Source organism: Mytilus galloprovincialis, chromosome 9, assembly GCF_965363235.1.
Source record: "Mytilus galloprovincialis chromosome 9, xbMytGall1.hap1.1, whole genome shotgun sequence".
Lineage (NCBI taxonomy): Eukaryota > Metazoa > Mollusca > Bivalvia > Mytilida > Mytilidae > Mytilus > Mytilus galloprovincialis.
In genome coordinates this window covers 44,294,454-44,438,632 of record NC_134846.1, presented here as the reverse complement: position 1 = coordinate 44,438,632, position 144,179 = coordinate 44,294,454, and the positions used below count along the sequence as shown (strand labels likewise).

At 32.1% G+C, this 144,179-nt stretch overlaps 4 protein-coding genes and 1 long non-coding RNA gene across 7 annotated transcripts; 4 read left to right on the top strand and 1 right to left on the bottom strand.

Annotated features, from left to right (window-relative positions):
- The first annotated feature begins 2,834 nt into the window (after positions 1 to 2,834).
- LOC143046436 (uncharacterized protein KIAA1958-like) lies at positions 2,835 to 4,998 on the top strand. The gene is made up of 4 exons (XM_076219598.1): positions 2,835 to 3,234; positions 3,591 to 3,748; positions 3,998 to 4,144; positions 4,583 to 4,998. The coding sequence occupies exons 1-4, from the start codon at positions 3,218 to 3,220 to the stop codon at positions 4,996 to 4,998; spliced, it is 738 nt and encodes a 245-aa protein (XP_076075713.1). The 5' UTR covers positions 2,835 to 3,217.
- A 3,487-nt stretch (positions 4,999 to 8,485) lies between these two features.
- Positions 8,486 to 11,142, top strand: LOC143046909 (uncharacterized protein KIAA1958-like). Its single transcript, XM_076219959.1, has 4 exons — positions 8,486 to 8,965; positions 9,323 to 9,480; positions 9,730 to 9,876; positions 10,310 to 11,142. The coding sequence occupies exons 1-4, from the start codon at positions 8,949 to 8,951 to the stop codon at positions 10,693 to 10,695; spliced, it is 708 nt and encodes a 235-aa protein (XP_076076074.1). The 5' UTR covers positions 8,486 to 8,948; the 3' UTR covers positions 10,696 to 11,142.
- Positions 11,143 to 39,539: 28,397 nt separating this feature from the next.
- Positions 39,540 to 43,241, top strand: LOC143045078 (uncharacterized). Its single transcript, XR_012968857.1, has 2 exons — positions 39,540 to 40,138; positions 41,144 to 43,241. It is a non-coding gene; the product is annotated as an uncharacterized LOC143045078 (long non-coding RNA).
- Positions 43,242 to 64,534: 21,293 nt separating this feature from the next.
- LOC143045081 (delphilin-like) lies at positions 64,535 to 125,926 on the bottom strand. The gene is made up of 31 exons (XM_076217381.1): positions 125,470 to 125,926; positions 123,604 to 124,187; positions 114,113 to 114,267; positions 108,935 to 109,054; positions 107,547 to 107,702; positions 101,907 to 101,998; positions 98,915 to 99,048; positions 98,533 to 98,603; positions 97,644 to 97,792; positions 97,106 to 97,198; positions 96,073 to 96,235; positions 95,319 to 95,464; positions 94,057 to 94,170; positions 93,617 to 93,663; positions 92,994 to 93,117; positions 82,902 to 83,021; positions 81,973 to 82,461; positions 80,878 to 81,008; positions 80,338 to 80,416; positions 79,877 to 79,906; positions 79,473 to 79,532; positions 78,975 to 79,102; positions 78,536 to 78,604; positions 77,434 to 77,520; positions 75,902 to 75,970; positions 75,534 to 75,620; positions 73,250 to 73,379; positions 72,574 to 72,626; positions 70,803 to 70,883; positions 68,079 to 68,243; positions 64,535 to 66,992 (listed from the first exon to the last, which is right to left on the bottom strand). Exons 1-31 carry the CDS (start codon positions 125,840 to 125,842, stop codon positions 66,954 to 66,956), a joined length of 4,338 nt encoding a protein of 1,445 aa, XP_076073496.1. The 5' UTR covers positions 125,843 to 125,926; the 3' UTR covers positions 64,535 to 66,953.
- Positions 125,927 to 132,676: 6,750 nt separating this feature from the next.
- LOC143045077 (palmitoyltransferase ZDHHC4-like) lies at positions 132,677 to 141,826 on the top strand. Of its 3 annotated transcripts, none has more exons than XM_076217379.1 (6): positions 132,677 to 132,809; positions 134,029 to 134,177; positions 135,584 to 135,657; positions 136,041 to 136,345; positions 140,614 to 140,858; positions 141,496 to 141,826. In XM_076217379.1, the coding sequence occupies exons 2-6, from the start codon at positions 134,049 to 134,051 to the stop codon at positions 141,817 to 141,819; spliced, it is 1,077 nt and encodes a 358-aa protein (XP_076073494.1). In that variant the 5' UTR covers positions 132,677 to 132,809; positions 134,029 to 134,048; the 3' UTR covers positions 141,820 to 141,826. The 3 variants fall into 3 exon arrangements, with proteins under 3 accessions (XP_076073494.1, XP_076073491.1, XP_076073492.1); XM_076217376.1 differs by lacking the exon at positions 132,677 to 132,809 and adding an exon at positions 132,825 to 132,885; XM_076217377.1 differs by lacking the exon at positions 132,677 to 132,809 and adding an exon at positions 132,851 to 132,889.
- Positions 141,827 to 144,179: the final 2,353 nt, after the last annotated feature.

Genomic DNA, 144,179 nt, shown 5'->3' with positions numbered 1-144,179 from the left:
TGAGGTAGAACCACGTGACTACTTTGGAAATACATAGGTCTATTTTTAAATCGATTTCCATATTTCGTTTGTTTAATGTGCTTCGGTTGTGTGAGTTATTTTGTATGAAAAGGGGAACGGCAGTCAAATATCAGAAAAAAGCGCTAAAAAAATAACAATATTTCGGACATAAGGGTGATATACCCCCACGATTTAGTCAGGCCGTTTATTTTTTCTTAGTTAATTCTAGCCAAACCACTTATTGAGTATTGGACAACTTTACTGTTGAAATTAGTTATCAAATACCCTTCTTTTAAATACGATATTTAATGATGTGATAGTAAAATAATTGGCAAAAATTATGAAATGTCAAACATAAAATAGATAAAACTACAATGCACTTCACTTCCTGTGTTGTTGAAATGCTGTTGAATTGCAATAAATGGTTACTGTATATTAAATAAACCAGATTCACAATCATTCGATTATTTTTTTCTATTTGATCTTAATGATAACAACGTCTGGACGTTCAACCTTTTTTAAATGCACAATGTTAAAGAAATAAAACAAAAGTAGCATGTTATATAGGATTGCTTCATATTATCGTACAGATGTATAAAGGTAAAACAAATTATTTTGGCGGCAATCTTGTATTATGCTCAGCTAGAAAACACTTCTTGTAGAGGTAAACAAATTTTCTTCTGTTGTCAAATTGTTCAGTGAATAAGCGGCACTAGTAATTCACGGATATTCAAGTCACAAATATTCATTCATGAAATAATTCATGGACTATACAAACGAGTTATGTAGACGAAATGCGCGTCTGGTGTATTAAATATAAGCCTGGTACATTTGATAACTATTAACAGAGATTCCTGTATGAAAAGAAAACAATACGTTTGTACAAATCGTGTATTATTATGTTATAGTATTGCAACATAAACCTTATTGTATAACTTCAACATCATAAAGTTAATCAGGTGTATCTAAAAATGTTGATTTCTATTTTTTGGACTGTTACAAACCTGTTTTGTTATTGTTACAAAACCGGTTTTTGTATAGCTGGATTGTTGTTCCCGAATAGGCGTGACAGATACATAAACTAGCTACAGGTAACTTTTTAACTATCTTTTAACATTTATTATTAATTAACTACTCTATTATTGTACTTAATATGATGATAACTGTCTATGCAATACAAAAGTAGCAACTCGGTCAATACAGAATAAGGATCAATAAGTAGGCCAATATAGATTTTTTCTGTATTGGCCCAGTTCCGATCCGGCCAATACAGGATTTTCGGAACTTCTCTGGTTTTTAGTTAGAAATTAACGATGAAGGCAAATTTATGTAAACAGTCGTCTGCAAAACATTGTTGTTCATTCTACACAGTTACACACAAAAACAAACATGTCTATAGTGTGTGATAACATTGTGTGAGGGAATTCGACGTTTGATGTACCACTGTTCACTCCAGTGCAATTTATGACAATACCACTGCATCAATCAGAATTATTTTTTTGCAGTGTTTTAAGAAATGATTTTGCTGTGTTGTCGCGTATTATTTGTGAAACATTCAATGTTTTAAAAAGGCGAATTTTCTTTATAAAGTCAATGATTATGTTGACTTTTGAAGGCCAAACTTTCTACAGCCTTAAATACGCTAATGAAAGATCCAAAAACTATACCAATACATAACGACATGATTATGAAATTATAACAAATCTATTGGTTAACAAATTTTTACTCGTTATTGCAAAATAATGAACTTAATATATCTGACATTTTCTCCCTACCCAGTTTACTGGTCATTGTTATTGAATCGTAGGCAATTTGATTGGATTAAGTTGTTATTAGTTTACCTTCAAACTTGTTTAATATGCTTTTCATACATGACTATTGATTAATTAGAGCGTGCATGAATGTGACCGGTAACTAAAATGACCTTCAAACTGGACACTGGACGAGTCAATATTATGTTTTATCAATGAAAGTTAAGGTATGAAAGGTAAGAATTGCCACTTATTCGATTTTCACAAAATTTTCGGAATATACAGTTGGAAAGGTTATTTTTTAAAAGCCTATTGTGAAGAGTAAAGAGAAAGTTTACAAATAATACGTTTTGTTCCATTAAACAAGTCATTTTCGTAAGAGAAATACCGAAATATATTTTACGCACGACTACGGCAGGTAAAATTATTATTTATCATAATAAAAAAAAGCATTTTTCAGTCTCATTGGAATATGTTGATTACAATTAATCCCAAACTTAAGAAGTAAGTAACTAAAGTCAAAATATGTCCGATCTGCCTATTTCTGCACATCAAAAGTCAATACGATCGTTTTAAAGTCAATTTCGTCTACCTCACAAAATCTTGTTAGGCACTATAAACGCAAAAAAATAACAAACGGAGAAGAAATGATGGACGCATTGGTGGAAGATATCTTCCGCTATGAAGAATTGGCCGAACTTGAGGCGGAGGCAATCAGACACAATGTGACAGGCGTCGCAAACTCTGTACGTTATGAGGAACTAGAACTAGAAGTTGAAGTTGAACAACCAACTATGCCACAGACTAACATGACTGCCCAATTATTACGGAGGGGGAGGACAGGGGTAAGGGAGACAGGGAGAAAGGGGTAGGAGAAAGGAGAAAGGGGTGGGAGAAAGGAGAAAGGGGTAGGAGAAAGGAGAGGAAGGCTGGGAAAAAGGAGAAAAAATAAAATATCTCTCCTTTTAAAAAATGATCTAATATTTCAAGAAAAAATATCTCAAAAGGAGATGTTTTATTCTAATGGGAGAAAGGAGAACGGGGGTAGGAGAAAGGAGAAGAGGGGTGGGAGAAAGGAGAACGGGGGTAGGAGAAAGGAGAAGAGGGGTGGGAGAAGGGAGAAGGGTACCCCCTGTCATCCCCCTCATTACGGGATGATGATCAAGACGACGATAACAAAGAAAATGACGAGGAGAATGTAGGTAGATTCAGAATATTCACTGATGAAGAGACTGATCAATTTCTTGACATTAATAAGAACAAAAACACCGGATCCAAGACTAAAAGTGATGTGAAAATTGTTAGAGACTTCTTCATATCAGTTGGTGAAATGAGGGACCCAACAGAAATTCTCCCTAAAGAACAAGACAGTCTGTTAGCAAGATTCTTTTTTTGGAGTCAGAAAGAGAGACTTGACAGAATATGAACCAGACAGTCATAATAGCTTGGATAGATACTTCAGGGATATGAAACTCACTATAAGGTACATTTTTTTAATTTTAATATTTGAAACTTATATATCTACATAAGCTGCCAATCCTGAGCTACTAAGTTTTTTTTTATGAACTTAACTTAAATAATGACATTGATGCACAGTCAGAATACCTCCCCCCTTTTTTTCATTTAAGCCCTGTAAAAGTGTATTTTGACATATAAAAAAAAACCAACAAAAGACGGTTAAAAAATTCCGAATTATGTATGAAACAAAGTTTTCTGAAAATGTTTTTTAGTGGAAACACATGACTTGTATTGGATGTTTTATTTGCCTTAAATTAAATAAGAATTTTGAAATTTACTACTGTTTTTAGGTAATATAATTTCACACACTTTTTACTTCAGTATAAAAAAAGATCCAGAGTTTGCTCACTCAAGACGAGTACTGGAGACAAAAAAGAAATCCCTGAAATCCATGGGAAAAGGCAACAAACCAAATAAAGCTGATTCCTTGACAGGAGATGAAATTGCCATTCTCAGGGGGAAAGGAATTATTGGTACACGTATGTATTATCTTTTTTTCATAAAGTTATTGCATGTATATAGCCTATAGGTAAATTTTATAAAGTACTTCACAAATATCATGTAAAAAGAATACAGTTTAATGTTGCTGTTGTAACAAAATAAAAATAAATGAAATTTACAAGGAAGTATACTTATTATTTACTATTTCACATTGTGCATTTAAATTGATATAAAATTTGGTTGTAAATAGTTCAAAAATTGAAGTTTTGTTATACTTTTTTATCTAGAAAATCCAGAAGCTCTTCTAAATGCAATTTGGTTGAACAATGGTGCATATTTTGGTCTGAGAGGAAGACAGGATCATGTCAATATGTTATGGGGAGATGTCCTACTTAAAAAAACATCCAATGGCAAGGAATATTTAGAATTCAATGGTATGTATCATATGCTACTGACATGTTTGGTGATATTATTGTTTGCTACATGAAGTTCTTATTAGAAAATAAAATATATTCCGACGAAAAAGCGAATTTGCATGCACATTTATATATTGCACTGTTACAAACATGACCGTAAATGATTACAAACTCTCTCTGACTCTGTTCAGTTTAATTAAGTATCAGTAGTTACGAGGATGTATTAATATGAATGTGTTCCAGCTCTTATGAACAAAAACTACAATCTTGAATCAATATCAGCTGTTTTTCAAGAACCAGAATCGTATCAACATGAAGAAATGACAAGCTTAATATTTTTTTAATAGAAAAGGACCAATATTGACTGAGGCCACCAGCCGAGGTCAATATTGGTTCATTTGTTTATAAAACCTAACGCAAAAAAAAACAAACACTAACAGTTTTATTTTATTTCAGAACGTAGCACTAAAACAAGAAGTGGGGGAAAAGTTGGAGATTACAGACCTGTCCAGCCCAAAGTCTTTGAAGAACCAAAAGCAGGAGAAAAATGTCCCATACATATTTACAAAGAATACAGTCGTCATAGGCCTACTGTAGACCACGACTCTAGATTTTACTTAAGGCCATTAGTGGACCCAAAAACCGATGTCTGGTTTTCCAAACAATGTGTAGGAAGGGACAAGTTAGATCGTATCATGAAAAACATGGCTGAAAAAGGAAGATTGCAAGGACGTAAGGTCAATCACTCAGGCCGTAAAACTTTTGCCACTGCTTTACTGCAGAGTGGTAAGCCAGTTACAGAGGTTGCACAGTTGGGAGGTTGGAAAAACATTGGGTCCTTAAATCACTTTTCTGTTCCTTCAGTTTTTTGAAAAAAAAGTTCTTACTATTCAAACATTGTGTCAAATGTTAATTTTTATTATTATTAAATGTTGAACAATTAAAATATTTCTGTATTTTGTTTCATAGAAGTAGTAAATTCATAAAGATATCATTACGTGGTTATTTCTGTATTGGCCTTGTTATTGGTCCTCGGCCAGCTGTATTGGCCTTCGGCTTCGCCTCAGGCCAATACAGCAAGCCTCGGACCAATAACAAGGCCAATACAGAAATAACCACGTAATAATATCATAAAATTGACCACCCCAAGGGTGACTGGGGAATAGAAATTATGGTTATCATATGTTTTCTTCCGACCGGCAGGTTGGTGTTCCGTTTTGCTGTGCGAGATGTATCAAGTACTCAGTCACGTCAGATCAAAATGGGATTTTGTTTTTAAATTCGATGCCTAGTGTAGAGGGAGTGTTACGTATACACCTAAGGACCCTTGTTTTAATTCATTGAGTGGTCCGTATAGGTGGCCTGTTGCAACTTGCAAGGCCATAAACTATACGCATACGTTCGATACTTTTTAATAGTTAAAGCGTTTTGTAAACTATCTATTTTCCCCGTTCGACGGACCAATTACGGTTATTACGCTTCATCGAATCAGTTAGTAGTCTGCTAACCTGTCTGAAATTTAAAAATAAACAAACTCTCTGATATAATTTACAAGTCAAAGAAATTTTCTGGTATATAATACTGGCGATGTTGGTGTAGGCCAAGAAGTCACTTTGTCTGTCACTCTTTCCTGGTATCAATCGCTTCCCCTGTCTCTGACGTTATGTGACCTACAAACTCGACTTGTATCTTAAAGAAGGAACCATTCTTTTGAACTAGCTTCATGTTGACTTATCAAATCAACCCCATTACTAACTTGAGGTGCTGTATGTTCTGGTAAACAATGACATCGTCTATGAAGACACACCAGTGTGAAAACCTACTACTGTATACCATCTTCTGATCATAAACAAGCTTCTGTCCAAGTTTGTTAGAAATACAGGATAGTTTAAGAAAGTTATAAAAATTTTAAAACTTTAACTACAGAGTGAATGTAATGTCAACTGGCAGAAAAAAAACTAATTAAAAATATAAGTCCTTTAGTAAAATACGGATAAACAGTATTGTTTGTTTTTTACAAAATTTACTTCTGGAAAATATCCTACGATCATAGACAAGTTTCTGTCCAAGTTTGGTAGAAATCCAGAATAGTTTAAGAAAGTTATTAAAATTAAAAAAAACATTGACCCACAGAATGAATATATCTGGACGCCACCACCAACAACGACAGAATGTAGGATCGCTATAGGTCTCGCTTTTTCGACAATAAAAGAGGGTAAAAAGATACCAGAGGGACAGTCAAACTCATAAATCGAAAACAAACTGACAACGCCATGGCTAAAAATGAAAAGACAAACAATAGTACACATGACACAACATAGAAAACTAAAGAATAAGCAACACGAACCCCACCAAAACCTGGGAGTGATATCTATAGAAGCGCATATGGTACACCCCTTGTAAAGTTGTTGTGTTGCTAATAAGTCGGAATTATTAGTTATGTTGTGTGCTATAAGCTAGAATCTAATCATTATGTGGAGTCAACTTGTTGAAATGATGAAAAAATAATTGCATTACAATGTCGACTTTCTAATATAAATGTAATGACATAAAAATAAGATATATCGACATGATGAATACAACTTGTTGATTATTTAAGTCGACAACTTGTTTATTTGAAGATGAGGTAGAACCACGTGACTACTTTGGAAATACATAGGTCTATTTTTAAATCGATTTCCATATTTCGTTTGTTTAATGTGCTTCGGTTGTGTGAGTTATTTTGTATGAAAAGGGGAACGGCAGTCAAATATCAGAAAAAAGCGCTAAAAAAATAACAATATTTCGGACATAAGGGTGATATACCCCCACGATTTAGTCAGGCCGTTTATTTTTTCTTAGTTAATTCTAGCCAAACCACTTATTGAGTATTGGACAACTTTACTGTTGAAATTAGTTATCAAATACCCTTCTTTTAAATACGATATTTAATGATGTGATAGTAAAATAATTGGCAAAAATTATGAAATGTCAAACATAAAATAGATAAAACTACAATGCACTTCACTTCCTGTGTTGTTGAAATGCTGTTGAATTGCAATAAATGGTTACTGTATAAATAAACCAGATTCACAATCATTCGATTATTTTTTTCTATTTGATCTTAATGATAACAACGTCTGGACGTTCAACCTTTTTTTAAATGCACAATGTTAAAGAAATAAAACAAAAGTAGCATGTTATATAGGATTGCTTCAAATTATCGTACAGATGTATAAAGGTAAAACAAATTATTTTGGCGGCAATCTTGTATTATGCTCAGCTAGAAAACACTTCTTGTAGAGGTAAACAAATTTTCTTCTGTTGTCAAATTGTTCAGTGAATAAGCGGCACTAGTAATTCACGGATATTCAAGTCACAAATATTCATTCATGAAATAATTCATGGACTATACAAACGAGTTATGTAGACGAAATGCGCGTCTGGTGTATTAAATATAAGCCTGGTACATTTGATAACTATTAACAGAGATTCCTGTATGAAAAGAAAACAATACGTTTGTACAAATCGTGTATTATTATGTTATAGTATTGCAACATAAACCTTATTGTATAACTTCAACATCATAAAGTTAATCAGGTGTATCTAAAAATGTTGATTTCTATTTTTTGGACTGTTACAAACCTGTTTTGTTATTGTTACAAAACCGGTTTTTGTATAGCTGGATTGTTGTTCCCGAATAGGCGTGACAGATACATAAACTAGCTACAGGTAACTTTTTAACTATCTTTTAACATTTATTATTAATTAACTACTCTATTATTGTACTTAATATGATGATAACTGTCTATGCAATACAAAAGTAGCAACTCGGCCAATACAGAATAAGGATCAATAAGTAGGCCAATATAGATTTTTTCTGTATTGGCCCAGTTCCGATCCGGCCAATACAGGATTTTCGGAACTTCTCTGGTTTTTAGTTAGAAATAAACGATGAAGGCAAATTTATGTAAACAGTCGTCTGCAAAACATTGTTGTTCATTCTACACAGTTACACATAAAAACAAACATGTCTAAACGCAAAAAAATAACAAACGGAGAAGAAATGATGGACGCATTGGTGGAAGATATCTTCCGCTATGAAGAATTGGCCGAACTTGAGGAGGAGGCAATCAGACACAATGTGACAGGCGTCGCAAACTCTGTACGCTATGAGGAACTAGAACTAGAAGTTGAAGTTGAACAACCAACTATGCCACAGACTAACATGACTGCCCAATTATTACGGAGGGGGAGGACAGGGGTAAGGGAGACAGGGAGAAAGGGGTAGGAGAAAGGAGAAAGGGGTGGGAGAAAGGAGAAAGGGGGTAGGAGAAAGGAGAGGAAGGCTGGGAAAAAGGAGAAAAAATAAAAATCTCTCCTTTTAAAAAATGATCTAATATTTCAAGAAAAAATATCTCAAAAGGAGATGTTTTATTCTAATGGGAGAAAGGAGAACGGGGGTAGGAGAAAGGAGAAGAAGGGTGGGAGAAGGGAGAAGGGTACCCCCTGTCCTCCCCCTCATTACGGGATGATGATCAAGACGACAATAACAAAGAAAATGACGAGGAGAATGTAGGTAGATTCAGAATATTCACTGATGAAGAGACTGATCAATTTCTTGACATTAATAAGAACAAAAACACCGGATCCAAGACTAAAAGTGATGTGAAAATTGTTAGAGACTTCTTCATATCAGTTGGTGAAATGAGGGACCCAACAGAAATTCTCCCTAAAGAACAAGACAGTCTGTTAGCAAGATTCTTTTTTTGGAGTCAGAAAGAGAGACTTGACAGAATATGAACCAGACAGTCATAATAGCTTGGATAGATACTTCAGGGATATGAAACTCACTATAAGGTACATTTTTTTAATTTTAATATTTGAAACTTATATATCTACATAAGCTGCCAATCCTGAGCTACTAAGTTTTTTTTTTATGAACTTAACTTAAATAATGACATTGATGCACAGTCAGAATACCTCCCCCCTTTTTTTCATTTAAGCCCTGTAAAAGTGTATTTTGACATAAAAAAAAAAACCAACAAAAGACGGTTAAAAAATTCCGAATTATGTATGAAACAAAGTTTTCTGAAAATGTTTTTTAGTGGAAACACATGACTTGTATTGGATGTTTTATTTGCCTTAAATTAAATATGAATTTTGAAATTTACTACTGTTTTTAGGTAATATAATTTCACACACTTTTTACTTCAGTATAAAAAAAGATCCAGAGTTTGCTCACTCAAGACGAGTACTGGAGACAAAAAAGAAATCCCTGAAATCCATGGGAAAAGGCAACAAACCAAATAAAGCTGATTCCTTGACAGGAGATGAAATTGCCATTCTCAGGGGGAAAGGAATTATTGGTACACGTATGTATTATCTTTTTTTCATAAAGTTATTGCATGTATATAGCCTATAGGTAAATTTTATAAAGTACTTCACAAATATCATGTAAAAAGAATACAGTTTAATGTTGCTGTTGTAACAAAATAAAAATAAATGAAATTTACAAGGAAGTATACTTATTATTTACTATTTCACATTGTGCATTTAAATTGATATAAAATTTGGTTGTAAATAGTTCAAAAATTGAAGTTTTGTTATACTTTTTTATCTAGAAAATCCAGAAGCTCTTCTAAATGCAATTTGGTTGAACAATGGTGCATATTTTGGTCTGAGAGGAAGACAGGATCATGTCAATATGTTATGGGGAGATGTCCTACTTAAAAAAACATCCAATGGCAAGGAATATTTAGAATTCAATGGTATGTATCATATGCTACTGACATGTTTGGTGATATTATTGTTTGCTACATGAAGTTCTTATTAGAAAATAAAATATATTCCGACGAAAAAGCGAATTTGCATGCACATTTATATATTGCACTGTTACAAACATGACCGTAAATGATTACAAACTCTCTCTGACTCAGTTTAATTAAGTATCAGTAGTTACGAGGATGTATTAATATGAATGTGTTCCAGCTCTTATGTACAAAAACTACAATCTTGAATCAATATCAGCTGTTTTTCAAGAACCAGAATCGTATCAACATGAAGAAATGACAAGCTTAATATTTTTTTAATAGAAAAGGACCAATATTGACTGAGGCCACCAGCCGAGGTCAATATTGGTTCATTTGTTTATAAAACCTAACGCAAAAAAAAACAAACACTTACAGTTTTATTTTATTTCAGAACGTAGCACTAAAACAAGAAGTGGGGGAAAAGTTGGAGATTACAGACCTGTCCAGCCCAAAGTCTTTGAAGAACCAAAAGCAGGAGAAAAATGTCCCATACATATTTACAAAGAATACAGTCGTCATAGGCCTACTGTAGACCACGACTCTAGATTTTACTTAAGGCCATTAGTGGACCCAAAAACCGATGTCTGGTTTTCCAAACAATGTGTAGGAAGGGACAAGTTAGGTCGTATCATGAAAAACATGGCTGAAAAAGGAAGATTGCAAGGACGTAAGGTCAATCACTCAGGCCGTAAAACTTTTGCCACTGCTTTACTGCAGAGTGGTAAGCCAGTTACAGAGGTTGCACAGTTGGGAGGTTGGAAAACATTGGGTCCTTAAATCACTTTTCTGTTCCTTCAGTTAAACAACAAGAAGAAGCCTCCCATACTATTTCAAGCGTTATGATACCGAAATCACCTGAAAACATGTATCATGACAGTTCTGATATAGCTGAGGGACAAATTGGTGAAATTGTACATCAACCTTGCAGTACAGTTCCCATAGTTGAGTCAGGTTCATCTGTAGCACAAATGACCAATCTATCTAGTAATCAAATGCAGTCTAACTCTGAGTCAGAAAAACAAGACAATCCGTTGTCACTGTTTTGTGGGGCCGTTATTAGTGGTGGTACCATTAATATCAATATTGTCTGTAGCAGCAATAAGAAAAAGAAAACATGTACCAGCACAGTATCTAGTGAAATTGTTTCATCTCAAGAATAACGTGACTAGTAGTTTTATTGGTTTTTTGAAAAAAAAGTTCTTACTATTCAAACATTGTGTCAAATGTTAATTTATATTATTATTAAATGTTGAACAATTAAAATATTTCTGTATTTTGTTTCATAGAAGTAGTAAATTCATAAAGATATCATTACGTGGTTATTTCTGTATTGGCCTTGTTATTGGTCCTCGGCCAGCTGTATTGGCCTTCGGCTTCGCCTCAGGCCAATACAGCAAGCCTCGGACCAATAACAAGGCCAATACAGAAATAACCACGTAATAATATCATAAAATTGACCACCCCAAGGGTGACTGGGGAATAGAAATTATGGTTATCATATGTTTTCTTCCGACCGGCAGGTTGGTGTTCCGTTTTGCTGTGCGGGATGTATCAAGTACTCAGTCACGTCAGATCAAAATGGGATTTTGTTTTTAAATTCGATGCCTAGTGTAGAGGGAGTGTTACGTATACACCTAAGGACCCTTGTTTTAATTCATTGAGTGGTCCGTATAGGTGGCCTGTTGCAACTTGCAAGGCCATAAACTATACGCATACGTTCGATACTTTTTAATAGTTAAAGCGTTTTGTAAACTATCTATTTTCCCCGTTCGACGGACCAATTACGGTTATTACGCTTCATCGAATCAGTTAGTAGTCTGCTAACCTGTCTGAAATTTAAAAATAAACAAACTCTCTGTTATAATTTACAAGTCAAAGAAATTTTCTGGTATATAATACTGGCGATGTTGGTGTAGGCCAAGAAGTCACTTTGTCTGTCACTCTTTCCTGGTATCAATCGCTTCCCCTGCCTCTGACGTTATGTGACCTACAAACTCGACTTGTATCTTAAAGAAGGAACCATTCTTTTGAACTAGCTTCATGTTGACTTATCAAATCAACCCCATTACTAACTTGAGGTTCTGTATGTTCTGGTAAACAATGACATCGTCTATGAAGACACACCAGTGTGAAAACCTACTACTGTATACCATCTTCTGATCATAAACAAGCTTCTGTCCAAGTTTGTTAGAAATACAGGATAGTTTAAGAAAGTTATTAAAATTTTAAAACTTTAACTACAGAGTGAATGTAATGTCAACTGGCAGAAAAAAACTAATTAAAAATATAAGTCCTTTAGTAAAATACGGATAAACAGTATTGTTGTTTACAAAATTTACTTCTGGAAAATATCCTACGATCATAGACAAGTTTCTGTCCAAGTTTGGTAGAAATCCAGAATAGTTTAAGAAAGTTATTAAAATTAAAAAAAACATTGACCCACAGAATGAATATATCTATCTGGACGCCACCACCAACAACGACAGAATGTAGGATCGCTATAGGTCTCGCTTTTTCGACAATAAAAGAGGGTCAAAAGATACCAGAGGGACAGTCAAACTCATAAATCGAAAACAAACTGACAACGCCATGGCTAAAAATGAAAAGACAAACAATAGTACACATGACACAACATAGAAAACTAAAGAATAAGCAACACGAACCCCACCAAAACCTAGGAGTGATATCTATAGAAGCGCATATGGTACACCCCTTGTAAAGTTGTTGTGTTGCTAATAAGTCGGAATTATTAGTTATGTTGTGTGCTATAAGCTAGAATCTAATCATTATGTGGAGTCAACTTGTTGAAATGATGAAAAAATAATTGCATTACAATGTCGACTTTCTAATATAAATGTAATGACATAAAAATAAGATATATCGACATGATGAATACAACTTGTTGATTATTTAAGTCGACAACTTGTTTATTTGAAGATGAGGTAGAACCACGTGACTACTTTGGAAATACATAGGTCTATTTTTAAATCGATTTCCATATTTCGTTTGTTTAATGTGCTTCGGTTGTGTGAGTTATTTTGTATGAAAAGGGGAACGGCAGTCAAATATCAGAAAAAAGCGCTAAAAAAATAACAATATTTCGGACATAAGGGTGATATACCCCCACGATTTAGTCAGGCCGTTTATTTTTTCTTAGTTAATTCTAGCCAAACCACTTATTGAGTATTGGACAACTTTACTGTTGAAATTAGTTATCAAATACCCTTCTTTTAAATACGATATTTAATGATGTGATAGTAAAATAATTGGCAAAAATTATGAAATGTCAAACATAAAATAGATAAAACTACAATGCACTTCACTTCCTGTGTTGTTGAAATGCTGTTGAATTGCAATAAATGGTTACTGTATAAATAAACCAGATTCACAATCATTCGATTATTTTTTTCTATTTGATCTTAATGATAACAACGTCTGGACGTTCAACCTTTTTTTAAATGCACAATGTTAAAGAAATAAAACAAAAGTAGCATGTTATATAGGATTGCTTCAAATTATCGTACAGATGTATAAAGGTAAAACAAATTATTTTGGCGGCAATCTTGTATTATGCTCAGCTAGAAAACACTTCTTGTAGAGGTAAACAAATTTTCTTCTGTTGTCAAATTGTTCAGTGAATAAGCGGCACTAGTAATTCACGGATATTCAAGTCACAAATATTCATTCATGAAATAATTCATGGACTATACAAACGAGTTATGTAGACGAAATGCGCGTCTGGTGTATTAAATATAAGCCTGGTACATTTGATAACTATTAACAGAGATTCCTGTATGAAAAGAAAACAATACGTTTGTACAAATCGTGTATTATTATGTTATAGTATTGCAACATAAACCTTATTGTATAACTTCAACATCATAAAGTTAATCAGGTGTATCTAAAAATGTTGATTTTTATTTTTTGGACTGTTACAAACCTGTTTTGTTATTGTTACAAAACCGGTTTTTGTATAGCTGGATTGTTGTTCCCGAATAGGCGTGACAGATACATAAACTAGCTACAGGTAACTTTTTAACTATCTTTTAACATTTATTATTAATTAACTACTCTATTATTGTACTTAATATGATGATAACTGTCTATGCAATACAAAAGTAGCAACTCGGCCAATACAGAATAAGGATCAATAAGTAGGCCAATATAGATTTTTTCTGTATTGGCCCAGTTCCGATCCGGCCAATACAGGATTTTCGGAACTTCTCTGGTTTTTAGTTAGAAATTAACGATGAAGGCAAATTTATGTAAACAGTCGTCTGCAAAACATTGTTGTTCATTCTACACAGTTACACACAAAAACAAACATGTCTGAACGCAAAAAAATAACAAACGGAGAAGAAATGATGGACGCATTGGTGGAAGATATCTTCCGCTATGAAGAATTGGCCGAACTTGAGGCGGAGGCAATCAGACACAATGTGACAGGCGTCGCAAACTCTGTACGTTATGAGGAACTAGAACTAGAAGTTGAAGTTGAACAACCAACTATGCCACAGACTAACATGACTGCCCAATTATTACGGAGAGGGAGGACAGGGGTAAGGGAGACAGGGAGAAAGGGGTAGGAGAAAGGAGAAAGGGGGTGGGAGAAAGGAGAAAGGGGGTAGGAGAAAGGAGAGGAAGGCTGGGAAAAAGGAGAAAAAATAAAATATCTCTCCTTTTAAAAAATGATCTAATATTTCAAGAAAAAATATCTCAAAAGGAGATGTTTTATTCTAATGGGAGAAAGGAGAACGGGGGTAGGAGAAAGGAGAAGAGGGGTGGGAGAAGGGATAAGGGTACCCCCTGTCCTCCCCCTCATTACGGTATGATGATCAAGACGACGATAACAAAGAAAATGACGAGGAGAATGTAGGTAGATTCAGAATATTCACTGATGAAGAGACTGATCAATTTCTTGACATTAATAAGAACAAAAACACCGGATCCAAGACTAAAAGTGATGTGAAAATTGTTAGAGACTTCTTCATATCAGTTGGTGAAATGAGGGACCCAACAGAAATTCTCCCTAAAGAACAAGACAGTCTGTTAGCAAGATTCTTTTTTTGGAGTCAGAAAGAGAGACTTGACAGAATATGAACCAGACAGTCATAATAGCTTGGATAGATACTTCAGGGATATGAAACTCACTATAAGGTACATTTTTTTAATTTTAATATTTGAAACTTATATATCTACATAAGCTGCCAATCCTGAGCTACTAAGTTTTTTTTTTATGAACTTAACTTAAATAATGACATTGATGCACAGTCAGAATACCTCCCCCCTTTTTTTCATTTAAGCCCTGTAAAAGTGTATTTTGACATAAAAAAAAAAAACCAACAAAAGACGGTTAAAAAATTCCGAATTATGTATGAAACAAAGTTTTCTGAAAATGTTTTCTAGTGGAAACACATGACTTGTATTGGATGTTTTATTTGCCTTAAATTAAATATGAATTTTGAAATTTACTACTGTTTTTAGGTAATATAATTTCACACACTTTTGTCTTCAGTATAAAAAAAGATCCAGAGTTTGCTCACTCAAGACGAGTACTGGAGACAAAAAAGAAATCCCTGAAATCCATGGGAAAAGGCAACAAACCAAATAAAGCTGATTCCTTGACAGGAGATGAAATTGCCATTCTCAGGGGGAAAGGAATTATTGGTACACGTATGTATTATCTTTTTTTCATAAAGTTATTGCATGTATATAGCCTATAGGTAAATTTTATAAAGTACTTCACAAATATCATGTAAAAAGAATACAGTTTAATGTTGCTGTTGTAACAAAATAAAAATAAATGAAATTTACAAGGAAGTATACTTATTATTTACTATTTCACATTGTGCATTTAAATTGATATAAAATCCAGAAGCTCTTCGAAATGCAATTTGGTTGAACAATGGTGCATATTTTGGTCTGAGAGGAAGACAGGATCATGTCAATATGTTATGGGGAGATGTCCTACTTAAAAAAACATCCAATGGCAAGGAATATTTAGAATTCAATGGTATGTATCATATGCTACTGACATGTTTGGTGATATTATTGTTTGCTACATGAAGTTCTTATTAGAAAATAAAATATATTCCGACGAAAAAGCGAATTTGCATGCACATTTATATATTGCACTGTTAAAAACATGACCGTAAATGATTACAAACTCTCTCTGACTCAGTTTAATTAAGTATCAGTAGTTACGAGGATGTATTAATATGAATGTGTTCCAGCTCTTATGTACAAAAACTACAATCTTGAATCAATATCAGCTGTTTTTCAAGAACCAGAATCGTATCAACATGAAGAAATGACAAGCTTAATATTTTTTTAATAGAAAAGGACCAATATTGACTACGGCCACCAGCCGAAACAAGAAGTGGGGGAAAAGTTGGAGATTACAGACCTGTCCAGCCCAAAGTCTTTGAAGAACCAAAAGCAGGAGAAAAATGTCCCATACATATTTACAAAGAATACAGTCGTCATAGGCTTACTGTAGACCACGACTCTAGATTTTACTTAAGGCCATTAGTGGACCCAAAAACCGATGTCTGGTTTTCCAAACAATGTGTAGGAAGGGACAAGTTAGGTCGTATCATGAAAAACATGGCTGAAAAAGGAAAATTGCAAGGACGTAAGGTCAATCACTCAGGCCGTAAAACTTTTGCCACTGCTTTACTGCAGAGTGGTAAGCCAGTTACAGAGGTTGCACAGTTGGGAGGTTGGAAAAACATTGGGTCCTTAAATCACTTTTCTGTTCCTTCAGTTAAACAACAAGAAGAAGCCTACCATACTATTTCAAGCGTTATGATACCGGAATCACCTGAAAACATGTATCATGACAGTTCTGATATAGCTGAGGGACAAATTGGTGAAATTGTACATCAACCTTGCAGTACAGTTCCCATAGTTGAGTCAGGTTCATCTGTAGCACAAACGACCAATCTATCTAGTAATTAAATGTTGAACAATTAAAATATTTCTGTATTTTGTTTCATAGAAGTAGTAAATTCATAAAGATATCATTACGTGGTTATTTCTGTATTGGCCTTGTTATTGGTCCTCGGCCAGCTGTATTGGCCTTCGGCTTCGCCTCAGGCCAATACAGCAAGCCTCGGACCAATAACAAGGCCAATACAGAAATAACCACGTAATAATATCATAAAATTGACCACCCCAAGGGTGACTGGGGAATAGAAATTATGGTTATCATATGTTTTCTTCCGACCGGCAGGTTGGTGTTCCGTTTTGCTGTGCGGGATGTATCAAGTACGCAGCCACGTCAGGTCAAAATGGGATTTTGTTTTTAAATTCGATGCCTAGTGTAGAGGGAGTGTTACGTATACACCTAAGGACCCTTGTTTTAATTCATTGAGTGGTCCGTATAGGTGGCCTGTTGCAACTTGCAAGGCCATAAAATATACGCATACGTTCGATACTTTTTAATAGTTAAAGCGTTTTGTAAACTATCTATTTTCCCCGTTCGACGGACCAATTACGGTTAATCTTAATTTAAACAACATAACTGCAAAAGATCATTGTTCAGTGACTGTCAGGTGTTAATTAATTGGTTGTTTATATAATAAAATAAATCATAATAATACACTACAATTCCACACTATCTTATCATTCAAAAGTTTTCCTATTCAATTAAATGTTCGTTTGGTTAATCTGAATGCAAATATATTTGCTTCAACTCATTTAAAGCCTTCTTCTCTAATGAGAAAGGTAAATATGCTAGATATACTTACTGGAGGAGTGATGAGTTGATTGAAGCAGTAAATTTTCTCCTTGATCATGTTTATGTACGTTTCTGCAACACAGTTTACTGACAAGTTGTTGGTATCCCTTTAGGCACTAATTGCGCTCCTTTAATAGACGACTTGTTTTTGTATTGTTGTGTATCACAGTATATGACTAAATTCAGTAAAGACGCGTCGAAATTGCATTTAATTGATAAATTCAACAAAAAATACCGTTATCTTGATGATATTTTTTCGTTAAATAATCAAGAATTTTCTCAATATACTGCTGAAAGGAGTAGGTCAGGTAAGTGCCGATTTTGGCCTCAATTTTCAAGTTCATCTAACGAAAGATTTTAGACACTTTGTAAACACATAAGTGTCTATTTCAATTGATTCGATTAGTTTATGTGAACGATTTTAACTGATTAAGTCATTCAAAACGCTTCGATTCAAGCTTAAATATGAAAAATCTATCAAATATGCCAAAAAACGTCACTTTTCAGATGGTTTTTGTAAAAAATGAAAGTATTCATCTTCAACCTTTATATATATTGTGTATTATCATCAAATACAATTTACATTTCAATATTATGAATGAACACGAGTGCGTCCACTTTCATTTAAGACGGAAACCGTCTAAAATTTAACTAAAATGCTACAATTGTGAAGATTTCAGTAACTTAGCATGATTTACTGATGCTAGTACCCGATAAATGTGCATTGTATTGTCTTACTGAACTTACTCCTTTACCCCAAGGAACTTACTATAAATAAATCAAATTTAAATGGTTATAACTGTCCGTTTTTAGATATTTCGGTTTTAAACGGGAACTTTACTCAACTCTAATAAAATTTACGACAAAAGGGACGATTTTCGTTCCCTATTGTTAATTTCCAAATTTTAGATGGTGATGTTCCTTTGGCACCATCTTACGGTGTTTATGTTTCACAGCTCGTTCACTATGCCCGTGTCTGTTGTGACGTTTTAGTTTTTAACGAACCTAATCATTATATATGCATAACTGGTAAATGATTAACCAAGGGATTTCGTTACCATAATAACTGAAAACCTTTACTAAATTTTTCCATAGATATAAAATTTGGTTTTGAAGTTTTGTTACTTGTAGAAAACTTATTTCAAACGGGATAGTACATCCTTATTTTTACAGAAATGTTGTTAAGCGTGCCCGGAAATTTAGAAAGGATCCTGGTAAACTTATTGCTCCTTTAAATAAACTTATTCTAAAAGGTTACCAATTCAACACTGTACTAAGATCATTGAATATTGTTTTTATTGGTATAGTATCGATTTTGTTATCAGTAATTTAAAATCAAACTAAATATTACTAGTATGTTATATACATATACACATTCATGTATCTACACGTTGCCGATACCTGTATCTTGGCATTGCACAAGGTCATATTTTTCTCTGACTGTTTATGACATCTTTACACTAAATCCATTGGATGTTTGATGTGAACGGATTGATAATTTAGTCTTAGATGTATGATTTTTTTTATTAGTTGTAAGTGGCTTTGAGCGAGCTGTCAGCTAACTGCGAGTACTCTCATATCTGTAACTAGTGTCTTTTTTGTTGTTGGGGTGTACAAGTACCCGGCCACGTCCACCTGTTTTTTTGTCCATATGATGAGTTAAGCCTTTTTCAACTGATTTTTATAGGTCGTTCTTATGTTGTACTGTTACACAAATGTCTGAGGTTAGGGGGAGGGTTGGGATCCCGATAACATGTTTAGCCCCGCCACATTATGTATGTATTTGCCTGTCCCAAGACAGGAGCCTGGAATTCAGTGGGTGTCGTTTGTTTATGTGTTACATATTTGTTTTTTTCATTCATTTTTTGTACATGAATAAGGCCGTTAGGTTTTCTCGTTTGAATGGTTTTACATTGTAATTTCGGGGCCTTTTATAGCTGACTATGCGGTATGTGCTTTGCTCATTGTCGTAGGCCGTATATGTTGACTTAAAGTTGTTAATTGCTGTGTCATTTCAGCTTTCCGATTGTGAACTTTCCATTTCTAAGTATCAACATTCCAGCAGCACCTGTATACAGGGTATATATCTCCCAATTGATACGAAATTCCCGTGCTTTCATTTCCTTTTATGATTTTCTTGATAGGGGATTGCTGCTCACAAAGAAGCTATTAAACCAAGAGTTCCAAATGGTGAATTTGAAATCATCCCTTCGTAAATTTTACGGACGCCATCACGAGTTGGTTGACCGGAGAGTTGTCTCATCGGCAATCATACCGCATCTTCCTTTTTTATATTAGGTTTGCTGTCAAGTATTTTATCCATGTCAATTAGTGTCAAATTATATGATTTGCAAGTCACCCATGATAACTTTATAATCTAATTAGCACATCAAAGGTCTGGTCAATTTCGTAACTAATCAACCTTGACATTGACAAGAGGTTTGTACTCCTGTGACAAGTAACCATGTACAAGTATTCTATTGATTAACTGTTTCAAAATATAATCAATAAATAAGACGTTATGCAGGTAAATCAATCAAATAACCACAACAATAGACCCTTGTTTGTCAATTTTTACAACTTTTCAACTGCAACCATTTCAGTATCCCCCACAATATTTAATTGGGATTGCAGAATCCGACTGAATAAAATCGCCAAAATGTTTCGTATACTTTGCCCCTTAATCGCGAAATTTTACACCAGCGAAAAAAAACACTGTACGGTATTCTAATGTAGAAAATGGTGGATTGAATCTGGTTTTATAGCTAGCTAAACCTCTCACTTGTATGACAGGTGCATCAAAGGCCATTATATTAACAACGATGCGTGAACAAAACAAACAAACGTAATAGGCATGATACATGATAGGCTACCACAGAAAAGGTGGAAGATAGTGTTCAAAATGACGTGGATGCTGATGATGACATAGAACTTCCCTATATGCAAGCTAGAATCCTATTGTAGAAAAAGGGCTGTTCATATGTAGGACTCGGAGGTGCGATTGGTAAACTGAAGTGCGATGGTCACGCTGAAGTGCGATTGTCCGCGCCGAAGTGCAATGGTTCTAAAGTGCGATGGCTTGGCTTGATTTTTAATTATTTTAACGTTTTCAAATACAACGTTACACCAAATACAATAGAATAAAGAATAAAACAGGGTTTTCTACAACATGTTAGGCTGAAAATAACCTGACTGGTCCTTATACATGTACTTCCCAATTTATTTTGTTCTCCTCAGCGGCGAATCAGCTTATTTAAAAAAAAAATGGTGGAAAACGTTACAATTACCATTTATTTTATATAGATCTACACTCTAAATCTTTTTTTCCCAATCGTCTACACCATATCTTCTGACTCCATATTAATCGAAGAATTGGCAAATTATAAATTAGAATAAAATAAATTAAGATTGTAAAGTCTTTGGTGGGAGGTGAAAAGAAAGTAAAAGATATTTCAAATGCGAGTCTAGCAGCTAATTTTGTCAATTTTTAACGACGTAATTCCATTTTTTTTACTCAATGTCACATGCAGTCAGACCATCGCACTTCAGCGTAATCACCATCGCATTTCAGCGTAATCACCATCGCACTTCAGCGTAATCACAACAGCGTAGCTATCAACAAGTTAGCGTCACAATGTCACCATCGCAAACCAGTGTGTTACCCAACGCACTTCAGCGTAGACCATCGCACTTCAGCATTACCATCGCGGTTCGAATACCATCGCACCTCCGAGTCCTACCGATAATACAAAAAAGTAAAGAATGAACATCAGAAAAAAAACTGGGATGATCTTGGGTGCTTCTGAAGGGAATGCAGATCCGGATCTATATGTGACACCTATAATTTTGCTCAACATATGTACAAATCCTCAGACAAGTCTCATTAGGTAGTGTACTTTAATAAGTTGTTTCCGTGCGAAATGTTGTAAAAACCACACGTTTTACGCGGACCAATTGAAATATCAACAAGGAAGCAAAATTATTTTTTGAAAACAATTTCTTGTTTTGTTGTGACAGTCATACTTGTTACACTCCTGTATGTAGAATGTGCTCCGTGGAAAAACACAGCCATCATCTTTAGATGAACCTTACTACATGAACGATAAATCTAAGATATGAGCTGTCAAAGAGCATTTTATAAAAGGAAAACATCAAAATTAAACCTCAGCTCAGTTGAGAAAGAAACCCAAACCTACATTGATCAAGTCAATTGATATGATTAAACGAACTTAAATTTATACGATTAAAAAGCACAAAATTTTTCTAAATTTTTAAATTTCCAAAAAATCATTAGTTTTATAGGTATTAAAACAGACACTGCATAGATATGCTTCTAATAAAGATAGTTATTCTTCTTGCCGACTTGTTCCTTTATTAATATGAGGTTGACTCCATACAGGAACTTCTTTGAAAGAAAGATAAAAAGTTAGGAATACGCTTTAACATTACTTTACTATAGATGATGTTGTCTCACTAAACAATTAAAAATATGGATGACTATGTTTCACAGATGATATCGGATATGTTCTGCATGTCATAACTACAACCCCTTTTCACGAATGTGACCCACTGAATAAGACTATTTACTGGGTTTGTAATAACATGAGCAACATGACTGTTGCAACATATGGAGCAGGATCTGCTTACCCTTCTGGAACAAGTCAGTTGTTGGCGGGTTTCGTCTATAGTTTTCTATATTGTGTCTTGTGTACTATTAATCGTCTGTTTGTCTTTTCCCTTGTGTAGCCATGGCATTGTCTGTTTATTTTTCATCTCTGAGTTTGACTGTCCCTGGGGTATCTTTCGCCCCTCTTTTGTGTGCAATATGAACTTGTACATTTATAAAATGTCAAGGGTGACGACAGTAAGATGTTATAACAGAGTCAGCTTGTGGAAAAATTCCAAATGAACAGCACTGATCGATCTAAGCTGGTATAATATTTAAAGTTTTACAACGTTGAATTTTGTATGACAGAGGCTGCGTGCTTTAACATCCAAATAAATAGCAGCTTGATCATAATGAAAACAACAAAAATAATTTTTTACAAAGGTTGAGTAATTCATCGTGACTGCCTACATGTTCATCCCAAATGAATAAAATCCTGTGATTTAAACTGGTGTAACTCCAGAATTAGAGAGTGAACAAAGGTAATGAAATCGGAACAGAGACTGTGTAGTTATATTTCTATAACCCAAATGAAAAGCACTGTGCAAATTACAACTACATCTTTTCCTTTATCCCATTTGAAGCCAAAGTGTTTAATTTTCTTATCCAAAATATTTTTCGAGTGATTTTATCCTCCCTAGACCAAGTAGAGTTTTAGATATATGATTGTAATACTTGGTCGATAAATATCTGCCTTAGTGTTTCAGGGGTTCTCAAATGTCGACTGAGAGGAAGATCTGACTTACATTCATAGTTGCTACGATCTTAATCGACTGACCATAACAATCATAGGCCACAACATTGAATTAGTAATGAAACAAACTAATAAGTGTCTTCTTTATGTCATAATGTTCATTGTCAATGATATATAATATTCATTTGCTGTAAATGTATTCACCACTAGTTCTCCTTATTTTGTAGTGATATTTTTGATTTTGACATGGCCGATAAACAAGATAAAGCGTTAAAGACAAAACTTGAAGACCAACCAAAAAGCAGGTAATAATATATTATTATACGCATGTATAAATATTACTTATATGTCACATACAATTCAACAGTATTTAAAAATATTAGAAGGCTATAATACATTACTATGTTTACTCAGAATTTCCTCTAAGGGCTGATTAAGGAACCTTAATTGACTGCTTCCGGAATGATATTACACGCCTTTCTGTTAAATTCCGTGACGATTATTACGTGCAACTTCATGTTTTACTGGAAATTTGTTTGTAAACATGACAGACGACATGGTTGCATTTGTCGAAATGCAAAATGAATATAAAAGATTTTGTAATTACAGGCATCATCATCTGTTTTGAAATATTATAGCAGTTCTCCAAAGTTATATAATATTGAAATTAATTTTTCTTATTATGTGTTTTAAGTTAAGGAGTTGTGTCGAATTTGAACAACACCATACTGAATTGTCGATAACTAATACACAATATCAAATTGCTTGCCAATTGACCGAGAAACAATTCTAAATGTTTGAGTTTCATATATTTCAGAAACTATTACTTTCCAATTGGCTGCAATTGGCAATTCAGTGGTGCACAATAAGAACCCGCGTAGTGGTTTATTTTAAAGTGTGCACCACATTTTTGATGTTATTTCGAATAGACCAAAAAGAATTTACAGTCATTCCTTATAATTTAATTCTAAATTCCATTTTGAACCGGTGTAAATCATGAAAAACGTTAATTGACGACGTCATGTTCACATGACAAATATATGTCTATGAGCTTATAAACAAAACACCGTCAGTCAATCAGAAGACGCGTTAAATCTAAAATTAATAATGTATTTAAACCTTTTATCGTTATAGAACAGGCATGAAAGTAAGACTTGTCTCCGAGTTCGTTTTGTTTGTAAATATGGCAGACGACATGGCTGCATTTGTCTAGTATTTAAAAAAAAACGACAACACAGTGCGGGAAACTGCAAGTGAATTAAGACTTTTCACAAAAAGGTTTAGAAGCAACTCTGAATTAAGATTTAACATGTTTTGAAAGACACATCACATTTTGAGTCCAACTCTAGACAGTGTCCAGCCCCAATAACTCGATGCATAAATGACATGCCAGAAATTGTCCATGATCATTATAAAAGAAAAACTATAGCTTTCGAGGGGCAACCATCGCAGGAGAGGTGACAATACATTTTTGAAAACAAAGAACATAATTGTTGTGATATGTTTACAAGATAAATGAAATGCTTGTAATATCAATAAAAACAATTAAAATTCGAAAATTTGTACTTGGTTGTTTGTAAAGTATTATCTAAAATGTTCAAAGAAAGACAAAGTTTCAATAGTTCTTGTCTGTATTTCTTCTGCTGAAGTATAAGATAAAAAGTCTGTACAACGTCCTTCGGCTCTTGGAAAACTATGACTTTAAATCGAAGAATGCCATGCAATACTGTATTGTCTAGCAAAGTACGTGTCAGTCTATTAACCTAATTCAACCACCGGGTTCAAATACCAGTGATTAAAAATAAATCCCCCCCCCCCCAAAAAAAAAATAATAAAAATAAATAAATAAATATGGTATTTAAAGATCAAGACAACACAAAAAGCAAAACGCAAATACACGAGAGAAGACCGAATCCAGGAGCTCAAAATTCCGTCATTAAAAGTCGTTAACAAAGATTGTGAAAAACGGATAACAACATGTGGATATATTTAACGAATGGCTGGCTGGAAATTTGTCAAGAAACAGTGACTTTCTAGACATTTTATCAAATCAAGAAGATAGAGTAAGATTGCCAATGTAACAACTATTCACTGAAGTAACAATTTTCAAAGAGGATATAAACAAACATAGACAAGCGTAAAACTTTCAACAATGAGAGAAAAAAGCATTCCGTGTAGCCGGGTTCGTGTTGCTTAGTCTTTAGTTTTCGCTGTTGTGTCTTCTGTACTATTACATGTCTGCTTGTCTTTTTATTTTTAGCCATGGCGTTGTCAGTTTATTTTCTATCTATGAGTTTGACTCTAAACCTGGTATCTTTCGTCCCTCTTCTATCGAAGGCCATGCCGATAATTTTCTTTAGTAGCGAAAAATGCTTGGAACTTCATGTTATGAGTCTTTTTTAGACAAAAACGCGTGTCTGGCGTAAATACAAAATTTAATCCTAGTTTCTATGATGAGTTTATTTATATAAATGTATTCGTTGTTAATCTTTTTTTCCCATACACATTATGGATGTGTCTTATACGTCTTTTTATAGTCGCAGTGTTAGTTTTAAAGATATTAATTACACTCTGAATAATCATATTTCAGACCGAAGATGTACATATACTGCTGTGATGGTTGTGGGTAAGTTAGAATAATTGTCACGTTAAAAAAGTTGTTCTTATGATTGTCTGGGTGAGTTTACTGACTTGTTTAATGTAATTTCGAGTATTTTTGTTAATGCGAAACGAATATAAAAGAACTTGTAATTACAGGCATCATCATCTGTTTTGAAATATTATAGCATTTAAGAAAAAACAAATCTCCCAAATTAGTTAATATTGAAGTCAATTTTAATATGCTCAGATTATGTGTTTTAAGTTAAGGAGTTGTGTCGAATTTGAACAACACCATACTGAATTGGCTAGAAAGCAGCTAATACACAATATCAAATTTCTAGCCAATTGACTGAGAGACAAATCTATACAATAGCTACTAGTAATTTAAACGTGACTAAGTGTTTGAGGTTCATATATTTCAGATACTATTACTTTTCAATTGGCTGCAAGTGGCTGCAATGTGAAAAAAAAATAAGCATAATAAGCATTCTATGAACTATCACTTAGAAATCTACGGATTAAGTATAGTAATAACATTTTCATTAATATAGTAATAGTAGTGCAAGAAATATATGAGCATACATATGGTATGGTATATCAGTATACAAATAATTTCAAATGCTCATATACATACATGTTTATATTTAATTAATGACCTTAGACCAGGGGTTCCAGTACAATTTGTATTCTTCCACACTTAAGTATTTTGAAGAAATATGTTTCTCTAAAATCAAGTTTTCTTTTATGTAATTTTGAAGACCTTTTATATTAGGTTTTATATCTTGCATCTTACATCTGTAAATAAAGTACTTCGTCAGTAAGATAACTTTATTTTTAATAAAATTCAGTTTATAATTTTCATAAAGGCCAAAAATGACAATTTTCAAATTAAGTGGAATTTCAAAAAAGAAAAAGAAACACATTTAAAACATATAATATGAAACTAAGATATTTCTGATCTTAAAGTAGATTTACATGTGTTCTAGGGGAGATAACTCAATTTGTTTTTAGATCAAAATTAGGCCAGACAAAGTTTTGTACTGATCTGCATAATAATATGTACTACATCTCAATATTTAAACACCATTTCTTACAAACTTATAGTTAATAAACTAGGATTAAACATTAAATAATTGTTTAGACAAAAGAGAAGAGATCACACAAGAAGCACTTTAAAACCACAAAATGTCCAATTTGTTTCTGTGCTTCCTTATCTGATCTGGTCAAGTTTGTCTTATATGTCTATATCACAACACTACAACACGTGAGGTGTCAATTTGCATCTTTTGATTTAAATAAGCTTACACAATTTGTTAATTTACTATAATTGAGATCAAAAACTAAATATTCATTTTTTAAAGCTCACCTTAAGGTATAAATTTCTATCCCCTTTTGAGTATTGAATGTACAAAATGTACATGTTTTATTTCAATCTTAATGTTTATTTTTACGAAATGTAGAGTCTTAAAGGTATAAAAAAACACCCCACACATCCTCCAATTGTTTATGTATATATTTCTTAGAGTGATCTTATAAATTCACACAAATCGAATAGACTAAAGCATGCATTTTCTCTAAATATATCAACACCTGAATACAAAATGCGGAACGAAAAAAGCAAAAAAAAAAAAAAAAAAAAAATCAAATCAAATCAAATCACATTATAACATATAATACCTATATGTAAGCTAAAGCATGCATACATTTATTTAACATAACAAGAAAAGCCATGAAAAAAAAATAATAAAATATATCAAATCAAGCTAGTCAAACAAAATAGAGCAAAAATAAAGAAGCAAAACTTAAAATAAAATATAAGCCAAATGAAAAAGCAACATTTGTTTTTTTCTATACTTACTATCAATCTAAAGCCTGTAAATAGAAATCTAAACAATTCAAAATTCTTGTTTCAATGTAATATATAATTTGTTCTAGAATTCATTATTAAATTTATATCTTTTTATATTCTTAGTTAATTTATATACTCAATAGTATTATATATATGACATTTTATATAGCGACCCGTTTTTATCTTAGAATAGAAAGTATATAAAACTGCAGTACAACAGTTATCCCCATGTAGACCATTCTTCTGAACTATCTTTACGAGTCTCTTATGTCATGTGGGCCCCCTTAGCTCGAATTCTTGTTTGTAATTTGTCCCTTTTTCTTATTTTGTATGCATTGTGCGAAAGTAAATATCTCTCCTCCTTCATTAAAATTGGCAGATCATCAAGAATGCGTTTTTTTTCCCTTTTAAGTTGTGTGCGTTGGACATGATAAGTTGCTTATCCCCAAAATGCAGGAAATAGGATAGGCTTTGGACCTTTCCCATGTGTAGGGACTCTATGTGCATTTGCGATGGGTATAGCATGAGCTTTTCTTTCGTCAATATGCATGTCTTCACTGAAGAGTTTTCTTGTTATAGCATACACATTCTCATCTTTTTTAGTGTCATCTATACCGTATATCAGTATGTTATACTTCCTATCATGTTTTTCTAGTAAAACAGCTTGCTCTTTAAGGTCATCAATTTGCTTTTGTAACTCTATTTTTTGTTTTTCAAGTTTATCATTCTCTATGAATTGAATCTGTGCATCCATACCTTGAACACCTCTTTCGAGCTCTGTGAAATCATTACGAAGAGATTTAAGCTCTTTATGGGAGGTTTTGTACTTAACATTGAGCACATTTACATCAGCCTTAACCTCGTTTATCATACTTGTCAAGTTGCGTTCAACTTTATTCAGCTGTGTAGAAAAAAAACAGTAACTTTCTTATCTATTCCCATAATAAGGGTCTTCAAATCATCAAATTGTTCTTGTGATGCCATGTTGGGTTAAAAATAATTCAAATTTATAGTTTTATATGACTACTGGTACTAGTACTGCCACTACATGTACATGTATGATGTAGTTTTCTTTTGTGTTGAGCATTGTATCGTTATAATACCACTGGTTATATGTTTATAGAAAAGCCTAAGTGATGCCAGGGACTGTATATATTTGTCTTTGTTTCTTGTAATAATATAGAAAAATAGAAAAATTACTTCATTACTCGTAACGGTTATGGTATCTATACTTCGTTGTGCTCAGCTCATCTGCGGTGCATGGATATGGGCTACTATTGCCTACTATTGATGAGACATTATATTTTTGTATATATTTATGTCAATTCATTGAAACAAAATCATCTGTACCACTTTTTAAAGACTCTACATCTCCGTAATATCTAAAATATCTCAAAATGTAATGCTACAAAATTTTGTTCATGGGCGCAGCCATTACACATTTTTGATGTTATTTCGAATAGACCTAAAAAATATTACAGTCATTCCTTATAATTTAATTCTAAATTCTATTTTGAACCGGAATAAATCATGAAGAGCGTTAATTAGCGACGTCATGGTCACATGACAAATATATGTCTATGAGCTTATAAACAAAACACCGTCAGCCAATCAGAAGACGCGTTACAACCAAAAATTAATAAGGTATTTAAACCTTTTATCGTTAAAGAACATGCATGAAGGTAAGACTTGTCTCCAAGTTCTTTTTTGGCTTTCTTTGGGATTCAAAATCAATAAAACATGTATATTATGACTTGTTTATAGTAAAACAAAGTCTTGGTTAAATAAACGTATGATTTTTCAAGTTTTAATGGTTTTCTTATGGTAGCATCACAATCTAGGCAATTGGTAAATACTTATATATTAGCCTTTTATGGTTATACAACATGCATGAAGTTAAGACTATTCTCCGAGTTCTTTTTTTTTTTTTTATTTCTTTGGGATTTAAATCAATAAGACATGTATACTATGACTTGTTTATAGTAAACACAGTATCTCTTGGTTAAATAGACCTATGATTGTCAAGTTTTAATGGTTTTCTTATGGTAGCGTCACAATCTCGGCAATTGGTATATACTCATCTAAGAATTTTCAAATCTCCCTGCACATGCAATTTTGAACCAGTTTTGTAAGTTATCCAGCTGAGGAATGTATTAATTGCCCCTTAATAATCTATTTTGTACCACAAAAGTATGATTTCTTTCACAATTGGAAGAAAAAAGGGGGGGACATATTCTCAATTATGTCGTAGGTTTGGACTAATATATATTTACTAAATGAACAACCTCTGGTAAAAATATGATTATTGGTAAGAACATTGCTTTCCTTTTTTTTTTTTATAGTAAAAACAATATTTGGACTAAAGCTCTATATGATTTTTATTGCTTTAAATAGACCATAGAATGAAATAAAGTAATATTGACGTCAATATAGCAAGTTTGGTTCTGTATTACAGAGAATTATCAGAAATTGAATTTTAGAAGTTGTACGTATTCCAATGAAAACTAGTCAAATTATAGGTCAGTTATCATGTTTTGTTATCTGTTTTGGATGAACGATTCTGTGTATGGGAAATTTCAGCTCTCAAATTGACAAAATAAGGTATTTTAGACATTGCACGAGGTTATATTTTTCATTGACTGTTTTTACGTCCTACACTAATTCAATTGATGTTGGATATGTACTGATTGATAATTAAGTCTTATACGCAATATATTATTTTAAAAAGATGTTAAATACTTTGAACTAGCAGGCATTATAAACTGCGAGTACTCTCAGATCTATACTTGGTGTATTTTTGTTGTTGGGATATATCCGGCCACGTCCACTTTGTATAGTATTTTTATTTGCATCCATCTGATAAGTTCAGCCTTTTTCAACTGATTTTTATAGTTCGTTCTTATGTTGTACTGTTACACCACTGTCCTAGATTAGGGGGAGGGTTGGGACCCCGATAACATGTTTACCCCGCTACATTATATATGAATGACCCTGTCCCTGTAATTCAGTGGTTGTCGTATGTTGATGTGTTACATATTTGTTTTTTGTTCTTTTTTTGTACATAAATTAGGTCGTATGTTTTCTCTTTTGAAATGTTTTATATTTGTCATTTCGGGGCCTTTTATAGCTGACTATCAGGTATGAACTTTGCTTATTGTTGAAGTCCGTATGGTGACCTATATTTGTTAATTTCTGTGTAATTTGGTCTGTTGTAGAGAGTTAACTCATTGGCAATCATACCACATCTTACTTTTATATCCTAGTTCTTTTTTTGCATTATTTTTTTTATTGGTATCAATAAAACATTTATATCATGACTAGTTTACGGTAAAAAATTAGCTATTGGTCAAATAATCCTATGATTTGGTTTTATTGTGGTAGCCTTTTACAAACTATGCAATTTGTTTATACTCAAATAAGAATTCTTAAATTTCACTGAACATGCAATTTTGAACCAGTTTAATAAGTTACCCAGCTGAGGGATATACAAATTGCGCTTGCTAATCTATGTTGTACCTAAGAAGTACAGTTTATACCAAACATGTCCCTTTTCCAATTAAAAAAAAGGCGGGACAATATTCTCAATTATGGTTTGGACTAACATATATTTTTTTGTAAATGAACAACCTCTGGTAATAGATTGATTATTAGTAAACACATTGCTTTCCTAATAAGAAATAATAAGTAGAACACTGATAATGAGAATAAAAAAAAGCATATATTGGCCATTGTGTTTATCCATATGCAATTTTCTTTGAACAACCCATATGTTACTACCTGTCCAATTTGAGCGTAAAATTAATAAAACAGTATTTGTATTAAAGCTGTATATGATTTTGATTCTTGAAATAGATCGTAGTATAAAACAACGTAATGCTGGAGTCAAAATAGCAAGTTTGGTTCTGTTATAAGAGGGAATTTTTGAAAGTTCGCGAATTTATTATCATTATTCCAATTTTTTTCGGCGGAATTCATGCTTATGCACAAAAATTATTCATGTATTTGCTACTACACTCGATTGGTTTGTAAAATGTTTTTCATTATCTTAAAGTTTACAAATTTATAGACGCTCGATACCATAATAAAAGTAAATACACATGCATACTTTGCCTACAATCCCTAAGTTTGCCATATCATTAAACTATTGAAGCTCATGGACATAGATGTAAACAATTCAAATTTACCAACTTTTCTTACCTTGCCTAACACAGAGTTGCATTTATTTGTTTAATTTCAACTAGGTTTTCGACTGTATTTTTATTTGATATGTTTATTGGATTCTTCTTATTACAGGAATGAGCAGTCAACAGTGTAAGTATATATCATAGTAACATGAACGATCATAGAAAACAAATACATAAAAGTTGTCATTTTGATTAACTGATTTTTACACGGAGAGCGTAGTGGACCTGGTTGTAAATTAATGTGATTGTAATCGGCAATCAACGTAAGCTAGTATGTTAAAGTTTATATTCTACTAGAACACACCCGTGATATCGCGGGTCCGTGACTGAATTAAAGTATATAACTATGCGTAAGCCTTATTTTAGTATTGGTATTGTCATCTGATAAAGTCGTGCCGATTAAAAATGTATAAGATACACAGTTTTTTTCTGCTTTCAAATCTTTCTGATTGAACCCGTCGACCTGGAACTTTTCAATTATTGGTAATATTCAGGTCCTTGAATTGAGTATTTTTTAATCAACAGCATTGTCCAATAAAGTTCAAATCTTTGATTCGCTGTTTTACGTCATGCCCGCTAAAAAATTGAAAACTGTACCTCTACGCCTTAGTCCAAATTTTTAGTATTCGTATTGTTATCTTAGAAAGTCTTACTAATTAAAAAACTACAATAGGGAACAATTTGACAATGATTGAATTTAGTTGTGTCGACTTTGTGATTATTACCCGTGTATATATTTGGTGGTGCGCCTGTTAGATGCGGAACATACAGATAAGGTAATAGGTAACAGGTGAATATACTATTGGTATCGGTACCGGATTCGACCCGGAACTTGTTAATTATTGGCAATATTAATTATGGGGAAAACAAAAGGGTCTGGAGTGGTGTAATTTTTAATCTACACAATTGTGCTATATTAGCTATATATAAAGTTGAATTCTTTGATATGTCGTTTTTACCTGATGCCGGCTGATAAATTGGACCTCGTAATTTTAGTATTATAGATATAACATGTATAATAAAGTGTACAGTATCTTATACTGAAGTTTACCTTGTCTGATTTTTGCCACTATTCTAAGATTCCCTTGTGGTCATGTAGTTCCAAACGTTCATACGTGTTCATAAGATAAGGTCAATTTTCCAGTTATAAATGTGTACAGGTTGTAATTTCTAGTTCATTTCCTGTTCATTTTTTATGTGGGAGAAGAAGAAGGGATTTATTGAATGAAATCATGGTTTGATTGTTTACACTACAAAGATATTTCTAGGAAAGATAGTCAAATATAAGATAAAAACTAGTTGCCTCATACGTTGATAACTCTTATGCATTCGTTTAAAACATCCTTCGATTTTTTTTTGGTGAGATTTGCGTATCAAGCTTTCTTCAAATTTTGTGGATTTTTCCTGTGTATGATTTTACTCTCAATTAGTATAAATGTATACTGTATATTTTAAATGTAAATGTGTAAAAATGTGTTTATATGTATTTATTGTGTCTTAAAAGTCCCTCATAAATCGTTTTAAGATAGGAGCAAACACTGCAAAAGTTTTCATGTGTTATAATTATTTATGTGAATCTCATTTTATGTTTTCGTGAGGTGAGACTGTAATAAAATATTGAGTCTTTATCTGTTATAGAGAAAATGAGAAAATGTCAATATCCAACTAATATTATTTATGTCCCTTATTTGTCTTAAACTTCTTTTATAGAAGAAAATACTAAAACTAACAGTACTTCAAAAAGATAAAAATTAAACACGAATCACCATAATGTCACTAGAGAGATACGAAATCAAGGCATCACAGACCTCTAGGCGATTGAAAATTAAAAATCAGACCCCCCCCACCCCCCCAAAAAAAGAAAAGAAAAATACAACACCATGATCACATTTAAAAAGACGGGAGGACAATCCAAATTAGAATATGTAAAATGCATATTCAAATACCACTTTGGGAATGGTAGTGTTATTTGGACATGCTATAAAACACTGGTATTGTCTCATTGATGAAATTGTTTGTTTCGAAGAAATTAGAAATTAGTCAGTGGATAAACTTTATGAAAAGGCCTCTTCTAATAACATTTTCTTTTCAAGTTAAATTTCTGACAACCGTATTCTAGTTATAACTAAAAAGAACACTCTTAAATCATATTTTTATTTTAAGTGTGAACCTCAAAACAGTTTATAAAAAATAAATTATGTGATTTATTTTGCAGTACTGAGCCGCAAATACACTATGACAAGTATGTATTAAAATTATTATTGTTCTCATTGTGCAAACATCTGAAGACTTCTTTACGTACATTCAGAACTAAATGTTATGTTCTTTATAGTCCGTGCAAATATCAATAGAAAATAAAAGGCTATGGAGTAAATGTATATGGAACTAATACATAGCAAAAATAATAATAAAAAAATATCAATTAGCAGAAATTTAATTCCTGTTCTTGACATTTGATGTAGGACCTGCAATATTGAACGAATCATTCATACCCTACAACCAGGCCAAGACGACCCATAGCGTCCAATTACTATTGATGAAAAAAATCAGTTCGCTTTCTTGCTCCCCACCCGCACTGGAGCTCCAATTTACTGATGCGATGATTTTGTAAAAGAAGGGCGAAAGATACCAGAGGGAAATACAAACTCATAGATCAAAAATAAGCTACCAACGTCATGGATAAAAAAGAAAAAGACAAACCGACAAATTATAGTACACATTACACAACATAAAAACATAAAGAATAAGGTCGTGTTTCTCATGATTTCAAAACCCAGTAAATAGTCTATTTCAGTAGGTAACATGCAGGTAAAGGGTGCTTGGGTTTAATGGTAACACTTCGCTTGTTGTGTATATTTTGGAAAGACGTGTTTTTATTTTTATTGTTTACTATGCTGCATTGAGACGTTATATATACAAAGTGTAATAATCATATGACGTTAAAATACGTTACGTTAACAATAAGGGTTGCATAAGTTAGTGTCTCTGTATTGCGGCTAATTTGTAATAAATATTCCATATGTGAAACGGATATTCCATAACGGTCAACCAACTCGTGATGGCGTCCGTGAAATTAACGAAGGGAGGATTTCAACTTCTACATTTTGAACTCTTGGTTAAATAGCTTCACTGTAAGAAGCAACCCTTTATCAAAGAAATTATGATAGGCAATACAAGCCCGGGAATATCCTTTTAATTGCAAGATATATACTCCGTATGCAGGCGCTGCTGGAATGTTGTTACATGGAAATTGAAATTTTTAAATTGGGAAGCTCAAATTATTTATTTTGCCGTAAAAGTTTGTTTTCAACCAAGCCTCATTGTCAATTTCTAGATGTTAGTCAAGATACGAGGTCAAATTAACCGTATCTGTTGTATCTTTTATCTTGAAGTCGATGGGATAGATGCGTTCAACATTATCACCGAATTGAATACTTAGTGAGAGAATATCATCTATATGGCGAAAAAAAACCATCAAGCTTCTTGATTGTCAGATTCAGAGAAATTTTTGTTTGAATCAGAAAAAATACTTGTAGCTACGTTGGCTATTCATTTTGATAAAACAATGCAATACCAACTCTTTCAATTTGTCTTTAAGTTTGGAATGGGGAATACTTGTTAAAAGTGTAGAAAGGTCAAATGTTTTAATACTATTTAATACTATTGCAAGATAAAGGAGTCTAAGATGGAATGTAAATCTTTATAACTGCATATTAAATCAGTAATATTTTTTGTCAGGATTGATTGTATAATACAAATGTCAAACTAATATTAAAACACAATGTTTACTCAATTTTGACCGCATCACTTACGAGTGCCAGCATATACTCTATATATACGCTAACATATACTTGTGTCTGAAATTTGACAAAACATGACAAACTGTTATTTATTCTGTTTTTGTTGTCTACCTTATTGTTATTTTATTTGAATCTTGTTACAGGGTTGACAAAGATCAAATGTAAGTATATGTCACTTAAATGAAAATCTGTTGTGGGGAGTGGTATTATTGGCAACCGTACCACATCTTCTTTTTTATATAATAAATGAAAAAAAAATATTGAATAAATTTATTTTGACACGGAAAACGTTTATTTATGTGTACGCCCTTTTCATACATGCCATAATTGACTGAATTGTTTATCGGTGTCAAGTAAAGTTTGCTTTTTCTTTTATAGAATTCATATGAATAGCACTAAGAGCAATTTTACTGTTTTACCAAAACAAATTTGTAAGCGTTTACAGTACGCTTAAATGTTTACTTGATCTTTTATTAAAAATAAACGAACAAGACAAATGTGCAGTCAAAGTAAGATAGTATGTTCAAGTTATCATTATATGATTTATTGTATAACGAGTTTTAGCGAAGTGTACCTAACCCCAATTTTGCGGTTCACTTGTGTCGTGTATTGTCTTATGTATATACGTTTTTTTTATATAAATGTCCTGACTAGAAATGGTTATGACTTTGCGCAATTCATTTCAATTCAAATTTGACAATTTGGACTTTCTTACCGTCTCTAACAAAGAGTTTATTTTTTTGAACTTGAACTGGGTTTCCGCCTGCATTGTTATTTTATATGTTTATAAGAATCTACTTTACAGGCATGAACAGGTCAGTTCATCTGTTCCATAAATATTTTTCGTCACATTTTTCACAGGAACTACAATACTAGGATCTCTGGAATTTGGTTTCAGGGTTTATATAAGTCAGCTATACTGTGTGATGCGTTTGAAGATTCATCACTCAACAACCTCCTGTTAACCGAAACATTTGGGCGGAGGAATTACCAATGAGCAGTAGCTCACAGTTTAACTTGTTTGTCCTTCAATTCTTTTATGGTAGAATCACTGAAAACTGACGGTACTTTTAGAGGATACATTTAAAACGAAAACACACTGTCACTAGAGAAATAAGACATAAGGTCATCACGGAGCTCGATGCAATCAAAAATTAAAATCAGAAAAACTAGAAAAAGAGACGACAACATCAAATTAAAAATGACGAGGAGACATTCCAAAACAGTAAATATAAAGTACACTATCAAATGCCCCTTTATGGAATATAAATATCATTTGACGTGATTCCAAGAAAGAATGTTATAATGAAAAGGCAGCTTCAAATTGCTTAGGAACGTATTCTAGTAATATTTCAAAAGAACACCAGAGACTCTTTAATTATAGTTTTAAAAGTCTGATTCCTCAATACAATTTATAAGTGACAAAACATATGATTTTTTTTGCAGTAATGAGCTGCAACTAGATAACTGCATCATGTATGTATTAAAGGTTTAATTCTTCTCCGTATTCTACTGACATTCATAACTAAAGTTAAATTATTTATTCACGCCGTAGTATTTAAGTCCCTGTAAATTTCAATAAAAAATAAAACATGTAAAAGGATATGGAGTAAATGTACATGCGACAAAGTCGCACACAATTCCTTAAAAAAAAATAAAAAAGCATATCATATGGTTATTTTATAGAGAATCTAAAAAAAATAATCATGCTTTCAAGTTAATTTTGAATTTAGTTGGGTGGTAATATGCTGATTGCTACGGACGCCACGACTCTTATCACACGCTACTTTGTTAACAGATATATTAAGGGAATTTATTCAGTATTTATATTGATAATTTAAAAAATGTACACAATTAAACATTTTATACAAACACATGCAGTCAATAAAATATAATCAAAGTGAATCTAATTGCTGTTTGTTTTTCTATAATGCTTTATTCACGCTCTCATTTGTATAAACAAAATAAGCACAATTCGTGTTAAACCTTATTGCACTTCTGCATATTCTCATATATTTCCTTTGTTCATTACGACTTATTAACATTATTCAAACACAAGAACCCTTTACATTTTGATATTCATGTTATTATTGGTATCCATCAGTTGCTAACGTTCAATCACCAATCGCGCCTTTTAATCTTTTGTTCGAGTGAAAATATGTAAATTTATATTTAAATAGTATACAAGTCACAGTTCGTTTTGTTTTATAGGTTTCCTAAACTAACATTTTCTTGTCTAATATTTTAGAAAGAAAGGCTTGGATATGTAAGTAAAAAATATTTATATTTATCGTTTGTATACCCGAGATGAATATGTATAAAGTAAAAACAATAATACATTTTCCATGTCACAATACTCGGTTATCATTCAGCTCAACAAGTAATGGTAATGTATGTAATTGACATCTGTCATATTTTCAAGACATTTTCTTATGTGTACAAAGTGTTTTAACAAGTACTTCTAGGATTTGAAATTATAAGCTGTTAAGTCTTTAAAATTATGTGTATAAATACACAGAAAAGACCACAAACTACAAGAAAAATATGATCCTGGATGCCAATCCATTGCTTTATTCATTTGACTTACGGTTTTATGTTTTTCCATTGATATACCATGGTTAAAATGTTGTTATGTATTATAATATTTTTTACTTAATAATCACTCTTTTTTGAGGGATCTTGCGTTGAGTTGTACTGTATTCCAGCCACGGCAGGTTGTCATTTAAGCTGTATTTTAACATTGTCATATACAAGGGGTGTTTATTTTTGTTGCAGTTTTGTGTTTCTGCTGTTCCGTTGATATTATTTTCATAGTTAATGTGTTTCTCTCAGTTTCAGTTTGTTACCCATATTTGTTTTTGCTTAAGGGTGTTTTTTGCTCTTCAGTTTCAAAATGACAAGGAATTTAAAAGAGTTTACAAATTGATCGAATATGATTAAGGGAACTTAAAAAATAGAAAAAAATAAAGGTCCGGGTTCTGTTTTTTTTTTTTTTTTGGATATATTAAATTGAGAATTTTGCGGGAAATGGATAAAGCTACAGAATTCAGAATATCGATAAGAAATTAACAAGAGTAGCGAGTATCCTTATTCGATTTATGACAATTAGGCAGCGGCAAAGTACTGTTGCCTCCATCTGACTTTTCTTCTGAAATTCATTTTTGTTCATGGGAACTTAAACATGTAACATGCAATTTACCTTTTGTGAAATGCATGCAACATAAAGAACAAACCAGAAAAGATGTTCAGACGCAGAACGGTTTCTGATTTATACTATACTTTCCTCCAATTCCTGATAGATAAAGCATTTTTTTTCTTGTTTTTTAAAACAAAATATCTTTAACAAGTAAAGGGGGTTGTGTTGCATATAAGAAGTTAGACATTAACTCAAATTTATGCTTTACTCCTAACTATATGCATATAGTATAAATGTTTTAACACATAATTAATAACTTCGGTAAATGTCCCCTCTATTGAATGTTATACACAGTTAATAAGCGAATGGTCCACATAAAACTTACCAATATTGTTTTTTCTATTGAGTGTCACTTTTAATAATTAAAACACAGTGTACTGGTGTATGCGTTTAGAGCTCACCATTCCGTCGTTCACACTCATAACAGTACAGTTGAAATAAAGTACTAAACAGATTTTGAAATTTGAAAATGTATTGTGTATTCTAAGAGATAGCTCACTTTTTGATGCATGTTAAACAGACATTAAAGTTTAGAGTGACTGTTATTGGTACCAAACATACCACCAGTGTAAAAGAGGGACAAGAGATGCTAGAGGAAAAGTCAAATCCTAGATTGAAAATGAACTGGCAACATCTTGGCTAAAAAAGAAGAAGATAAACAAACAATTAATAGTTTACAAGACATACTATAGAAAACTAAAGACTAACAATAAGATACCCACCAAACCTTGGAGGTGATCTCAGGTGCTCCGGAAGGGTAAAAGCACAAAAATACTGATCTTCGAGGAAAATTAAAAAAGGAAAGTCCCTAATCAAATGGAAAAATCAAATGCTATAACACATCAAACGAATGGATTACAACTGTCACATTCTTGACTTGGTACAGGCATCGTCCTATGAAGACAATTTGGGATTGAACCTTGTTTTAAAGCTAGCTAAACCTCTCACTTGTATAACAGTCGCATCAATTCCATTGTATTGAGAGCGACGTGTTCACAAAACAAACACAATAGGTAACACATGTCCCTAATAGTGGTTCAACAGCAACACGAATCCACCGTACATCACAGGCATAAAACACATCTGACAAAAAATGAAACAAACATACAAAAAATCGTAAAAATACAACACCAAATAAGCTGTTGATCGATTATGTATAATATAATCAAAAACAAAACATCAGGATAGTAGTGTTTTTTTTCTATTTCTAAAATCAGGTATAACGTGTAGATGCATTTTCACCACTACTTATGTAGATTCTTTATTCTATAAAAACTCAAAAAAGGTTAGATTTAACCATGACCACGAACACAATAATTGAGCTAAACAAATGCAGTAAAATATTTTAAAATGAAGTACAAAATTATGATGACATACAATTTTTTAATTTATATACACATGTTTATAATAAAATTATTAACCGTTTTGCACGAGTATTTACATTTGTATTTATCTTTTTCATGGTTTGAAACAACAGAAATTGTCGTTAGTAAGTACCTTTTCATTTTATTGTCAAACAAAAAGTAAACACTAACCACAAAAACATTAACTATACTTTCAGTTCACTCCCAAATAGACCTATGAAATGCAAATAACACAGCCAACAAAAGTTTATATTTATGTTGGTCATGTTCATTACATATAAAACCACTGAATCATGGCAAAAGTGTAAGTGTGACAACTACCTAAACAAAGCAGATAACAGTCCAACAACGGGTCTCTTGCAGAGCAAATGAACGATAGTTTCCAAAACATATAAATGAACTAAAATAAAAAAAATTACCACATTCAAATTAAAAAAGACATAAAGTTATCGTCATGAATTGTTTTTGTGTTTTTTTTTGTGTTTTCTTTTCCCTCATTCCAGCCAATATCGACAAACACTTTTAAAATTAAACTCCACAAGATGATTTATATTTCATCTCTTTTGAATTTGTATCTTAATATTCAATAGTTCACTTTATTTGATACATTCTTATTTTGAAGCAATTGCAACCTTTGCTTACGAAAAACAAACACAGAACACAGAAAATGAGCTATAGTTTAAGTGCCGCCGCCAGTAGAACAAAAAATGCACATAGCATTGCTTGAGGCAACATATATGCTGTTTAAGTAGTTTTACCTGTAGTAAAATTATTAACATGAAAATGTTTGCGTGACGATTTGGCTATGTTTTACGTTCACATATTATATTTACTACTAGTGACAGTCTGAAATTGACATGATTTTTTTGTCGACCATTCTTAATAAGTTCACAGTTTCTAAAGCTTGTGTATGTACGTATAGCATTTCAACATTTGTTAAGTTTTGACTATGTGTTTCTGTGTGTTTTGAAATTAACCAAAACATAAAATACAGCAATGAATCGCTACGCCAATACGCATCTGATTATCATTTTAAAACATGTAATTGACCAATCAATATTGCCAAAAGAAATTTGTATTTACATGTTGCAAATATTAATATTTTAATTTGTTATCCTTTATTAATATAGCTGTGACGACAAGGTTGTTTGGCATACAAATAAGGAAAACGCATAGAACCAGCTCTCTGCCAATGTCTAGACGATGTCATTGATACTTGTATACAGATTATTTTAGTGAAACATCAATGAACGTTTTTAGATGAATCGTCTGACTTTTCAGAGTTTAGAGACAAAAAATATATTTCTTCTGACATATAACAATATAGTATTTACATATACACATATATATATATATACCAGACAATTATATTTGTCATCAATGTTCCCATTAGTGTGGTCATTTATATTTTTATCGTTATAAATATATACTAGAACACACCCGCTAAATCACGGGCATTCAGAGCGTGGTTGAAAGAATGTAAAGCGTTGTAGGAAGAATTTTTGTAAAAGATTTAATGACTGGAGAATTTTAGGAAAGGTATCAAAAGTCATTGGAACTTTGAGACATGACAATTGTTTGTCTACCCCTCCTCCTTTTTTTCCAAAATTTCCAAATTTTTGTTTTCTATTAATTTTAATATGAATTCCTATCAGTTCTAGTTAACTTATCGATCTAGGGCGGTCATTGATATATTAAATAGTCCCTCTCTATTTAATAAACTCTGTGATCGCCATGGATAGTATACTTTAAAATGATAGCAGATAGCAAATACACTTTATTGATAGTCTTTGTATGTTAAAAGTATACAGAAAACGCAAACCGGAAGTCTAGCCTGACTTCAAATCCTGTCAAATGACGGAAACAATATTCAGACATTTCTTTCTCGTTTTCCTTCCAAATTAACCCATAAGGAATAATTATAAGCAAGGATGACAAATGCGACTATGAATGGTACCTATTAGACATAGATGCATGTTGATTAATTTATTTCGGAAGGGAGAGAAGCGACACACAAAATTTGATAGTATAAACATACATAAGTCAGTACTTTATGTTGACTGTTGTTAGATTAAAGATTAAGCTCAGAATAAAAGAATAAAAAGAACCAATAATAGAAAATAGAAATGCACACATGTACATAAAACCGGGAATAAAACCAAAATAATATTTGACCATTTCCTGAGACCTAATCTAATAGCTAAACTGAAACTTATTAAGAGTTATGCATTATATTCACATCATGTTTAGTGAATAAATGACAATAAGTTATAATAAGTCACATCTATCAATACATTGTAGAAATAATTATTCAGACTAAAGGTAGATGGGGTGTATAAATTATAATCCATAGGTTTTTTTCAATAATTTGCCAAAATGTAGTTTATATCATGCTTTAAAAAAAATAAAAAGGAATGGGCCACAGGGCTCATTTTCACGCTACATGTTGCTCAAAATTGACAGATTTTGTATAGATTATGCATGGAAAACCCAATTTGCTGTTTTAAACGAAAACAACACCATAAAATTTTAAGATAAAATATGAGAAGATAGCTTTAATAGTATGCTTTCAGATAAGTAAAGAAAAATGGCGTCACTGGACCCGTTTTTTTGCAACATAATAATATAGTTTAATTCCTTACACATTATATTGTAAAAGTACCTTTATTTGAATGATCTCCCCAGACAATTGAGTTGCCTCCCCTTATATGGCACTGTTGGCAAAAATTGAATCAAACAAAAGTTTTCTGTTTTTTGTAAAATACAAACATAACTATGATAAAAAAATGTCATTTTCTATATTTAAATGAAAATTCTCACACATGAATTACCCACTACTCTCCAAATTTGCATATTCTTTTAAAGATCTAGATCGATATTTCTGGTATTTCAAAATCCAAGATGGAGGAAGACACCCTATCTACCTTTAAACATCTTTAGTATTCATCCCGGGAAAACAATCAAAACAGCCAACTCCGAAATCAAACACTTACTAGATAATTGTATATGTACATACATGTAACATGCATTTATATTTATATATTAGGCACATCTGATAAATGCACGCACTTATCTAGCTTGTTTTTTAGTAGTTGTATATGAAACTGAATAATGTGCAATGTATGAATGCACCTACTGAATTGTAGTCATTTTTTTTCTTCATCTGATTGTTAAGCAATCTCCACTAACTTATAACATGTATAATGAATAAAACAATTAACAAACTAAGCGTTCTTTCCTCTATAATGTTGTCTTTGGTGGTTTTCAACAGTAACATATACGGTGAATATATATGTTTGTAATAACTCCCTTATAGTCCGGCCGATTGGTGCAGATATAGAGCAGAATTGCTCACTTGATGAGGAAAGCATGAAACTCTGCATAGTAGTTCTTGGTTATGTACCCTTTGATTTCAGCAATGGACCCACTCTGAAAAATCCAATATGGCTGCCATTTTTAAGATGGCGGAAAAACGGTATATAATTCAAGATTGTCCTAAAGGTATTCTATATAATTTCGGAAATTAAAGTACTGATTCTTTAAAAATGGACTTTGTGTTCTTGAATTTGTTCAATTAATTCTAAAGTATAAAACAAATAATTTGGGTATTTCTATAACACATAAGTTGCAAATATAGCTGCATATGCTAAAACAAATAGTGAAATTCAAAATGTTAATCAATATGTTACATGTTATTTTAATTGTTCTTTAAACGCTTTCAGTTTTAATGGTTGGAATGAAATAGGTTGAAACGAGTCGATTGACGTTAATATAGGTCGGTTGAAATGGTAGGTAACTCATCTGAACTTTGAGGCAGTGCCGAGGGCACCTTGTCTCGTTTCTCTTCAATGCCACGTCTTACGTCACTTTCCATTTCTAAGTAGCAACATTCCAGCAGCACCTGCATACGGGGTATATATCTCCCAATTGATACGATATTCCCGTGCTTGCATTTCCTATCATGATTTTCTTGATAGAGGTTTGCTGCTCACAAGGAAGCTATTAAACCAAGAGTTCCAAATGGTGAAGTTGAAATCATCCCTTCGTAAATTTTACGGACGCCATCACGAGTTGGTTGACCGTTATGGAATAACCGTTTCACAAATGATATCGGATATGTTCCTTACGTCGTAACTACAATCCCCTTCCCTTTCATGAATATGACCTACCGAATTAGACTATTTACCGGATTTGTAATCACTTAAGCAACACGACGGGTGCCACATGTGGAGCAGGATCTGCTTACCCTTCCGGAGCACCTCAGATCACCCCTAGTTTTTGGTGGGGTTCGTGTTGTTTATTCTTTAGTTTTCTATGTTGTGTCGTGTGTACTATTGTTTTTCTGTTTGTCTTTTTTATTTTTAGCCATGGCGTTGTCAGTTTGTTTTAGATTTATGAGTTTGACTGTCCCTTTGGTATCTTTCGTCCCTCTTTTATCGCGTTTTCATCTGCCGTACCCACTACATCGTCAAATTATTCTATGTAATCAATAGGTGTACCTTTCTTCAGGCGAATTAGATGATTGCCATCATTTAAAATAGTTAAGGGACAACTATTTCCTTTTCCAACTACGTGCGTAACCAATTTGCAACATTTCAGCGAGCATGGTCTTAAAATGCACTCCTGGTCAGCACTTTTATTAGTTTTAATTGTAACAGTCATGTTTGAATTTGGCGGAACTGTGATGGTTCGTTTAATGCAAACTAGCTGAGTTAAAATCTCGTTTCAACTATTAACAAATGGCGTATTTATCACTTTATTGTTGATGGTAATCGTGGGAGTACTAAGGTTTATCACTGCGATCAGTGTGTCCAAAATAACTAGCCTAAGTATAACATCGTCTGTTAATGGCTCTTTGCACACATCCCATTATATGTTTACTCTATTAATGTCGAGAGTCGTTCCTTTTAATCTTCCCAATAACAAGATGTTAACCCTAACCACGTAGCGTTACGTTCTCCAAATCTCCATTTTATGCCGGAATTAATTTCTCATTTACCAATGATATCATTGCAGCAGTGTCCACAATCATGTTTACATTCTGGTCATGTATAGTACCTCGTACAACTAAGCTCTTTCAAATGCTTCGTCTGATGACAATATTGAACGAGGCAGTGGGCCTCTGTTCGATTTTGTGATAAGGTGATGTTTCATGGCCAATAGACTTTGGAATCTGAGGTATCCTACTGGCCCGACACTTTGCTCCATTGTTGGGGTTTCACTTTGATTTGTTCCGTATCCTGGTGAAGGTGACCGTTGTCTGAAATATTCGGGGTTTCTGGAGTTTGTCCGTGGAGATGCTAACCGTTTTCCATAGGGACTATATGATCTCTAGCTTAGTGGGGTTTTGCTGATCGATAGGCATTAAGCTTGAGTGTCCTTCTATCTGCCGATTTACCGCTATTGTATTGCTCAAGAGATCTTCCACGTTTATATTGATCAGGTGATCTTCCATTGAACTGGTGATCTTCCATGATTTTTTTATCAGAAGAACCGATATTATATTGATCGGTCAATTCAAAGTTATGCTGATTAGTTGAAAGCATAACATCAGCTAGTTTTGTGACAATTTGTGTGAGGTTATGCAACTCATAATCTAAAGGACTGCTCATATTTTCTTTATAGGTCGGTGATACTGCGCCATCAGCAAAGTAGACTTGTCGATGGTCATAATTGGCAATTTTTTATCCATATATCGCCATTTGGTTTGCTTTTGAGGTTTTCAATTGTTTTAACGCCTTGTTGGATGTTGCTGGGTTCCTCTCTATTACATGCCTTGAAGAATCTTTGTCTTTACATCCTCGACGGAATGCTTTGGTTCCAATCTGTTTTGATCGTCTTTCTTGCTGAAGCGCTGCTCCAAATGAATGCTTTTTTAAGGCCTTGGAATCATCATATGTGTTTACCACGCAAGTGTACTCAAAGCCAACATCGGCCTGGCAATCTGGGGCCTACACACATTTTTCCTGATTTCCCATTGTCATCTACCGGCAGTTCGTTCAAATTGGTAAATGAACGCCTCCCAAGTGATTGATCCTCTTCAATTGAGTTTTTGTATTTTTGGCAGCTGTGGGCTTCGGCTCAGGTCCCTTGCACACAGATTTTCTTGCCATCGGGTATATTCTCTCTCCAGTGAAGATTCTGAAGATGAGGTATGGTCACACTCTTTTTCCATCCTCTGCCCTTTCCTGGATCGGTCAATGGAGTCAACTTGCTGTTATGGGAAGCATATTAGAGCTCCAGAAGCGGACGAGGTTGTCATAATTGGAGTGTTAAATGTGGGATTTGCTATTGACTCGACGGGGATGATATCGTAAGAAGGCACGGCATTCAGCATTGCAGAAACTTGATAGAATCCACTTGCACCCAATTGTTTCTGTAATGATGTGCTGGTCTGAACCAAATATTATTGACTTATAGTAGATTGCTAGTGTGCGTTAGAAGACACATAAGCCTAGTACTAGAGGTTTATAGTATGTTCTTAAATGGAGATTGTTGTTGAATAATTTGAACTGTCTCATGCAGGGCCAAGGGCCCTGACATAGGACGTTTGACTAAAGGTGAAGACACCTTCAACAGAGTTGGCGCGGTTTATAATTCATGCGAACTACAATTGGGAAAAGATCCCAGCAAGGATTTTGTTGTGTACTTTTGGTAAACTTGCGTTGTACTGGCCAAAGGTCAAATTTTGGCTTAGATGATGTGTCCATTGCAGAAATATTAACTTCTTTATTTCGATTGTCCACTGATTCATTTACAACAGATGCCAATTGTTTGAAGGTACCCTGCTGTTCAAATGCACTTTTAAATAGAACTGTGTCTCCTTCCTCAGTTGTTGTCAGCTTGTCCATTCCTCTCACCACAACATTGAATATCTTATTGGTCATCAATTCCGCCAAGCAATTATCACTAGCCTTGTGGTCTATCCTGTCTTCAGACTGCTGAAGTTGCTGAGATATTGCTTTCATCTGTTTGTTATTAATATTCATTGCCTCTTTCTGTTCAGCTTGAAACGTAATGAGACCAACACATATTTTATATATTCGCGCTTCGCTCTGTTTTATATTGCGTTAAATCTCAGCTGTTCTTTGAGCATTTGATTTTCTATCTGCTAAATATTCTTGGTACAATTGTTTAATAGTCATTTCTGAGATGTCCTCTGTTAAAGCGTCTTCAGCTGTGGGTTTCTCCATATCCCCAAGTGATTCAGTTTCTGCCATTTCAATGTTCTTGTCCTTGTTGTCCTCAATTCCTGCCATTTCACTGATATGTGTTTAACTGATTCTCAATTCACAGTTTATTGTCTCAAATTGCAAAATATTGCGACCCAAGAGATAAGACAGGCACTGAATAATATCTTAAGGCAGATAAATCCCAAATCACAGCATTTATGTATGACCCAAGACAACAAAGAATGCAGCTTTTAATGAAAGCTACTACTTTGTGTATGAAATGACAAGCAAGGTAAATTCAGAAAGGACAGAACTGGGACAGATATCAAATGACACTAAACATCAATAAAATGCTTATATTCAGGTCAATTCTCAATAATGAATATTTGCTTATTTTTCAAGGCGGCCATTTTGAAAATAGCCACCATTTTGTATTTCAAAAATAGATCAAATCAAAATCTTACTAAGTACACCAAGTCATTCAAATATGTTGATTTTTGTGCACCCAGCATCAAATCCACTGTGGTTTGTGCAATACTGGAAAATATTTTAGAACGTACGGCAGCCATCTTTAAATAAGCCGCCATATTGAATTTTGAGGGTGGGTCCATAGCTAATATTGCTCAGTACACAAAAATGTACCATCACGCAAAAATTGGTGCTTTCCTCATTATTTGAGCAATTTTTTCGCCGATCGGGCGGACTATTAACTATATTGTACTAGCAGCCTCAGCACAGAAGCTTCTCAAGGAGAAACAGAAACGGGCTCATCATACCCTGTATTCCCTGTTTTCTGTAATACAATTTTCAAATAGAACGTAATGTTCTATTACTGATAAATGTAACGTGTTGATTGAATTCAAACTTTAAGCAGATACGGTTATGTTGATTATACGTAATAATGATGAACCATATATCATGACAAGCTATTGTATTTCAATATTTCCATTCCATTACGTCAGGGTTGAATGTATATCTAAAAACAAAAGCAATACATTTGTGGTGGCATATGGGTCATTTATTGATCCAACGATCCAATATTATAATTGAATTTTTAATTTTTGGTCTTTTAACGCCACTTTTGGCCTATTTCGTAACGTCCAGTTTTTTTTGGTGGAGGAAGGGTTTGTGTTTCCTGTCATGGTTATAACTGACTGCTGATATGTAACCAACACATTTTTAATATCACCTCTACAACATCGTTATGGCCTTAATGAATTGTTCGCTTATCGTTATTGAATGTCAAAATATATTTTGTTTTGTTGAAGATAAATTCACGTTCTCTTCTGTTGCATAGTGACATCGCACACTAAGGCTTGATGATGGATTTACTCTCAGGTTTAATAAAGAAATATGGTCAAATGTTCGGATATAAGGTAAAAGTCCGAGTTAGCATTTACCCGCTTTAAATCAACTCAAGTGTATTAGCTAGCAGTTATCATGGTTATGTTCACGAAGAAATAATTAAGCAAATGATTTCACTGAAATACAAATCTTCGCATATGGATGATAAATATAAAAAGTTGTGGTATGATTGGAAATACGACAACTATCAATCAAAATCAAAATAAAGATCAAATATTTTTTTGTTCGTGTCGGATAAATTCTCCTTTTAAACAACCGTAGGATGGATTATGTGACGTAAAAGGTAAGAAATAATTTTGACAGTATTATTTTCAAAACAAGTTTTTTCTGTGAAACAAAGTTTCGTAGATTTATGTACGTTGTCTGTTTGATTTCAAGTATTAAAGCTCTGTCCAATTAAATACACCGTACTAGTGATATATAATGTTGACAACATAAACCTTTTTTTATTTTTCTTATTGTTTTTAAAAAGTTTTGCAGCATTCAATTATCTATTATTTCTGAAAATAATTTCTTTAGAATTACTTTATTGATTTATCATTTGCAGCATAATAATATAATGGAATCAGCCATTGTAAATAGATAAAATGAAACTGTTAGATGTAACGTACGTTTTAAAAAGTTATGATTGATATTCATATTCAAAATTTAAAACTACAAATCATTGTACTGTGACTTGACTAAATGTGTTTCTGTTTGCCGTTACATATTGTTCAACCAGATTGTAAAATTGACAATACAATTTGGACATTTAAATTGACCAGTTGATGTTGTTGGAGTTGATGAATATATGATCGCATAGGCATTTATAGTCTACCTGCACGCTGCCAACTCACTTCACCTGTTCAATTGCAACTGTTGTAGCGTTACTGTCTTTCAAAAGATATATGTTTGGCATTACGTCTTTTATTGCCTGGACACAACATTTAAGCTTAACACAGCTCTTAAATTTGATGTTGATTGAATATTTGATACATCATAGGTTTCTGGCACAAAATAAATAAAGGCAACAGTAGTGTACCGCTGTTCAAAATTGACAAATCGATAGAGAAAAAACAAATCCGGGTTAAAAACTTAAACTGAGGGAAACGTATCAAATATAAGAGAACTACGACACAACGGAGACACGACACCGAAATGTAACAAACGCAGAAACGAACTATTATGTAACAATGGCCATTTTCCTGACTTGGTACAGGGCATTTTATGAAAAAATGGTGGGTTGAACCTACTTTGTGGCATGCCCAACCTCCCTCGTTAATGGTAGTGTTCATTAGAACATTAAAAGGACAACATTACACGTCAGGGTTACAATAAATAAACAGATGAATGGGAGAAAATATAGGACAGAGAAATAAACGAATAATAGCCATCAAAAGGTAACAGGTTGAAAAATTATTTTTATACGTCAGACGCGCGCTACGTCCACACAAAACTATGCCATGATGTAAAAAGTTTGAAAGCCATAACAACTACAAAGTTGACGATTGCCGAGGACCAAAAGTTCCAAAAAGTTGTGAGGCCAGGGTTATCTGCTGGACAAAATGCACTTCTGGCGTATTTAAATTTTTTTTAAACTTGTTGCCTTTTGTTAGCTATTATTCGTGTGTTTCTTTGTCAGTCGTGTTCTCCTATTTATTTATATTGTAGTCCTGTAATGATGTGTTGTCATTTTAATGTTATATTTCACATGGCCATAAAAGAGGGAGGTTTGGCATGCCACAAAACCAGGTTCAACCCCCCATTTTTTCCTTTAAAAATGTCCTGTACCAAGTCAGGAATATGGTCATTGTTATATTATAGTATGTTTCTGTGTGTATTACATTTTAACGTTGTGTCGTTTGTTTTCTCTTATTTTTGAGTGTGAATTCACATTACTATAAGACGTGTCACGGTACTTATCTACTCCAAATTCATGTATTTGGTTTTGATGTTATATTTGTTATTCTCAAAGGAATTTGTCTAATACTTTTTCCGTTTCTGTGTGTGCGTTACAATTTAATGTTGTTTCGTTGTTCTCTTATATGTAATGCGTTTCCCTCAGTTTTAGTTTGTTACCCCTATATTGTTATTTGTCCATGGATTTATGAGTTTTGAACAGCGGTATACTACTGTTGCCTTTATTTATCCGCCTAGGACAAAAACATCAATCTACCTGGGACAAAAACAACATTATTATAAAGAATAATACATAGTTTTGCAAACAGTAAAGTTTATAAAATGACTATATAATAGATATACATGATTAAACTGAAGTGGTGACTAGCTATAGAATAAAAACGAATACATTACAAAATCACAGCCCTGTTAGCCATAGTCAATCCAACGCCCAAAGTGACGACGTGACTTATAATCAGTGATTTACAATGTGTTTTTATTTACAAAATATAAAGGAAATGTTTCGTCCAAGGCAAGGAAACTCGTCAGATGACTTTAACACTGACTATAGCATTGCAATCATTACTTCTTGCACTGATTTTGTTGTTGTCTTATTTTGTAAGGAAGAAAGCTCAAAATGGGTTCTTTAGGTTTCACTTAGATGCTTTAGGTTAAGGTGGTTGTCCTATGTGTATAAACATTAATAAGTTAACGATACAATTTACACTACATTTTTGGGGGGTTTAAACCATAATAAATAAAAGGTTTTTTTTCGTTTTAGTTATTATTGTTCACACCTAGTTATGCCATATGATATGTAATAAGACACATGTCGTTTTATTAACCTGTAAGAATAATGGATTTGAATTTTTTTTTTTAATAAAACCACCATAAAAATTTCAATCGACCAGTATTTGCCAGTATTGACCACTTGAGGAGTACTGTCCGGAGCGGTTAATACCTGCAAATACCAGGGTTGGTTTTTACCACCCACCTTGATTTAATATGGTCCAATATCTAAAATCCAAGTCCATTGCAAGACTCAGCATATCAAAGAATTCAATTTTTGACGAAATACTTCTGTGTTAAACCTTTTCGGTTCAAAGGTTAATAATGCAAATCTAAAATTAGATATGATTTAACCCTCTTAAACTTGATATGATATGATGTAATAAGATATGATGTTATATTTATTTTTAAAATATAATCAAATAGAATTAAAAGTTTTCAAATAAATCTGCCACTCCAATCATTGACAATTACCAGATGGTGTGTGTTATCTAGAAAGATACTTTAAATCTCTTAGTGTAAACAAAGTTTATATATGTATAGAGTTGATCATTCCCAATATTTTTCGTTGATTTGTAGCAAACTAATTAAGCATCATAACAACACACATTTTATGTATATAGCACTCAGAAAATTAATTTATACCGGATAACAAACACACCTTCACAAAAGTCCTCAAATAATTTACCAAAGAAACGCATATTATCTTTAAAATGTTTTATAATGAACAGTAAATTTCTAACTTTATTTGTACAATTCCTATATATAGCTTTTTATCATCAACACACATACTTGATTTGATTTTTTGTGTTTTAACGCCACTTTTAAGCACCGCATTTAGGCTATTTCGTCGCGGCCAGTTTTATTGGTGGAGGAAGCTGGAGAAAACCACCGTCATTATCCATATGGCTTCGTGTAATCAAACTTTATGTATATAATTAACTATTTCTGAATAAAGAGAAATAACTCAATCACATTATTAATACCACTATTGGATATAAAACTGGGGATAACTCAAAAACGGTAAGAGCCAAAATCGTGAAAATTGAACTTGACCTTCATATAGTCGCAGGATAGATGACAACATATCTAAATTTGAAAAAAAAACCGTTAAAAGATTTTCATGTTATTGTGGGGACTCTGTTTGGCAGCCGCTCATCCGCCCACCGCCCGTCCAATCGCCTGCCATACATCACCAAAATCAATAACCGATTAATTTTTCGGAAATCCAGTAAAAAACTGCTGATATTTATCAAAAATTCCTGTCCCTATGCTTTTTAATGGAGAATTCTAAAACAAGTGAAAGAAATAAACATTCTAATAACAGTCTACTTTCATTGAAATAAATGTATTCCTTGAAGTTCTTACAAATGCCTACGGCACAAAACATTTAGAAAGAAAAAGAGAGATTTTCATTTTACTGTCATTTCAAATTTTAGGAGTGAGCAAGCCATAAAAAGGATGTATATGTTTGTTTTCTTTTGTAGTAGAGTATTTAACTTAAGATAAACGGCATCACTTATAGTCAAGTCACAGTAACAAGAAAAAAACGTTAATCATAATTTTAACAAATAGTTAACAGGAAGAGTAAATGCGCATTTTCTACGTGCACGTACATAAAAATATATGTGAATTCTGTTGTAAACGCCAGTTTACTACTGCCCAAACGGAAACAGAGGTAACATTTGTTTACTCGACTAGACATTAGCTATGTCTTTTTTGACCGCGTTAACGTAAAAATACAAATGTTTGCGTTTATGACCTTCTTTCACATCCTAATCATCCACTAGGGTTACATTACATAAGAACTATTCTCTTTTCACTGCCAGTTAATTTTCTAAAACGTTTGAGAGATTATGCACTTGACAAAGGAGGAACTAATACATTTTCTGCAATTTACAGACTAGTCATTATTATTTGTAACTCTTTTCCGTCTTTTCAAACCAGTAAGATCGGAACTTTTACATGAGGAAAAGAGAAAATTTCTTCCTGTTGATTTTGCCAATAGAGGAATTGATGCAATCAATATCTGCAACGTTCTACATCACAAGGATGTAACATCTAAAATTCCTATTTATTTTCAAAATCAGTCTGTTCCTATTGTATCCTACAGTTTCACCAAAACCAGCACCTAAAATATTTAATTATAAACAAGCATTGCAGGACCTTGACTTAGAACAAAACTTATAAAGCCTCCGACATGTGACTGTTCCCACTCGCCTTATAATTACAGCCCCTCTGGTCATGTTATACCAGGGGATCTAAACATAATTCAACATGAAAATCTCCGAAAGGTGATTTCTCATGGTCATAAGTTTAGAGAACCCCAATACATCAATTAAAAGCATAACTTCAAAATAATTATGGACACTATGTCAAAATGGGTTAAAACTAATGGGTCTCTGATAAAACGTCGCATTCACAAGTTGAAAAACTGTGTGAACGATCGACCAAAGTACGTTTTCAGAGACAAAGAGGCCATGAAATGTCTGTCATCTCTTCATGATAAGTATGCTGTTGTTCCTGCGGACAAAGCTTCAAATAATATTGTCTTTGTATGTAAATCGTATTATTAAGAATGTCTTGTAAAAGAATTGGGTATAAATGAGCACTCAGGTAATCCCACATACAAAGACGTATCATTTGACAAGGTTGAGATTTTAGCAAATCATAAGTCCTTCATGGCTTCAATAAACATTACATTGAACACCAAATCGGAGGATTTACCTTGTTTGTATTGGATACCAAAGCTTCATAAAATCCGCACAAATAATGATATATTGCTGGCTCATCTTCATGTTCCACTAAAGTATTGTCCATTAGATTGACTAAAATTCTATCCGCAGTGAAAGAGGGTCTTCAGAAAAACTGTGAAACTGTCTACTCGCGTAGTGGTATTAACCATATGTGATTCTTAAAAGTTCTATAGAACTTCTAGACAATTTTAAATCTCTGTCTTTGTCTGAAATTAATTCTATCAAAACTTTTGATTTTTCAACCCTGTATACCACCATTTCCCATGTGAAATTGAAAAATCATCTAAAATAATACACAATGCCTTTCAACATAAAATGGTAGCATACGCTATAAATGTATTACTTTGGGATTTCATAAGGCATATTTCGTTAATAGTGACACACGAAAAGGTAAAATATGCTACACAGAAGAACAAGTGGTCAGTATGCTGGAGTTTCTTATCGACAACATATTTGTTGAGTTTTGAGGTAGACTTTTCCAACAAATTGTCGGCATTCCTATGGAAACAAACTGTGCGCCTCTTCTTGTCGACCTCTTCTTATTTTCATATGAATCGGAGTTCCTCCAGACACTTGTCAAAAAAAAGAGAATCAAAGAAGCCAGGTTACTTAATTTCACTTTCAGATATATTGATGATGTTCTTTCTATAAACAATCCGAACTTTTCTGATTGGGTTCCATTAATATATCCCCCAGAACTAGAGATTAAAGAAACAACAGACACGGCTTCCTCCGCCTCATGCTTAGACTTATATCTCGAATTTGACTTACACAGTCATCTCAGTACCAGAATCTATGACAAACGAGACGATTTTAATTTTGAAATTATAAATTCCCCCACCTTAATAGCAATATACCAACTTCACCTGCATATGGGATATATATTTCCCAACTTATTCGATATTCAAGAGCTTGCAGCTCCTACTCAGACTTTGTAAAACGTCATCAGTGTCTGAGTAGAAAGTTGATGAACCAGGGGTATGTCAAAGAACGTCTTGTTCTTTTTCTAAAAAAGTTCATCGGAAGGTACCAAGACCTTGTTGATAAATATTCCGTATCAACTTCACAAATAATTCACGATGGTCTTGATGTATAGATTCTGCTTACTCATGTTGTTTATCATCTTAACAACGTGTTTTATAGTTCTTTCATTTGACTTTGTACTATTATTAATATTACTTTTACTGTTGAATGGTTTTATGTGATATCCGTTTGACGTGTGCTTATGTATCCCATCATACTTTGAACGACAAGAGGGTTAGCTAGCTATAAAGGACTAGTCTACCTTATTTGTATGTGGAGATTATTTTGTTTTTTTAAGTGACAGTAAAACGTTCATGGAAACCACTGAAATCCAATAAAATGCCAGGTAATAAAATAAAATTATTATTTAGCAAGGTGTATGTAGGGACTCAAAATAAATTGAACTATATATCAAGATCTGAAACTAGAGATGTAAAATAGAATAAAAAAAATCTCATTAGAGATAAAAACACTGCAAAAAAACACCAAAAAAAAACCACAGGCATTTAGGGTCATTATCAGAGGTTGCAAAAATGAATTACAATGACAAAAACAATCAAAACCAAGGAGCAAACAAAGACTCACAAAATCGTCAAGACGTCAAGAAGCTGTTACTTTATAGACACCGTAGTTTATTAAAGGTATGTATGTCTAAAGCATGTTATATAAAGACCGAGTTAAAACTCATTTTCTATTAAATAATCTATATATTGCTTCAGGACAATTTATAGAAATGTTGGTTATAAATTATGCAGTCGAAAAGAAAAGGATATATTGCAAACCTAAGGTATTAGTTATACAATCGAAAGACAAGCATTTAAGAAAGAAAGCATTTCACTAGTGTATGAATAAAATAAAATAAGATGCATATCGTATTTGACCTAATAAACGCCGTTGGAGCACAACATGTTTTAGAATGGGGTGTTTCATTGGATATTCAAAGTCCGTGTCACGTACGACGTGCTTGCCACTAATTATCGTTGTTAATGTGAATAAACTTATCAAAGATACCAGTATTTTTATTGCTATCTACGCCAGACGCACGTTTCGTCTAGTAAAGACTCATCAGTGACGCTCAAAATCCAAAAAAGTTAATAACAGGCCACATAGAATACGAAGTTGAGGAGAATTGAAGAACAAAATTCCTAAAAGTTTTGCCAAATACAGCTGAGGTTATCTAATCCTGAAAATGATTAAAGCCTTAGTATTTAAAAAAATCAGAGGTTTTGTAAACGATTAATTTATAAATATGACCATATCAATGGTTATTCATGACAGCACAGAAGTGTGACTACTGGGCTGGTGATACCCTCGGGGAATTAAAACTCCAAAAGCAGTGCCATGTAACAGACTCTAGTTTATGCTCGAGAATGGTCATCAGATCTAAATTAGATCATGCAGTCGATGAATCAGAGTCATCAGTTTATTTTCACAACACGTGTATTATAACAGGATTTATAGTATGTGGAATTAAATTATATACGATATTATATTTACAAAAAATAATAGCTATATTAAATGGGTTAAAAATTAATTTTGCAAAATTGAACAAAAATTATCCAAAATGACAAATATGCGGTTCACCGGGACGTTCAGTGAAGAGACCCGACTACATGTGGAGGACAAGTGACGAGTAACCTCAAAAATATTTTCCATTTTTTTCAAAAGAGCTCGAGGGATTGCATGATTTCTGCGTAAGTCACAGGTAAACAATCTTTCAGACACTGTTGGAAGCTACCTGACAAATTCGACGGTTTTGAAAGTGATTTAGTAAAACTAAAAAAAATAGTATATTGCCATCGGTAGAAGACCAAAAAAAAAAGGAAACAAAATTATGATTTTTGATTAAAAAAAAAAAAGGGTTAAGGGTGATCGAAATTGTTTGACATTGATTGGAAAAGTGCATTTAAATGGTACTTAATAAATTGGATATCGCAAGTGGATATAAAAGGGGAAAACATGGGCCAGTTAAAATTTTTAGTATATCATGTATATGTCTGTATAAGTCGCAGTTAAGGATCGAAATACCTGTATGTTGTTTAACAAATGGAGAGTACACTCTGAATTATTAAATTTTAGGCCACTAGCTGTGCAAGGGAAGTACATATACGAATGCCAGTTATGTGAGTAAGTAAAATTATTGCCACTTTAAGAATTTAGCTTTTATAATTGTTTTTGATGTGTTTACTGACTTTAAAATTGAGTTTGTGAATGTGAACTCAATACAAGAGCATTTGCCATTACTAACATCATCATATTGATTTATTGATTGTTGGTTGCTTAACGTCCAGCGGCAAATGGTTCATGCATATTAAGGACGAGAACAAGTTCACAATAAATACAATACGTAGGTTGTTGTAATAGAGGCCATCTAGGATGATGGTCGGGGAAATTTGGACTGCTACTGAAAATGAGGATATATTGGATAGGGACAGAAATTTTGCCTTGCAACAGGCTACCTACGGACCCCTCAAAGAGTTGTTGCAAGGGTTCTTAACGTGCAAAGAGCGTGGCACTCTCTTTACACGAGGCATCGGATTTAACGTCCCCCACCTGACCGGACGTGACTGCGAACTTGATACATCCCGCACAGCCAAACGGACGCCCCACTTTAGCAAGCGTTTAACTGCCAGCCGGGAGAAGACCAAGTGACCATATTTCTATATTCCAGTCACCCTTGGGGTAACATCATCATATGTTATGATACAAAATAACATAATAAAAAAGTTTAAGCATATGTAAAATTAAAAATTTATTTCCATTGTCATCAATCAATAAAAAATATATTTAGCCATTTAAAAATATTGAGGGACAGTGACAATTAATTCTAATTTTTCTAAGACCTACATTCCGTAAGATTGTTTTCTCTGAGCCCAAACAATATACTAAGTGAGAGGGTTAGCGCTATAAAACCAGGTTTAATCCACCATTTTCTACTTTTCAAAATGCCTATACCAAGTCAGGAATATGACAGTTCTTGTCCATTCGTTTTTGATGCGTTTTGTTATTTGATTTTGCCATGTGATTATGGACTTTCCGAATTGATTTTCCTCTAAGTTCAGTATTTTTGTGATTTTACTTTTTTTCTAATATAATGATTTACAGTGTTCAATCCATTCTCGAATCAAAACATGTGTGGTTATATTAGGGTGCTAAAGTTATACATGTGTTATCTATCTAAGAGAAATATTCAAATTAAATTTCCTTGAAAATTACAACAATATTTCGAAATTAATTAATTAATTCTCAAATGGAATCAGTATAATGATAAATTCGTGAAGTATTCTACGGAACCTTCTGTTGTATGAGATTGCTGCTGTCAGTGTACAATTGTAATGTTGACTATAAAAAGTCAATTTTTCTGAACATACAAGAATTTTATTTCTTTTTTTCTGCTTTTTTTTTTATCTATTAAATCAAAGCATCTACAATTAACTCCTATAACACTTCATGGGGATTTACAAAACAGTTTTACTTACTGCACCAAAATATTGTCGACCTGTTACCTAGTATATATATGTAGAATCGCAGTGAATTATATCAAAGGAGGAACACGTGGAGGGATGCGCTACCTAAATAAAAATAAGAAGATCAGCAAAACCTTTACCGCATAGTAAGCTATGAAAGAATCCGAAATGACATGTAAAACTACACAGACGAGAAACCTAACAATCCAAATGACGGAGACGCCGACGCCACAACTCAATAAAGTTGTGAGATGTGATGTGATTGCCAATGAGACAACTACAATGTAGCTACCTGAGTTTAAATGAAGAGGATGTCAGTAATCTTAGGCATTCGTACGGAAAACGTGGAAATGTGAAACAAATCAAACGAAAAATGTTTCAGCCTTATTTATAACATAACAATTTACAAAAAAAAAATATGAAACACATGAACCAACGGCAACCATTGAACTACAGGCTCTTGACTTGTGACAGGTATATGAAAAATGTGGCGGAGTCAAACATGTCTGTGAGCGCTCAACACTAACCCAAACCTGGAACCGCCGTGTCACAGCACAACAAAAACCATAAAAAATCAGTTGAAGCTGGATAACTCAATAGATCAGTATTACTGGCCAATGTAAATTCATCAATCGAAGAGTGAGCTGATCCTGCTCAATGTGAGTCACCTGTCGTGTTATTTGTGAAATTACAAACCTAGTGATTTGGTCGAATGCGGTAGGTCATCCTCTGATAATTGGAACATATATTATCCGTTGTTTCCCTGTAATTGAGTGTGAGATGATTAAAAGTGTTCCATTTGTTGACAATAAAGTATTAGTCATTTGATTTTTGTCGAGCCTGCGACATTAATGTCGCGGAAGCGGGACAAAGCAAATCTTTATTCAGTCGTCGGTATTAATTGCGTCTTCGTCTTCGTTTTTTAGATTGTTTTTTTTTTCATTTTTTTCTCTCACATTTATAATTCCGAGATCTTTCATAGCTTACTATGTGGATGGGGTTTTGCTCATTGTTAAAGACATGTAGCTGTTTGCTTCTCAGTGATTTGGTATGTTTTGGAGACTGAGATTCTTATTGGCTATCATACCACATCTTCTTATTTTTATATAAGTATAAAGAAAGAAGACGTGGTATAATAGCCAATGAGACAATCTCCATAAGAGATTAAATGACACAGAAATTTACAATTATATGTTACCGTATGGCCTTCAACAATGAGCAAATCCCATACTGGCTAGTCCACTATAAAAGACCGCGAAATGATAAAGGTAAAACAATTCAAACGAGAAAATTAACGAACTTATTATTAAACAAAAACCAAACGAAAAATAAATATGTAACACATCAAACGACAACCACTGAATAACAGGCTCCTGACAGTGGGTAGGCACATATATATAGAATGTGGCGGGGTTAAACATGTTAGCGGGGTCTTCACCCTCCTCTAACCTGGGAAAGTGGTGTAAATTTACAACATAAGAATGACATATAAAAATCAATTAAAATAGACTTAACTCATCAGATGGAAACAAATAGAAATAATACACAGAGTGGACATGGCCGGGAACTTGTATATCCCAACATCAAAAAGACACGAAGTACAATTCTGGGAGTTTTGTTTTTGCAGTTAACAAAACTTTTTTGTCCTGATAAATTTATAAATCTCCATTTATGTTATAAACCACGTATCGTTGTATATGAGTTAATCTTTTAGATCAAGATAAAGCAACTACAGAAAATAATCTATTTTTATTATGTTGCAGAAAAAAATGTTGAGAGTCAACAGCAATCTCAGGCGATACAGAGGGTTCCGTGGAATCCTTCACGAGTTTAGTATAATACTGATTCCATTTGAGAACTAAGGAAAATAAACGGCCTGACTAAATGGTGGGGGTATATCCCCCTTATGTCCGAAATATTGTTATTTTTTTAGTACTTTTTTCTGATATTTGACTGCCGTTCCCCCTTTCATACAAAATAACTCACAATGGAAGCACATTAAATGAACGAAATATGGAAATCGATTTAAAAATAAACCTATGTATTTCCAAAGTAGTCACGTGGTTCTACCTCATCTTCAAATAAACAAGTTGTCGACTTAATCAATTACCAAGTTAAATTCATCATGTCGACTTCTTATTACTATGTCATTACATTTATAATAGCAAGTCGTCATTGTAATGCAATTATTTCTTCATTATCCCAACAAGATGAATTCTCGTGATGTTTAGATTCCAGCTTATAACACACAACATAACTAATAATTCCGACTTATAAGTAACAAAATAACTTTACAAGGGGTGTACCATATGCGCTTCCATACATAATGATTTGATTCCAGCTTATAACACACAACTTAAGTAATAATTCCGACTTAATTACAACAAAATAACTTTACAAGGGGTGTACCATATGCGCTTCCATATGAATCAGAGTAATCGTTTACAAAGTAGGATTTATCCCTCCCTAAGACAAGATACTTGTATCTACGTTGGCCATTCTTTTTTATGAAACAAAGCAATACCAACTCTTTCAATTTGTCTTTTGGTTTAGAATGTGGAATACTTGTGTAAAGTGAAGAAAAGTCAAATGTATTAATACTATTGCAAGATGAAAGAGAGTTAGATTATATGTACTCTAAAAGATCTTTGGAATTTTTTTAGTATTCACATCTGATTCACGCCACCTCTAGAATAGGCAGTTTCGCAATAACTTTGAAGTCCGGCTTTGATTGCTGATAAAATAGATGTTAATAATTTAGAAATAGGTTTCATGGAGCACTTGGAAGACCCAGCAATATACCGTTGTTTGTAAGGACACTTAGTTATGTAGTTTAGGTACCTAATACAGTGATGGAAGATCCAGTTTTTCATCTTTGGTTGAAATTCCAAAAACATAGAACAGACCTATGATTATCCAGGATTTCCTCTTTGGTAAGTGTCGTGAGGGTATATATGTTGAGTTTCCAAGTGAATTATCAATACCTAATTCGTCTTTCAGGCAGTTAATGTAAAGAGTGTTACACACAAAAACGATGTTGTTTGGGGCTTTATCTGCGGGGACATATTTGTCATGGAGGTAGGATAAGTGGGTCTTTGAAGCTTGACGTAGCATGGGCATTGATAGACCCATTCAGTTTCTTAATTCTGATTTGTATCAACGACCTCACAGCCTTAATTCCTTCGGAAAGAGTGTCTACGTCTTCCTTCTCGCGCTAAGCCCATTGCCTGACATAATCCTCGACTGAATCCATAAAAATTTTGAAGTTGTATTTCCAATTGATGCATGATTTAGGCTCACGATATTTCGGAACTTTCAATAAACCATCAGCTGACTAATAGACATTAACATATATATGCCTTGCAATGATTCTATTTACTAATTGTTGTACTTCCATTATTTATAAAAAAAAAAAAAAAAAAAAAAACCCAAAGAAAATAAGATATTTTGTTTTGAATATTCGTTTTAAACTGCTGCTGAACAATGACAAGCGGACAAGGACCAAATACATATGCCAGATGGAAATGTAGGACTACAAGGAATATGTGTGGGGTGTTTCTAAGTCGTCTACCTATTGAATGAACTCAAAAAGTTCAAAAAGTCAGTGCTAACCAATTAGCATCACAGACAATTACTGTTCAGTCTCCTTCTTCATATCTTGAATTCTATTTTCTATAACTCCCGTTAGCGCCATGTGTCACATAGGGCGCGAATGGAAAGCCTTCCGTCTGAGTCTGTCTGCTGCTGCTTAACTTGTTGTGCTTCCCCCCATGTTCTCCATTCAAATACTGTTCTTTCCTTGTCTACCTTTCGTCTCCAAGTTTCCTTTGGTCTTCCTACATTTCTCTTTCCTGGTGGTGTCCACGTCAAGCAAGGCGATTTTACAATCCTTCCATGGGTCCATCCTCATGATGTGACCTATCCAATTCCATCTCCTGGTCTTAATGGTGTTGGTTATGCTGCACATGTTGGCTTTTTGTAGCAGTATTCGTTGGATATCATAGTTGGCCAAAATATCTTGAAGATTCTACGCAAGTTCCTGGTGTTAAAGGTGTTAGTCTATCTCCATCTCTCTTGATTATTTTCCAACATTCTGCCCCATATAGCAACACTGATACTACATTGCTTTTGTAAATTTTCAATTGGTGTTTCCACTGTATTGGTTTGATGTCCATATTTTTTTTATAGTATGCTGCTCTTGCTTTTTTAATTATATTCGTAACGTCGGCTTTTGCATTGTCGGTGGTATCTATGACCGCTCCAAGGTATGTACAGCTGTTTACTATCTCTATTTCTTCGTTGTCCAATGGTAATAGGCTGGATGTTGTTTGTCTTTACACACAATATTTTACTTTTTTTCTTGTTTTTTTTTAAATCCAGTTGTTTTGACTACCTTTTGTATATCGTCTGTGTTGGCTTGCAGTTGTGTTCTTGTTGCTGACAGGAGAGCAAGATCATCTGCAAAATTAAGATCTTCTAATACATCTAGTCTTTCCCATTTGATACCACGCTGTTTCTGTGTTGTTGGTTTCATTGTCTAGTCTATAACCAGTAAGAAAAGGAATCCAGACATTACACATCCATGTCTGACTCAAGATTTAATGTGGAATCATTCTGAATGTATACATCGAGATATTGAATGAGGGTCGGTTGAAGACAAAAGAGATGATTTCACCTTCCCAATTACGAATCTTTTATTTCTATGTAGCAATATTCCAGCAGCGCGTGCATACAGAATATATATCTCGGCCCAATTGATACGAAATTCCAATACGATGTTCCTTATGTCGTTATTACAATCCCCTTCCTTTTTCACGAATCTGACCAACCGAATAAGACTACTTACCGGGTTTGTAATAACATGAGCAACACGACAGGTGCCACATGTGGACCAGAATCTGCTTACCCTTCCGGAGCACCCGAGATCATCCCCAGTTGTTGGTGGGTTCGTGTTGCTTACACTCTAGTTTTCTATGTGTCTTGTGTACTATTATTTGTCTGTTTGTCTTTTTTCTTTTTTGGTCATTGCGTTTTCAGTTTATTTTTGATCCACGAATTTGACTGTACTTCTGGTATCATTCGCCCCTATTCCATGTTTTCTTGTTTCTGCTCAAAGTCAGAAACCAGCAGTTAAGTGTAAAACATTGGGAGGTTTGCGATGTATATCAGTGAGACATCAACCTAATCACATTTATGAGAAGTCTTTTTAAAATAAAAATTGTTTTTTTTGTAATTGGAAAAACTTGATATTAATGAGTTATCCTTGGAAGTCTGCTATTGCGTCCCCAATTTTCTAGACAAAAGTTGATTTAGAGCTTGAGATATTGTATTTACACCAGCCCTTTTTTAATAGCATAAAATCACAACAGCCTTTTGAGACTCATTGTACATTAACCTAAATATGGAAAGTTCCATTATCTGCTGGGTTCCAAGGATAATTGAAATATAGAGAGTCCTTTATCAAATTGCAAAATCAAAAGCTAAAATGAATGGCATTCACTTAAACAACTTTTTTCTTTCTTTTCTTTAAACCCTTTTAAATATCTTAGAGGAATAAGGGCTTGAGATAAAATGCTTGTAATATTTTGAATGAAATATTTACTACTTTCTAGAATGTTCTTTTGACCTAGGTGGAATCAGTGATTCTTCACCTCATCATTAATAATGCATCCAGTGCATGTGATATAAGAAACAACTGGCAAGGTATAGTAAAAAGGAAACAACCATGTTATAACATGGAAAGGCATATAGAATATGGAAACACAAAACAATAAAAATGCACCAAATTCAGCAGTAGTCCCTTTCCATTCAAATAAGCCTTAAATGCCTAATGCCTAAACAAACTTGTTTTTATGTCCAATAAATCATATGCAAACTATCCTAAACCAATATTTTCTGAAGGATGTTTTTACACAAGGGGAAACTTTTATACAACTCACTTCATACAAAGAATGATTAAACATATTTATTTTTATCACATTTATAACTATAACAAAACACAAAAAAACAAACATGATTGTAAATGTAGACATTAAGGAGGTAGACCTAGGTTAAGGGAAATAGCTCTTAAAATCAACAGTACGTTTGTGTCAACGATTTTCATAAATATATTCTAAGCTTCTAGGTTACATAGATTATTTCCAATCTGTTTCAGGTAAATGCTTAAAATACATTGATGAACTTGACTTTTACAAACGCTTAACGGATTTAAAGAGTTATCTCCCTGAACCAAGGTCTACCCCCTTAAAAGAAACATGATTGTAAAAGTAAATATAGAAAATTGTAAAAATAACTATATTACTACATTTATCACATGTGATAGCTTATATTATTGCACTTTTTAATGACAAGGAATTGAAACAATATGGACTAGAATTATCTTGACTACTTCATTTCTATAACAATTTTTTTTTTTATAATACAACTGTTCTCGTTTAAAAATGCATAATAATGAGGATTCATTTATCTTGGTTTTTTTTGGACTAGACTTTTTTCATACGTTTAGGGTGGATGAATAGGGGGTGCATATTATAAACAAATGCATATAATAAATGGCAGAGATTGGTTATGGCTTTTAATGCCTCTTCTCCTCTCTCTTCCCACCCCCCATCTATTCTTTACAGATATTATTTTTTCTTAGAATTAATCAACTCAAATGAGCTGAAAATGCAGCTATTCAAACATTAAGTTGGTAATGAAATCAGGGGCAAATTACAATCATGGACATTAGGGGCAAACATATTTTTGATTTGGGATAAAAAAAATCACAATAATATTTGTACATACATGTATTCATTTTAAATAAACACAGGTAACAAAAAGATAATTAATAACGAATATGTAGAAAACTTGGAAAAACAAACACAATGCAAATAATGTAAAATTTCTTCATATTTGAAGTTATAAGTCTAATTAAACCTAATCGTTTTTTAAATACCTTTTACTATCCCATTTTATACATGAAATTAAGAAAATATTTTTATAGCAATGTTTTAATATAAATCCAACAAACAACAGGAATGCAAAATGATCATGATTATCAGAGACAAAAATCTATGAAAAGGAACAACATTTTGAGATCAAAGTTCATTTTGTGACATTGAATTTCAGATGTATGATAATCAAAGGTGTTTTCTTTGTGAAATGCTTCACTGTTGTTAGTATTGGATAATATTTCTGAATTTTTAGCATTTTAATTGCATTGCAAACAATTTTACGACTGTGTATGAAAATAAGAAGATGTGAAATGATTGTCAATGAGACAAATATCCGTTAGAAAAAAATGATCACTACGTCTTCCCTCAACTATAAAATTGAGAATGGAAATGGTGAATGTGTCAAAGAGACAACAACCCGACTATAGAGCAAACAACAGCAGAAGGCCACCAATGGGTCTTCAATGTAGCGAGAATATGTCTATGTGAGACAAAACTATCTTAAAGTTATACATGTTTCAATGAATTCTTATTAAGAACCTATTTGAAATATTTGTGATATCAAGCACCTGAATCAAATGGCCTAGGCTTAATGTCTACTTAGCAAGGCTGAAATTGACTCAAGTTTATGGACTCATTAATCATTGCAATTGAATATAGTAAAATCTATGAAGTTTGTAAACCAAAAAAATAAGTTAAAAGTGAATGAATTGTAACTTTGTGATGTAAAGTTTCATAGTTAAAAAGTAAATCTAAAACAAAAAGAGATCATCGCTGTCTCAATTTTATATGAAATCCAATAGTGTCATCAATAATAACAAAAGTATACGCATATCTAGTAAGGGAAATAACTCAAACTTTCTTACTACAAAAATAAAGATGCAACAATTAATGAAATTTTTTCTTCAGCATGAGGTGGGATTGTAAAGCAAGCTATGTGCAATGATAAGGTAAGGTAAAATGTTAACTAGACCTGTATTCATTATTGAAAGAAAAACAGTGTTTAATCAGTTTTAAATTGTGAATTATTTCCCTTTGATAACACATTTGGCTTAGTAATACAAAATCTAGGCTTAAATAATTTGATATTTTCTTGTGTACCATAAAAATTGAAAGATTAACACTATTGACTAAGTGGGCTATTACAAAGAGTAGCAATCATTAGAAAATTTGAATGAATATTTAGTTCATGTGCTTACATTCTTTAAAATAATACACAAGTACATGTGAGGAACAAATGTGATTTTCATGTTGTGTAATTTTAATGAAATATAGTTACACTTTAACTATTAAAAACCTTATGTACAATATTTCAAATATTTTTTTTTATCATCTATAGTAACTATAAATCAAATAAAAATCAAATCATTATCACCAAAGAGCAGATAACTGTGGATAATCATACAGAAGTCAAATTCTTTCTAAGATTTTACATTATCTTAACTGTAGTGGAAAATTTGGTGGTATGTTTGAAAAAAAATCTTTTGTTTCCTTCTGCTTCCATCATTTATTAGAGATGCTGCCTTTAAAAACCTAGGTACAAATGTATTTCCTGTCAATGTCTTTTGTACATCAAATTATACCTATGTGCTTTCTGAAAAAAAGATACGAGTCCATTATTTATTATTGTTTTGAGGGGTGGGAAATTTTTATAAAACATTTTTAGTGATGCAAAATGAAACAAAATATTCAAAAATGAGGCTTTTCATTTTTTTACATAAATATGGCCGTTAGTTTTTCTCGTTTGAATTGTTTTACACTGTCTTATCGGGGCCTTTTATAGCTGACTATGCGGTATGGGCTTTGCTCATTGTTGAAGGCCATACGGTGACCTATAGTTGTTAATGTCTGTGTCATTTTGGTCTTTTGTGGATAGTTGTCTCATTGGCAATCATACCACATCTTTTTTATATTTATCATACCAATATATCCACATTGACAACTGTATAAAAATTACAGTTACAAATTCATTTTACAATGAATAAGTTTGAATGATACTGGGGGAAGGATGCAAATTTTCAGATGCTAGATTGCAGCTCCAATATTTTTGGGCTAAATCAAACTTTAAGTCAAGCTAGCTATAAAAACAATTTTAAGCCACCATTTTCTACATAAGTTAATGCATCTACCAAGTCAGGAAGATAATATATATTTTCCATTCGTTTGATGTGTCTGAGCTTTTGATTTTACCGTTTGTTAAGGGACTTTTAATTTTGAATTTTTCTTGGATTCAGTATTTTTCTTTTTTTTCTTTATTTATTCTAAAGTTAAAAAGCCCTATAATATATATAATCTAAATAATTCAGTATTCTCTTTTGATATAAGATCATATAAACTATATTGTCGTGTGTTTGTTTTTGTACCTTGTCTAGAGGTATAGGGGGAGGGTTGAGATCTCAAAAAAAATGTTTAACCCCACTGCATTTTTGTGCCTGTCCCAAGTTAAGAGCCTAAGGCCTTTGACAGTCTTGTAAGATTTCTTGTGTATAATTCACAGTTTAGTATGAAGTCCATTACCACTGAACTAGTATACATATTTGTTTAGGGGCCAGCTGTAGGACACCTGGTGTGGGAGTTTCTCACTGCCTTGTAAACCCATTGGCTGTTGTCTGCTCTAAGTCAGGTTGTTGTCTCTTTGACACATTCCCAATTTCCATTCTCAATTTTATAAAACACTTACCTCAAATTTTATTATAAAATCTGCAAAAATACCGAAGAATTCTGTGGTGGTAATATTCTTTGGATCTTCCCCAAAGTATTGTACAACATGGTGGAAATCTTCCATTGCATTAGCCTGAAGTCTGAATAGAGCTTGCACCTCATCTGATGCTTCTGATATAAAATGCTGTAAACAGTCAAGGAAATACCTATATGTTTGCATGGGAAAAGATTAAAAAGGGCCTAGGCTACTAATTTTAGTCTTATTGATATTCTTAAGTTTTCTACTGAAAAGGACCATAATGCATATGTTAATCTTTCATATGGTGACAGGCTGTACCCCTGGTTTGAATGGCTGTACCATATGAATCACAAGCTCTCTAACTTTTAGCTAACTGGATGAATCAAAATATGCTAACAGGTGTCAATGAAATTGACAACTTGTGGAATGTGAAAGGTACTCAAAGGGGATTTTCGTTTAAAAGAAACTAGAGGCTCTAAAGAGCCTGTGTCGCTCACCTTGGTCAATGTGAATATTAAACAATAGACACAGATGGATTCATGAAAAAATTGTGTTTTGGTGATGGTGATGTGTTTGTAGATCTTACTTTACTTAACATTCTTGCTGCTGACAATTATCTCTATCTATAACAGTACTTTCTGTGGAAAATGTTATTGAAAATCTTCAAATTTTAAGAAAATTGTTAAAAATTGACTATGAAGGGCAATAACTCCTTAGGGGGTCAATTGACTATTTTGGTCATAGTGACTTATTTTTAGTTCTTACTTTGCTGTACAGTATTGCTGTTATCTCTATCTATAATAATATTCAAGATAACAAAAAAAACAGCAAAATTTCCTCAAAATTACCAATTCAGGGGCAGCAACCTAACAACCGATTATCCAATTCATCTGAAAATTCCAGGGCAGATAGATCGTGACCTGATCAACAATTTTACTTCCTGCCAAATGCTTTGGTTTTTGAGTTATAAGCCAAAAACTGCATTTTACCCCCATGTTCTATTTTTAGCCATGGCGGCCATCTTGGTTTGTTGGCCGAGTTACCGGACACATTTTTTTAACTAGATACCCCAATTATGGCTAAGTTTGGTTAAATTTGGCCCAGTAGTTTCAGAGGAGAAGATTTTTCTAAAAGATTACTAAGATTTGCTCTAAATGCTTTGGTTTTTGAGTTATAAGCCAAAAACTGCATTTTACCCCTATGTTCTATTTTTAGCCATGGCGGCCATCTTGGTTGGTTGGCCGGGTCACCGGACACATTTTTTTAACTAGATAGGCCAATAATGATTATGGCCAAGTTTGGTTAAATTTGGCCCAGTAGTTTCAGAGAAGAAGATTTTTCTAAAAGATTACTAAGATTTAAGAAAAATTGTTAAAAATTGACTATAAAGGGCAATAACTCCTAAAGTGGTCAACTGACCATTTTGGTCATGTTGACTTATTTGTAGATCTTACTTTGCTGAACATTATTGCTGTTTACAGTTTATCTCTATCTATAATAATATTCAAGATAATAACCAAAAACAGCAAAATTTCCTTAAAATTATTAATTCAGGGGCAGCAACCCAACAACGGGTTGTTCGATTCATCTGAAAATTTCAGGGCAGATAGATCTTGACCTGATGAACAATTTTACTCCTGTCAGATTTGCTCTAAATGCTCTGGTGTTTTAGTTATAAGCCAAAAACTGCATTTTACCCCTATGTTCTATTTTTAGCCATGGCGGCCATCTTAGTTGGTTGGATGGGTCACGCCACACATTTTTTAAACTAGATACCCCAATGATGATTGTGGCCAAGTTTGGATTAATTTGTCCCAGTAGTTTCAGAGGAGAAGATTTTTGTAAAAGATAACTAAGATTTACGAAAAATGGTTAAAAATGGACTAAAAAGGGCAATAACTCCTAAAGGGGTCAACTGACCATTTCGGTCCCGTTGACTTATTTGTAAATCTTACTTTGCTGAACATTATTGCTGTTAACAGTTTATCTCTATCTATAATAATATTCAAGATAATAACCAAAAACAGCAAAATTTCCTTAAAATTATCAATTCAGGGGCAGCAACCCAACAACGGGTTGTCCGATTCATCTGAAAATTTCAGGGCAGATAGATCTTGACCTGATAACCAATTTTACCCCATGTCAGATTTGCTCTAAATGCTTTGGTTTTTGAGTTATAAGCCAAAAACTGCATTTTACCCCTATGTTCTATTTTTAGCCATGGCGGCCATCTTGGTTGGTTGACCGGGTCACCGGACACATTTTTTAAACTAGATACCCCAATGATGATTGTGGCCAAGTTTGGTTAAATTTGGACCAGTAGTTTCAGAGGAGAAGATTTTTGTAAAAGTTAACGACGCCAGACGACGACGGACGACGGACGACAGACGCCGGACGCCGGACGCCGGACGCCAAGTGCTGAGAAAAGCTCACTTGGCCCTTTGGGCCAGGTGAGCTAAAAATGAAAATTTATTTTTTAATCATTAGAGAAACAGATTCTTACATAGTTACTCGTGGATTATCGAATTTATCCAATCTTGATAGTTTAAATTATAAATTTTAAAGTCCTCGCCGAGGTTTGGACTTTAAAATTGATAATTTAACTATCTCGATGGGATAAATCCGATAATCCACTGGTATCAATGCAAGAATCTATATTTATATATTACAATTCAGGTCAATATAAGTTTCAAGCCCAATATCAATACTGATAATAAAGGATACACCCATTACATCCTGGAATCTGTCATTTACACCAATTCTTGTCTTTTGAGATCCATACTTCTCTAATGTATTGGAGATTTCCTGCAAAAATATTTATTTAGTTAAAAAGAAAATTACTTACTTACATATCTACAGTTGATCATTATTATTTCAATGGTAATTATGAACCACAAAGGAGTAGGTTCAGTAAGAACCCTTTTTGGCCCCAAAATATAGCAGTTTTACAAAATTGTTAAAATGTATACTTTAAGTTATTTATTGGACAGTAGAATGCTTCTGCTAAATAAATATGGGCTGTGTTTGACAATACAATGCACATATATCAGGTACTAGCATCATTAAGTCATGCTAAATTACTGAAATCTTCACAATTTTAGCATTTTAGTTATATTTTAGACAATTTCTGTCTTAAATGAAAGTGGCCGCATTCGTGTTCATTCTTAATATTGAAATGTTAGTTGTATTTGATGATAATACATAACATATATAAAGGTTGAGGATGAACACGGATGCGGCCACTTTCATTTTTGACAAAAACCATCTGAAAATGTGACAATTTTTGGCATATTTGATAGATTTTTCATATTTTAGCTAGAATCGGGGCGTTTTTAATGAGTAAATCAGTTAAAATCTTTTACATATACTTATTGAATCAACTAAAAAGACACTTGAGTGTTTAAAAAGTGTCTAAAATCTTTCGTCAGATGAACTTGAAATTTGAGGCCAAAATCGGCCCTTACTGGACCTACTCCTTTGATCGTTCAACTAAGTAAATATTTTCTATAGGCTTGTATCCAGAATTTGGCAAAACCAAAACCAAAAAATATTAATGGAAAATAATTATTTTTGAAAACTTGAATTATAAAAACTAAATAAAAAAATATTGAGTCATTTAACATAAAAAAATCATAGAATTTGTGTTATATAATTGAATGAAAAATTTGCAATACAATTCAACATTAAAAATTCATGTAGCTGTTTAACAATAATTTGTATGACTGAAATTCTTAATGAATCAATTATTACAGTACAAGATACTGTTGTTAAAACAAGTGAAACTGCGAGCTACTGCTCACTGATGATACCCCCGCCGCAAGTGGATAATATTAATAGTGTAAAAATATTCAAGTGTTCGGTAAACAGGAAGTTGTCGAGTGATGAATCTGAAAACGCATCACACGGTATAGTTGACTTATATAAATCCTGAAACCAAATTTCAGAAATCCTTGTATTGTAGTTCCTGAGAAAAATGTGACGAAAATTTTCAACTTGGCTATCATGTGTAAAATCATACAAGTGTTCGGTAAACAGGAAGTTGTCGAGTGATGAATCTGAAAACGCATCACACGGTATAGCTGACTTATATAAATCCTGAAACCAAATTTCAGAAATCCTTGTATTGTAGTTCCTGAGAAAAATGTGACGAAAATTTTCAAATTGGCTATCATGTGTAAAATCATACAAGTGTTTGGTAAACAGGAAGTTGTCAAGTGATGAATCTGAAAACGCATCACACGGTATGGCTGACATATATAAATGTTCTTACCAAATTACAGAAAGGGTGGATCTGTAGTTCCTGAGAAAAATGTGACGAAAGTTTCATGGGACGGACTGACTGACGGACGGACGGACTGACGGACAGACAGAGGTAAAACAGTATACCCCCCCTTTTTTAAAGCGGGGGTATAATAATAAGTCCAGCTGTTATGATTCAAGTAGTCATTTTGGATACTTTTATCTGACTTACCTGTAAAACTTTTATCTGACTTACCTGTAAAACTTTTCTCAGTTCTTGGATTTCCTGATTTACCATTATATCAGAAACTACAATGAATATAACATTTTTTTTATTATATTATTGTAATAATAAACCAATTTTTAAGACGTTTCGGCCATTGGCCTTCTTCAGTTCTTTATTTTTCTTCACAACTACATGGCTGTCATTTTTTTCTTTCTCAAACATTAAGATGTTATAGACATTTTTTTTATCAAAAACTTTCTATAATGTCACATTAACAACAAGAAGGTACAGCGCTTGTTACATTACTTTTGTACTTTTTCCTTTCTTATTACATCTTTCTTGTTTTAGTGATTAATATATTGCTTCAATATTCAAGTTTTCTGGGATTTGTTTGTTTATAATTTGTTTAGAGGGAGGGTATAGTTAACATTTTAACAAAAACCCTTTAAATAATAATCTCACTAATCTTATTCATTTCCAAGGCTTTGAAATAGTTAGTCAATATAATTTTTTTTCTTCACTAAACATTTGCAATGATTTACTCTAAATCTTACAAAAAACTTTTAACATGAAATAAGCAGAAATCAAATATTAAGTAGAAAAGCCTTATTACAAAATTAAATTTCATCTTGTAGCAATGGCTAATGTGACAAAATCTCTTTTAAGAAGTTGATTGGAGCCAAAAATATATCTTTTTACACCTTACCTTTAGCAGCTTCAGGTATACTACTTAATTCTTCTCCAACAGCTAAAACTTCAGGAAACTTGACATAAACAGCATTGGCAAGGACATGTAAAAATGTTGTCTTATTGTCACTGGTCTTAGTTACTTCTAACTGTAAAATATATAGTTGATATATACTTAATAGTAATAATAATTGTACTTTTGTAGGGGAACAGTACAATTCTGTTGCAACTGATTTTCCTCCTCAATAACAGCAGGTTTGTCTCAGATAAATCACATTTTTTTTAATAGATTAATGGGAACATCATCATAACTTCAGGAATGTTAAATTAGTACACTACATCTTTACATTTCAAAGATGGAATATACATGAAAACAATGTAAACTTTTCAGTTACTCTGAAGAAATAAGAATTATTCATTTAAAATTAGATAACCTTGAAAAGTGGAAAATATCTTATATAAAAAATTTGTAAGGGTTCTGCGGAACTCAGTGTTTCGCCTACTTTTGCTGTTAATAGCAGGCTCAACAAAAATGAGGAAAAAAATTAATAAAAATATTCCTCTTGATACTATCTTTTGATTGTAAGAAGTTTCTGTTCAAGTTTGGTAAAAATCCAGGATAGTTTATGAATCATATAAATGTTTTAAAACTTTAACTGCAGACTGTATGTTATGTTAACTGGAAGAACTAGATATCATTGAGATGGGAGCCATCTCTGTGGGCCCGCTGTGAATAATGTGCATTAAAAAATTGTATCTTTACCAAAGGACATGGGTTTGTCAACTGAAACCAAAGTTTTTGACCTTGACCTTTGACCTAGGAAGTTGCACATAAATTATGACACACCCTTTGGTGTTGGTTTATATACATGTCAAGTATAAACTTTGAAATGATAACGGTTCTCAAGATATAGAGCGGACACGATCTTTACCATAGGACATGGGGTTGTCAACTGAAACCAAAGTTTTTGACCTTGACCTTTAACCTAGGAAGTTGTACATAAATTATGACACACCCTCTGATCTTGGTTTATATACATTTCAGGTATAAACTTTAAAATGATAACGGTTCTCAAGATATAGAGCGGACACGATCTTTACCATAGGACATGTGGTTGTCAACTGAAACCAGTTTTTGACCTTGAACTTTGCCCTAGGCAGTAGTTCATAAATTATGACACACCCTCTGGTGTTTGTTCATATACATGTCAAGTATAAACTTTGAAATCATAACGGTTCTCAAGATATAGAGCGGACACGATCTTCACCACAGGACACAGGGTTGTCAACTGAAACCAAAGGTTTTTGACCTTGACCTTTGACCTAGGAAGTTGTACATTCATCATGACACGCCCTCTGGTGGTGGTTAATAAACATGTAAAGTATAAAGTATGAAATCATAATGGTTCTCTAGATATGGAGCGGACACAAAGTGTTACGGACGGATGGACGGACGGGCAGACGGATCACTATAGGGCGACCCGCCTTTGGCGGGGCCCTAAAAACTAAGTCAATTTATAAGTAAAATACAAAAAACAGGTACAAAGCTTTAACAAAATTTCCTTCTTGATACAGGTTTTGATCATAAACAAGCTTCTGTCCAAGTTTGGTACAAATCCAGGATAGTTTAAGAAAGGTATAAAAATTTTAAAAACATTAACCACAGAGTGAATGTTATGTTCCTGGCAGAAAAACTAATTCCACTATTTTTTTTAACAAAATTTACTTTTGGATACTATCAAAAGATCATAAACAATCTTCTGTCCATGTTTGGTAGAAATCCAGGATAGTTTAAGAAAGTTAATAAAATTTAAAAAACTTTAACCACATAGTGAATATTTGTGGACGTCGCCACTGATGATGACGATGCCGACGGAATGTAGGATCGCTGTCTCGCTTTTTCAACAAAAGTTGAGGGCTTAACAAAAAAAAAGAAAATGGATATCCTGTATTCCTATAAGTAAGTGATTACAGTAATATACTTAACTCTCCCTGAATTCTCCACATTTGCTTTAATTATCTCCCCCTGAATCCCAAATATTTGTTTTAATTATCTCCCCCTGAATCCCATGTCCCATAATACTTAGATTCAACTAAAAAAAGTTTGAACCTGAGATCTCCATCTTCAAAGCAAGTCATAATTTGCATTTATATTTTTATAGGTCGACAGGTATATTTGACAACAACAAAAAAATATGATAAACACAAACACATAAAGTTAGTAAAATATCCAAGATGCCCATATTTCGAACAATACTCAGTTGAATAGTCAACATTTTTATGAAATATTTTTTTTAACCAACCTGTGATATAAATGAGATCTTGAATCCTGCAGCTTCACCAACTCGTTGATTCCCTTTATTCATATAATTACCCATAGCAAGTATCATCTAAAAATTAAAGCATAGTAACCATGATCAGTAATGAACAGCAGTGAAACTTCTCAAAACTGACCGCCCATCGAATATCTACCATTGATTATGGCTGGTTTGTTGAGAATTTAAATCATCCCGAGTTACTTTTATTCAGTATGTGAATTTGAGTATATATGAAAATGTATTTTACTTTAATGAAAATATATGTGTTTTTCTCTGTGAATTTTAGTTTTGTGTATTATATGAAAGGTAAAAAAATCGTATTAAATATCAAGCTGTTGTAAATCAGTGTTTACCTCTAATATTTTTGTCAATCTTTTACTGTTTCTCAACTGTAAAGATCCTTTTCTTATACAAAGTAAACTCTGAAATATTAAGAAAATTGTACTGATCATTTATGTGAATTTATGAATATACAAACAAGAGATATTAATATAGTTATCTCATAACAGTCCATTTCATTCAAAACTAGTTAATACACAGTATAGTAGACTTCTGTCCTTTCCAACTGATCAATAATCAAACATTTAAGTTTGAAATATTCTGAATAATGTTAAAACCCTGTATTATGCTGGGCTTGCAAAAACTAATTGTTGATAGAATAGCATTGAAAAATATATAAATACAATATACTTCATGAAGAACGTGTCTGAGGACCTGAATGTCCTAGCACAAGCTTTGCAACAAAAAGGGAACAGGCAGAAAGACGGAAAGATGGAAGGACAAAAGAATAAAGGATTGAAGGACAGTAGGATGGACAGTCATGAGTAATGCTTAATGCTCCTATCAACTATGACAGAAACATAAAAATATAGATATATCATAGTTCTATTCTATGAATATTACATGCAATGAAAAACTTCTTAAGAAAGAAAAAAATCAAATAATGCATTGCAAAATAAATATATAAATATGTATAGGAAAATGGAAAATCGCTAGCAAGATATAAATAAGCAATACAATTAGTACAAAACCTGCTTTAAAGGTAGCTCTTTTAAGCATTAACCTGTCCTAAGTCAATAATAAAAACTAAAAAATGGTTTAAAAGATACAGATTACTAGGTCTTTTTGACTTATCATTATTCTGTATTGAACAAAAATCAGCTCAGCATCTTTTTAATACACTGTGTGTCATTATGGATATTTCTTTCTCTGCATCACAAGTAAATCTATTTAGTAAAATTTTTCACATCACTCAAAAACAACATCTATGTTAGTTTGGTTTTGAAGCAATTATACATACCCTTTGAACCTTTTCATGGGTTTAAAAACAAAGCTATCAATAAATGGTATATGTTTGCACATATCTAATATCAGGGAGATATGATTATCTAAAATTGTTAATAAAAAAATCTACTGAACTGAACTAGTTGCTGCTCATTGTTGCAAGGCTTAAGGTGACCTAAAGTTGTTAATTTCTGTGTCATTTCGTCTCTTCTGAAGTGTTGTCTCATTGGCAATCATACAACATCTTCTTTTTTTATAGGACACATTTTTGTTTAGGGGCTAGCTGAATACTAGCTGTGTGCAGGATTTTCTCGATATTTTGAAGATTCATTGGTGGCATTGGGCTGTTTTCTGCTCTTTGATTGGGTTGCTGTCTCTTTGAAATATTCCCCCTTTCCATTCTAAATTTTATGGATAGTTAACATAATTTACAGGATTTTATAGTGTAAAGAATCAAACAGTTCCAGGGTTAAAATTATTTGATAATCAAATAATATAAATCTACAGATATGTCATATGCTTTTGAAAAAACATGAAAAGACAGCTTATAAAAAAAAATATTCATGACAAGCTTTCTAATTCTAGTATATTTGAATATTACCTCCTTCATGTCATCAATTTTCTCCTGAAAGTTTGCTTTAAATAAAATGGATTTCAACCTTTGTTCATAGCCAGGAACACGACTCATCTAAAAAGAGAAAGAGAAAAGCAACATTTGAGTATAAGTTTTTTCTTTTGTTGTTGTTCTAACTATATCAGAGTTATTTAAATTGAAATTATCAGGGAGCCTCTGTTGACGAGTGGTCTAAGTGGTCAAACTAGCCAGTCAACACTGAGATAGCAAGTTAAATGTCGCACTGGGCAATCTTAATTGATTAGGACCGTCAGTTATCCTATGGAAGGTTGGTGTTTCTCTCCAGGCACTCCAGCTTCCTACACAATTAAAAACTGATCAGCAGGAAATAGCACAATAATGTTGAAAGTGGTGTTAAAACACCAATTAATCAATCAATCCAAATTATTAACATTTTTTTTATATCCTCACCTAATCAATCAGACAGAATCTAAATAAAGAAGACATTCATAACTATTTAATGATCATGATGTGACATAAGTTTCTGTCACAGTTTGCATGCATTTTCTTCTATGGTGTCTGAGTCTGAATTCAAAACCTAACAAAATGCACCCATGCATATGGACATTCTACTTTGAATGATGTTTATACTGCTGGCTCATAAGGTTAAACTCCATAAGCAGACATGTCATGCTAGGTGCTGTGTGCTGAGGGGTGACAGACCAAGTGCTGGTTGCTTAATATTCAGTGGTAAACATTTCATGCATATTTCAGGATCAAAATGAGTTAACACTATACAAATTTGTAAGCATTAAAAGACTTGACCCGTTTTAAAGTAATATAACTATTTAAGACTGCAACTGGATAAACTATTCACATTGATTTTGAAATGGGTCAGAGCTTAAATTTTTTTTTTGTGCAGCGATTGTAGAATCTCACAAATATTTCTCAATATCACAATACGTTCTATAATGAAAATAACACTTCATTAATTTTGTGCACCCACAGAACTTTATGAATTACCTTCATTAGGAACCCTCAAACACAGACATTTGAAAGTCCGAATTGCATAAATCTTGACATAAAAAGAAGGACCAAATTCAGTTTTAAGTGTACTTCATAAAATTACCTCATAAGCAAATCTATCTGGTAAGCTTAATTCCTCAATATCACCATTAAAAGTATCATATTTCTCCATCTAAAAAAAGAAATAAATCAAATAATACAGTTAGCAATATGACAACTCTATAAACTGATTAACTGCTGGAAAGATCATGATAGGTAAACTGCTTTGCTTTTTGTTTGTAAATGTAAGTTTTGGGAAAAATTGTGAAAATATATTTATGAAGATGAAGGTATGATAGTTATTACTTGAAAGTTCTTCATTAAAAAGAGAAAATACCTTTAAAATATAGCAGGTGCATAACTTCCTGAACTTAAAATAAATCTGTGGGAGTTTTGTCGACTTTTGTCAAGCGGTTCATAAGTAGTTGTAGATAAATATTGAAGTGTGACCCCATGACAAGTAAAGTTTTGTTTGAGTAAAACTAGAGTAATGTTTTTCTTACCTCTTGTTTATTTGGAGTAAATGTGAGTAACTGTTTGAGTAAATCTGGAGTAAGAATTTCCTCATCCATTAAATATAAAGCTTGTTTCATCTGATCTATTGACATTCGTAGATGTCCTAATAATATTGCTACAAAACAAGATATAGATTTCTAAATAAATTCATTATAGATACTAGGATTGAAATTTTGTATTTGCGCCAGACACAGATTTAGTCTACAAAAGACTCATCAGTGACTCTTGATTTATAAAAGTCACTGTGGATTAATTGAAACCACATATTTTCCTGTTCATTTTTAATGATCTATTGAAGATATGCTTCATGTAAAAAAAAAAAAAAAATTGAAAAGTGTTTCTGGTGTGATTTCATATCACAAACCTTGTATGTATTTGAAAGAGGATATTAATAAAGTGGTACCAAATCTATATTCTTCACATCTTTTTAAAAATTTGTAAACATAGAAAACACTCTTTGGTGAAACAGATTATGCTAAACTTACAGATGTTATAAGCTTTCTTAGGACTCAGAATGTAAATTTCATTTTTCTTTTCTGTAAACACTGAAAATAGAAAAAAATGTTCTAGTCTATGTTAATTAACTATTTCATATTTTGTTTGTTATGTTTGGAGAACTATCATAGGAATTTATATAAATATTTTCTGAATTATTAAAATTAAATATATTAATCTTTATGAATATTCAGATAAGCTTAACAGTACAAGATGTATATTTTTAACTTTATATTATATGATATCGAATCAAACTAAACATATCAAACAAATGCAACTCTCATAAATATTTATTGCTATCTTAAGAAGGAGAAACTTACTGCCTATAATAGTATTTATATTTTGTAGTCAATTTTTTTTATGTATAAATACAGAGATTGAAACTATCTTATACCTGACATTCTTCTCTGGTTCCTGTGTGAAGCTGAAAATTTACAGCAATATAAATTAACATCATACCAAAATAAGATTACTCATTTGGGATTTTTTTTTAAAAGAACAGAAAATATAATGCTTATGAGGCAAAAGACCTCATTGCTATTGGAAAGTGTGACCTGAGAATTTTAAGAATTCAACTAATGAACAATCAACCTCATCAAACAATTACTATTGCATTGTAACACTACTACATTTTCTTTCACAAGTTAACTTTAATGTAATGTCTGTGAACTAGAATAGACGAAGACAAATAGTTATACCATATTCAACAACATATATTGCAGTCTATTAAAAATTTAATAAAAAATTATGAGAAAAAAAATCACAATTCAATAGACGTTTATAAGAAGAATGCAATTTAAAAAGAAAAAATTCAATCAAAAAGGAAAAGTTGGTCATATCATGAAATACACCTACGTTTGACAGGATTGGTACTAAAATGTTGTTCCAGCTCTAAATACTTCAGAACATCATCAAGATCTTCTTCATCTCCCAGCTGAAACAAATAACATTAAAATAAGCTATGCTGAAAGAAAATATTACATCCACATGGTCTTCATATATAGAATAGGTTTTCAGTTGAAAAGTTAAAGCAAATATTTGTTTTTTAACAAGGGACATACAGTAACTCAAGGAAGAATATGTATGTTAAAGTAGGCAGTCACTTCACAGAAAAAAGAGTTAGGCAAACTTAGATAAGTACATGTATTTTGAAAGCTGTGTACAAATTCATTTGTCTGATGCAATTTTACCTCTCATAAGTCCAAGTTTTACTTTTTATGCTTTATCGGTAAATTATGAACACATTTTTTTTTACAAAGAGTGGTGTTATTCTGCTCAATGATTTAAACAAAAATACATTATGCAAAAAATAAATCAGTAAAGCAGAATACAATGTATGAATTTTAAGTTTACAATCCCATCTTAATGTTCTGTCAAGACTAAAAATAATATTACCTGCCCCCAGACTGTGTTTCCTACTTTTTGAGCATCAATCTTCTCCCAGTTGATTCTTTTCACATTCATCTTTCCTTTAGGTTCACTCACATCCTCTGTAGTAGTTGGGAGTGGTGGAGGAGGGGGAGGGGCTGTATAATATAAATAAAATGGCTGTAAATAACAGTTTTGAACCAGTTGAAAGATCTATTACTCGGATGAATCATTATATTTGTGACACCAGACATGGATTTCATGGCTATTAGTGAATCACGAATTGTTCTGTCAAGTTAAAATTTCAATTGGCTTCAATGCAAAATCTATTAAACCATGGTATCAAAAATCTACATTTTTCTTCTTCTTGCAAGCCCTATATAGTGGTTTCCACAAAAGTATATGAAACCACAGTATGTAAAAAATAAAACAAGAATGTGTCCAAAGTACACGGATGCCCCACTCGCACTTTCCTTTTCCATGTTCCATTGACCGTGAAATAGGGTAATAATCTAAGTTGGTATTAAAATTAGAACGATTATACTATAGGGATCATATGTACTAAGTTTCAAGTTGATTGGACTTCAATTTTATCAAAAACTACCTTGACCAAAAACTTTAACCTGAAACTCCCACTTTCATTTTCTATGTTTAGTGGACCGTGAAATTGGGGTCAAAAGTCTAATTTGGCTTTAAAATTAAAAAGATTATATCATAAGCAACAAGTCTACTATGTTTCAAGTTGATTGGACTTCAGCTTCATCAAAAACTACCTTGACCAAAAACTTTAACCTGAAGCGGGACGAACGAACGAACGGACGGACGGACGAACGATTTTTATGATTTTTCATAATACATTATAAAGGAGCATATGATTTCTCTCCAATTTGTAGCATACTATTTCCTGCAAATTTGTATATCTGATTAACGAAAGTATCATGATGAATTAAACCAACTTCACCAATAACCTTTGAGATCGCATCAGGTAGCACCTGCTTCATATTAAGTAATGTTTTGTGAAAAAGTAAAACACCAGTTACCTTAAAAAGTACTTAATTTTCTTTCCTTCTAAATCTCTAAATTTAACAACAACCTCTATATATTCTAAAAAGCATAACTTACGAGGAGGAGGTGGAGGAGAATGCACCATTACCTCCTCTGTAAATGATATGGATTTAGGTCTCAAACGGGGAGAGGATTTTGGACTTAATGTTGCATTGCTGGGACCTCTATGACCGATCTCTAGTGCACTAGAACCAGCATCTAAATCTGAAACCTCAGCCGCCATCACAGCATCTAATTCCTTCAAAGCCGTTAAAGCTCGTCTGTTAAAAGAATCGCCAGCTCTCAGGGTAAAGTTATTACAAATATTGTCACGATCACTTTCACTTTCAGATTCTGATTCAGTTATCACAATTTCTGGAGGTGAAATTAGTCCTGACATTGTCCGTATTAATCCTCCATTTTGTTTATGAAATGGAATAGGATTTTTTAAACTACTTTTCAGTCTGAGGCTACTTGAAGGAGATTTATCTTTTTCTTCTTGTTCGCCAAAACCTACAGGTATCACAGTTACATATTTGTTAGTAGGATCTTCATCAGAGTCTGAATCTGTAAGAAAAAAGATGATAATTACTGTTGATTCATGGTCATTCAATGGATAATAGTTTTCATGTGAACTTTTTTTTTAGTAAAGTTTAACCATTTTAAATTTTTAACAAAGTACAAATGTTCTAAAGGCATATGTGCATATATTGGCAAACCACAAAATCACATATCCACAAGTTTTCCTCAATCACAAAAAATTGGTAGTGTGGAAAATACAGGAATCCATTGGAAGAACTATTTTACCTTTTTCTACAGTGATGCATTGTTAATCAAACTCCAATCTATCGATTAATACTATATTTAGGATGACATCAATTTTTGTTCTTGTATAAAAAGTCAGTGTCATTTTTCATACTGGTACTATTTCAAATTAAGAATTCATATTTTTGTCACTCAGCAGTACAGAAATGAGTACACTTATATAAAATAAGATTGATGCCTACCATATGACTCATGGTTTTCACCTCTATTGGCCCCTAAGAACATTTTTTTGGCCTCTTGCACTGCCCTTCTTGTTTGTTCTAATTCTTTCAGCAGAGCAATGTCAAATCCTTTAGTTCCATCTAAAAATATTATTGAGATTTATTTTTTTACAGTGACTTGACTGTTAGTGTTATGCTCTCCATCAATTGCAAGTCATTAAAAATTTTGACCAAATTGCAATTTGTTTTATTAAACCAAATTGTTCAACTGGTCATGGTTAGAATTTTGAACAAATTGTTCAGTCAAAATGTAAAAGTGCAAGGTGATAAAATAAAACATTCTTCTTCCATTAATACCCATATATCAAAACCACATATTATTCTCATAATAATAAACAAGAAATAGTAAAGTGCAATACCACACGACAGAGACGATGGCTGGTTTAATTACCATTTTTAAAATAATATATCTCATGTACATAATATAAACATCTTTATAATGTCATCGTATAAATATGTAAATAGTTCATTCAGTGAACCCACACATGTAAAGCAAAACAATCTCTTAACCCTTTCCTCCATATTGACGCTTTTTGACGCCACCCCCTTTATTCCATAATGACGCCTTTTGACACCTGTGTAGTACCTCAGTTGAAACGCTTTGAATACAAAATGTCTGTATCAGACTTAAAAAAATTAGCATCCAATATGAAAAGGATAGTCATAGGAATATCTGATTTGAATTTCATTGATGAAATATTCATTTTAACAATGCATTAATACTTTAAACCCGATGATATTTGTATGTAAGAAAATAAATTCCAGGGAGGAAAGGGTTAATGCATGATACAAAATCTATGAAAACTGTAGTATTTAAAAATAAACATGACTGATCGAGTGGACCCTGTCGTGCCGAATGATTAAACCACCAAATCAGATGACACACATAACCTTAAAAAACGCCACCTATGGGCAGACAATTCAGAATAAAATAATTTCATTCTAAATCTTAAATTCAACCGATTGAAATTGTATTACTTACAATCCTAAATGATTTTTGTCCACTTTAATGTTGTTGTGACAATATAAGTCCATCAGTTTGTATAGGTATATTATAGTTATTACCATGCTAAAGGTGAACTTGTTATTTTGAATTGATATAAAATTGTCCAAACTCAGCTTTCATATAGTTTTTCTTTCTAAAAGTATTCTATATTCATAAGAATCAGATAACAGTTTTTAAATAAAACATGATATATTCAGTAAAATATGTGTGAAATATCAATATGCTATTGATAAGTTTCCATGGGAAGATAACCTAAAATATTATTCGTTTGAATAAAGACTTTTTGAAAGAAAAAATGATTATCTCCCCATGGAAACTTCCTACGCACATATTGCAATTTTACACATATTTTATTGAATATGAAATGTTTTAATTCACAAAATTTCTTATTCTTATGAATGTAGAATACTTTTCGAAAGAAATACTATATAAAAGCTGAGCTTGGACAATTTAATAGCAATTCAAAATAACAAGTTCACCTTTAGCATGGTAATGACTATAATATACCTATACAAACTGATAGACTAATATTGTCACAACATCATTAAATTCGACAAAAAGCATTTAGGATTGTAAGTATGTTTAATTTATCACCTTGCACTTTTACATTTTGAATGAACAATTTGTTCAAAATTCTGACCAGTTAAACAATTTGATTTAATAAAACAAATTGCAATTTGGTCAAAATAATGAATGACTTGCAATTGGTGGAGAGTAACACTGACAATAAACTCATGGTGTGATAATTTATTCAGACCTAGCTTCTTCTTAATTATGTTCTTACTGTGACTTAACTCTAAGAGCTGATCTTCACCTATTGCAGTTTATTAAAAATGCTGACCAACTGTTCAACTGGTCAGAAATTGTAAAAAAAAAAATGCTGAAAGAAACAAAGATCAGTCTGCAACCCACTGGACTTAAAAGATAACAACACAATCAAAAATGAATTTTTGTTTGTCATCACAACAGGACCAATTCAAGAAATAACAATCATATCATTGATAAAAGCAGAAATGTAAAATGTTAACAAACTAGAGGCTCTAAAGAGCCTGTGTTGCTCACCTTGGTCTATGTGCATATTAAACAAAGGACACAGATGGATTTATGACAAAATTGTGTTTTGCTGATGGTGAAGTGTTTGTAGATCTTACTTTACTGAACATTCTTCGTACTTACAATTTTCTCTATCTATAATAAACTTGGCCCTTTAGATACAGAGGAAAATATTTTGTAAAAATTTACAAAAATTTACCAAATTAGTGAAAATTGTTACAAATTGACTATAATGGGCAATAACTCCTTAAGGGATCAACTGATCATTTTGGTCAAGTTGGCTTATTTTTAGATCTTACTTTGCTGAACATTATTGCTGTTTACAGTTCATCTCTATCTATAATAGTATTCAAGATAATAACCAAAAACAGCAAAATTTCTTAAAAAATTACCAAATGATTGTAGCAACCCAACAACAAGTTGTCCAATTCTTCTGAAATTTCAGGGCAGATAGATATTGACTTGATAAACAATTTAATCCCTTGTCAGATTTACTCTAAATGCTTTGGAAATCTACATTTTACCCCTATGTTCTATTTTTAGCCATGGTGGCCATCTTGGTTGGTTGGTCCAGTCATCGGACATTAACGAATGAGATGGATGCAATTCGTGACTTACAGGACTGCGCTGTTCTTATAAACACCTGGATGAACAGTAACAAACTAAAAATGAACAATGCGAAAACAGAGTTTATTCTCTTTGGCAGTCGACAACAACTCTCTAAATGTCAGACAAAAGAAATAATCATTTGTGGAGATGTTATAAAATCAAAAACATGTATACGGTACTTAGGAGCTTTTCTGGATGAGACTTTAAACTTCAAAGACCATATTACTAAAAAATGTAAGACAGCAATGATGACCTACTACAAAATAAAGTGCATAAGATCCTATCTATTGAAAGAAGCAACTGAAACTTTGGTCTTATCTTTGGTTATTTCACATTTAGATTATTGCAATGTTATACTTTTTGGAGTTTCACAAACTGATTTATATAAACTGCAACGTATACAGAATATGTGTGCCAAACTTGTGTTAAACCGTTCTAAGTATGACAGTGCCAAGCAGGCATTGTTTGACTTACACTGGCTTCCGATCAAAGCCAGAATTACATTTAAAATCTTAACATACATGTACAACTGTCATGTAGGTAATGCACCGTCTTATTTGATCAATTTGTTAAATCCTCAAGTGTCGAAACGTTCATTAAGGTCGTCAGAGTCATCTATTGGTTGTTATGCAGTCCCATATAACAAAAAGAAAACTTTTTCAGATAGAAGCTTTAGTACTACTGGGCCAAAATTGTGGAATGAACTAGGTACAAATGTAAGAAACTCTGAATCTTTGGATATTTTTAAATGTCGGTTGAAAACATTGTATTTCCAAAATTATTTTGAACTTTTCTGACTTTTTTCTTGTGTATCACAGTATAAATTTTCAATTTTTGGTATTGTACATACATATTGTATTTTTGTTTAGTATTTTTGTATTTTATATGTCATTTATGTACAACGCCATTGAATACATATTGTATATGTAGAAATAGGCGTTTAATTAAGTTTTCATGTTTCATGTTTCATGTCCAGTCATCGGACACATTTTTTTAACTAGATACCCTAATAATGATTGTGGCTAAGTTTGGTTAAATTTGGCTCAGTAGTTTCAGCGGAGAAGATTTTTGTAAAAGTTAACGACGACAAAGGACGACTACGGACGACAGACGATGGAAGACGGACGCCAAGTGATGAGAAAAAATCACTTGGTCCTCAGGGATATGACAGAAATAAATGTGACTTTGAAATCAAATTGATGGTCAAAAGACAATTTGTTCCATTGTAATTGTTCATTTTTGTATACCAAATAAAGAAACATGAAATATCATAAAGCCTTCAAGACATGATCTTGTTGTAGAGTTTATCTAATATTCAACTCTATGCATTAGCTTTTTGTAAAAATAAGTTCAAATATCATCCCAGCCTCAATTTTAGGAAAAAAATCAAATAAGAAGCATGTTACAGAGTTTCTCCAACTTTCAACTTTTTAGTGAAATAAGTTAAAATATATCATTACTAACTAAAATTTCCCTGAAGACATTGAGAGAATTTCCAGCCTTATAAGAATAACAAGAAAAGAAATCTGACAAGGAGAGTATCATAGTATAAAGCCAATCATTTGAAAGAAGCAGATCTCTGAAAAATGTGACTTTGAAATGAAATTGACAGCAATGAAGAGTTTTCTCCTATTTCTTTCAAAATGTTTAAGGGTCTCAGCTCTTGCTCATAAAGTTTTACCCAGTACTCGATCAGAGACCAATTTTGTGCTCCAGACACCAAATCCATTATTTTGAACAGTTGATCTTTTAGTCTGAGTACAATAGTTGCTGTTTGAAATTTTAATGACTGCAAGGCTAAAATCATGAGATTCAGAATTCTATTATTTTTATTCTCTTCATATCTTGAGTCTCTGTTTCAAATTTTCACTCAGAAACCATGCAATTTTTCAAACAAAAAACCTATATTAAGTAACAACTCCTTCATTCCTTAATTTTTCATACTGGGGCCTTTTATTCGAGAATATCTGGAATGGGTTTTTTTCTAATTTCTTAAAGCCATACTTTGAATTATAAATGCTTACATACTCACTGTAACATTTTAACTTTGATGGATTATAAGTTTTTCAATCATACCACATCTCCTCATTTTTATAAGAGTATTAAAATTTCACTAAAAAGTTGAAAAGAGATATAAATTCTGGTATTCTATGTGGAATAGGATCCCAGTTAGGGCAACCAGTCCGGTACCCACGAATGTAGTTCTTAAAAAGTATATATAACTTTTGCTATAAATTGTGTAGTGTTATTATTTCACTAGTTCTGTAACTGAATGTAGATTCACTTGAAAGGGTATGCTTTCTAGTTTGAATTTCTGTAAAAATTTGGATTGATTTAAATGTAATGTGGCATCAGTACATAGAGTAAATTGCCTAAATTCTAGCCTTTAGTGAACAGGACCCTATGTATTTACTATGATTTTCAATGCGTTCCAATGGGGCACATAATTGGGTCCCCATTCCATATACATCTAATACCACTATTAGGCACCAGGGCCCTTTCACAAAAACAATTGATAATCCTAGTTACAACAATAATAATTGATAAACTTGTTCTAAAGATAATATTTATTTCTAATATTAAAAAATAAATACTCTAAATTTATCCCAATAGTATACACTCTTTCTTTTGAAGCTCTTATCATGACAAATTTTTAGAATAAATCACTAAAATTTTGTCATGATTTGATTTCATTCACATTTGAAGTAATGAAAAGACCTTAAAACTTTTGAATGATACATATTTAATTTTGTATACATCCATGTGTATAACATACATTTTATAAATGTAATGTATGACCTTGTCCTCTTTTTACCTGTAAAGGTAAACCTACAATGCGGAAGTATGATACCTAAGTCTATTTTTAAATTATCCATAGTATTGGATTATGAAAGCCTCTTATTGATCTCACAAGTTACAGAAATGGCATTTTCTGAGTCTCTGGGGACAGCACAGACCCCGGCCCTGTGTCAATTTTGTGAAGAATCGCCAGAGATTAAATGGAAGTGTATTAACTGTGAATTATTTCTATGCCAACTGTGTTGTTCAAAGATACATAACAAAATTAAAACATCTCAAGAACATGAAATGATAAATTTAAAAGATTTTAAAGAAAAGGATTTTGCAACTTCAGTACGTAAAGTTAACCTTGAAAACATGGGGTGTGCAATCCATGAAAAACAAAAGTGTTTTGTCTTCTGTAAAGATTGCAGTGAGCCTGCTTGTTCAAAGTGTTTAATGGAGACTCATAAACTACATGATTATAAAGCTTTGGATGAAGTGTATCAGGATATACTCTCTGAAATGAAGAAACAAATAAAACAAATTGAAATCTTTCTTGAGCTATTTAGATATAAAAAGGACAAACTTCAAAAGATGATTTCAGATGGGAACATAAATTTTCAAGAAACAAGAGATAAAATCCTGAAAACTGAAAAAGAAATGAAAGACTCCATTGCAAAACATGCTAAAGACCTCTTACAAGAACTTGAAGCAAAGTGGAAACCATCTGAAAATATGATACATGAAGAAATTGCTGATGTGATAAAAAACGAAATGGATTTGGAAAATAGGAAGGACAATCTAAATAAAACAATGCAGTCTCATCAAGCGGCAGATATTTTCAATACAAGTAAAAACTTAAATAAGCCATTTCCAAATTATTCAGAAATGCAAATGAAATCAAATTCGACAGCGTTCTGTCCTAGCAATATACAGGTAAAATTAGAAAGAGCATCATTGTTTGGTGAACTTTATACACGTCCAGACACTGAACTCATGGATACTTATAAAAGTGAACTTGTAAGCGTGAAAAATATACTATTATGTGGTGACAATACTGCGTTCATATATAGCCCTGGTAGTCAAAAGTTGCAAAAAGTCAGATTTGAAAATCATACTGTCAAAGTAGAGAGAGAAATTCAGATAAGTGTGATTGATATGGCAAAGCCACAGGATGGAGGAATTCTTATAGCAAATGGAAATAACATTCTAAAACTATATACCAATGATGGACATGTACAAATAGAGACATTTAAGTCCTATTCTCCTTTGAAAACTTTAAGCGTGCATGTAACTAAAGAGAATCAAATTATAATAGGGTTAGTGGAGTTTTACCCTGTAACACTACCAGCACCTAAAGGTAGTACAAGAAGACTTATAGTTATGAGTCAGAATGGTGACATTCAACACACTATTGAACATGATAAGAACAATCAAAGAATGTTAACATATCCGCACAGAATCAGAAGTCTCCATGATAAGATAGTAGTTGTAGATTTAATAAATAATGAATGGGAGGGAAGGGTTGTAATGTTAGATTTTGGGGGAAAACTCCATTGGACCTATAAAGGGTGGTACTATTTAACTCCCTTAAATGATCAGGTGGTTAAGTTTTCTCCAGAAAGTGTGACAATAACTTCTACGGATATGATTTTAGTTTCTGAGTGTTTGAATAATGCTATACATGTATTAAATTCTGCTGGAGAACATATTTTATGGAGGGATGTTAACATCTTCGGAGTAGAATCTCCTTTAAGTCTTGAAATTGACAAAAATGACTGTTTATGGATTGGGTGCTCTACTTGGACAACAGACAAAATAAGGAGGGCTAATATAAGCTGTGTTAAACTAACTTAATTAAGAATTTTGTGTCTGAAAATAGACAAAGCAAGATCACTATATATATATATAACAGCCAAAGACCAACAGTTTTATTTAATATGAATGGCAGGACCATCCCTTCCTTACAGAGATAAGAACTGAGGGAGACCTTATATAGTTTTAACTAATTTTTCATTGATCATAGTTGTTTTGTATGCATTATTGTAGATTATATTTATCTTTCAAAAAGCAAATGATTGTTAGTATTCTATGATATATAAATGTTATAACCAAAAGTCTGTTGTCTACACGAATAAAAACTGAAGCTATGATTGTGTGTTTTTCATGATTTTGTAAATGCTATACCAAAGGCTTTTTGTCTGCACTTATATACACTTATTAAAGGACAACATGGACAAGGTACAATAAAGCCCGTTTTTTTGTGAAATCAAATAAAGTTCAATTTTGGACCCTTTAGAACTCGAATGTGGACCAATTTGATAACAGGGCCCAAATATAAAAAATTAAAATATATGGTTAGATTCAGAATATCAAAGAACCCCATATATTCAATTTTTGTTGAAATCAAAAAAAGTTTAATATTAGACCCTGATTTGGACCCACTTGAAAACCGGGCCTATAATCAAAATTTAAGTACATGTTAAGAATTCAGCATATCAAAGAACCCTAAGAATCAAATTTTTGTTAAAATCAAACTAAAGTTTAATTTTGGACCCTTTAGACCTTAATTTAGACCAATTTGAAAACGGGACAAAAAAATTAAGAATCTAAATACACAATTAGATCCAGCATATCAAAGAACCCCAATAATTCATTTTTTGATAAAATAAAACCAAGAAAAATGCTTATTTGTGCCCCCTTTTTGGCCCCTAATTCCACTGTTGGGACCAAATCCCCCAAAATCAATCCCAACCTTCCTTTAGAGGTTATTAACCTTGTGTTAAATTTTATTGATTTCTATTTACTTATACTAAGTTATTATCTGTTAATCATCCTTCTTAGGACGAAGTTGCAGACACAGACGACGACCTGATACCAATATACGACCAAATTTTTTTCGGTCGTATAACTAGAGGCCCTAAAGAGCCTGTGTCGCTCACCTATATTTACTGATTCTCAGGGAAATCATGTAAAATAAGGTTAAAATCATAATTTATAGTATAAGATATCATTAGATACTATACATGCTATAATAATATCTAAGATAATAGCAAACAAGAGGCTGTCACAACGACAGCAAACCGGATTTATTAACATTTATTTGTGTCCTGGCAATATCACAAGATCCATTACTGATGATTGGTGAAAGTGAAAATCGTCAATATCAAATTTGACCTCCATTTTGTCATAAGTATCAACATATTAAAATTTGAAAAGCTTAGATTGAATGGTTCGTGAGTAAATGCAACAATGTGAATGGAAACACCATTTTACGATCTTTCAAGAACCATAACTCCTGAACGATAAAAGTCAAAATCGTCATTATTGAACTTGACCTCTATTTTGTCATCAGTAACAACATATTAAAATTTGAAAAGATTTGGTTGAATGGTTCATGAGAAAATGCACGGACACGACTGGAAACACCATATTTCAATCTTTCAAGAACCATAACTCCTGAACGGTAAAAGTCAAAATCGTCTTTACTGAACTTGACCTTCATTTAGTTGTCAGTAACAACATATTAAAATTTTAAAAGCTTTGGTTGAACGGTTCATGAGTTAATGCACGGACAACATTTGATTGCCGCTCGCCCGACCAACCGCCCAGCCGCCTGCCGTACATTCCCAAATCAATAACCGACATTTTTGTCACAAAAATCCGGTTAAAAACTGCAAAATTTCAACAAAATTACTAACTCAGGGGCAGCAACCCAACAACTGGTTGTCAGATTTGTCTGAAAATTTCAAGGCAGATATATCTAAATCTGATAAACATTTTTGCCACCAGTCAGATTTGCTCTAAATGCTTCAGTTTCAGAGATATAAACCAAAAACTGCATTTTACCCTATGTACTATTTTTAGCCATGTCTGCCATCTTGGTTCACAGGCAGGGTCATCGCACACATTTTATAAACAAGATACTCTTATGATGATTGTGGACAAGTTTGGTTACATTTTGTCTTCGTAGTTTCAGAGAAGTTTTTCGTAAAAGATTACAAAAATTTAAGAAAAATTGGTAAAATTGACAATAAAGGGCAATAACTCCTGAAGGGGTCAACTGACCATTTTGGTAATTTGACTTATATGTAGATCTTACTTTGCTGAACATTATTGCTGTTCACAGTTTACCTTTATCTATAATAATATTCAAGATAATAATCAAAAACGGCAACATTTCCTTATAATTACCAATTTAGGGGCCGCAATTTAGGTTTCAGAGATATTATCAGCCAAAATCTACATTTTACCCCATATGTTCTATTTTTAGCTATGGTGGCCATCTTGGTTGGTTGGTTAGGTCACCAGACACATTTTTATAAACTAGATACCCTAATGATGATTGTGACCAAGTTTGGTTAGATTTGGCCCAGTAGTTTCAGAGGAGAAGATTTTTGTAAAAGTTAACAACGAGGGACGACGACAGACGAAGGACACCAAGTGATGGGAAAAGCTCACCTGGCCCTGTGGGCCAGGTGAGCTAATAAAAATTAAAAAATTTGAAAGCAACTTTTTCTTCCCCTCTTCCATCAAAGTTTTGTCTCAAGCTCTCTGTTGTTAAAAGTCCACAAAAACTATCATAAGACTTTCATAAAAACTACCTCTTGCATCCATATCATCATAGGAATACATGAACCCAGGATGCATTGTTTTCCATAATCGACCTCTTGACCTTCGTACTCCTGCTTTCAGGGTTCTGTATTGGGCATCATCTTCTGAAGAAGACTGTAAAAAAAAGTTGAATAATGTAAAACATTAAGTATTTTATTTAAGTAGCACATTAGAGCTGACTTCATTCTAAGCCTGTATTTTACAAAATGAGCTCATCCTTTGGTATCTAGTGGATAGTTGTCTCATTGACATTCATCCCACATATTCTTAATTTTATATTATTGAAAAAAACTTATATATATATATATATTAATGTTGACGCTCCCCACCTCTATAGGTAGGAGGTTCTGACTTGAAACTGCTGCCAAAAATGTGATGAAATATCCAACATATGCAAATAGGAAGTGGAACATCAACAGAATTGAGAATAATCAAAAAGCTATAACTTTGTCTTTCTTAAAAATAACATGACAGAAATATTATGGATAGACAGATGCATGAACTAACAAATAAGTAACTCTGTTTAAATCTCCCTTGAACTAGGCATAACAAACACACCAACAAGGTAAATTCTCATGGCCTTAATTTAGAGACATTACAAATTAAGTCATACCAAATTTTCATGGCTTCTTCTCCAATCATCTAATCTGTTTTGACCCTCTGAAATAAAAAAAAAAAAACCACAAGGTGTATAAGTTAAATCAATTGTTTTTTTTTTTATTTGAACATGATTGATGTCAGAACTGCTTATACTTTCAAAGCACCTTAGTTCATTCCTAAATTTTTGAGTAGTTTCAGGTTGCTCAAACTTTAATTTCAGTATAGTTTTTGTGAAGTGTTAAAGTGCTGTATTGGTTTGTCTATATTCAACTTTTACTTTTTTACTTTTTGTAACATCTTACATGTTTGTAAAATATAAAATACTATAAAGAAGACATTTTCAATAGCAACCCTCTCAATAGAAATATATTGCAAGTTTTTAAAATGGTGAAATTCTTGAAATGCAGTCTAATTTTTAATAGATAACATAATATAAATGAATACATGGCTTACTTAATCTTAATCCATTAATAGGACCATCTTGAAGAAGATTTTTTCGTGGCATTCTAGGACTTGGTTCTGTTGATGATAGGAAGTCTGTTATATGAACACTGGATTGATCTGAAGCTGGAATCAGAAAAATCAGAATTATCTCCACTTGAAACTATTTTTTTTACATAATTTCATTAAAATCAGATTTTGGGTTTTTGTTTAATTTTTGGAAGATATATAATATCAATTTCATTGTTTTATTTCAAATTCAATCTATAGTTTTTACCAACCACACTATATTTAAAGTTGAATATGTCATATAAAACAATAACTCATGACCTTCCATGCTATTTTCTTAATAGTCCAGTCAATCTAGCATAAATTTGACCCTAACCTTGAAGTTATTGCAACAGAAGATTTTTAAGTTTTAATCTTTAGCATTATACCCAAATTATACACAGAAAAAAGTTCAACAAAATCTAACTTTAGGAAAATTAAAAAATCACGATTTAAAAATTCCTATGGAGATTTGAATTGAAATGGTAGATATTTCTGCAAAAATGACAGAAATATCAATAAAAATTGATACAAAATTATAACTTTATTGCTTCTATATGTATACAGTATGTAATGATTCTTGATATTTTTACAGTCTTTATAGAGTAAAACAAACAACTCCAAAGGTGTTTTCATATCTTTTATCAAGCTGCAACCTTGATTTCATAATTCATTAGTTTGTCGAGGTAAATAATCTCAATTTAATAAAATAATTAAGCATATATTCTTCTTATAGCCATAAATTTGCAATTTCGTTAATGAGAAATGTGCAAAAAAAATATAAAAATACCCATAACACTCCGGTTTTGTACATTTCATGAGAAGAAGATAATATAGTATAGTCAAATAAGAACTTATAACACCATCAAAGCATCATACTTTACATAAATTTAAAAAAAATAAAAAACTGACAAAAAAAGGACTCATTTTTGCAGCGTTATCTCCCTTTCCAATGTTAATTTCCATAGGAAATTAAAAATGCTGATTTAGAGTTTTCCTCAAGTTAGATTTTATGGGACTATTTTTTTCTGGGTATATATGGGGATAAATGCTATAGATTAGAACTAACACATTTTCTGTTGCAATTGGTTTGAGGTTCAAACTTAGTTTGACTGGACTATAAGTCTATTTTCATGTGATCCTTTTTTAATCTAAATGAACAATAGAGCAAAAAGATGAAAGAATTTTTTGGTTTTACTAATAACTGTAACTAGTTATAACATCACCTTTGGAAGATGGACTGAGATTTAATTTTTTGATGGTATATTCTTGATGGGCAGACGACAATAGCTGAACTATATAATTCCATAAACTTTGTTTAGAAGGTGTGTCTAATATCACATTCATATCTAATATCAGGTTGTCTATTTTCCTGAAAAATATAAAAAGAATGGAAAATAAGTAAGGGCTATGAAGAATTCAGTGTAAAAAAAGTATGTGTGTGCAGAAGATATTTTACAAGTTTGCTAAAGTTGTCTTATATATCCCAAAAGCCATCAAGAATTCAGTGGTATATAAAGGCTGTACATGATATTACATAAATTAGATTGGTTAAGTAGAGATTTACAGCAATCTGCTTGGTAAAATAAAAATTAAACATGTTTCTCAATGACACAGAAACCCAACTACACAAGAAAAAAAAAATAGACATTCAGGTCATAATACTGTATTCTTTGCAGAAAAGGGGGTTGGTTACAGAATAGCCTAAGTCATTGAACTATGTCACTGAGGTTGTGAGTTTGAATCTGGCATGTAGCAGGTGTGTTTGACTCCAATCTTAATTGTCAGACTAGAATTGCCAGTTTTTCTCCTGAAGCTGGTGGTTCACTCAGGCTTCCTCCACCAATAAAAACTGACCACCAAGAAATATCACAATAGTGTTGAAAGTGGTGGTAATCACCAAACAATCAAAGGAGAAGTCAAGAATATTAACAGTACAAGTAAACAAAGAAAGTGCATAACACTCTTTAATATATCAACCTGTTTTTAGAGTATATCTGTAATGCTTTCTTTAGCTGCATTCTTTCTCTTGATGTTAATAAAAACTCCATTTGTTTTTTAAAAGATGAGAAATGAGGTCCATTAGTTGGTGTTGATGGTGATGAGAAATCTGTGTCATGGTTTACTAGTGTACTGCTACTGGCTATAAAAATAACAAGAGACATTATTTATATAAAGTTGAAATTTATTGTTTCAAATTCTTTTCACCTAAAAGCAAACACAAGGTATGTGAATTTTTTAAACAGAAATTGCTAATTAAAATTGGCAGTGTTTGAGATTAAAAGGTTAATTATGTAATCAAGACTTCACCAAGAATTTCTGTGTTAAAATAACAACAAAAAAGGATCTGTCTTTTTTTTTTTTTTTTTTTTAAATTCTGATACTTTCATACTGCAGTTCAAAATGTAAATTTAATTTGTGGAGTTAAACAAAAAATTCAGTGGTCAATCTGCAATCTGACATCAATTTGTTCATATATCTATTCTTGTTTGTCAATTCACATCACAATACAGATCATACAAGAATTACACCAAATTACAATTCAAAGAAATTTTCATCAGACATTATGCAAACAATCTTGAAATTCAGTATCCTAGCCCAAAACCAATCAACTTTCCCAATTTCTAAGTGATTTTTCCTAAGAGAGGTTGTGACCTGACTCTCAAAATCCTCCATGATTTGAACTGAATACCTTAAATCAGGCATTCAATCAAATGAGTCAAATAACTTTAAAAAAAATCAGTCACCTATATGTTAATTCAAAACTACATTATAATAGATTAAAACAATTATTACAAGTGTACGGTAAGTGATGCATTTTCTGATGCAAGAGTTGCTCCTTTTCATAATCTTTTTTTCAGAAGTTGGCAAGTATGTACCCCATAGAGACCAAGATTAAAGTCTTTAATCTGACATTTTTAAAGGTTTTTTTTTTTGTTTCTTAATTGTTGTTTAGTTAAAGTTGAGTCTGCAATATTCCAGGATGATTTTTCAGTTTTCAGTTATACCATACCTTTTGATGACCATGTACTATGTCGTAGGTCAAAACTAGAATTGGACATTTTATCATGATTCTTCCTTCCATTTGTTCCTCTTCGTTTTAATTCTGTAAAAAAAAATACAAGTACAAAAAAAAAAAAAAGCAAGCATCAAAATGTCAAATACTACCAAATATTACAACACTTAAGGAACAGCTATCTGTATGTGAAGAAATGGCACCAGCAAACATGGGTTACACTTCTACTATCTGCCTATCCATAAATAAGGAGCCTATAATTTAGTGGTTGTCATTTGTTGCTGTAAATCAAAGATGTTTTTGTTTATTGTTTTGTGCTTAAATCAAGCTGTTAGTATTCTTGTTTGAATTATTTTTATATTTGTCAATTTGAGGCCTTTAACGGCATTCTTTGCTCTCTTATCTTTACATCATTTGGTCTCTGGTGAAATGTTGTCTCATTCGCAATCATATCAAATATCCTCATTTTCTTAAGGGAAAATTACCAAATTAAAAAAGACATGCTTTCATTGTTGCTCTTCATCATGAGAGTTACCTTGTACAAGACTTCTTGGTAGACCTCCTTTACTGACACAATAATCCATGTGTTCTGTAGGTAGTATAGGTAATATATATCTCCATAAAGTCTTCTTAGAATGAGTGTCTAATATTTGGGTCAATCTCTTGTGAAGGTCAACAACATTTCTGAAATGAAGTGAAAATAATAAAGCTTTATTAGAACTGAATCCTTATTAAGACTGATAGCAATTTAGCATCACTATTAGCATAAGTTTATGTGCCTGTTTTAAGTCAGGAACTTGTTATTCAGAGTTTGTCATTGGTTGCTTTCTGCCTAGGTAGTTTTTCGTTTGTTATTTTTTGCATAAATCAGGTCGTTGAATTTATTTTTTGGATTATCTCACATTTTGTCAGATATACACAGATTATGTTTAATGAAACCTAAACTGTCTCTATATTTTGACTAAAAGGAATTTAGACGGATCTTTGTTGCCATAAACTGTGATGATTCTTAAGAATACAGGAACGATTCTGTGGATTAACCGAAGTGCTAATGGTACCAGTAGATGTCTCTAGATGTCTATAAATATTTCTGTCAGAGTTTCTTCTTATACATATACCAAATAACTGAACTCCTTTTATACATATTAATTCCTTTGTAAGATTGCTTATCAAATATTCAATTGAAAAGCTTAATGAACTTCAAGAAATTCCAAAACATGCCCTTTGTTAGTTCAATTTCAATGAGAGTCCTTATCAATATGCAAAATTTTGTATCATTTAGAATTTCAGTATTGTTATATATATACAAATAGTACAGGGCATATTTGCCAATAATCTAATCAATATGATATGTAAAATAGACAAATAATAATAAAATTTTGGAATTTAATTAAAAGAAAATGTTGAATCTATGATATACAAACTTTCTACTGTCATATTCCAACATAGCTTTCTTCAGCTGAGATCTTTCTTTTGATGTCAATAAGTAATAGGCCTGAAAGAGAAGACAACATAGATTTAATTGATGGTAAGGAAAAATTTTGTATATAAGTAATACAATTTTGAAATTAAACACAGTTAATATTTTAAAGTATGAATTTACAAATTCTGAAATAAAAAGCATCACAATCCTTTCACTTCTTAGAAAACACTTGAAATTTTTAATTACGGTGAATTATAAGAAAACATGAATGAATAAATATAGGTCTGGGTTACTGGAGTAGAGACGAAAATATTGAAACTTTTAATGATTTATCTGTTGAAACACATTTTACCAAGATCTCATGAAACATAACGTAAACTTACACTTTGTTTAAATGTTTTGCCATCTTTCTGTTCTTCTGTAGGTTGCCAGTCTGATGAGGCATGACTTGTTGTAGTGGATGCTAAAGACAAAGTGGATGGTGTTCTTGTATGCAAACTACCATTCAATCTGACACCTAAAATGTATATGTATGTTATGTTAAAATACAAAATATTTATACCTGTTTATATGAAGTGCTAATTTAATTTTGGATGTAATACTTTTTCTAATTGGCTTAGACAGTGTTTTGTTTATCAGCTCATAGACATAATTTTGTCATGTGACTGTGAAGTCTTGAACGTGCGTGATTTACACCGGTTTAAACTAAATTGAGAATTAAATTATAAGGAATGACTGTAATATTTTTCTGTCTATTGGGAATAACATAAAAAATGTGGTTCACACTTTACAATAACTTGCTACATGTGTTATTCAGTGTACACCACATTTTTTATGATAGTTCTACATAGACGGAAAATATTACAGTCATATCTTAATTAACACCAATAAGGCAAAATCATTAATGGATCATGTTTCTAAAAGTTACTGCAATGATGCAATTGCTTAAGTTTTAATTGGGTGTTTTTTGGTGCTAAATTCACTTATAACATACATGTAACATCCTGAAAATTAATGAATTTAATTTCCTATATATAGAACAATCTAAACAAGAAACTAGAGGCTCCAAGGAGCCTGTGTCGCTCACATGATATTTCTATTACTGCAACAATAAATGCATGAAATATTGCAAACGTTATACTTTTGCTCTAGTTTCAGGGCTAGAGATACAAGTCAAAAACTGCATTTTCCCCCTATGTTCTATTTTCAGTGATGTCTGCCATGTTGGTTGGCAGGCTGGGTCATCGGACAAACTTTTCAAACTAGATACCCTAATTATGATTGTGACCTAGTCATGCAGTTTTGTCAGATTTTTCGACAGTTACGAACATCAAAACGTGCCAATTTTACAGCAATGATACGCTTTTTCCAAATAATTTGTCTCAGTAGTTTTTGTGGAGAAGATTTTTGTAAGATTACAAAAATTTGCATAAATTGTTAAAAATTTGCTATAACATATTTGCATTTTGGTCATGTTGACTTATTTGAACTTAATTTGCTGAACATTATTGCTGTTTATAGTTTATCTCTATCTATAACAATATTCAAGATAACAACCTGCAAAATTTCCTGAAAATTACCAATTCAGGGGCAGCAACCCAAAAATAGGCTGTACGATTCTTCTGAAAATTTCAGGACAGATAGATGTTGACCAGATAAATATTTTTACCCCGTCAAATTTTGCTCTAAATGCTTTGGTTTCAGAGATATAAGCCAAAATCTACATTTTATCCCCTATGTTCTTTTTTTAGCCATGGCCACCATCTTGGTTGGTTGGCAGAGACATTGGACACATTTTTTAAGCTAGATAACCCAATGATGACACTGTAGTTTCAGAGAAGATTTTTGTAAAAGTTAACGACAACGACAGACTCCAAGTGATGAGAAAAGCTCACTTGGCACTCTGGGCCATGTAAGCTAAAATCGCATAAAAATAAAAACAAAATATAAAATTAAATTAAAATTAAAATTTATAATAAGATGAAAAATGTCTCAGTGTGCTATCATTGATGATTTTGCTACCTAATGTAATTTCAAAACAATTAAAGTCATATGAAACGTGTGACTGGTGAAAAAAATGTTTATCCAATTCTTGAACCAATGTATGTATATATCATTAACTTAAGTCTTCTGTGCATGATTTTATCATTTTTTACGCAAAAATATAGCGTATAATTGTTATTTTTTTTCTCTCTATCTATTATGAAGTGAAAATATAGCAGCTCATAAATTGTTGCGTTTTGAAGCCATAGTTTACTGATTGTCAGCTTTTAGTAAAAAATCAACAAAGAAGCATGGATATTGAGCATGTGTATAACATGCATATATGTACAATCAGATAATAGTTTATTTCAGTGACAGATCCATGCCTATTGGGATCACAGGATTTTTACAAGAAGGGTCATGCTAAGGTCACTTTGAATACAGAAAATATTTTGGCAAATTGCTTCCTTAAAGCAAGCAATTAAAAAAAAGTATACTTCTTCTAAATGTGAACAAATTAATGAATTTTCTTCTGAAAAAAATATATGTACATAAGTTAAATAATGACAACTATCCATTTTGTTATAAAAAACAAATGCATCATTTTTTTTAATTTGAGGTTTCCTATGACTTTAAAACCAAGGACCATTCTATAAATTCGGATAAAAATTGGTTAATATTTAAAACATATATCAAAATGTCCTTTTTAATCAGGGCTCATAAATCTAGCTTGGATAATAAGCAGGAATGTTGGATGCAATTCTAAATCAAAATTTCTTTTTAATATGGTTTAAGTAGGAAAAACTATTGTAGGGTGAAGTTAAAAATATAAACCATAACTGAATAAGATGAATGTGTTGAGTTATGGCAAAATAAATGGGGAATATGTCCAGGGGACGCATATGATACCCACATTAGCAAATGACATTATAAAAGGACAATTATCAAGACAGGTAAAAGTGACACCATCCAAGTTCAAACTTGATCTTTGTTTTGTGATAGTAAGCATTGTGTATAAGTACAAAAAAAATTGGTTGAGGCAAAGTTAGTGAACAGAAACTAATATTGGTACTTAAATATGGACAAACAGCCATAGCTATACAAGGTTAACGTTTAATGCCCACTCTGAATGGAATTTGACAAAACTATCATCAGCTAATCTAAGATGGACTGAGGTAGTCTATAACGTGGGTCTCATTGGGGTCTAAGTGTGACGTGGGATTGCTAATTTTTTGTAAGCGTGACACTTGAAAGTTAAATTATTGTGCCGTGAAAACAGGAAATGAGGTCTAGCAGGACACGGGAAATTACCAAAAAATGAGAATTGGGTACATTAATAGTGTAAGCGGGATCCGGGATCAGAACCCCCCAATGAGACCCCCTATAACTTACTCCCATTATCATTGCCAGTCCTCATAACTTCTATTTGTGGAGCAGAATCACTATTCTGTAATAACTGTACTAGGTGGGCATGGCTATAGTTTCTGAAAAGAAAAATCTAAAAATTTATAAATATATAAATATATAACTGATGAATACACCATACAAGAAAAATCTATACTGAACTTTTAATGGCTGTCATACAAATTTGAAACTCATTGGTCAAAGAGAAACTGACAACACCATGGCATGAAATGATAAACACTAAATAGAAAATTAAATACCAAGCAACAAGAACTAGGCCATCATAAAAGAGTTTTGATCTAAGATGCTTAGGTAGAGTAAGCAGATCCTGCTCAACATGTGGAAACTGTTTTGTTGACTCATGGTAATTTAATTTTCTATAATAAGACTCATAAGATGATGTCACAATCAATCAGTACCAAATCTAGGAAAGTCCATTATTTCTTTCATTGCTTCCTAATATTGCCCATGAATTTGGACCCTTCAGCAACAAAACAATACAATTTCAAATGATTATTTTATCAAAATAAATTTGATTACTTCATTATGATAAAAGAAATCAATTCCAGAAAAAAACTTTTAGATCAGAACACTGTTAGTCATAGAGCAATTTCACAATGCATGTTTATATAAAAAATAACTAATAGGCAATTATTGCAAATATGTCCAAAATGAGAATACTTGTTCTTTTCAGAAATGGTAAATCAACTGAATAGAGAAAATATATAAACAGTCTGTAAGTTGTGTAAAACAAAACTTGAGCCCAATACTTGAGCTGGGATGTTCCTAACTGTGGAGGGGTAAAAAAAGGAGGGGGGTTATGATGTTCTTACTTTAATAGTCAAACTTCAATCTGAATCTATTTTAACTTTTTTAAAACTATACCGGTAAATGTTACTAATGTTAATGGATGGTATAACCAGGAGGCAGGCAAGTGGTTCCAAAAGCTTTTTACAGTACAGAGGTCATTTCCAGTCTAATAAACATGGTTGCCATGAAAACTTTACTTTCATGACATAATATTCAATATAATTTCAAAGTGTATCTTGTTTTTTGTTGTTTATTACCATTTCAAAGGAAATATTTGGGAATTTATGTGATAACATCTCACTTAAACCCTTTGCAGTTTCTATCTTCCTCTCAACATATTTACATAGGTACACCAAACATCTGGATTTAACCAAGTGATGACATAAAAATGCTCCACTATAATTCATGTAGGTGTCAGATAGAACACAACAAATTCCTTTACTTTATTTTATAGCAAAGATCTTATACATACCATTATGCAGCAAAATAATTAATAATTTAATTATCACTTACAACTAATTATTTACGTAAGTAATACACAGTTTAAAATTACTGTAAAATTGTTCACATAATATATGAACCAAATGTATTTCATGCATTGTTTTAAAAATCAATGTTGTGCAATGAGTTTCATTAACATTTCATCTCAAGGCCTTAAACATTGTTAAAGGTCAATTTATAATAAATGACCTATATTACAGATTTTGTATGCAAATTTGGTCTGTTGAACATAATTATTGCTGTGGTACAGTTTATCTCTATCTATAATGTAATATTCAAGATAACAACCAAAAAATGCTAATAACTTTAAACTTGCCAATTTAGTGGCAGCAACCAAACAATGGAATGTTCAGTTTGTCTGAAAATTTCAGAGTTGATAGATCTTGAACTAATAAACCTTTTAAAACGGTGTAAGATTTACTATAAATGCTTTAGTTTTTTAGATAAAAACCAAAAACTGGATTTGATCCCTATGTTCTAATTTTAGCCATGGCGGCCATGTTTACTGTTGGATCAGAATTTCAGATTAGTTTATAAACTAGATACACTACGGAACATTCAATTTAAGTATTAAAGTATTTCGCCAAGTAGTTTCAAAGGAAAAGATTCTTGAAATAGTTTATGACGACAACAATGACGACTAAATGACAACAAAAACAACAGACGACGGACACCAGGTAATGGCATAAGCTCACATGGCCTTTGTGAGCTAAAAAACAATAATAGTATTATACTTTTGTTGAATAATTATCTGCATCATTTTTCTTATTTCCACAAAATTCATTTTTTACTTTTAGAGCAGTATTTTTACTGCAGTTATACCATCTCTGATTCCATTATATTTTTTTTTTACACAGTCAATGTAAACCAAGTCTAAAAAGTGACATATAACAACTGTGTCCAACAGATGTTTAGAAAAAAAGCATTCCATCAATTGATGAAGATGAAAACTCATTAAATCTTATCATATTATTCTACGTTGTTAAGAAAATTAGTTGTTTTTAATCATAGGTGGTAAATTAATTAACATGAAGTAATCCAACGAACCAAAAGTACCCATCCATCAATTGTCATAAAAGCTGATATGTTTTTAAAATCATTTATCGATGTAATTAATCACCTTATTGTTAAAAAACTTTAAAAATTGGTTACATAATACGTTTTTCTTGATATTGTTTACAAGCTTTAAATTCAATCATCAACTTTTTTATATTGTTTACAATTTCTGTCGAAAACAGTTGGTAGATCAATTCAGTTTTTCGTAATACACTTTAGGCAATCAAGTACTTTATCGGTAAATTAATCTATTAAATTTTTACCTCTGCACATTTATAAATTTGGCTCTAACATTATTGCTAGACATGATATAGAGTTGAATAACTTTGCATAATAGGTGTTATTTCTCGAAAATGCCAAATCATTTTAAGATCTATTAAAATGCATTTTGATTATGTTATCACTTTCTAATGATTTTTTAGTACCATTCAAAGAATTTGATCAAAAAATAAAACAAAGAACCAAAATAAATGAAATCAGAATGGAATGCTATGCAAATATAGTTTTACATAAACAAATAACAATTAAACAGCCTTAAGGGAGTACAAAACGTCAAACTAAATTAAATTTGCATTACAAAACCATTGGCTTCAAAATCAATTTTTAATCATCTTTCCCTTTGAAGTATTTGTGATTTTGAATACATTTCTAAAAATTTCCTATAAGGTGCAAAGTAAATCTAAGCACCAAACTGAAATCCCACAAGATTCATTGAGCTGTTATGTAAAAAAACAATACCATGAACCAAATATCAACAATTCTTTTACTAATTTTCAACACTTCGGGTTAATTGTTCATTTTGTCATGTCAAAACATTTGTATGTCAAAACATTTGTAACCAAATCAAAATCAGTGAAATTGCAAAACATTTCAATTTCGTTTGTTTTCAAAAGAGAAGGCGCCCAGTCAGTTCCTTACAGTTGTTTTCCTAATGCTAGCAAGTTAAGGTTGGTTTGGGTTGCTTGCTTGCTTTGTTTGTATTTAAGTGTGCTCAAGCATTGTAATTAAGATTGACATCTGAAAACAAAGTAAAAAGACAGAGTTAGGGATGACATCAAAAGTTCAATGAAGGATAAAAAACTTAATTCACATAGTTTTTTCACTGACCCCCACCCCCCCTCCTCTTAACTTTATATGGGAAAAATTGATTGACCATATAGATATATGTAAAAATCAATGTCGGATAACCACATCTTGCAGCAGTTCAACCTCCCGCCCAAAAACTAATTGAATTAAGTTTTTTATCTTACATTGATCTTTTGATGTTGTCCCTTACACTTGTATAAATCATATTTAAATTTTATTGGACATTATCAAATAATCAAATTTACCTATATACAAGTTAAGCACTGCCTACTTATATGGTTTGAAGATGCCAATCTTAATTACAGTGCTTGAGCAAACTTTAATACAAACAAAACAAGCAAGCAAACCAAACCTGTAACTTACTAGCATTAGGACATCAGCTGTAATACTACAGTCTGGTTCACTTATGATATGGTAAAAAGTCATCATGGTAATAACACTCACTAACATAATTGTAATAAAAGAAATTGATCAAGTGGTTTACAAGAAAGATTTATATATATATTTCCTATAGACATAGATATAAAATTAAGTACCCATTTGGCACCCATATTGGCATTAAAGTATGAACATTTAATAAGTACCTTGAAAGATGCCTCATTGTCACACATGCTTTCAATTAATCATGACACGCTTTTGGCATTTTTTTTATCTAAATTACTTCAGCATTTCGAAAGAAAAAGTTTCCAGGTGCTTACTTAGACTGTCATTTGTCCTTACAAAAAGCATGTGATAAAAAAAAGAATTTTGTTGAAATAACTACCCTTCTGAAAAAAGAATCTGACACTCAGTGGTAGTAAACATAATTTTCTCATTTGAATTGTTTTACATTGTCATTTCGAGGCCTTTTATAGCTGGCTATGCGGTATGGGCTTTGCTCATTGTTGAAGGCCATATGGTGACCAATAGTTGTTGATTTTTGTGCCATTTTGGTCTCTTGTGGAGAGTTGTCTCATTGGCAATCATATCACATCTTTTTTATATGATAAAATCTTATTCTTACATGGAAATAATATTGCAATAGGATACAAAAAAATCTGTGCTCAACTACTGGGAAAAGGAATGAGTAAAAAGGACCAAAATTCTGTCTTTTCTTATATCTATATGCTTATCATATTTGCCTGTAGACTTTGGCAAACTCATGCAATCAAAGATCTATTGAAAAACAATTGTTCCTTTCCATGAATACTGGCAAGTCCACAGTACATGGTGTATGATAAGGAATTTTAAGAATTATTAAAACTTAATTTCAAATATTAGAAAGTTAAACTAGAGGCTCTTAAAGCCTATGTCGTTCACCTTGGTCAACGTGCTATTAAACAAAGGACACACATTATAGACTAAAATAGAATTGTTATGTGTTTGTAGATCTTACCTAACTAAACCGTCTTGCTGTTTATATTTATATCTATCTATAATGAACTTGGCCCAGTATTTTTAGAGGAAAATATTTTGTACAAATTTACAAAAATTTACAAAATTAATACTAAATTGTTAAAAGTTGACTCTAATTGGCAATAGTTCCTTTAGGAGTCAATTGACCATTTTGGCCATGTTGACTTATTTGTAGATGCTGTACATTATTGCTGTTAACAGTTTATCTCTATCTATAATAAAATTGAAGATAATAATCAAAAACTGCAAATTTTTCTCAAAATTGCCTGATTTGTCTGAAATTTCAGGGTGGATAGAACAATTTTACCTTTTGCCAGATTTGCTCTAAACGCTTTGGTTTCAGAGATGTACGCCAAAAACTGCATAGCCATGTCTGCCATCTTGGTTGGCAGGGGTGGTCCATCTGACAGATTTTTAAACTAGATACCCTAATTATGATTGTGGCCAAGTTTGGTTAAATTTGTCTCAGTAGTTTCAGTGAAGATTTTTGTAAAAGTTAATGGACAACGGACATCAGACGATAGATGCCACGTGATGAGAATAACTCTCTTGTCCCTTTGAGTCAGGTTAGCTAAAAAGGATTTCTTAGATCACGTAGATCATGTAGTTGTTGAACATATAAGTTCTTGGTTTACCTCAACCAACAAAATCTACAAAAATTGAAATTACCCAAATATTTGACAGCTTTCAATATCTATATAATAAAAGAACCTATCAAAGATAAATAGCTGAACCTATAGCGTCTGCATATAGCCATTTACTTATTTTTCATTTATTCACCTGACATCTATTTTGTTGACATTGACAATACAATCTCCTGCTAACAGCCCTGCCCTATCAGCAGGACCACCTGGTTCTACTGATTCTATAAATACTGGATTATTTCCTGCTAATACAAATCCAAAACTTCCATCTTCTCTATGTACTATTGCTGATCTGAAAAATAAGATAAAAAATAAATGAAAAGAATCTAAAGGCATACTCATTTATTTACTTCCTAAATTTAAGTTATATTCAATCTGTTTAAATGCAGCCAGTAATTATTGATAACAACATAATATTTTAAATTAACCATGACCAATTAAAATTATTATATAATCCCCCCCCTTTTTTTACACCTCAAATTCAAATTGCTTATTTGCAATTTTTATGTTGTTTTTTTGTCCTCAATTTTTGGGTTAGTGAGTAACACAACTCCTCATTTGTTAATTTTATAGGGACTTAATTACTATTGAAGTAGCCCGTTACCTTACAGTACATGAATTTTTGGGTTAGTGAGTAACACAACTTCTCCATTTGTTTATTGTGACTTTATTTGTTAGACTGACCTAAGCAGTACTCAAAGCATTTAAACTAAAAGAAGTGTGTCTGAGGACACAAATACTCCACTCAAGCTTTGCAATTTTTTCAAGTTAACAAGGGGCATAACTTTAAAACTGTTGATGACCTACTGCCAAAATTCAGACTCTGTATGGTAATATGTTGCAAGACATTTCTCAAGAATATATACACCTTATAACTATTCTGGCTTGAACTTTTGATGTCATACAACAATCACTTTTCCATTGTGGTGTCAGATATTTTCTATTATGACGTCAGAATTTTACGGGAACTTGTGTGATGTCCAGTAAAGGTGGACAAATTGCAATAAGGTGTATTGAATCTGTGCTAACTGATCTATTTTGTTCAAATTGTTTCTTAACAGTTTTTCAAATTTACTTCAAAGCTGTTGGACTTTTGAACAGACTTATATTGACTTATATTGGATTGGTTTAATTTTTATTTCTGACCTTTCATGTTGTTTTTGTTACTGGAATAAGTCATGTTATTGTTCATAGTTTCTTTTTACTATATTCAAAATTTGTTTCAGATTAGACTAACTCTTCCGCCTGAAATATGGAGCTTTACATGAAGGACAAACACCACTTAAACCCTTATGTTTTACATTTTGTGGCATTTGTGGTAGGCAAGACAAAAAGTACTAACATTTTGTGGTATTTGTGGTAGGCAAGACCACAAAAAGTACTACCTGTACCATATGGTGGAATTTTTGTTCGCAAGACAAAATTAAAGTACTAACATTTTGTGGCATTTGTGGTAGGCAAGACCACAAAAAGTACTAACATTTTGTGGCATTTTTGGTAGGCAAGACCACAAAAAGTACTAACATTTTTACACTATTTTTCTGACTTCCTGGCGATGCATCGTCTTCGTTACTGTTATGAAGTACTTCATTCTCTTTGATAAAATCGTCAAATCTGTGTCTTTGTCTAGGTGGGATGAAAGGTCTAAAAATAAATAAAATATCTATCTTAATTGAACAGTTTTTAATCAAGAAAACAAAATATTGACATGAACCTGATATATGATCATGACCAAAGGACATATATATTTGTGAAAGGCTATAGCACACAAAGACAGGAATGCATTATTTACACTATTGCTGCGATATAGCCTTTTTGTGATGATGTGGCATTAAGCAATCACCAATCAGTCAATCATTATTTACAATAAAAGATTATACACTTCAAGGTATCATTTTAGTAATGATAATGAACATAAAATAAAAGAACATTAGGTTAAGGCCAAATTACACTTGTTTATATGTCATGATGACATTACAATATGCTGTTTTGAGGTTTACTGCAGAATTGTTTCTAGCTAAATTGCATTAATGCAAAGAGTTGCCAAAACATTATTTTTTCTAATTAAAAAAAATGTGAGTGATTTCATGCTTTCTGATATTGTTTTATACAAAACTTTTAATGTAAAAAAGGGGGAGATTGTTTATTAGAACCAGAAATTTCATTCATCTTTAATGGCCAGTGCAAAATCATGAATACAAGAAATTAATTGTTTTATGCCAGTATATCATAAAATGAATATGGTATGTTTATGTGTGAACTGAATTTTTCTTGACTTAAATAAGTTGTAATGCTACCTTTGCAGATGAAATTGAATAAAGCAAAAACTTAGAACTCATATATTAAAATTTGGACAGTGCTTGTGCACAGTCACATTTCCTTGCTCAGTATAAACTGTAAAATCTGGATTCTAAACCTTAGAATAAGTCTTTAAGTCAACTTAATGGTAAAATTATTGGTCTCTTGTCTAAAATATCAATGAAATGGCTATACATAATGGGTCCATGAATTTCTAATTGGTCTTGTAAAATTTTTGTAATTTGAATAAACATTTTAATAACATGAAAACTTGAACCAAATTGGTGAACCTGAATATGACAGTTTATGGCAATCATAGTCTATTTAGACTGAATACTGATGATTTGGTTAAATGAGAGAATAGATCTTTTTGTTGCAGTGTGATCAAATGACAGAACAATGGAATGTCAGAACAACCGATTGACCAAATGAAGGATGGAGGTAGCACTATATGACCCAGACCCAAGGTGACAGGGCAGCAGGGCCATAATAACGTGGAGTAGTACTTATTATTATCATTTAACCCTTTCCTCCATAATGACGCCTTTTGACGCCACCTCCTTTACTCCATAATGACATCTTTTGACGCCTGTGTAGTGCCTCAGTTGAAACATCTTGCCTATGAAAAAATCTGTATCAGACTTAATAAAATTTGTATCTAATTTTAAAAAAGATATTCATGAAAATATCTGACTGGAATTTCATTGATGAAATATTTGTTTTCACAATGCATTTAATACTTTAAACCTGATGATTTTTTTAAATTAAAAAATCTTATGCAAATCAAGTATTTAAAAAAACAATCCATGGAGGAAAGGGTTCACAAATATGAGTAATGTGGCAGCCAATGAACTTAATACTGCTGTGAGGAATTTTTGTTTGAACTACTATATGGTCTTTTATTATATTGCATCTGAGCAGTTTAATCAGTGAGGGACCTCTTGTTTATAGAAACAGATTGGTTTACCAGATGTCATAAAAAATATGTCTAAATAAAATTGAGGATGGAAATGGGGAATATGTCAAAGAGACAACAACCTGACCAAAGAGCAAAACAACAGCCGAAGGCCACAATGGGTCTTCAATACAGAAAGAAACTCCCTCACCAGAAGGCGTACTTCAGCTGGCCCCTAAACAAAAATGTATACTAGTTCAGTGATAATGGAGGTCATTCTAAACTCCGAAATATACACAAGAAACATACTAAAATTATAATATTTTGAGAGAAATATTAGATAAAGAGTAAAAAATATCCTTAGTTATAAAATATTTGTACTGTAATATAAAAATATGTCTTGAGAATAAGCTTAAAACCAAGTAGTAGAAATTCTGTAATAATGACATTTCTTAAATATTCTTCAAAGCAAACATTGCTGGTATAATTTACAACGTCAATATGTTAGAAATAAATGCTTCAATAAAGAGGACGATTTGAGCTTCTAATGAATGAAAACTCATCTTGTTAATTACTTCATCAAATGTACATTACAAATACATTTCTGACAGAACAGTAACAGAGTTCCTCAGTCATCACAATGTTCCCTAGTGCTAGATATTTACAGACTGTAATCCTTAATTACATAATTCAGTTTTCGCATAGGGGAGCCCATGTATTTAGTCTTTGAATCTGAAACAGTGTTGTTATATGTCGTAGACAAGGATTATCAGGGTTTTTGTAGCAATTTATTATTCCCCAGTAAGAGAATATGATTAAATATTGATTTCAGGTGCAGAATTCAGATGGGGACACAACCAGGTCATGTTTCCCCTAAATGAAGAAAAATTTAGTCAATTTTGTGTCAAAATAGGAAAATAAAATCCTCTAGTCCATAATTTTCAGGAGCTTCCTCCCAATATCAAACCTAGATCAATGCCTGAGGGGAGGTAAAATACCTTGCTTAAAAACATGAAATCCTGAAGTCCCGAATTTAAAGAAATTTAAGTTATTTAACATCCCGAAATTTCGAAAAAAGAATTCCCGGACCCGATAGGATAAATCCTGAAATCCAGAGCTTATAAACACCCGATCCTGACGACATGAAAAAGGTCCTGCCCCACTCATGCCTGAATTTGATGTTGGGGAAAAAGGGGATCATAAATGTTAAGTCTACAGGAACATAGATACTGTTGATTTTCTAAACGGTTCAATTGTGTAGAACCCCCAACTTGAACTAAAAGTCCTATTATTCTTCTTCAAAACAAAATATAGCCTTCATTTTGTCATGGAGAAGAAAATATAATCATATTTGGTAAATATAGCAAATTGTAAATAAAAAAGAGTTTTTTTGGCTGTTCTGTTTGATTTGACTGACTGGATTTATTAATTTTCCTTCACCCAAATTTTTGGCAGATTGAGGAAAAATAGAATTTTCCTGGATAAATGATTTTGTGGTTTTGCCAAAGTCTGCTCTCAAGCTGATAGAAAAATTTGTACTATGCTAAACATTTAAATTTGTGGTTCACCATTACCAAATCAAATCCATAAATCTACTTTTCATCAGAAATGCATCAAACTGGGTACTTTTTGGTACTACATGTATCAAAATGGCAGCAATTGGGTTTAGTTTCACTTCGCTAGCTTGTATGACAATTGCAATGAATAAGACATTAGTCATGTTAATGTTAGCACACGATTTGACCTCAAAATACAATTCTTTTAAAATTCAGTCATCAGACAATTGCTACAATGATCCTTTTTTCAAACTGATAATATTAGTTCAGCCAAAAACTAAAATTGTGTCGATATTTTGAATTTATCAGAGATTCAGGTTTGTAATATTGAAAGTTGAGGATTCAACGAGACAACACAGAAACAATCCCCCAACAGCAAAAAATACTTTCTTCAACAACACTTTTCCTCATATTAAATTTAAGGATCTACAAGATTTTTTAACATCATTATACAACCAGGTTTTTGACAGGAAACTGTATGCTAAAAATATGTTAGGGGGAATAACCACATTAGAATTTTCACATGTTTTGTCTGATCTGCATAAAAAATTAGCATTTTTTTTTTTTTTTATAAAAGTTCAAAAAAAATTGTTTTTATTGAGTTTTGTTAATCCATAGATAACATGATTATTATCTTTGAAATATGTCATGAAAAAAAAAAAACAACAACTTCATACTGTTCTATGTAGAGCATACAAGCTAAATATTACAGTGCTTATCCAGTGACCTTTGGGGTATCACAATAGCAATGGCCAAAACAGTTTACCAAATTGCAGTTAGATTTCTTCTCCAACTAACTGATCAACTGGTAAAATGTTTTGGCAGATTGCTCAAGTGAAATGTTGTTAGTATGAAGTGAGTGCTGTGAAATCAAAAGTTATACTTATCATCCAGATCCATGCAGTTAGAACTTTGATATCTTTGTCATTTGTTTCAAACACAAAAATTATTTACTATAGTATGAGTCACTGAATAAGAAGGTCTAATTTTGACATGGAAACTTCTATCATAAATAGATTTTATAAATAAATAGTTCAAACCATTGTTTTGTAGATGTATATTTTATAGCTCTGTCTTTTAAGACAAAGTTATTGTGTAATTATGATTCGTATAATATTTTCTATACAAATTACTGATCTGCTGGCATTAAAGGGAAATAATTTTTATTGAGTTATTGTACACTAAAAAATTAATCAATGATACCTGGCTTCTGATTTTGCCTACAATTTTTTTCAAAATTTTAATCATCTTAAAAAAAAATTTCATTGTTTCTTTTCAAAACAGAGGATAAAAGTTTAATAATCATAAAAGTAATGTTACAAACAAATTAAATGAGGAAAGTTGATATTTGTCAGACAAAAATTGTGACAACATTTTGCTGATTTTCAGTAATGTAAATCATTTCCCTTTAATGGTAGCAGATAAGTAATTGCTTTAGAAAAAAAATCCAAATTACAATTATGCACTAACTTGTTGTTGGAAAACAGAGCTATAAATTATAGACTTACAAAACAATGTTTTCAACTATTTATTTATAAAATCTATTTATGATAGAAGTTTCCATGTCAAAATTAGACCTTCTTATTCAGTGACTCATACTATAGTAAGTCATTTTTGTGTTTGAAAAAAATGACAAAGATATCAACTAACTGGATCTGGATGGTAAGAATTACTTTTGATTTTACAGCACTCACTTCATACTAACAACATTTCACTTGAGCAATCTGCTAAAATATTTTACCAGTTGATCAGTTAGTTGGAGAAGAAATCTAACTGCAATTTGGTAAACTGTTTTGGCCATTGCTATTGTGATACCCCAAAGGTCACTGGATAAGCACAGTAATAAAAATAGATAAAAACATGTTCAACATGCTGTTGTCTGCTCTATGGTCGGGCTGTTGTCGCATTCCTTATTTCCATTCTTAATTTTATTCATATTAATATTTCTCTTACCTTATTTGTTTCATAATTTTCTTTTGTTGTGGAGTTTTGAGAATAGCCTTTAACGCCCGTCCTAACATTTCAATGTCTCGGTCCTCAGCATACTGTTTAAGTACACTCACAGTTGCCATTTTCTTCTCGTAATCCGTCCCCAATATTTCATTCATCTGTGAAAATTGTATACACAAAAAATCAAAATGCTCACTATATATTGGTAGATATATATCTCTTTGAATAAATGGCAGAAGTGCCATTGCAGGATACACAGAACAAAAATTAATTACTTTCATCAATTTATGTTAATTTATTACAAAAAAAGGCAAAAAATCTGGCAGATTTTCAACGATCTCTGATTTTCAATAAAATTAATCGAAAATAGTGCTCATCTATGTTTATTCCATAATTCACTGAAACATGCATAAGCAGGTGAAATTAACCACAGTGCATGCTTTCACAATCATATCTAAATCCAATTTCAAAATAGAGAGACTCTACACATTGGAAAACTGTAATCCCTTTTCCTAGCATCAAACTGCAACCAATTCAATACCTTTCTGAACAAATCCACTTAGATAATTAACTTCTTTTGTGCACTATTTCTGCCTTAGTTCTCGAGAGAAATTAATTACCATTGATGTAAAAAATACAAATATTTGCATTAAAAAGATGATTGATCCAGGAAGTATCTATAATATCTAATTTTTATTTACAACCGATGATCATTTTTTTTTTATCTAAATAATGAAGTCTCTGTTTCAGTGGTCAATTTAAATTTGTTTCGCACTTTGCACTTTGAGTTTTCCAATATAACTAAAATAATGTGGAAAATCTATTAAATAAGATAGCAATAAATACCTTTTTGCATTCAAAAGGTAAATAATCTACCTTTAAGTTACAAAATTGCTAACTTTAAAAGTAATTAAAGTAATAACCAATAATTATACTTCACACTTTTGGTTTCATTTAATTATTTAATGCAGACATGCAAGCATGTTTGTTGCAAAACATCAAACCTAATATTTAGATTCCAATTAGATAAAAACGTTTGACGAAAATTGTGTGGGAGCAAAACTCATTTGTTTTATTAGTAAAACTATGAACTGATTTATGGCAATAAAATTATGTTTTTTAGTTCAATATCATAAATGTACACCAAAGCAGTCAACACATATGAAAAAAGCTCAAAGAAAATTCCTTCATTCCTGCATATCAGAAGTATTTATGGTTTAAACATGGAGTTGAAGCAGCAAGACTCATCTTTTAATAGGGTGTTTATAAAAAGTTGTTTATTGAACACTAACTTGTAACTGAGATATTATGATTTAGATTTTTGCTATGTTAATTTTTGGGGATTTGTCTTGTTTATCATTTTTGCTTGTGTTTCAAACATTCTATTATAATTTTAAGATAATACATGTAAGCAACACCCAAAAAATTGGTAAAAATCCTCATTAAAGGATACTAATTTTACAAGGAGTCAGACTTATATTAATTTGTAGATCTCAGCTTTCTGATCATTTTTGCTATTCAAAGATCCTACCCGTTTTCTAAAGATCCTACCCGTTTTCTAAAGATTTCAAGATGATAGATAAAAATGAAAAACATTTGAAAAAATTGCATTTAATTCAAATAACTCCTCATACCTGCCAAGTTTTCAAAATGCACATGGGAGTTTTGCGTGCAAGATGGCTGCCATACTCCTAAAAAACCTTCAAGGGGGCCTTCAAATACAGTGTAATGTTGTTTTTTGGCTTCTTCATACTTTTATAAGCCTCAATTCATTGTAAAATTAATTGTTTTGTTAAAATTGTGGACATAATTGCTCTTTAAAAATTTCAATTTGGCTGCCTCCATGGGGGAAAACCCCCACAAAAGTTACAGTTGGCAGGTATGACTCCTACAAGTCATGTGACAGTTTTGATGAGAATAGCCAGTAAATAATCTTGACATTTTTGTCATGTCAGATTTTCTAGAAAACAGTTAAAACTTGCATTTTACCCCTTTGTTCTATTTGAAGCCATGTTGCTTGGCAAGTGGGGTACATACATGTATATATTTATATAATATGTATATAATAATAATATAAAAGTCAAACATGGTAGTACATTTGGGCAACAAAAAATGATATTTGAGATGCACAAAGTGTTGAGGTATTTAAAAAATATTTAAAATTATTTAGAACTTGTTTGATTAATTGACAAGTATGTGTTTTATGTGTTTAAAACCACTTTCAGCATTCTTGGATATATTATGGCCACAGGCAGTTATATTAAGATATATAGGGGAAAAAAATTTGGAGACAAGTGCCTGTGATTATGGCACTCAGTTTATTATTGGTGGAGAGACTAATGTTAAGCAGGAAAAATTGCTTTTGATTGGCAAAAAAGGTCTATGTGGTAATTTATCATAGGATATGGCATAAAGATCCCTCCACACACATATACCACTTTTCCAAGACCGGTTTTATTATTTGCAACCGGATTAAATAAGAAAAATAAACATTTGTTATAACGCTATTGTGCTGAACTTGCTAACAATTTTTTTTGTATGGTTTTTACCACTGTTTACAAATGTAGTTATGCAACATTTGATGCACTTCATCACTGATTTTTTTTACGCACCTCCACAAAAAACATCCAAAAATTATGCAAGTTTCTATCATCTTAGCTTTGAATCTAGTTTAAGTTTGATGATTGGCAGCCGACACCCTGATATAGTTTCATCACCGCCTTATGATAAATCATATTTATACTATTCACCTGAGAAAACTGAGAAAATTAGACAAAAATCTGTATTTATTCAACATATTGAAAAATATTAAAGCACAAAAAAGTTCATTCAGATAATAAACAAGAATGTGTCCATAGTACACAAATGCCCCACTTGCACTGTCATTTTCTATGTTTAGTGGACAGTGAAATTGGGGGAAAAATTCTAATTTAGCATTTTTAAAAATTAGAAAGATAATATCATAGGGATCATGTATACTAAGTTTCAAGTTGATTGGACTTCAACTTCATCAAAAACTACCTTCACCAAAAACTTTAACCTATAACTTGCACTATCATTTTCTATGTTCAGTGGACCGTGAAATTGAGATCAAAACTATGATTTGGCCTTACAATTAGAAAGATCATAACATAGGGCACATGTGTACTAAGTTTTAAGTTGATTGGACTTCAACTTCATCAAAAACTACCTTGACCAAAAACTTTAACCTGAAGCGGGATGAACGGACGAACAGTAGAACTAACGGATGCACAGACCAGAAAACATAATGCCCTCTACTATCGTAGGTGGGGCATAAGGTGCGGCATAAAAATCAACTTAACATCTAATATCTTTTCATAAGGGTCCTGAAGTATTGGATACAGGTCTTTGAACCCAGAATGATTATACATCAACTAAATACATGAAATTATCATCATCACCTAAAAATTATTTAATCATTTAGCATTTCTGAAATTACAAGTTATCAGTGCAGAATAAAATGTGGTAGTTGTTTATTTTCCTGCTATTCCAAACCTTGTTTTGGGTTTCAAGGGATCAAGAAAATTGATTGATTCAAGGTACAATTAACTTGTGATAAAGGCAGAGATATTAATTTAATGACTTTTGATTGAGCATACCTGACTAAGCCAATATTAACACACCACTTTAATGTTGTTTTTTCTACAGTTATTAAATGCCAAATTGCCTTTAATATGAAATATTTTTCTAATTACTGATAAAATATGATATCATATAATATAAGATACACTAGCGAAAGACATCATAGAGTGCAAGACAGTTTTGGATAAGGATTTTGAAAAATAGAGGGGTAATCAAGGCAACTTTTCAACTTGTCAAAAGTCTGTGCACCATATATGTAGCTCCTTCAACTTAAATAGGCCCCCTAAATAAACCTCTGCAGTATTCAAATGCACATCTCTATAAGGACGTAATCAATGCATCACTGGGAAATTGTAACATGTCAGGGATTTCGATACCATAAATTACTTAAAACTTTTACTAAATTCTTTCATAGATACAAAGATTTGATTAGTAAATTTGGCTGTACCTGTAAAAAACTTATTAAAAATGGTATTTCACATCCTAAATTTTTTGTAATATTGTACTTAAAGCGAGGAAATCACTATGTGATCTGTGTAAACTTATCGAACCTTTAAACAAACTTATAAGTAAGGGTTATCGTATCAATATTGTAATTAGATCTCTGAATATAGTTTACATTGGCACTAATATCGATTTTGTCATTAGCAAATTAAAACATAACTAAATTGTATCTTCTTTTGAGGCGGGATGTATAGAGACACAGACACGTTAATTTTTATCTCTATAGAAGTCGCTCCTCACTATCCTACTACCTGTCGATACATTTATTTTTGGCATTGCACAAGTCATGTCTTCTCTGACTGTTCATGATGTTAAAATACTAAATCCCTGGGATGTGTTTTAGTTGATTTTAGTCTCTGATGCATGATTTTTTATTATTAATTGTTTTTGGCTTTTAACTAGCTGTCAGTAACTGCGAGTACTCTCAAATCGTATTTTCTTGTTAATTCGACCTGTTGATACTGTTTTTAATGCTTTTTTGTTATTTTATATTTATATGGAACTTGTCTATATACCAGCTTTGATTATTTGGAATATCTTCTAATTTTCACTTACTACATTTGTATAAACTTCAAGATTTACCTGTATTATTAAAACAGGTTTTTTTTTTTTTCAAATGTGATAATTTTCGTAGAGTTAAATATTTCGCAGTGGTGTCTTGCCATGGCTTTGTTTGGACTTGTTTGTTTGCTTTTTGGCCTTGAATGTTTATCCCTAATATTTTATTAACTGTGCATGTACATTCAGATATCGCAGACCAAATTTATTTGTTCATAGTGTATCAATTTACGTTTTTTGATGGAGTTAAGCCTGCCAATTGATATTTTATTGTATGTTTTTCTTTGTTGTGATGTTATGCTATTGTTTCAGAAAAAGGGAGAAGGTTTGGTACCATTAAAATGTTTAATCCCGCTGCAAATGTTTGCACCTGTCCTTAGTCAGGAATCTGATGTACAGTAGTTGTCGTTTGTTTATGTAATTTATACGTGTTTCTCGTTTCTCGTTTTTTTTATATAGATTAGACTGTTGGTTTTCCCGTTTGAATGGTTTTACAGTAGTAATTTTGGGGCCCTTTATAGCTTGTTGTTCGGTGTGAGCCAAGGTTCCGTGTTGAAGGCCGTACATTGACCTATAATGGTTTGCTTTTTTGGATTGTTATTTGGATGGAGAGTTGTCTCATTGGCACTCACACCACATCTTCCTACATCTAACACAAGATATGGAAATATTAATAACAAAACTCATGAAACTGTTGAGTTCATTATTGTTTGTTGTTTTCTTAACTTTCAGTGGCAAATATTTCAAATACATTTAGAAGAACAATTTGGAACTATAATCTAGTTATATGTATAGGTTCTGGGTGGACAGGCCAGAAAGATAATCAGGAAATTTTAACCTTCAATTTGAAGGCATGTAAGGTATTGTAAGAAATGGATCCTTTCAATGGATGAGCTATACTATAACCTCTCAGTAAGTGTTTTTTTTTACCATGCAGACAGCAGTTTATTTCCAAAAAGGGGCATCACAGTAAAAGATTTTAAAATTCATAACAGCAAAATGGACATTCTTTTCCCAGGGACCTGCTACTGAATGGGAGACATTCAATACTGATTCCAAGTGTGATGTATCCTTCAGACTAGTGAGAAATAGTATTATTTGCACTTCATTTCAGTGAGTTGAATAACTCATAACTATTGTTCTGCATAAACATGATGAATAAAACTTATCTTCTTATAATAGATGAAATAAAATTTACTTTAACAGCAACCTTACAAAGATAATTAAAGCTAACAAAATAACCCTTACCAAAAAGTGCTAACATGTTGCACATAAGTTGCACATAAGATGCTCACGTTAGAAACTAACATGATTGCACACGAGTTTTTTAACATGCAAATTAGGTGAGCATTTTGTGAGCAAAAAAATTGCACATATGAAACTAACCTAATTTGCATGTTAAAAACCTCACGTGCAACTGCTCATATGAGCTTTTGTTTCACATGTGCATTTTATTAGATTGCTCATATGAGCAGTTGCTCGCATGTTGCACACGTGAATATTATAGTTGACCAAAACAAAATGGCTGCTTTAAAAAAGGAATATTTTTCAAATTTAAATGAAAATCTTAAATAATTCAGTTGAAAATAAAATAACTGATAGTACATCATGTTAAAAGAGTTATTCTTTAATTATTGTCAGTTAATTATGATTTTCATATGATTTTTTTTTTTTTTTATTTCAACAATAATCATGATCATGACTAAAAACATAACATTACATTATAAAACTAATAGAGGGACTTGCAAGTTTAGTACACAATGAATGTCTTTGATTAATAAGTACTGCATTTCAAAAAGTTTAAAAAGGAAAAATCTTTATACATGTAGTACTTATTTTGAAGCAACCTATATATATTCCCATAAAGGACTTAAAATTGTAATATATTTCAAAATCTGACACAAAAATGAAAATAATGAAATAGAAATGATAGCTTACAAATAATTAACCACAGCCACACTGGTTTTATCAGATTTCAACAATGCCTTTCTTCAAATAGCACAATATAGGACTTAACATTTTCCATTTCCATCTACCTCCATTTATTGCATGCTTTTCATGAATTTGAATTTACAGGAAGTACATGACTGGGCATGTCATTTTGAAAAAGCTCATATGAGCAATGATGTAGGTTAGTTTTGAATGGTTAGAAGAATGGAAAAACTTTTCAAAGTACAAAACTAAGTTAAACATAAAACTAACATGGATGATAAAAGCTCACCTGAGGTTTGAATTGCACATGTGAGCATTATGTTAGATTTTTGTGGGCACATATGAACTACCAAACTGCACATATGAGCAACCTGATTTGCATACAATTCTTACTTGCATCTCATGTGCTTCACATGTGAAACTTATGTGCTTTTGTTAGCAATTTCTGTAGCTGTTCTTTAATGGAATTATCTACATGTTGAACATTTGTGAAAAGCTTATGAATAATCTTTGTAATATTTCAGGCATAACCTCCCCTTAAATTAATTAATTTAATTGATTTAAATGATTTGATTTTATAGAAGATGATGTTTGGCTGTTTAACATCCAGCAGCAAATTTACATATACACATATAGATAGATAACAAGTAATGTTATGTGGATATAAACCCTGCTTTGTACTTTAAGGCTAACATACTGAGACAGATTTTAACTTGCTAGTTCACAAGATAACAGGCCACTGGAAGACATGTCACCCTACCCAGACACATTATTCTGCCTCAGAGCTGACCAGTCTTTGTTCTTACTCCTTAATGCAGCATGCTCAGTTGAAAAGCAGCTAATACAAATTTTAAAGTCTTTGGTTTGAAATTGCAGGGTCCACACCTAAGACACCCAGCACTGCATAGAATGCTACTACTAAACCACTGAGTCAGTTCAAAATGTGAAAGGCTATTAAAATGAATCTATAGAGTTTATCACAAGATACAAATATATAAAATGTATAATTTTTGTTCTAAACTAGCAAATCAGAATTAAATTAAATCAAAAATTTCAGATTTTTAAATATTGTCTATCGACACAGAGTGTGAGATACAGATTCATTCCTTTGATTCAATCATGTCAATCATATACTCTAACACATATATATCAGACACCTTCTAATGCTGTAAATATATATATGTTAATGTCTATAGGTAAACAGCTGAAGATGTTTTTGGAAAAATCAATGTTAGCACAAAAAAAAGAGGTCATGACATTAATTATTAAGCAATTTTCTAGATAAAAGGAATTGACTATTTGAATAATATTTTAATTAATCATTATAACACCAAAGGTAGACCAAACTACATACCGTAGTTACTTAAGTTATCCAAATGTAATTAAACCTGTAAAGACCTTTTTTTAATAATTGATGATCTGTTTCCATAACAACTACAATAACAATCATGAATCTGTTTTAAGTCAAGCAGAAAATGTATATTTGTTTACAGTTATTTGATCGAAAAAAAATAATATAAAAATTGTTTGATTGTAATCATTGCAAATTGCCTGCAATTTTTTAGGTATTTCCCTTGTGATTTTTTATATTACCATATATGACTGTCATAATTAGCTTTGATGATTTTCCATTAGTACAGCAGTGAGACACTATATTTTGCATGTCTCATGTTCATTTATCTCATTTACAGTAAGACCTGTTTAAATGTAAGACATGATACAAATGAAATTAAGTAATACTATATTCTTAGTTTCTAAGTGACACAAATCATTTTGGTTCGATCTGTTCAACAGGAAAGCATAACAAGAATGTGTTCCCAGTTCACGGATGCCCCACTCGCTCTATCATTTTCTTTGTTCAGTGGACCGTGAATTTAAGGTAAAAATTTGGCATTAAAATTAGAAAGATCATATCATAAGGAACATGTATACTAAGTTTCAAGTTGATTGGACTTCAACTTCATCAAAAACTACCTTGACCAAAAACTTTAACCTGAAGTGAGACAGACGGACGGACGAACGAACAAAAGGACAGATGAATGGAGGCACAGACCAGAAAACATAATGCCCCTTTACTATCGTAGGTGGAGCATAAAAAGCATTGATGAAAGTGACCTTTACAAACACATTGAAGACCTGTTGATGACCTTCTGCTGTTGTCTTCTCTATGATGGGGTTGTTGTCTCTTTGACACATTCCCCATTTCCATTCTCAATTTAACACAGACTACCAATTTGAATTTTTCATTATTTTTTTCTCTTTACTAATGTCAATTTTCCTAAACTTACCAGTCGTTATGAGCATGGGTTCATAAAACTGTAAACAAATCATGTTTGCTTTGAAAATCTACAAGATTACTGCTATAAATTCAGATTTTTTTGTGATGTTTATACTACTGATAAAATTACGATTGAATAGGTTTGGTCAAAATAAAAACTTTTATGTTTAATTTTGGTAGCTGTATTTGTATGCAGCATTTTCTAATTTAGCAAAAAATAATCTGCCTTTACGGTGCATTGTTCAACAATCACAGTAACAAATGCATGCTAAATAAGAATGTGTCCATAGTACACAGATACCCACTCGCAATATCATTTATATGTTCAGAGGAACATAAAATTGGGGTCAAAACTCTAATTTGGCACTAAAATAAGAAAGATCATATCATAGGGAACATGTATACTAAGTTTCAAGTTGATTGGACTTCAACTTCACCAAAATCTACCTTGACCAAAAACTTTAATCTAAAGCAGGATAGACGGACGAACAAAAAAACAGACGAACAAACAGATGCAGAGACGGAAAAACATTATGCTCATATATGATTTAACATGCACACAGACATGAAAGAGATTTTCTGATATTAGTCATATAAAAATACATCTACAAAATTATACCTTATTATGCAGCATTCTAGCTTGTTTTATTCTACTTTTGCCAACCAAAGGTGTACTGTGTTTAGGTAGGCCATTATCTGATTCTCGCATACTATCCTCTGGTCTTAATCTATCAGACCTTGATGACCTCAAATTCCTCTCTGACCTATTTAATGACCTTGAACTCTCTAAATCATGCCTCCTTGTTCTATGAGATGACCTTGAGTTGTGAGTATCAAATGAGTGTGATGACCCTGACCTATCAGATTCATGTCTTTCTCTTTTATGTGATGACCTTGACCTACTGGTGTCATGTGATGCAGATCTATGTGATCCATTGGATCTTTCTGAATCTGACCTTTCTGTTCGATGTGGTGTGTTGGATCTTTCTGAATCAGACCGTTCTCTTCCATATGATGTGCTAGACCTTTCTGATCCTGATTCAATACCAGAACTTTCAGAATTATCTTGTTGTGGTTCAGGTTTAATTTGTTTACTAATAGGTATCAATGATAGTGTCATTCTACGTAATCTGCCCGACAGGAAGTTCTTCATTTCATCTGACCTTTTAACAGTTTGTCCATTCACCTCTAAAACTATATCTCCTAAAACAAACAAAAAAGAGCTTAATTTAGAACATATACTTTCAGCTCTTGAATTTTTGCAGAATATCAATTTTCATCAATCTGACTTTATTCATCTGTTAGCATGGCTTCTTGAAGATAAATATTACAATTGATATTAGCTACAAATAGATTGAATTTTCAGGATTTAGTCAGTGATATTTTAATTTTTGATTTTTGGTGTTTTAACGCCACTTTTAAACACCACATTTAGGCTTTTTTATGGAGGCCAGTTTTTATTGGTAGAGGAAGCCGGAGTGACCAGAGAAAACCATGACCTTCGACAGAAAACTGACAATCCTAGTCAATTATGATTGCACCCACACGAGCAGGGTTCAAACTCAAAACCTCAGTGTTGACTGGCTAACGATTACAGTAGTAACTAGTGATTACAGTAGTAACTACTTAAACCACTCAGCCGCTGAGGCCCTAGGATTCATAGTGTACATGACAGCTAGGACAGAGTCCAACTTAGATAAATAAGCTCCATTATGAAATACAAATCTGTCTTTTGTCAACTAATTACTGTAAATTCAGAAATAATTGAGTGCATTTATTTTTGCGATTTTTCAAAATTGAACAAAATGCGAGTTTAATTATTGCCCTTTCAAAAAATCTCTGTTTACAGATCTATGTTTAAGTGATCAGATTGCGAATTCTTATTGTTGCTATACCCACCCATTGGCATTATTCGCATCAATAAAACCTCACAATAATTTTTGATTTACAGTATATTGATATAATCAAAACATTTACTTTTTAATTCCCTTCAAAAAAGAAATTACTCAATGTTAATCCACAAAAATAATTAATGAAAGAATACCATTAAGGAATTTACAAAACCTTTATTAGAAAATTTCATTACTGCTGATACTGAGAGAACTAAGCTCAATTACAACTATTCCCTGGCACCATTGTGTGTCTAATCCTTCATATATTTTGTTGATACATAATTTAGATTTAGTTATTCAAATGAAATCATGGTGGAAAAAAGATTACAAAGTTTTTCCAAGTTTCATGTATTTTAGTGTGTTTACTAACTAAAAGATCAATGACTTCTAAGTGCTCTTTTTTTTTTTAAGAATTGCTGTCTCATGGACAATTAATACTCCACACAACTTTAAAAAGAAGATGTGGCACGATTGCAAATGAGACATTTCTCCACAAAAGACCAAATGACACAAAAATTAATAACAAAAGGTCACCATATACAGCCTTCATCAATGAGCAAGCCCATACCACACACATAAAATATATTACTTACCAGGTTTCAACCCAGCATCCGTAGCTGGACTCTCGATCTCAACTGACTCTATTGTGACTGGTTTATCTCCCTTTATTTTGAATCCATAACCAGATGTCCTACTGCCTACAAGGTCAACCTGATGATATCTAGAAACCACACCAACTGGAGGAGGTTGCGTTGGACAACTTTTAGCCAACTTCTTCAAGGATTCTAACGACATATTAGAGACATCATGATCTTCTAACTCTAGAATCTGGTCCCCTGCTTTTAAACCTGCATTGTAAGCAACACTTCCATGAACAACATAGGCCACAAAACAGGGACCATCACCAACAATGTCAAATCCATAATGTTTTGGCCATTTATTGCTGGAAAATGTTTTCAATGGCATTTTTGCTTCTACTTTTCTGTTTGTGTTTCTTTTTATTAAACTGCACTACTTATATGCAACTGTCATCAAGTTATTTTACCATACATCCACTTTTGACATCCTAAAAATAAAGCATTTCAAACTTAAACACAATCCTCTTTATATACTGTGGAGTCACTATTATTCGTGGGATACCAATTTTCATGGTTTTTGTAGGTACTAGTGAACAACGAATTCAAATATTCAACAAATTACAAATTTTACATAGGCTTTGAATGCGGAAATTGGTAAAACCACAAAATCAAATATCCTCAAAATGCAAGTTTTCATCAATCAACGAAAACTTATACCAAAAAAAATAGATGAATCCATAGCATTTGGTAGTGTTAATAACTACAGAAATTATTAACCATAAGAATATTGAACATAAAATTTATACAATATGATCAATGCTTTGGGGACATTCCTCCCATTTTATAGTAAACTATAAACAAAGTCATACAATGTAAAAACCATATATATATATTTATATTATTTATACCCATCAATTCAATTTTCATGTTTTGATGTTTGAAAATAAAAAATTGTTTCATTTTGATTAAATCAATACTAAAAGTGACAGAAACACACAGGTTTGATTTCTCTTTGATAGCATTGTTAATCATAGAGATTCTAGTTTCTGACAGATATCATTTATGCAATATTTTAGGTGACATTTTTGGTTGCAAATTTGACAGCAAAAAAAAATGTATCAATACACCTTGCTGCAACATTGGAGCATGATATGCCTATTCCTCTTTTTATTTCCACAATTAAACAATGCAATATATTTTTCCTGTAAGATATACAATAGAACACATGTAGCTCTTGGTCCTGTGACCTTGGCATTTGATTGATTAATTGATTGGGATTCAACCCACTTTCAACACTATTGTGCTATTTCATAGTGGTCAGTTTTTATTGGAGGAAGCTTGAGTGCCTGGAGAAAACCATCAACCTTTGGAAAGGAAAACTGAAAATCCAAGTCAATTGAGACTGGAGTCTTAAATGCACCTGCCCTATGCAGTAATCATACTCACAACTTCAGCACTGACAGGTTATTGATACAGTTGTTTGACTACTTAAAATGCTCTGGCATCAAGTTTCATTTGACATATATATTGACCATCAACCCAAAGGTCTTGCGATAGATACATGTAGCAATCTAATCGACTAAAATCTCAACACTCTAAGGAAATTCGTCTTAAGATTGAATTAAATGTGTTCATTTGATTTTAAACAAGAGACTCTCAAGAGCCTGAATCACTCACCTTGATTTTTTGGCATTTATCTTTCGTTTAAGATCTAGAGTTTAAGTGTCCAACTTCATCGTAGTTTGTTTTTTAAAACAAATTGTGTAAAATTGTCCTTAAAGGGAAATAACTCTTTAAGGGGTCAATCAACAATTTTGGTCATATGAACTTATTTGTAGATCTTACTTTGCTGAACATATTTGCTGTGTACAGCTTCCCCTACAGAAAAAAAAGTTGAGGGCCAGTTGATGGCCATGTGGCGGACAGTTGAGGGCTAGCTGTTTTAAGCAAAATAGTTGAGGGCTAGGTGTTGAGCATCTTAGCTCAACTCAAACCTGGCCAAGCAGTGTATGTTGGATAGATGTCGCTCAACTGGCCCTCAACTTAAGCTGGCCATTAAGTTGAGGAAAAGTTGAGCAATTGATCTTTGGTTTTCATATAGTTGAGCAAAAGTTGAGCATTCAGACTTTGAAATTTTTGTAGTTGAGCAAGAGTTGAGCATTCAGACTTTGAAATTTTTGTAGTTGAGCAAAAGTTGAGCATTCAGACTTTGAAATTTTTGTAGTTGAGGAAAAGTTGAGCGTTCATACTTTGATTTTTTTTATATAGTTGAACAAAAGTTGAGCAATTAGAAATATGACCTGGTGATATAAATGTTATGTGCCATCTGTTTTATCTGTCTTTAGTGCAAATGGACAGGAAGTATTATTATAAATGTACACAAAGTTTGAGGCAAAATTAAGGGAAGCACATGTTTTTATACATTTTTCTGTATTTTAACTTAACTAAATCTTTGACATAAAGATAAAAAACAAACAGTATTTCTTTTATTATAAGATATATCAAATATTCAAGATTGAGGTAATTAACAGTTATTATTAGGGGCAAATCTCAAAGTGATCACACTGTCACAATACCAAAAAGAACCTCAAACATTTAAAATTTGAACTGGGTTTGAGCATGCACATGGCAAGCAAAGATGTCTTCTAGCTATCATGAATAAAATATGAATTTTACAATGAATCTAGATAAAAAAAAGTTACAAATAACTGTATTGACATTGATAAGTGCAGTGTATTCTTCTGATGACATGACTCTTGGATTTAGGAAGATTGATGTTTTAACACATATTTCTGGAAACATCTTTTGGTAAGTGACATTGGACAAAATATTGGATTAGATTTGATTTCCACCATTTTGAATAAGTGTATAGTTATGCTCTTTTAGTTCAAAATAGTGATATGAAAAGTGTTTTCTTTATAAACTTTAAAGAGTGAAGAAAAAAAATGAGAAAAGGAATTTATGCATTAATTTATGTATTGTCAAAATGTGTAAGACAGGAGACATGTTTATCTTATTATTAAGACAATTTGTTTAAGAAAGTATTACTAATAAAATAAGAATATTCTAATATAATGAATTTGGTATAAAACTAGAGATCTATTCTTATTTGCTAGATAACTTCTAAAAAGCAAGGACAAAGCATTCATGTAGTCTGTTGTGAGTTGAGGTTTTTCAGCAGTATTTTGGCTATAAAAATACACAATTTTAAATTATTTTTTCTATAATGTGTAGTCATCAGTGTGCAATTACCACACAATGCTCAACTTTTAAAGACCTAGCCGTCAACTTTTAATGACCTGGCCCTCATCTATTGGCCACCTAGCCCTCAACTTTTAATGACCTGGTCCTCAACTGTTGGCCAGGTAGCCCTCAACTCTAATTTCTCAACTGTTGGACACCTAGCCCTCAACTATGATATTTTCTCAAAGTTGCTCAACTAATTTGCATAAAGTTGAGCATTGATAGTTGAGGGCTACCTAATTTGCATGGCAAAAATCCAGCTAGCCCTCAACTAATTGCTCAACTGATGGCCAGCTAGCCCTCAACTGGTGGCCAGTTGAGCAATGCAGTTAGCCTAGTGATCATTTTTTCTGTATGGGTTATCTTTATCATTTATACTATTCAAGATACATGTAATAACCAAAAACTGCAAAATTTCCTTAAAATTACCAATTTAGTGGCAGCAACCCAACAATGGGTTATTAGATTCATCTGAAAATTGCAGGTGAGTCTGGTCTGATAGAACTTAACCTTATGAACACTGTTACCTAATGCCAGATTTGCTCTAACTGTTTTGGTTTTTAAAATACAAGCCAAAAACTGCTTTTTACCCCTATGTTCTATTTTTAGCCATGGTGGCCATGTTGATAAAACAGAAAAGGAGATGGTTCCGGAAGGGTTAAAATCGGCCCTGATTTTTTTCTGTTTTTTTAATCGGGCCAAGAAATTACAAATTTCAACTAGAAATACTTGTGATAATACTATTAAGACAAAAATAGTTTTTCTGGCACTTTCCATTACAATTTATGGAGCTATGACCCCTTAAATAAACATTATTAGTATTAAAAGGTCAATTTTGGTAATTTTTTCCCATAATTAGGTCTTTCCACTTTTCTGTGGAAAGACCTATTGTTTTTCTTCTGATTATTTTTTTTTTTTTTTTCTTCCGCCAAATTTTGTTCTTGCGATAAACATTTGTTTTGCAATATGTTGCTTAGATATTTGGTATATGATATCCAACAGTTTATGCGCCTTTGAAATTTACACCGTGTAACCGAATACTTTTCTTTGTAGGAGTTATCTCCCCAAACACTGTTTTCCTTGTGTCCACTACTCCTACGCAACCGTAAAAGATTACAACAAATTTATTTTATAAAATTGCTCATTATATCCTTCACATGGTTTGTCCAATTTTGACCGAAGCAATATGAACGCTCCATATGAGAGTTATTTCCCCTTATGCATTTGATATAAGTGATATGCATTTCTATCTTGTAAACCATAAGTGATAGAGACTTAGGATCTTTTGATTTGAGGTCCTTGGTGCAAAAAAATGAAAATTAGGTCAAGGTCAAAGGTCAAGGTCATATTCTAATTTTTGAATTTGGCTTATTTCCACTCATTTCCAGAAACCGTATAAGATATCGACAAATTATTTTTTCTAAATTGTTAGTTGCGACATGTCGTAACACGTAAATTTTGATTGCAAAGGTACGTTGAACGTAAAAGGGAGTTTTCTCCCCTCTTGTATTTAAAAATACGCGTATGGTGATATAACTCATTAACCAAATATAATTAAGACCTATGGTCTTTTGATTTGAGGTCCTTGGTTTATGACCTTGAAATTGATCTCAAGGTCATAGCTTAATTTGACGTTCTAGATTTTGACCTTTGCTTCTACCTCATATTTATACATGATAAAGCCATGAGACTTTTGGCAAAAGGTATCAAACCATTTAACCTTGAAAATAACAACAGGAAGTGACCTTGTGTAAACCGGAAGTAGCTATTTTTTGTACTTTATTAATATAAAAGTATATAGAACCAGATATTTTTGGAATCTGTCAATTAAATATTCAAATATTATCGAAAGTAACATTTTTTAAAATTGGAAGTAACAAATTATCTCCCTTTTTTGAAAAATATTGTATAGAAACCATATATTTTTGGAATCAGCGTACAATAAGCTATCATTTGACGATTGAAATGACACTTTAAACTTAATTTTACAACTTTCATATTAAAATACATTGTTTTTGGTGGAAAGACCTTCAATTGTTCTCTGAACAATTGGTTTTTAATTTTAATTGTTTTTGGCATAATTAACCTTGGCCCCCATCTACGATCCAAAATGTTTTTATATTGATGAAATCTATATCAAAATTGGAATCTTTTGGTTACAACACATTTTGGATCGTAGTTGGCGGTCAAGGTGTTTCTAAACTTTTTAGGTCTGAAAAATGCACAAAATCATCATATTTTGACAAAATGTCCCAAATGGGCTTACTTTTGAGAATATTATGTACTTTTATGAAAAGAACTGATATATTTAGCATTTAGACTTTTGAAGTAGACCCATTTATGAATTAAATTGAGACCTTTTTGGTGTTTTATGATGAAGTTGATATTTAATGCCATTTTGTGCCATAAGTGACCTTTAACACAAACTTTATTCTAGACACCCATAGGACCATTCAGCTTAAGTTTGGTTGGAATTGGTTCAGTAGTTGCAGAGGAGAAGATGTTTTAAATAGTTTACACCAGACGGACGATGATGACGGACGCCAAGTGATAACTAAAGCTCACAGATCCTTTAGCACGGTGAGCTAAAAAGGTGAAGAATAAACTAAAATTTTCATTATAGGGCAAGAACTCTACTACATGTAGTTGTAAATGGTCAATTTATAGTTCCAGACAACCTGCTGCAATTATTTGCACCTGTTTTACTTAGTCAGGAATTGGATGTTCATGAATTGCAGTAGTTGCCTTTTGTTGATGTGGTTCATAAATGTTTCTTGTTTTTTGTATTGATTAGACCGTACATTGGTTTTCTTGTTTGAATGCTTTAACACTAGTCATTTTTTATGCCCTTTATAGCTTTCTGTTCAGTGTGAGCCAAGGCTCCATGTTGAAGACAGTTCATTTTTGTACTTTGACCTATAAAAATAATGGTTTACTTTTATAAATTATGACTTTGATGCAGAGTTGTCTCATTGTCATTCATACCACATTTTCTTAAACATGTATCTATGTAAGTAAATTGTAGATCATGTGTTGCTGATACTTTTACTATTTTGTCCCTCTTTACTTTCAAGGTAGTCTGAAGCAAAGTGCAGTAACAGATCTATTTGTTAGCATTAAGCTGAGATTCTTTTTTGGTGAACATGGTGAAGTCATGGAACTTAGTGTATCCTACGTATACAGAAGATTTTGGGAGGGTATGACACAATGCTCTTTTTTCAGGACCCCTTCACTTTTTTGTAAGACCTGTTGGTACAATGTCCATCTTCCCTAGTATTAAATATTTTAAGCCATGGAGACCATTTCAATTTATTTCCATTTTTATAATAAATTGCCTATTAACAAATGATGAATTAAGTCATTTGTAAGTGATTCACTTATTATAATGATACATGGTTTATATAAAATTGTACTGAAAATAATGGCAACAAAATTGACTAAAGGTTTAGAACCCTGAAACACCAAAATCAATTTACAACATCCAATTTTATTCAACGATCCACATGCAGTCATTCCAGTCACAAATGATTCTGCCTGTGTATATATAGCAAGATCTATTATTGTAATTCCACCTTTCAAGAGGTAAGGTTATAAACTTACCAAATCAGAAACAAATGTAAATGTTAAACAGATTAACATTCATCTTAATCCACCATAGATATGTATAAGAAGTGTTTACAATCCATAGCATCATTGAATTATCTAAAAGCACTCACAAACAGTTGTTTGCATTTAACAAATTCGATTGTTTAGGTAAATCATCCCTTTATATTTCAAACAGCACTATCTTTGAGGTAAAAATCACTTATTCACATTATCAAAAGTTATAAGAGGATCTTTGATTGATCAAAATGACATGTATACAGTTATACAGTACATGGATGTGTATCAGTACAAATAAAAATATAATTATTTGTAAGTTTCTTATTGGTTATCTTTTGTGTATTAATTACAGGTAAAACAATGAAGACGATGCATTGATTATCGATGAAGCTGACTTGATTTCACTGAGGTTAAAGACTATTGGGTCATCAATAATTCAGCACCGCTGGTGAAAAGCATCTGTTTAGTTTTGGAAAGTCCGCCAAATCTAGGAACTCTTTTATTTGGAGGTAAGGACTTCGGAACCTCTCATGAGTTTTCCTAAGAAAATTACAGACGATAAGTTTGGCGAGAACTGGAAAAATTGTAGGTCTCTAAATATTAAATTCCATTGTGTTAAAGTGAGAAAACCATGTATTTTACTATGAAAGTGATTATAAGTTGAATGAACTTCATGAAAATGTCAAATGTCACAATCGAATTTTGTGTTTGTTTGATACAAAACTACAAGAAAACATTGACATTATTGTGTTGTTAATGTCTAATGATTGAGTAATTTGGAATCCAGACTTATTCATGCATACCCTTGTTCTTGTTTACACTCATCCCTGATGGCCCAATGTCTGATTCTGATCTTGACCCTGATCATACGTATCTGCATTTAGGTCCTGGTTTTCAGTTTAGTCCTAGTGAAGACGAGCAATTTTTTAATAAAATTAATGTTCTCCGATTACATTGGCACCCAACTTAAAATTCCACATTGGTAAGAGAGGAATTCTAGCTATGGTATGGTTGTGTGAGAGTCATACATGTCATAATGGTATGATGACTCTTGAGGTGGGGAAAATGTGACGGGATTGCTTCTCTTAAAACATGTGGTAGATACTTAATAGTGAGCAGTTGAGCTAAGGAAGTATTTATTTAGCTCAGTCAGTTCACACGCTGCCTTGTAACACAGACTCACTCATCTGGTCCCGTGTTCAAGTCCTGGTGGATACAAAGATGATTTTGTATGTAGAATCATGCTTTCCCGTTACACAAGCACAAACATATAAGGTCTTAAGAGCTTTTAAAACCGACAGAGCAACTATAAAACAAAACATACATATCAAGTCATGCACACATAAATTAAACATAGTAAGCAAGAGATCATATCAATATATAAACATGCAACACAAAAGTTCTTTAAAAGGTCCTAAAAGTTAAAAACACTCTGAAGCATGCACTTATGAGATAAAAACACAAAAGCATAAATAAAATGGTTTGCACATAAAAAGCACAGAGATAATAGTTAAGGAATTCAGATTACCACAAAGCAGCAGAAGCACTATAGTTGATGTAGTTAAGAAACTTGACCATGTTGACAAAATGACAAAGATTCATAAATTTAAAAAGGACTACTAGCAGTTACTGACATGCCAGTTCCAGACCTCAAAACTTAGATATTTTTATATTTATATACATGTATGCTTTATATTTTATGTCCAACATAGTGTTTTCTTTTTTTAGACTCATGCACTGATCAGAAAATGGAATTTCTTCAAATTGTCATAATTTATGTCCTGCTATTTTTCTTGTCAGTCGGATTATATTTCTATAGAGATTCAGCAATACTAAGGACAGGAATAGTAGGCAAAATATGTACCATAATTTCATCGGTATGTATTGGTAAATAAATTAAAATTGTTGTAAATACATTAACATTCTGAATTTCACGCCTAGTTGTCATCATACATGTACTTGCAAACATTTGCTGACAAAGTAAGAGATTTGTTTTGTACTTTAACATGTTTAAATAAGAAATATTGAAATGATTGGATCATAAATATACTTGTTAACTTGTGTCACTGATAACTATAAGCTTCAAGTACAAATACAAATACTGTTCATTATTATTCGTTGAATACCAATTGAATTTAAAGTAGTCTTTAACATTATTTTCACTTTCTTTAACAAATTGTCTTTTGACAAATCTATAGACCTGAACTTTCATTCCCTTCGTCATATCTTTATCAGAATTTTTCATTCCCTTTGACATATAAATCTGTTTCAAAACCTTGAATTTTATTGATATATACCAAGGATTTAAATTTCTTTTGTTTTCACATAAAATTGAGACCTCAAGGTTTAGTTTTTTACTAGTGTTGTCAACGGTTAACCAGTTAACCGCTCAAAATACCTAATACCAAAAACGCTAATCGGTTAACCTGACTTTTTTTTTCAATTTTAATAGATTTGATATAAATTTTTATTGAAGTCATTAAATAGTTATGTTTTATATAAAAATTATGGTGGTAATTGATTTTACAGATCAATTATCCAGTATATTGATTGCTATAGTTAATAAAAAAACATAAAATTAATTAGAACTTGTCTATCAGCTCGGGGCAAGATCTTAAGGAAACATAATTAGTATACATGTTTTTTTAACAGTAACTTTAAATCAGTAATAAGATTAAATTTTTTGATGTACTTCATTATTTCATTTTTGATCTAATACTGTGTAGACCTACATCTGAATGTGTAAGGCTTTGTCATGCATCAAATGAAATTATAACTCAAAAATTGCAAAATTCAAACCAATGTATACTTTTTAGTACGAGTAACATTCTTAATCAGTTCAAATTGAAACGGAGACACTCAGTGAGCAAGAAAAAATGAAACAATCATCGATTTCAGACATATTCAATTCTTCAAAATTCAGAAGGTTTTTTTTTAATTTTTCAATCTGAAGTTAGTACAAATGACATAGTTGATACGGTGTATTTGATTATCAAAAGTCAAACTTTGCCAGGAATCCTCAAAGACAAGCCTTATAATGCCAAAGGACTTTCTTCAATTCATCATATTATAAAAACATAACTTTATGACTTTGTTGGGAGGTTGTCACATGACATTGACACTCGTACCACATCTTCTTATATATATTTTTAGGTTACTATAGATAAGGCCTTTAAACATCAACTTTAACTACCGGTTAACCGGTTAATCTGTTAAAAGATTATAAGAGTAACTGGTTAGACAAAAGTGTACAATTTGACAACACTATTTTTTACCTTTTTAGGCAATCAGGATTGCAGTACCAAAAAGTTTAACAATGGTTTTATACAATGCTTCACAGTATTTTCTGTACACAAGGTAAGATCTGGAATAAAAAGAGTATATTATAGTCACTATCAAGCTGAAGAACAGCAATGTAAATGTTTGTATATTCTGAAAAGTTGATATTTCGGGCACATGGTCTTTCTGTACCTTAGTGATTATCTTTTTAAGAGTTATATCGATAAGAAATTTATCTCGTAATATTTGACTTTTTATAAGTATTTATCTCACAAAATTTTTAAAAATGGGTTTTTTTTTAAGTACAGGTTTCAAGGAGCTGTTATTTTTTTTTTTTTTTTTTTTTTTATAGGAAATGACTTTTGCTTTTAAAATTAAGAATGAAAAACTACAAACATTCCTTAGTTGCATTAGTTTAAATATTCAGTAATTAAAAAAAGATATATAACTTTTTTTTTCAGAAACCAGTGTATGAAAGTATTATTTGGAGTGTTAGTACTAGCTGGTAACATTATATGTATCATGGACATGTTACCACTTCTTTACAAGTATCTACCAGATCAAAACCATACATTGATACCCATTATAAATGCCTTTGCCAGTTTATACTTCTTCCATAAATGTTGTAATGGAGATCCAGGGGAGATTACTCCATTAAACTTAGAGAAATACCAGTCAGTCTATCCATATGATGAGAGAATGTATGTACCTAATGCTAAATGTAGGACTTGTAAATTTGTGAAGCCAGCAAGATCAAAGCATTGTAGTAAGTTATGAAATGATTGAATAGTGTTGGAATAGATGTTTTCATGCCCCTGCTGTAGTGATAGGGGCATTAAGTTTACCCATGTCCATATGTTCAAAAGTTGGTTTTCATTCAGGTTTTTGGGATACGATTGCTTTCAAGCAATCTGTAGACTTATACCAGTGGCTCAGGACAATGCCCTCACGTCAATCGTTTTATTCTAAACATTAAGGACCATCTCAGATTCTTATGATTGTCTTGGTTTAAAAGGTAAAAACAAACAAAGGTAATGAACTCAAACAACTTTCCTATATTGTTCTTTTCATAACCTTCATGTTTAATATTTCCCTTTGACTTATATGCATGTTTTTAACAACACGGAAAATCAGAATTAAGCAGTATTTATATTTAGTGTTTTTATAAATTTAGAAACACGTCAGAGGGAATTCCCCAGTTGTGATAAAAATGCGAGAGCTCTCTGAATTCCGATAAATCTATTTCTGTCATATAAGAACTGAAGTGGGGTTTTACTTATATGTCACCATTATTAAACTGATATTTGATATTGTACTTCCATGAAAAAAAATAGAGAACCATTTAGGTTTAATATTATAAGTTCTTACTACAGGGTTTGTTTAGGTAATTCTGCGCATGCGTATAGTTTTCTTAACTTCTGGATTCCCCACTAAATTGATTAATTTATAACTCATGGGATCCTTTCTATGTATGTCTGCTATTGAAGATTATTGTTGTTGCATAATTTTAAATCATATGCATCATTTAAATTAAAATAAATTTAGTCCACATCGTAAAGATTTACTTTAACACTCGTTTGGCCGAAATGGATTCTTCCATATTACGTTTCGAGTTGCCTCCCTTCCGGAAGTTACTTCCGTGAATTCTGAATCAACGACATGTTCAGAAAAATTAACTCGTTCTGTCGATAAACGTGGTATCAGGTTCGTTTGTGCCCAATACACTTTCACACCCTACACGTTCGCACACAAGGTCCGTTCGCACTCTACACGTTCGCGCCCAATTTTAAATCAAATTCCAGTTGAATAATTGGAAAATCCTGATTGTTGTTATAAATTGATTTGGTGTAAGTAAAACATTCAAGATTTTAAATGAAAAACACAAAAGATAATAATTGTTTTTAACAGCTTGGTCCCTTTGATCTGAAACAATAAAATATAGATAATACACTATTGTAACCAAAACATGATAAAATGTATTCAACACACAAAAAAAACGTAGTCAGAATTTCACTTTATTTTGAAACAAGTCAATGAAACAAAGTTATAGCAATACACTTACCAAAACATGATTAAGAGTTATTCAACACAAAATAAACCGTTGACAGAATCCCACTTTACTTAGAAAGGATTTTTTTTTTAACAATACACTATCAAAAACATGATTAAAATTTATTCAACACAAAAAAAAAAATGCTGTCTCACTTTATTTTGAGACAATGACAACAAATATAAGAATACACTTGCCAAAACTTGATTACAAAGCTATAGTTATTAAACACAACACCAATTAAATTGGGCGGGAACATGTAGGGTGCGAACGGACTTTGGGTGCGAATATGTAGGGTGCGAAAGTGAAAGGGGGCGAACATGAGTGGGTGCGAACGTGAATGGGCCCTAACGGACCCGGATTCGATAAACGTCGTAACGATCGCAATTTAAACCGAGGAAAGTGTACGGAAAGGAGTCATGATCACTGACCCAAAGGAAATTAAATATTTTAAAGAGTTAGGAATGGGGTTCCTCCTAGAATTAATGTAGGAAAATAGGTGATAAGATACGAAGTGAAAAATTATACTTCTCTCACTCTGAGTCTCAGTGACTGCTGTGGAAAGTAAACTTGGAATTGATAGTACAAAAATAAAACACAATAGGCCTAAGTACATTGTTCATACACTTTTAACCGGTATTGGCTATTTTGTAACTATTCAGATTACGTAAATTACATTTTGCATTTGCAGTTGAATTAGTTTTGAAAATAATATTATCCAGCTACATGTATACATGTGTCAATGAAAACAATGGCAATCGTATCCCTCAGAGCAATCTGCTCTTTGATTATTCATTAACTTTAGTTTGCCTCAACCAAATGTTATGAAAATTATTCACAATGCTTATTACCACAATTCACAAATCAATGTCACTTAAACCCTTTTAGAGTTATGGGCTTTTACAAATAAAATATATGCTGCACTTTTTGTTTCTGTTGTCTCACTTTATTTTTTAATGTAAACAATGTAGAAAGACACATTTATTTTACTCCACTAATCAGTATTCCTAGATATTAATTTATATTCAGCATACATCTCATACTGCAGTTCTTAACATGTTAAAAAGTTTTAAGTTAAAGTTCTCTCATAACTCTCGGTCAAAACATTCAAAGAATTATGCCCAGATGAAAATTTATGAAAGTGAATATTTGCCAAACAAAATTAATTCATTATTGAATGTTGAATTATGTAAGTGGTATTAGGCAATTTAAAAAAAAGGGAAAATTCAAACACCATAGATTATATTAGATATTTAAAATTTTGTGTTAGGTTCCATAAGATTATAATGGGAGATAATCTTGTTCTGCCTCTATAATTTACATTTAAGTTGCCTCCCTTTGCATAATATTTCAAGAGTAGGAAGTTTATATAAACTTTTGGAGATCTAAATAGTGTAAAATTGTTTTGCTTTATAAATAAATTCTGGATTTTCTACATGTATTTATAAAATGAAAATTTTCGAAAGATAGTATTGCTAAAAATAGTTTTAGCTTTATCCAAATATTGTGACCTAGAAAGTTCAAATCTGAACATGAATTTTATTGAGATTAAGCATTATTGAAGAATAAGGTTTGATAATTCTAGAAGGGATTGTTTCATTTAGAATAGTAATAAAGGATTGTTTTATTTAGCAAAAGAAAAAGAAAAACATTGTCCGTAATATTTTGCAGCTCACTGCATTTTTTATTCAGATAGTTTTTTTACCAATGATTATATTTTTTAATTGCCTGTATATCTTCCTAAAGATATTGATTTGAAAGCTATTTGCAATGTTTGTAAATTGGATCCAATATTTTAAATATTTGAAATTTAAAAATATTTGTGGACAGATAGATTAGAAGAATTAAACTATTTGATTTAGAGGTCTTGATATGCCTTCAAGCCTTTTCCAAATATATTTTTAGAAATTATTGCAGTATTCTATATTTAGTACTGAGAATTTTATTGTTTTACATTAAGTGAATAATATTTGAATCCTTGAATGATAAATTTAATATTGTATGCTATGTTGAAATAGATACTTCCTTGTCCTACTGTTAATTTTCTGATTGATTTTGGTGTAATATTTTGACAGAATTGAAATCAGTTTAGATTATTTTTTAAATGTGTGGTTTGCTTGTTACCCATTGAATTAGAACTTAAACCATCAATATTGTTTTAATTTCCCAATGTATAAAGCAATGTTGTATTAATCAAACATTCTTATTTATTAAAAAAAGAAGATGTGGTATGATTGCCAATGAGACAACTCTCCACAAGACACCAAATGACACAGAAACTAACAACTACAGGTCAACTTATGGCCTTCAACAACAATCAAAGCCCATATGTTGATTTGTTTATTTCATTGTATAGAAGTGAGCATTAGATGCAATGTACATCTATATAAGCTTGCCTTTTAATATAGCAATATTTCTTTCAAAATTCTGAAATATAAAAAAAAATAATAAGGAAATAAAATCAACTCAATTAAACTTCCTGCAATGTCAAAAGTCCAAAGAAATTATTGGTCCTGTGGGTTGGGTGGTTGGGTTGAGGTTACCAGCTCAATATGTACAATTTCATGTTGGGTGTAAAGTTTCAAGTTTACTAGCAGATATCAAATTTCATCTTGGAATTTAGTTTTAAAGGATCAAATATGATCATAGATTTCCTATAGAAATAATGGATTAAAGAATGAATTAGATCCTATTTGTTAATATAATCTTTAGAAAATATCAAAAGAACTAAGGTTGTGTATTAATGGCACAGCAGTTTCAAATTATTCTTAATATAGAAAAAACATGTGAGTTTCTATCCCTGATAATCAACCACATACAATGACATGAATACTATAAACAATTAAGATCAGATCTAAATTCAATGATTGCTTGTTTCAGAAGTTCCACTTGCAAACATTTCTTATCAAAACGAATAATCAAGGATAAATGCAAGCTCAAAGAAATGTAGTATGCCATAAAACTGTTTATTTTTCTATTTTTAGGTATTTGCAACAGATGTGTACATCGCTTTGATCATCACTGTTTATGGACCAACAATGATGTAGGGGGCCTAAATCATGGCTACTTTGTTTTGTTCTTACTCACTATGATGTTTAAATGTATATGGGGATTTTATATCGGTATCAAGAGTTTAGTTTTATATACACAATACCACAGATTGTTAGAGACACAAGTGATGACATCTAACGGAGAAATGAAACAAGTCACATATTCTATAGTACTACAGGTAATTTGTCATACTATGAATTTAAACCATATTTTATGAAACAGGTGTTTTTGATATAAAAGTTTTGGAATAAGATTGATGAAAGGAGATGTTGGGTATACTTCAATGAAGCAGCAACCAAAAAAAAATAATATCAAAGATTTTTTTACTATACATATGCATTGTTATTGAAATTTATGAAACATATTTTGACTGGAGAAGAGAAACATCCAAACATAAAATTAGCATTGGTATTATTTCTAAGCTTAATGCAGGCATGGCAGGTGCACAATATATAATTTTGGGAAACTAGAATTTCGTTTGAATCCCAGAATAAAGACATGGTAAAAGGATGACATAAGAGAGGTGAGAAATATCAAATGAATATAAAAACGTGTATGTTGAAAACAAACTGACAATGCCATAGGGAAAAACGAAAATAACAGAAAAAACAACATTCCACAAGACACAACATAGAAAACTAAAGACTAATGAGCAACACTACCAAAAACTGAGGAGGAGTGATCTCAGATACTCCAGAAGTATGAGCAGTTCCTCCTCCACATTTGGTACCCATTGTGTTACATAAGTTTTTTTATTAGAAACTAACAAATCTTTATGCTATGCTAAGACTACACCTTCCTTTTTTCTTTTTCAGCATCTGTTTATGCAGTTTCCACGACTTGTCTTTATAGTGACATCTTTATTCTTTCTGATTATTTTATTGGGAATATTTACAATTTATCATGTCAATGTGGTATTAACCAATCGGACTACAAATGAGAGGTATAAAGCTGCAGAATTGGAACCAATCAATATTGACTCAAAAAGACTCTCGAGCAATAAATCTAAGTTGCAAGCAGGCATGAAATTAAACAAGAATATCAAAACAGTTGAGAATTTATATGATAAAGGAATAATAGGGAATATATATGACACATTTTGGCACAGAAGTATAGTGAAGAAAATAAAATTTAGATAAAATACCATGTAATGTTTTAATATTTTGCCTGATGTACAGTCAAACCTGTATATCAAGGTTAGTATTGGAACCATCATATTAGAGGATTGACCTTTAAATTGAGGTTGAAAATGCATAGGTATTATGCATTTTTAATGTGACCTGCCAAGACCGGTTTTAGCTAAGTCAACGTTTTGTTGCCTGTTTGACTGTATGCAAATTGACTTGTTGCTGTAATCCTTTAGAACATAATTGCCTGCCAGAATGTCAAAACAGTTTTAAAAACCAATGGAAATTGATTTGTTTTCAAAAAAATTAGAATGTTTTCAAACAAGGCCTTTACATGGCACTGCAACTTGTTTCATTAGATATAAGTTTTTTTTTATTTTAATTTATTTTTTCTTAGCAAGATTATTTAGACTGAGTTGTTATATCTTTTATTTGTTTATTGGTCACTGCCGCAAGAAGGCACAGGGGACTTGGATTTACTGTAAATTTGTTTGACTGTACAGTCATGTAAGTACTCTAAGGCAACCTTTTTTTGTCTTAATATAGTCTTAATATATATTGCTTTGCCCCTAAAAAGTCATTGAGACAAGATTGAGGCATGCATTTTCTGGCATATCAGATTTTAAAAAGTGGGAGTATACTGTTTTATCTCTCATCTATCATTCCATCCATCAGTCTGTCCATCCCATGAATATTTTTCGTCACATTTTTCTCAGGAACTACACAACAAGGATTTCTGAAATTTGGTTTTAGAGTTTATATAAGTCAGCTATACAGTGTGATGCGTTTTCAGATTCATAACTCGACAACTTACTGTTTACCGAACACTTACATCCTTTTACACTTGACATCCTAGTTGAAAATTTTCATCACATTTTTCTCAACAACTACATTACAAGGTTTTTCTGAAATTTGGTTTCAGGGTTTATATATGTCAGCTATACTGTGTGATGCATTTTCAGATTCATCACTCAACAACTTCCTGTTTACCATCAAGTATTTGGGTGGGGTATCGTCAGTGAGCAGTATCTCACAGTTTCACTTGTTTGTTATGGGGAAAATTTCAATGTTAAGTTTTCTTCTAAAGTTAGTTTGAAAGGGACTGCTTGTGATAGATCGATGCTATGTTGTAAGAAGTTGCATCACCATCTGTAGATATTAGTCATACAATTATTTCAAGGCCTTGCCCCCTATGTTATGGCCCAGTGACTTTGAATTAATCGGGAATTTTTAATGTTAATTGATCTGCTTACGTTAGCTTGATAGATTTGACTTGGGATAGATCAATGATGTCTTGTATGAAGTCAAATTACTATCTGTACATATCAATTTGATGACTATTTTGAGGCTCTACACCTTAGAACATGGTCCACAGACTTTGAATTCATCAGAAATTTTTAATGTTAGGTTTTTTGCTTCAATAAGTATGATAAGATATACTTGTGATATATCACTGGTATTTTGTATGATGTTGCATTACTATTTATAGTTCATATCACTTTGACTACATGTATTTTGGTTGGATAATCAGCATCAACCATTTTTTCAAGCAAGTTATGTATCATAAAAATAGAAATTATATACACAATTGATTTGTTAGCACTACAGCCTCCCTCCTCCAGCTGATTAAGAATTAAACAAAGATTCTGAAGCATCGCATTAAAGAAACTACAATTACATCAGATGAATTAAAATACTCCCAATAGCAGTCCAGCCAATATCATTATTCGAAGGTTGCTTATACTCGAGCCAAATTAATGATATTTTTTTCGAAAAATCAAAAAGTGTCATTCATCTGCAGTGTTGACCGCAATTGCATTGATATGTCCACACTATGAAAAATTGAACTACATATGTAGATATTCTAATTGCTTATTAAGTTTCTTTAGAACCATTGTCCTTATATATCTCTTGTTTACTACTATGTGCATGTATAGCCTGCATTTGACTTCAATGGATGCGAGTGGTTATGTTAAGCTCATAAATAGCCGTATATTTACTACTTAATTAACTCACCTTGAATTAGTACTGACCTTAAATGTCCCTCTGGTATCTTTCATCTCTCTTTACCTCTATTAGTTTACTTTAACTCTATCTCCAACGAACTTATGATGCTGCAATTCGCCAATGTTTTAATCAATTACTGGTTCTCTTGCCAATATTCTACTGTTGTCATTGTTGTATGTGACGAGTTCCTAGCTTTACATATACTTTTTTGTGTTGCAACCATTGCATTACCTAACCTGTGTATTATCTGACCTATGTCTACCTTTGCACTGATTAACTGTGCTGTCTGTCCTTTGATCCTACTTCAATCTGTTCTTCGGTACCTGTGCATTATATCCTACAGCTGCTTGTTGGCTGTTACAGTG

Excerpts from the sequence above, each read along its gene's own strand:
- LOC143046436 (XM_076219598.1), top strand. Across the intron at positions 3,749-3,997 it reads GAAAGGAATTATTGGTACAC|AAAATCCAGAAGCTCTTCTA; the intron begins GTATGTATTATC and ends TTTTTTATCTAG. Across the intron at positions 4,145-4,582 it reads GGAATATTTAGAATTCAATG|AACGTAGCACTAAAACAAGA; the intron begins GTATGTATCATA and ends ATTTTATTTCAG.
- LOC143046909 (XM_076219959.1), top strand. Across the intron at positions 9,481-9,729 it reads GAAAGGAATTATTGGTACAC|AAAATCCAGAAGCTCTTCTA; the intron begins GTATGTATTATC and ends TTTTTTATCTAG. Across the intron at positions 9,877-10,309 it reads GGAATATTTAGAATTCAATG|AACGTAGCACTAAAACAAGA; the intron begins GTATGTATCATA and ends ATTTTATTTCAG.
- LOC143045081 (XM_076217381.1), bottom strand. The coding sequence starts at position 125,842 with ATGCCATTGAAAACATTTTCCAGCAATAAATGGCCAAAACATTATGGA. Across the intron at positions 99,049-101,906 it reads GACTGGCAATGATAATGGGA|GTGTCAGATTGAATGGTAGT; the intron begins GTAAGTTATAGG and ends TATACATTTTAG. Across the intron at positions 93,664-94,056 it reads TATTAATGGATTAAGATTAA|AGGGTCAAAACAGATTAGAT; the intron begins GTAAGCCATGTA and ends TTTTTATTTCAG.
- LOC143045077 (XM_076217376.1), top strand. The coding sequence starts at position 132,831 with ATGAGTTTTCCTAAGAAAATTACAGACGATAAGTTTGGCGAGAACTGG. Across the intron at positions 132,886-134,028 it reads TGGCGAGAACTGGAAAAATT|ACTCATGCACTGATCAGAAA; the intron begins GTAGGTCTCTAA and ends TTCTTTTTTTAG. Across the intron at positions 140,859-141,495 it reads CATATTCTATAGTACTACAG|CATCTGTTTATGCAGTTTCC; the intron begins GTAATTTGTCAT and ends TTTCTTTTTCAG.